The sequence below is a fragment of the Pseudopipra pipra genome, chromosome 4 (genome assembly GCF_036250125.1).
Source record: "Pseudopipra pipra isolate bDixPip1 chromosome 4, bDixPip1.hap1, whole genome shotgun sequence".
NCBI classification, from domain to species: Eukaryota; Metazoa; Chordata; class Aves; order Passeriformes; family Pipridae; genus Pseudopipra; species Pseudopipra pipra.
This window is the reverse complement of record NC_087552.1, coordinates 56,793,861-56,921,751: the sequence shown is the minus strand read 5'-3', so window position 1 is coordinate 56,921,751 and position 127,891 is coordinate 56,793,861. Positions and strand designations below refer to the sequence as shown.

Sequence of the window (127,891 nt, the reverse complement as noted above, 5' to 3'; positions counted from 1 at the left end):
CTATTCAGATGTGATTTTTTTGTTTTTGTTGAATAACAAACTTTGTATATTATTATATGTATTTGTATTTTCTCTAGTTTAAAAGCATTAACTGTAATCTCACAGTTATTCTGTGTTTTCAGCTCAAGGCTGCTATTCTTCTAGCTAAGCAATTCTGAATGATATTATAAAATCTCAGTTCAGTCTGTTTTACTTTTATAAAGGAAAATATCACCTTTTTTTTCAACAGCTCAAACACATATGCAATGTAAAATGTTATAGAAGAAATAGCCCCTCATAGACACAGATTTTTTGTTCACAAGTTCCAAACAGTTTAATGAAAAATATTCTGAGTTACACTGGTTTTGTAGTCCTGCTTTTATAGAATTTACTGCAGATCTCTCAGAAAACTGGGCACAACCCAACCGAAATGAGCATGTTCTCCATGTAAATGTAAGCCACCTTTACAATTTTCTCTAGACTGAAATGTTGCCCCTTTTTAGAAAATACCACAGTGAGATTATTAAATGACAAGTGCAGGATAAATTACTCTTTCCTGACTTCAGCCCAGACATTTAAACACAGAGATGGTTACTGATACTGCTCAGGAAATTGTTCCAATGCAAACAGGTCAAATCTGCTTTTCGTGGGACTGGGCCATTCAAAGGCATGTCATATACAGATCATGTCAGAGAAAGTTAACAAACTTCATTGAATGCAGAACTTTTTTGTCCCACCCCTAACCAAAACTCTCCCAATTTCATCATGAAGGCAGATAAAGGAATAAAAAAAAAGTCCAGGTCCAAGGAAGATCACGAAAGCTTGTTCAACTCCAGTGCTCAAGGATTGCATACAACCTTCCAAGTACCACAGCCTGCAAAGCAGGAACAAAAATGAACTGTGTGTACTGTTTCTGAAAATGTAAGCAATGGATGAGAACTCTTTTCCCTGAGAAATAGAGCTGTTTGTAGTAAGTCATAATGCCAAATGCCCAAGGTTATGTTCTGACAGTAGCAAAACCATCTGTATTCAATGACCTTGTAACTAAGCATATGGTCTCTGATGCTTTTTCTCCATTACCCAAACCAAAACATATAAAAATTGAGGCAAGGACAAAATACCTGTTACGTGATTTTCTCAGCAGTGGTTTCTACATCTCCTTCAACTTTCTGGGTGATTTGAGACTACCTGTCTCTGCCTCTGCAGAATGATCTTATTTATTATGTGCTGTGTCACTTACAGTACCTGGCAGTGCATGCCATGAATCTAGAGAGCTCCTATTTATTTACAGGATGTGCAACTTGCCTGCAGAAATTCCAGGAAACAGTCTGCTTGCTGTGACCTTAGAGCAGCCATTTCAATTTACCACGAACCATCTGACAATAGAATTGTATTTACACGATACATATGTTCACTAGGCTTTTTATTACTCGCTGTTAGTCACAGATCATGAGAATATAATCTCCCACTCACTGAAGCTCTGGCCTCTGATTGAGTGATTGCTCATTCCACTTTTCAATCAACAGCTGCTAAAACTACCAAAACCACACTTGAAGTAAAAGCTCTGGTCACTTTCTTCTTGCTTCTTCATAAGGTCATAAATATTCTTTGTTCTTATCTCAAATTGTCTTAAAGGGGCGAATGATTTCCACTGTAAGGCAGACTCCATCCTGACAGTTCCTGTTACAAGCAAAGGAAAAGTAGGAACTTTTTTTTCTCTGAGTGAAAACATACCCAAACACATCCCAGGAGGCAGCCTTCAATACTTGCTGCAATCAGGAGTACATGCTATATTATTATGTCCAAATTATATTTGTTAAAAATTGTGATTTTTTATTCTATTTTTTTTTTTTTTTTGCACAGTTGGTCAGTATGTTTATTATAAGATAAAAGCTACTCGTGTGCAGCAGTGACTTTCATCACCTCCTGATTGTGCTTTTTCTTGTTTCCTGTCTACCAGGAAGGGAGGGAATAAGAAGACACAAAGCACTGACTGTCTCTGCTTAGGTAATGGTGGATTTAGAGATTTACTGAGATTCAGGGAAGGTGAGAGAAAGATTATGTACATACTGGGATCTTTTTTTTTTTGCATTTGGCAACGAAATGATCTGTACTCCCTTCCCTCTGAGACAGTCTTTTTCAGTGAGTCACCTCTATAGCTATCACTTCTGTTTTGACATGGATTGAATTCTCACATTGCTTGAAAACTGAAAAAGAGATCCAGCAAATTATTTTTAATGTATGGATTTGTTGTGTTAATATTGCTGTTCATTAAACATCAGGAGTGATTATATTGATCATTTAAAAACAGTATGAACTACAAATGAACCGATTATGACTTTACTGTAGATGCAAAATTGCCACAATCAAAACCTTCTTAAAATTTAATAAGATGCCCAGACTTTTACAGTCTGGCAATCACTTTGGCAAAACCAGTTAGAGTGAGGTATGTTCTGGGTAGATCAGATGAGGAGAGGAACTCTGTTACATCATGACCTCCAAGATTGTACCTTGGCAGTTTTTAACATACTTCTGATCACCTAAATCTGTATTGTATTCATTCCACAACCATTTTTGTGTTACTCTAAATGCCCTTTAACTGTCAAAACATCACTTTGTTGTAACCTAACTGACATGCCAAATAATACTGAGTCAGATGGCAAGACCCCTGCTCCTGCATCACTGGTAAGATTGTGTCCTGGCAAGCTGTTTGGCTCCTACTATAGATTTCAGAAATCAAAGTGCTGCCTGAAATGTTTTATCCACTCATTTTGCCATTGTTTTCCTTCAGACTTCATATCTCCTGATGTGCCTCCAGATCTTGTATAAGCAGATTGAGTCTTTGTTTATTTTTGAAATAAACAGAATCCAACCACAGTCTGCCTAGCCAACATCTTCTAGCTGGAATGGCATCTTTGTTCCCATAAAGAATTCAACAAATTGAAAAAAGCTTCCATGAAAATAGGAGACTCAGCTGCAATGAACATTTTGCTGAACATGGTATGCTCCGAGACTTCTTTTACATTCGTCTTTACTCCATAAATGTTATAGAAAAAGAACCCTCCTGCAATACTAGTGACAATGTTGATTGAAAAAAATATCTAAAATTAGGAGAATTATTCAAAAAGTTCTTTGTAGCTCTGCAGATCTGGTTTTCACTTAATGACTGCTCTTTCTTGCTGATTGAAAGACACTTTCTCATTTTCTTCCAGCATTTTAGCCTATTACCAGGCAATTTGCTCATTTGAGAGATACCCAGACTCTTGGCCATTGATAAGATCATAAGAGCTAATACTCTCATCAGATAATGAAGATGTTTCATTCGCTTCCATCCTCTCAGTTCCAATTTCATTACTGGACTGCGATAGCATCTATAACCCATAGTTTCTTAGTCCATTAACAGCTTGGAATACAGGACTATTTAAAATACTTGGTTAAGTTTCCTCTTGAACTAACGACTTTCCAATCCTCTCATCCTGACAAATACAAAGCGTATAAAATTCCACCTTCATCGGAGGTTTTATCAGTGCATGAAATCTGAGAACTAGAAAGTTTTATAATTTGGGTGCAGATATGAGTAACTTCTCTAATCAAGAGAAGACATTTGAATTTTACTCTCAAGCTTGTTCAAAATTAACGCTTCTTTTCACATAATTTGTAGATTTAAATGTTTATTGGACAATTTACCTGTAATCTGGTGGTCATTGCTTATCGGAATTTGAACTTTGTCAGTTTGTATTTGCATTGTTTTTTAATAAATAAATTTCATTGTCTGAATCTTCCTCTCTGTAATGTGACCTTCCATCATTTTTTTCATCTTGTGCTTTGTTTCTGTTTTGCCAACAAGGTTTCTTTCTCTATTATCAGCCTCGTTTATATTTTTGCTCATGAGTTCTCACATCTACCCAGAGAATTCACAGCTTGTACTTTAGAGATATTGTAAATGGCACCAAACAGCAGCAAAAGCATTTTTTCCCCTTTATTCTACCATTCAAACCTGCTTCAGGGTTATTTTAGGAATGGCTGAATGTATATATTGTAAAGCACTATGGGCATTAAACAACTCTGAAGATTGTTTCCTCTCCCTTTTTCTGTTCAGATAAATCAATGTAGTGATTAAGGCTAGGTGAATGATAAAGTTGCTGACAGAAATGGCAACTCAAAGCAGTAAAATACACACTAATGAAAAGAAAAAAAGCTTTCTGCTCCAAAGGTCAATGGAAGGATGGAGGACAGGACTCAAAAAAAGTCTCTCATGTTATCCATACAGCAAAGTACACTCGGAAAATTCAACCAAGACTGTAGGAGTCCATTAATACTGAGCAGGATTCATGACAGAAAATAACATAAATAGCTGAATTCTTAGATGTTGAGACCAGTTTGCTTCCTGCAAAAGATAAACATACCCACTTGTGGGAAATACTGTTGTAACACTCTATCAGCAGTGTTGCACAGGCCAGTGCCAGACCTTCAGCTGTGAAGGTGGATGTATTTAAAGCAGACCAGGACATGAGCTTCCATGAGCCTGTGCAGCCGTGGGGCACCACAGCAGTGGTGACCAGGCTGCCCATCGGCCATGGCCATGTCTATGTCCAGATGCTGTTAGGTCCAGCATCCATTGCAATTACGTGGGAGGGAAGTGACACTGGCTGTGAAGATCTCCTCATGTCTTCTGGGTTCTTCTTAGGCTGGCAACCATGCACAGATTTTGAATATGCCTTTAGCAGCTGATAGGGATCAGTGTCCCCATCCTGTCCCACCTCTGTGAGTCATCAGGGTTTCTTCATTGCCCTTTTTCTCCAGAAAGGAGTGTCTTGTGAAACTGCCCAAAGATGTACTGGGTGATGACCTGCTAATCTGGATCCCAGTAGCACAGTCCATGCTGAGAGCCCTCTCTTTGTTGTGTGCTCCATCCAGTGCCCCCACACCCAGATATTACCATTCATACTCCATTCACACCAACGCCAGCATTTCTATCACAGCTGTCTACACCCACAGGCAGAGAAAACCATCAAACCAGTCTCATTACAAGCAAGCAACCCTAAGAACTACAGGCTCTGCTGATGAATGGGCAGGTGACCTAGCAATGAAGGACTGTGAAAAGGCTGACATACTCAAAGCCCTCCTTCCTTTGTTCTTTACTAGCAAGGTCAGCCCTCAGGCCTCACAGAGCTCTATTTGGCAAAGTCTGGAGTAGGAGACTACTACTAACTGTAGAGGAAGATTGAACTGGGGACACTCTAGGAAATGAGATGTTTGCAAGTCCTTAGGACTGGACAGAAGGTACTTGTAAAGGTGCTGAGGAAGCTGAGTAATATCATTAGACTGCTTCCTATCACCTTTGAAAGGCTGTGGCAGTCAGATGGGATTTCCAGTTACCGGGAAAAAAAAGCAAATGTCACATCTATCATCAAAGCAAAGTACAGGAAACTACAGAACAGTCATCCTTACCTAGCATCTCTCTCAGAGGAGATAATGGAGCAAATCTTTTTGTAGGCCTTTTCTGGGATGATGAAAGACAAGTCAACACAGAAAAACCCGCACAGTTCTATCAACAGGATTGCCTTCTGTCATGAGATGATTGGCTCTGTGGTTGAGGTGATAGGAGTGGCACACAGTATTCAGAGCATCTGTGGCATTTTGCCACAGTATTCAGAGCATCTTTGTAGTCCTGTAGGGACTGGGTGAGTGGATGAGGAAGGCAGAAAGCAGTCTGAACCACTCTACTTGAAAAGTAGCCATCAACGGTCCAAAATGAAACTGCCATGTGGTTATGAGTGGTGTTCCTCAGGCCTGAGTAGGGGGGTTATATCAGATGAACTCAAAAGGTCATATATTTTTCTCTGACTCTGTGATCAAGCCTTATAGGGCACTCAACAGAATTTGTGTCCTCATATTGAAACCAGAAGTTGATTAAGTTACTGTGGATTAACAGGTTAGGCTGAAGGCCTTTCTTGATACTGAGCTCATGCAGCTGATTCTGCACAATATGAAGTGGCAGTGCATCATGAGGTGTTTCCAGTTAATGTGCTTCTCCCGGTGAGATCTTCTGCCAGGGTGACCTTCCCCCAGCTCCAGAACACAGGCATTGCTTGAAAACAATCCTTTTAATGCTTCCCTGTTTGGGTCGTAGTTGAAAGCAAGAGGTGAAAATGAACTGATATTGAAAGAGGATTTTTAACAAGGATAATTTTCTATTTCAGGCCCAGGGCATTTCTCACAGCTATTCTAATGCATGGCTTTTCTTCATAGGACTCATTAAGTCCATATCCTTTGACTGCAGTGGCTCTCAGCTAAAACAGTTCACACTCCAGGAAACTTGCCTCTTCATGTACCCTTCATGAATACCTCTCTGTTTGTATTTTAAAATTAACTAATTAATTAAATTAACAGCTGGTTTCTTCATTTCCAGCTGGGAAATTTACTCTGCTCCAGCTCCCCTCCCTAAAGTTAAACAAACTGAACAAGCTTTCTGAAGATACAGGCTTTACATTGTTCTCTTTGCACAAGATCTGCTCAGATACTGTTGGTCTCTAAAGGCTGTTGTATTAACCAACAGAAATAGTAAGGCTCTGCATGGCCTTCACAATTCAAACACAACTCATTAGGTTTAGACACATTTTCCGAATCTTCATATGATATATGAGTACTTTAAAGTTTTGGAATTTTTTTTTCCCATAAAAATATGGTTCAGCTGGGATGGAGTATGCACGCCAACTATGTTGGTAGAGATATTGTTTCCTGCTGCATTTAATACTATTATAGGATTTCACAGTTAGCTTCACAGATTTTGCTGACCTGCAGAAGTACCTTGTACCACTCCATTTCATCCTCCTCTCTGCTTAGGGTCTACGAAGCCCATAAAGGCTTTTCTCAAGACCCTTTCAAACCCCTTCTGTTATTTCTTCGGTAATTGCGACAGTTAATAGGAAATGTAATGTTTATATAGCTTTTGGCATCTGTGCTGCATTATTTTCTCATGTATTGTGTACCCAAAATATTAGATTGAATTCAATCTTTAAAGGCTATGTTATTCTCGTTAAATGTCTCTAAACAGAAAGGTGGAAAATCCCACAGGTTTCAACAGGAGAAATAGATTTTACTCCCATTCAGTGACTTGATGGAAACACCTTAAACAAAAGCCTTTTTTTTCAGTCAAGGTTTTAATCACAATGAAATCGGGGTTTAATCTCTGTGAAGACTTAGTTTTCTTGATTTCAGTTTGTCGGATCATATTTGAAACACCTCTTTTTTTTCGTTTTGTTATTGTTTTGAGCGTGCTGCAGCACACCCCGAAACTCCTGTCGTACTTCCCGTTCAGAACGCTCCTCTCAGGTGCCTGACCGGCGGCGTAAAAGGGGCAATTTCAACAAAGTCTAAGGTCTCAGTTTTGCGCTGTAGCCCAAAACGACTTGTTTTCCCGTTGTGCCTTTCCTGAATTCGGCCAAGCACCCGGTTTGCTCTGAGGGGTTCAGCGGCCCGGGAGAGCGGCCCCTCGGCGGGGTCCGGGGCGGGCTGGCCGGGGCCGCTTCTCCCGCAGCCGGACACAACTTTCCCACCGCCCGCCAGCACGGCTCCGTCTTGCCACACTCCGGGCGCGCCGGTCCGGTCTGCCCGGGGCTGGGGATCGGGGTCGAGACCGGGAGCGGGACGGGAGCCGGCACTGAGCCGGCACTGGGACCAGACCCGCGCTCCGCCCGCCGCCCCCTGCCGGTGACGTCACGGCGCGGTGACGTGTCGCCCGGCGGCGCGGGGGCCGCCGGAAGCGGCGGGTGGTGGCGGGGCCGGCGCGGAGCGGGTTCGACCCGCCGGGGCGGCAGCGGCGCAGCCGGAGCTCCTGCCCCTTCCTTCCTTCCTTCCTTCCTTCCTTCCCTCCCTCCGTGCTCGTGTTCCTGCCTTCGCTCCGCTGCAGCGCGGCACCGATGAGCGCGCTCCGAGCGTCCGGCGTGCGGCCGGTGCCGACCTGGCTGCTCCTGCCGGGGCTGCTCCTGCTGGCGCTGCTCCTGCCGGGGCTGCTCCTGCCTGGCGCCGCCGCGGGCGCGGGCTGCGACCTGGAGGCTGCGGCCGGCGGCGGCGGCCGGCGGGGAGGACGAGGAGGTGCCGCCGCCTCTGCGGCGGAGCCGGCGACAGGTAACGGCCCCGCGGGTCCCGCCGGGCTGCCGGCGAGGGGAGGGAGCCTTTCCCGCGGTGTCCGCGGCGCTCCCGAGCGCCTCCGAGCCGCCCCCTTTCGCCGCGGGGCAGCCGCGGTGCGGCTCTGCAGAGGGCGCCGGGCCGGGCTGCGGGGGGTCCGGCTGCGGCGGCGGCGGCACTGCGGTACTGCCCGACGCGGCCCTTCCCGGGAAGGAGCCCGCCGCAGGATGTGTGCCGGGTCCTGTTGAATAGCGATATTGTTGGGAGCCGGAGCCTCCGCTTCCGCGTTGGCTCCCGCGGTGCCGCCCGTGCGGGGTCTGTGTGTGAGCGCCGAGCGCGGCTGCGGGACCCGCCCCGGCACCTCGCGGGTCCCGCGGTATCGGAGCGCAGCCCCGCGCTGCACAGGCAGGGATGTCCATCCCTGCCCTCAGGGGCGTTCAGTTCTCCAGGAAAGTGTGGAAAGCATTCCAGCCTTCACTTAATTCTGTTAAGAAAAGTGAGTATGTTCATACTAAAGTACTTTAGGGCAAATGGTAATGCCTGCAGTTAAAACCAGCAGTTGGGCTGAAAACGTTTAAAACAATCTAATTTCAGCAGGCTCTGATGGCTTTGAATTGCTTATACGCATTCTGAATCTGTCTTGTAATGAGTGGTAGGAAGCTTTACAGTTTTTCAGACAGTTCACTTAGGAAAATGGGATTTGCATGCAGGGAAGTGCTGTAAAACATTCAGGAGTTTGTCATATCTCATAATGTGCTTTTTAAAAAGCTCTGTAATTGGAAGGAGGAGCATAGAAGGTGGAAGAAAAAGAATAAGCCGTACCCCTTCATAATCACAGCAGTGTGGTTTCTTATCAGAGAAAAACTTCTGATGTTGTTTGGAGTAGTATTGACACCCTGAGCTAAAATTACTGAACTTCAGCGGATGGGACGTGCATGGATTTCTTCCCAGCCTAACACCTTAAAAACATGAATTTTAATTATAACTAATGAAACTTCAGCAGTATTCACGAAATAACTCTGAGATGGAGATGCGAGGCTACGTGATCTAGCGGTCTTGTTTGAGGACATGACACTTCTGAATTCTGAATTGTCTAATCTGTTGGCTGGCTGTATAAACTAAGGAAGCTGGAACATCCGCAGTCTGTGAAGCAGCAGTTGTACCTCCCAAGGGTGCTGTGAAAATGCTATATCGGAACAACTCGCTCTCTTTTGTTTTTTTTTTTTTTTAATTGTAATTAATCTGGTTGTAGGTGGTATTAAATGTTTCTTACTATGTATAGTGCTGATGCTTTCTACATTTCGTGCTTAATCAATTTTGATGTGTCTGTATGGAAAAAAGTAATTTTTTTTTTTATGTTTTATGGACTAAAATACTGAGATGCCTGTCAGCCATGCCCTCTCCCTCTCAGCAGTGAAGAAATACAATCCTTCCTCTCTGGTGAAGAAATACAATTATTTGAGAAATCTAACATGTTATAAGTGGGCTTATTGTGTTACATAACATTTTGGTCTGGAAAATAAATATGGTTAAAAGCCATCTTAGAATCAGTTTTAAACTTTAGGAGGTTTCAACGTAGTTCCATGTTCATCTGGTTGATTGATACGGTATTTCAGTTGATCCTATAAGTTTGCATGTCAAGTAACTAATCCCTAAATAGCTTTAAATTACTTTTTGCAAAGCTGGAAGATCTCTTGAAGGTTGGGAGAAAATCAGATGACTTGTTCTGGGGGTGATTTTAGTTATATTATCTATCATTTTCTTGAAAGTTAAAAATTGCAGATGTGCCATTGAGTTAGGAGGGAATGCCAACACTTGTCTGGAGAAGAATAGAATAAACTTTTAATTCAATCATTTTAACAGGTTTGGGAAGTACAACCCAAAAGTTAAAAAGCTGCTATGTACAAAATGCCACACTAGGAAGAGGCTGTAGGATGCTCAAATACAGATGTTTGGGAAGCAGAGGTGTAGGAAATAATTCAGGACTCCTAGTCACAAATTGGTCTGTGAGCAACATGTGGATGGCAAAAGTGGATGTTATCCTTGGATATGTGAAATCGGTTTAAGTTACAGAAGGCTTTTATTTTTTCTTTTTGATTGCACTTTTGTGTTTAGTCTTGAGTATTAAACAACCCAAAAAGTAGAGAGGAAAGTAGCAATGTGGATTGAGAGGCTCCAAACCCATGAATAATTTCTTTTTTTTTTGTTGAAGTATTGCATTATTTTGGTGTGGTGGAAAAGGCTGTGGGATGGGTATGTATGCATGCAAGAAATAGTTCACAGAAGCACTGTTTTCTTTTTAAACTTTTTTCCGTTTTTTTTTTTTTTTCTGTGGTTCTGATGTAGATTAAGAGGAAGTAAATTTTAGTGGGCGAGATTTAGATTAAATATAGGCTGGAAAGTTTTTACCTATAACAGTCAAATTACTTAGATTTTTAAACAAGTTCCCATTATCAGAGGTTATTAGTGAGTTAGAGCAGAAGCTGGCAAAGATAATCTAAACACTTGACAGAAAAGGGATGTAAAATGAATTTTAGGAGTAGGGAAGAGCCCAAGATTCTATTTTTGCCATATTTCCTCAGGTATTCAAGGATTTATTTAATTGTTTATATAGATTATCATTACTGTTTTTTGCCTGTGTATACGTGCCTTTTTAACAGTATTTTTAAATGACAGCTAAATAGGTAACATCTGACACTGTGCTTGAAGGTATTTAGTTGTGGTTATGAAAGTCGGATCAACAAAACTGTGTCTCCACTGGATGGAACACCATGAGGCTGTTTCCCTAGTCACGCTGACTCTGCTTGTTCCCTAGTTAATTTGGTAGAAAGTTTTAAGGAACCTTCTGTTCTGAGCCTGCAGATGACACTGGGGTTTTGCATGCTGTTTATTCATTGACTTTTAAGTTGCTTTGTAATTCTGGATAATTTTGGATAATTCTGGATTCTTTTCTTGTTTAAATTTAATCCATGACTGTGGATTAATTTGCTGCCTTTGAGGTGAGACAGAGAACCTGAACCTGTATTTAGCTAATAAATTTCTCTCAAATTATGTCTTATAATGAGCTAGATCAGTTTTTAATACAGCACTACATTGTATTTACTGAAAAAAAAATGCACTGCATAACATAACCTTTCCTTAAAGTAATTCAAAGATTTTTCTTTCAATTGAGTTTCTATTCTGGAATTAGCCATCATTTTAACACTCTGAGCTCTTCAAATTAATCAGAGTTTGGCATCTGAGAAGCAAAGGTTTCTGGAAAACGGGTTTTTAGATGCAGTGTTACAATTGGCTTGAGCCATTCTCATGTGGGTGACTGTTGAAGTGTGGCTTTTTTCTCTGGAGTTGACCCCAGCTGGCCATGCAAGCAATATTGTTAGCACAGGAGAGCTAGTAGGAGTAGGCATGCTCATCCCACTACTTGAAACCCACGAGGAGGGAAGGAGTTCATGCTCCCTTTCCCCTAGTGCCGATGAGCACTGTCTGTTGCTTTAACTTGCTTGGATGTGAAAAAAACCATAGGCAACTGGAAAAATTATGAATTTCTTATCCTGACTTGCTTTAAGCACTAGTACCAGTGCAAAGAAGAGGGAGGACCGTGTGGGTGGGGGTCAACAGGGGTGAACAAGGATGGTCTGCTTCCTGTGATGGCATCAAGTGATGGTCTGAACAGAGCTGCCCGTAGAATTGTATCACTAAGGTGACTGTGAAACTGTGGCAGTGACCTTTTGAGGCTTGAATAATGCATTTGGAATTTGGTGGTTATGTGTTAGGCTTCATATGTGGTGGACTAATATAAAGAGGATGATGAATTTGGTCACATAGCAAAATACTTTTGCATGATTATTTTGGCATGCACTGGTCTTAAAAGTTTGTGAGCTGTGAGATTTCTGCAGCTTCCTTAGTAAACTGCTTTTTAGGGCTAGTAGATTTTGCTAGTGATGAAAACTCAACATTACAGGTTTGGGATATTTTTAATTCCATTACTTCTATTTGTTTGTCTCTAGTTAAACTTATGATCTGGTCTTACCATTTCTGTTGAGAGGACAGAAATTTCAAGCCCTCTCTCCTCTAAAGGATGATGACTTCAAGCTGTCCTTTACTTTTTGATAGCATCTCAATGTAGTCATCTGTCTTGGAAATCCAATTAGTTTCTCAGTTTAATTAAGTTTTTAGTTTCTTATCATATTCTTTATTTTTAGTGATAAAGAATAGGAGAAATTCAGGAGAGATCTGTGTTTGGATAGCTCAGTCAGCAATTGACTTGTTGTCACTATGGCATATAGCTAAAAAAGCTGTGGATGACTGGATTTGCAGAGGATTTTGAAGCAAATATTAAAAAACAATTAACCAGGAAAATTCTTGGCCTTTAAGTAGCTGAGTGGCATTGGACTCCCAAGCAGAGTTAAGATATCAAGCACTTGTAACTTCCTTTGCCCATAGTTGAGTATTTTTGCCTTCCAGCCTTCCAGTGTTTTGACTGTAACTCTTCCGTGCTTCTGCTAGTGCATTCTGCACCTTCTGGTGTCCTGTGAGCTTTTGTCCTTGACCATCAGCTTCACCTCTTCTGAAGATTCGGTCTTACTGTTGTGATTTAGTCAGATTATTTAGCTGGTATTTTGTTCTCGTTTACAGTAGTAATCTGTAGTGGACCCTTCTTAAAACCCCTCTCTCCCTGAAACATTTGGACTCTGTCATCCCTCCCTCAGCAGGTTTTTGTGTTGCCCTTTCAGCTATAAGCTTTCTGAAGGCAGCTCTGCTTTTCTGAGGACCTCCTACCAGATTCTGGCTGACTGGTCCTACGCAACTTGGGCATGACTCATTTTCTTCTGCCTAACTCCAGGGATACTGATCTATCATGACTAGATTGAGCTGCCATATGTTTGTCAAAGGAGGACTGTACCCAGTGACAGGCGCAGTTGATCTGGATAAGATTTCCCATGATGATACTATCACTATGAAAAACACCTAAAAATACAGGGGTTTTCTAATATTTGTGTGAAGTAAGCAGTTTGATATCCTTTAATTGATTTTTAGCTTGCCTGCTCTAACTTGTATGTCTTTTTTGTATTTAGGATCTGTTTTCAATCAGCATTGAGGAACATGTAGCAAAGAGTTGTGATGTGCGAAAGCTAAGAAAATTAGTAGTGCTCCCTTTTTTTTTTTTTAAGGCATTGTCAGAGAATGCTCAGAAGTCAAGAATATGTTATTTTAGACATAAGTGTTGAGTAATTTACTGCGGAAATCTTGATGTCTGAAAAGACTTCATTGGGATTAGTCTGTTACATCCTATCTGTGAAACTGACTTATTAAAATACAGGGATTTGAGATGTTTATTTTGACCATAATAGGGTGTGTGTAAAGAATAAATAGCCACTGTGTTTGTTGTCCTAAAATAAGCACATATACGTTTTAGAAACCAAGGTGAGTTTCAAGTTATTACATAAGTTAGTGCTATTCTGCCTTTGGTTACTACTAAGTCTCTCCTGTTACTATGGAAACTGTCTTCGCATATCTGAAAGGGGAGGGGTGAATAAAATGATAATGCCTTGTTAAAATTTAGAATCAGCATAAACAGAATGTGATGATTGTGTGGGTACTAGAAAATTTGCATTTGTTTACTTCATTCCTCTGAGCACTTCAAAGAACTGAAGGGAGTTTTATTTGTGATAGCTTTCTTCCCCCTGCCCTTTTCTTCTGGATCTTGCTCATTTTCTTTCAAATCCAAAAATCATGGCATTTTTCAGAGATCTGGTACAAATATCTTGAAATCTGTGTAATGAGAAGTACTCTAGAGTTTTAACTAAAAACTGTCGTGGAAATTGAAAGTAATGTGCTTGTCAGAACAGTTAAGAATTTGAGCTCACAGTGCTCAGAACTGTTGACTCATTTGATTCAACAGAATTTGAATTAACAGGTAAGAACCACTGACCTTTTAAATCTTATATTCCTGTGGTCCCTTGCAAAGATCTTGAAGTATATCTGGAGAAAATTTACTCTCTATGCAGACAGTGTTATGCTACTGCAGATGAATCTTGCTTCTCCAGTGATTCCTGGATGCTGAGGTGGGAAGGAAATCCATCATTGACTCATTGCAGCTTGTATTGCCAACCACAAGCAGCACCACAGAAGCTTGTGTACACTGGAATGGTTGTTGGGGCTACTTGGATTGTGTGAAGCTTTAACTTTTGCAGTAGCTGAGAATTTATAGGAATGCAAAGATGGATTTGATCTTTTTCCTCTAGGAAACACTTTCTGTTTTCTGCCTTTTCTTCTGCATCATGAAGCTTTTAAAAGTGAACAGCAGCCCAGCCCTCTGGTACTGTCTCCAGTTAAAATTTTAATACCTGATTTTTTTGTGTGTACCATATTTCTGTGGTTAGTGTTCATTTGTAAGAAGTTGGCATGTTCTCAGCTTCTAAAACTGAGATGAGCAATAAACAGTAGTTTATCTGAACCTATTTAAAGCTGTGTTTAAAACCCAACAAACCTCGTGGTAGAGTATTAATTTAAGCAAGATTATGTTGAATAAAAAACTGGTGAAGACATTTTGGTTTTTTAGGCTCTGTGTACTTACTCCTTGGAAAGGGAAACCTTCCATACCTGAAGGTGTTGTATGAATGCTTTCTTGCTTTGTGGGTTAAAATAAAGTAAGGAGTTAATTGTTTGTAATTATTAAGCATGTGTAGTAATGTGAAACAGATAAAGGAACAGTTTTTCTCAGTTCCATCTAGTGTCTCTGTGCACTGAATTACTTAAAATTCAGAGTTTTCTGCAAGTTAAATATGTTATTTAGAAAGGAAATTTTCACACAAATGCTGTTTTATTCCTAATAGTAAATACCTCCTCTTGGCTTCCCTGGAGCTTGGTTAGCATTGATTCCTGAATGTTTCTTGTTTGTGTGTTTTGTTTTTTTTTTCCTATGTGTAGCATTTGATGAATGAGTGAATGGCTCAATAAGTGATTTTTTATTTTTGAGATTTATTCTGTTTACATACGTTCAGTCAGCTTTTCTAGGAAATTATCAATTTTGACTAATAACTTTTGTCAGTCTGCTAAATTTTTTTTTTGCCAGCCACAGATTTTTACTTGAAATGCATTCCTACCCCCGCCCTCACTAGATGCAGTAAGCAGGTGAATCTTTTGTTTGTATGCCCATATCGAAAGCAAATAAAAATAATGTCTTATGTTGTTTCTCTCTAGTAGTCTTCAAATAACAAGCTTGATTAGTTTTTCCTCATTTTGAAATGCTACACAATATTTTTATTTGAATGACAACAACCAAAAAATACTATAGTGTTAACAAATAAAACCCACACCCAAATCATGTGTTCTGGGATGATTTTGAAACAAATATGAAAGGTAGTTATTCTGAGTAGGAGACTTCCCTCTACTGTAGTTTTAATTCTAGATTGCTATATATAGAGGGTTGGAAAGTAACTTGCTGTAACATTGTATGCCAAAATACCTTTGTCTTAGTTATTTTCATTGCCTGAAGTATTAAAAATTATTTTGAAGTGAAAATTAAAAGACTTTTTTAGTGCCAAGTATTGTTTACTGATTTGGTAAATATGAAAATTGGACTATATAGTGTCATATAGTTCCAAAATTTATATTGTCATGTGTCAGGAAGGGAAAATATATTTATATCCTTTCCTAGTTGTGGTTTTTAGTTGGCAGATGAAATGCATGAAGACAGCTCCATCTTTCTCAGCATATATTTTTAATTTTTATTTCAAAAACTTAACTTTGTCAGTATTTTTTTTGAACACGGCTGCCTCAGTCTCTTGTTCATACCTGGTTTGTGTTTCCTAAATATATTTACTGAAACTACCAGTGCCATAGAGGGTATTGTAGTTACTTTGGAAACAACACAGCTATGTGTCAGTCTAAAGTACAGATAAGAGCCCATGAAATGGATTCTATTGACTTCAGTGTACAAACCTCTGTTATGTATTTATTCACTGGCATTTCATTCTAAGGCTGCCTTTTGGTTTTGGTCTTGTGAAACTCCACTTAGGATAATTGGCCTTACTGCCTTAGTGTTGCAGGCAGCAGTGCCAGACCTGTAGCTCTGCAGCCTTTAAAGGATGTGACTTCCTTACTGGTTTAACCTGACCTTGGAATCGGCGGTTTCTCAGAAAGGGGTGCTCCTGCTTTCTGCTTGTTGCTTTCTCTCTCTCCCAGCCTATTCTGTGTGTTCCAGTTGCTCACTTATCACATCTGGAGTTGGGCTAGTTTGGGGGAATTGATCAAGATGAAAGTTGTGACTGATTTTTTAATTTTTTTTTTACATCAGTATCATGTCTTTGCTTCAGTTCAGTGCACAGCTGCACAACAGCATCTGTTGTGCACAGCTGCACAACAGCATCCTCCAGGGCTGGAGGAAGGTATTATTAACCATTTTAGTGGAAGCCCACTCATGGCAAGTAAATAGTGACTGAGAAAGGTCGGTAAGGGAGACTTAGGTACTCACAAAAAGCAGTGTTTTACACAGGTCATACCAACTGTGAATCTGAAAAATGACATTCAGAATTGATAAGGAAATACCAAATTATCCATAATATTTGTGGAGGGAGTAGAGCCATGATTTTCCTAGGGCTTCTTAAAGAGATTAGTTATTCTAGATGATAGTAACTGATGTTAGATGATAGTAGGTAGTAAGCTTATATAAAAATCCATGCTCTGGAATGAAACCTGTGTTTCAGGAATTAATTTGGGTTTTGCCAGTTGATTTATTGTAATGGAGGTCACTCTCAAAGCTAAAATTGCATGTCTGGCATAACTGTTTACTTCTGTAAAGTAAATCTGGTGAAATATGATTTTATTAATACAGGATAAGAACACGTCCCATTCTGATTCAACTGTAGATGTTTGAAAGAAAAAAATTCCACCTATCTGAACTCTAAATGCATCCAGTTGACTACTTTTAAGCACTATTATAAAAGAATGCAAGTAAAACTGGTTTGTTTCCTCTATGAAGTAAACATCCTAAGAAACTATGCATCTGTGATGTTTCTCTCTTGTCTCAGAAGCACTGGGAAGCTTGTTTTATGTTGTCTCATGTCTGTTTATAGTATCCTATGAACAGTAGTCAAGGCTCTAATTTCTCTTGATGTTGACGAGTGGTAAGACTTCCTTATTCCAGCCAAATGGCAGCTCTGTGTGCAACCTGGCCTGTGAGCAGTTTCACGGAAATCGCAATTTCCTTACGAAAGAGTGATGAGCAGTCCCAGGTACAGTGTTATCTTAATGGAAAGCAAAAGGATGCATCTTCACAGAACTAGAAGGTTACAGATGGAGCATTAGAAGGGAGTGAAAGTTTGGTGTGTAGCAGGATGATGAAGTGGGACTCAAGATAAACTGCTGTTGCTTGCAGAGGTCTCTGGTATTTCACAGTATGTGCGACTGTGACAGGGTGATGAGATGGTAGTATTGAAGTGCAAAAAAAGTGGTGCAGGGAGAGAAGAGAGGAAGGAGCTTACTTTAATCAGTACTTTCAAACCATTAAGTGTATACTTGGACTGGATTTAACTGATTAATTAGATCTCTGATTAGCTGTTATACTTGAGATTTTTTGGGAGTAATAGTGGATTGTTCTTTGGAAAAAGCCTAGTTATTGCTCAGGAAGAAATACTACAAATTATGAAGACAGGGAAATAAAATACTAATCATTGTCACTTGAAAGGATATGTAAAACTAGAAAATGTTTGAATAAAGTTTGCCAGTCAGTGCTTTTATATGTGTGTTTTTGTTAAGAAAAGAAAGTAAGACTTCTTGGTGTTAAAAGACCTGCCTTGTGGCTGTAGTTCTTCAAAAGCTTAAGACATTATGTGTTGGCAGCTGTGGTTTAGGCCTTCAGCCTGTCCTCTTCCTCATGCTGAGCTATTTCAGTTTAGTTTTTGGGTTCCTTTTTTTCTGGAATAATATGCTGAAGTTAGCTAAACAAAGGTTGAATGAACAGTGGACTGGCAGCAAGGAAGGCCAAGGAGAAGTGGAGAGGGGGATGGAAAAGCACTGTGGCAACCAGATGGGTTTTGGGTCTTAGGAGGTGATAGCGAGGATGTGGCAGACCTCTTTGAAATCTTGAGTATTGTAAGGGAGGCAACTATAGGAAGACTGGCACTTATTTTCATGCTGTGAGGCCTGGAGGCATTAACTGAAAATCAGGAGAATGTTTAAAAATAGATATATCCCCACCCCACTTCCCAGTTTCCAGGGCAAAGGGGCAGAACATGCCTGCATGAACAAGTAGAATTGAGCTAGAAAACTCATTACAGCAGACTGTTTTGCAAAATAAAAAGGTGTTGTTTTGGGGAAGGTTTGTACTTCCATAACCCTTTGTCCTGTGCCATTTGCTGCTAACTGGTCCTCTGCAAGGCTGAACTAGATGGACACCTTTGAGTCAGTGTGGCCAATTCACACAGTTGTGCTAGTCGTCTGTGAAACTGTAAGGTATGGTTGTGTTGTTTGAGGCAAGACACTTTGACAAAATAGTTGCTCTTTCCATTAGCACTTCAGTTTTGTTTTTGTGCAAATGTTTAAATTAACTGCTAAAGTGGAAAGCATAAGGATAAAATGCTTAAAGGAGAATGTCATAATGTTGTAGTAAGCTGCATCATAATTTATGTGGTTAGTTTTTGGGAGGTGTAACTAGGTGGGTGTTTTCAATTTGAGGACTGGCAAAACTTTTGCTGGCACTGGCTCACTTTTTGAATTGATTTTATTGAACTGTGTTTCTTCTGTTGATTTGTGTTGGTTTTCAGTCTCCTAAGACTGAAATTTCTTTCCTGCCAGGAGTTAGCAAAATTACAATGACTTTTTTGGTTTTTATTTTTTTATCACAGTTAGTTTTCTGTGCCCAAAAGGTTGTCAGAAGCAGATTAACATTCTTACAGAATCCAAAGAACAAGACAACCATTGTCTTGTTACTCAAATTATTGCTTTTATTCTTTAAATATAAATATAATAGTTGATTATTCATTTGAATTGAATTTTTTTGATGCTTTAGTACAAATGTTTTAAAAAATGTTGCTTTAATTCTAGTAATTTGTTGTTTTGATACTGTATTTTTGGGATCTGTGAAGTGTTTGAGAAGGCTTTAAGCAGAGGACTAATCATACCAACCGAATATACTGAATTTTCAGAATACTGTAATAATACTGTAATTTTCAGAATACTCAATTAAAGAATAGATATTGTGCCTTGCTATCTGTGATGGGAGAACCAGTCTCTGGTCTTTTACCTTTCGATCTGACTGTGGGTGAAGATTTTAGGCAGCTGTAGTTTTTTAGATAGTAATGTGGCAATTTTAGAGGTTGATCAACCCATTTTTGAAGATCATTCATCCAATTTGGTTTGGAAAGTGGGCATTCACTCTGTAGTTCCTACCAGGCCACTCTTATTTGCAAGGTGTTGAGGGAAAATCACTAACTGTTCAGACTTTGTGGCCTCTTGTATCTTTTATTCCCACCACCATCCCCCCCCCCCCAAAAAAAAAAAAAAGGTTTAGAAGGCTTCGTGGAACAAAAGTAATTGTTTCACTGCTTCCTGTATGATTGTCAATACTTGAAGTGAAACTGTCTGGTCTTGCCTTGGGTTCTGCTCTGAAAACCAACTGCAGAAATGTTTCATGGATGTCTAGTTTAGTTTGCCTTTTTCAAATTTTTTTTTGCACACGATTAAGACGAAAGTGGAAGTGAAACAATCTGCTGGTAACAAGGACATTTTGCATATGAAAATTAAGAAAAGTATGGTGTTCCAAGGAGAGAAAATTGAGTTTGCTTTTTCAGGTCCGTGCTGTATTTTTAATGATCGTAAAGTACAAGCTTAATTCTAGTATGTTTAGTTTATTGGGAGTGTAGTAAGAGACTGGTTAGCAGCTGGAAAGGAGCATGTACTTCACGATAAAGACAGAGCTATAATTATATTTTCCTTGGCAAGTTTTGCATTCAGAATTTTGAAGAAGACTGACATATATAAAATTCTTCAGTGCTTTCTGCACATGGATGAAAACAACAGCTTATGTCCTGGGATCAGCACAGAGGCTGCCGTTTGTACAACTGCTTGAATATTTCAAAGAACTCCTTTTGGTTGGCTAGGTAGTGAATTTAATACGGAATGCTCCGTAGTCAAGTTCTGATGTTGTGTGGAGCTAAAGCATATAAGGCATTTCTTAAAGTATTTTACTTAACCCTAGGGTTGTTGGACACTAGTGGAGAGCATAGTTCCTGAGTATTTTCTTAGTGTTGGTGTGTGAAGTAAGTTAGAGATGTTGTAAAGGGTGAATTTTGACGTTCATACTGGTGTCAAGTAGAACTGCCAACACCAGTAATGAAGTTCTCAAAGTATTGCAGTTGGAAGTGCTAGGGCAAGGTAAGTGCTGTACTTGTCCTGTGCATCTTGTCCAAGAGCTGTAAGTAGCCTGTAATATTTGCATGAATCCTGAGCCATTGGCTCTGGCATGTTCACGTGTTTTATGGAATACCCTCACCTGATGGTCTTGGATTTCTCACTTATAAATATTTTGAAACTTGCTACCTCTTTGGCCTATCTTGAACTGTTGTTAAATAGAGAATACTTCAAAGTACAAGTTTGAGTTAGTTGGTTTGTTAAATAGGAGAAATCCCTTGACTTTACTGATTGTAATTTTTTGTTTAGCAATTAAAATGGATATGAAGTTTAATTGTAATGAAAATAACTTCAATTATTTAATTCTTAACCTGAGAGATTTTAAAGACAATAGGTATACCTATATATCTGAATATTGGTTAAATACTTCTATGAGAAATTATATTTTATTTTTCTTGAGGTGTCATCATCCAAAGGATGGCTTTCATGTCTCCTGCAGCTCTTGTGCAATTGTTCCTTTCAGAGGAAATAGGGAAATAATAGTTTGCATTTGGCAGAGCAGGCAGGAAGTTTTGCTGTTGGCCTCGGTGCTGGGCGAAGCATTTGTGGTGGTTACTGGTGAGGTACAGGGCCCAGAGTGGAGGAAAGCAGCCAGCCCAGCAAGCAGCTGTTACTGCCCACACTGGATATATCCAGCAGCGAGCCTGCTTCCTTCTCCTTGGCTTTTCTGAATGGCTGTTGCTCATGCCAAGGCTACTGTTGTTATACTAATGCAGAAAGAATCGTGTCTTGCAGGATATACCACCTAAGGAGTCTTTCTGCTGTGCCTTTTGCAATCGGATATGTCTCTCTCGTATTGGCCTTTTTAGCCACCAACGCGCTGGTAACAAACGTAGGTAGAGCCCTTCCCAAATCTTCGTTTGCAAAGCCCAGCCATGAATGAATGAGACTTTGAGAAAGCCAGCATCATTTGGGAGATGGTGATTCAGACCATGCAAACTTCAAGATGTGGTCAGAAAACCATACTTGGGTAGCCAATATTATGCACAGTTTCTGCTTCACCTATTCATATTACTTTAATTTGGTGTTTAACATTGTCGAGTTTGTAGGGCCCAGAGGTGTTGAAGCACATACCCATGGTGTTACTTGATCAGAAGCTTTAAGGATGGGATTCATTTCACATCTCTTGAGGTGTCACCTTCTGGGCTCCTTCTCTAACAGAGCGAACTTGTTTTGCCATGAGGTAGAAAGCCCTGTTTCGACATATGGATCTTGTCACTAAGTCTGCTCACTGTTAGATTTCTGTTGAGTGTGAAGAGGACACTTAGTTCAGATGCAGTGCAAAAATATTGCTCTTCTGGCTTTATATATAGAGAACTGTTCTAGAAGCAGTGCCTTATTCTGTTTAAGGAGCCTCTAATCTGTTTAGGTTTATATGTAAACTTAAACTCTTTTTAGTCAGGTATTTTTGTCATATTTCTTTCATGTCTTTAAGTTTTTTGAATGCTACAGAATGAATAATTACTGCTCAGGCTGGATATTAATTTGATATTTATGTTTGCAGTGCTTTCTAAGTGCACTTAAGCTTTGTTTTCTAAGTGATTTAGCTTTCAAATGCTGCAGGATAAGGTTTCAGCCAATCAGTAATACTACCTAAGAAGCTATAATTAATATGTTACTCAGGGAAAGGGAGGTGGTGTTAACTCCTTCTCCCCATCTTTGATAGCCTTGTTAGAAATAATTTATCACTTTCAGAAGGTTTGAGACTTCTTAGTATATGACTTATTTACTAGAGAAGATGATCTATGTTTGCATTCTCTTCACCTTTTGAACCGTTTTACTGACTTCGTCTGAATGTTTGGATTGCAGCATAAGGAAAATTTTTAGTATGTAATGTTTCATAATATATTTGGTAAAATTTTTAAAAAATGTTTTATCTGTTGCATTTACCTTGCCTACTTCACCCCAACAAATCCTGTGCATGTTTTGTATGTTCTGATTGTGTACCCCGACCCTCTTTAACAGGCTTTCTCAACTCATTTGATTTACCCCTTATTTTTTGCTCCAATTTAAGAATGGAAAAGGAATATTGAAAACCTAAATACAGCATTTCTCTACTGCTAAACTTTTGCTGCAGGAGTTGTGTGGGTCTTGTAAGATGCTGGGTGCAGTACTACATAACTGAAAATGCTGTGTAGGTTCCAGAAAGAATTTCCCTGCTTTGCTAAATTTATTTTTTTTGTGGGTGTAAGATGCACAGCTGGTGCTGCCTATGTTCATAAGGAATATCAGAAGTAAAGCGTAGCCATCAGCTAATGTAGTTCTGAAAACTCTTAACAGAAATATTTTAGATCTGTAGATAAGACTGAAGCACAGCTATGGAAAAAGGAAAGAACAATTCCACCTCTGCATTAATTGCATCAGGGAAATTCAAGTAACACTTTGTACTTTGTAGCAGAATGTTGTACTAAATTAGAAGTAGTGATATCCTCGCCCACAATTGTTCAGTATCATGCAACTGTGATTGGTTTAGTCACAAGCAGAATGCTGTGCTGCCTACTCTGCTTTTGAAGCTACCGTAGCCCTGGAGTTGCTCTTAGTGGTTCATTCCTGTTCAAACGTGTTTTGCAGTTGGAAAGATGAGAGTTGTGGGCAATGACTTTTCTTCTGATGGCATAGGCTTGTCTTTGAAAGATATCAGAGAGACAGAGAAAACCCAGAATCTTCAGGAATGTTCAGTGACATATAATCTGAAGCTTGTTAGGAGGCTACAGTTGTTCTGCCTTTGAGGATCTTTTAAAAGTTGTTGGGAATATTTTATAGGATTCTCCTGAGTGTCTGTTCATTTTTTTTGGACTAACACTGGAATCTGCAGAGAAGTCTTATCTGTTATCTCTGATTAATGCAAGTTGTAATAAGTGAACACGTATGCTTAAGTTCTGTACTGTAATTTTGAGCACAGCTGAATGTGTTTCATGTAATTAAGACTTCTAGAAATCTGCAGGGTAACTCTTTATATGCAAATATTTTAATAACTAAATAATATATTTAGAAATACTGTTTTTTCTAGTATAGGATGACTTATTCTGTGATGTAATTTTTTAACTTAATGTCTTTTTTTTTTTCCTTGGGCAAAACTCTGTCTTTGGATGCCTATCCAACATGACCTTTCCTTTTGGTCACACCTGTTATTTACTTCTTCAGTTGAATGTCCAATGGAATTTGCTAAGTAAGGTGTTCAAAAAATATTCCAGGAGTAAATTTCTATGCAGCTTTTGCTTTTATGTTGTTTATGATATGAGGGTGAGTACTTGAGAAATCTGGAGCTTGTTCTTAATAAATATGATGCAAAGCAATTTAGATTAGTTAAGGCCTCATTACTATCTGAACTTATTTTGACTTTTTGTGATTTCTGCCCAATTAGTAAATGCCTGTATCATTGCAGTCGGAGTTTGATGATTGACCCAACACTTAATGTTGGAAATGATTTTTGTGTTCAGTTTAACACAATATATGCAAAAGGACCTTTATATGTTGTGTGACTGTGTTAATACCTCCTCTGAACTGGGACCTTACTTAGGTATAGTAATGCTGAATATTGCATGAATATTAAATATTCTGTAATTAAAAGTAGCATAGTCAACTTTCAGCAAAAAGTATGTCAAAGTTAAGTCTTCCATTCTGTCCATGCACCTGCTTGGACTAATATGTGATGTCTCAAGCAGCTGTCGCTGTTGCCCTACCAGATTGTAGAAAGAAAAGAGTAACTAAGGAGAGTTTGCCAGTCTGGCCTTATGAAGGTTGAGCAGAAGATGGATACTGACTGAGCATGGATAGAGAAACTAAGTAAAAGTTGCCAGAGGAATAAGGGATGGTCGGGAAAAGCTCTGTAAAGGGAGGGTAGCAAAGATTGTCCATGATGCACAATCCATTGTAAAAAGGCTGCATGTGTTTAGAAAAAAACCCTCTTGGCATTAACAACATGCTATCCTAGAGAAGTGCAGGTGTTTAGGATAGCAGTGGTGACAGCTTTGATTTGTGCAGGGTTTAAAGGATTGCATATGCAGTTCCCAGCAGTAAACGAGTCAGGAAGCTGTGAAATGTTGCTCAGGATTATTCCTTGTCTGTCATTCTTTTGGTGTGTTTGTTCACGTAATTAAATAATAATTTTTTAGCTGTATAAAGTTTATAACTGCATAAGAAACAATTATAAAGCAAAACAGAAGTGCTAAATTAAGAAACATAGTTTATTTTTATATGAGAAATGTGGTGATTCTGAAACTTTCCACTCTGAGGGCGCCTGGCAGGTTACATTTTGTATTCTTTATTCCACTCATGGCATAGTCTTGCATACTTTTGTTACGTGACTGAAAGTTCTTAGCTAATTCATTGACAAAGCACCTTTGTTTTTAGGGTAGGTTTACTTTTTAAAAAAACCCTTCATTTAGCAGAATTTATGTTAGTGTATGCATGAGAACGGATTGTTCAAAAATTACTAGTACTGAAAATACACTGCAAAAACCCCTAAATGCTTTTTTCACTTTTCTGTACATAATTTAGCTTTACTTATGACTATCTGTTTACTTCCAAAGACTTGGATAACAGACAAGGACGATGCATGTATCACATTCTTCTGTTACCTCGTTTTTTAAAAAATATTAATGGAGTCAAATTTTGGATGTGATTGTAGATCTTCACAGACTATCAAAATATTATGTTCAGAACAAAGTGGTCTTGGGCAATATTTTTACTGCTTTCATAAAAGAGCCAACTTACTTGCATTTCTACAGAGCATCTATCACTATCTGTTATTCAGAACCATATTGGTAAAACTTCACTTCCTGAGGAGAGAGGATTCAATTCCTGTGGGATCAACTTTAACTAAAACATTGGTGTCTGCTTCTTTAAGCTAAAAGCCATGTATATTATCCATGATGGTGTAATGTAGAAATCCATGGAGACTCCTTAGGAAATTGTATTTTTTTCCAAAGACTGCTCTTTCAGACAATAATTGATGCTATTCACAAGTAGGCTTTTAGGCATATTATGGTGTGCTTCTCCCCCCTTGCTGGTCCAGAAGTAACTGGTTAAAACCTTGTTTAAGAACCTAATAGTTACCTTACAAATTCAGAAAAATAAATAGTTTATCTAGTATCTTGAAATAACCTCTCCCTGGAGCTTGAGAAAGGATATTGCAGGAAGTCTAGCACATAGTTGCAGCACAGCAATTTATTATAACTCTTCCTAACAAAAAACATTCACTAGTTGCCTTGTGTCCTGAAATGTGAAGACTTGTTCCAGACTGCTTGATTTTTTTTTCTTATCTAAAATAAACATGGCTTTATGTTCCAGCATGTAGATCTCACTTGGAAAAAAGTTTGATGTCTTGGACCTGATGATGAATTGAACTTATTGTCATAATGGTGTATTACACCATGTAAAGGCAGTTTGTCTCTCTTTCTTTTTTTTTTTTTTAATTAGTAGCTTTTCAAAATACTATCAATTTGAAAAAACCTCACTATTTGGTTTACTTTCCTTTACTTTGTTTTCTATCCTATGCTTTTTGCATATGAAGATCTCCCCTTTCTTCCTTTGGAATTATGCTCATTCTGTTTGGAGATGAGCAGAACAGCACACAGTACTCAAGCAAGGAAGGTGTAATTACCTCTGCTTTTCTCTGTTTAGCAACTTTTAATAGCTGCTTATTAAGCAAATAACTTAATGTAGTTAACACCAATTAGCAGTCTTTCTGGTAAGAAGTTCTCTAAAACATTCCAATATGTTTAATTACCTTGGGTGACTTAGTGTGGAGATCAGCAGTGGTCAGCTGTTCTGTCCCTTCCCCTCCACATCTCCCTCTCTGCAGCTCAGGCTTGGATTTCTCTGCAAATTGTCATAGACGGCATTTTCTGTTAACATACTTTCCTTTGTCAACAGCAAAACTCAGTAGGAAGGAAGAAGATCATTATGCTCGGTGTCATTTCTGCAATTGAACTTGTAGCTTTCCAGCACTGACAGGAAAAAAGGAAGTCTCAGTGTTTGTTTCAGGTATAAACTGCATGGTTCTAAGCCTCTGAGTACAAAAGATCTGCTCCATATGTTGTGTTCAATATTTTTCTTCTGCATTTATATCTTGTCTCTGAAAATTGTCTTTTGTTTTGTTTTACGTGTTGTACTCTCTTCTGTGGAGTACAGCAGCTTATGACAAGGATTTTGTATGATTTACTGGCTGTTGAATTTGTCTTCAGGTAAAATACTATCTCACCTTCAAGAAACAAAGTTGAAGCTTTTCAGGCAGAATTGAATGTAGCTGTTTTTCTCCTAGAATATATTTATGCAATATTTAGTGTATTGATGAGCGAAGAGAAAAACTCAAGGCACTCTGGTAGGCTGAGTAAAAAAAGGCATTAAGGGGAGAGGTAATTTTCCCATATTTGGTAAATGTGTTAAATAGCAAACAAATGGAGGACATTGTATCAGGAATCTGTGGCTCTGGGTGTCCAAGAATTCCTGTGGATTCAAACTGAAACAAGGCAAAATTTTCTTGATTTCTGCTAATGAAACATTTTACATACCAAATGAAGAATGGTATGTTTTTGGTGGTTTTTTTTTTTTTTTTTTTTTTTTTACTAACTCCTATTAAGAAGCAACATTTTATTTACATATTATGCACATTTTTCACAAACCTTCTTTGGTAAGGTTGCTTAGATTCTAGTGAGTTACAGTATATCCAATTGAGTATGTAATTATGGGGATATTATTTCCTTTACTTTCAACACATTTCTTGTCTCTCTTGTCCCCTAACAAAAGAGAAAGTATTTTCCTACCTGTGAATTGAGCATTGTGCAAAAGCACAGGCTGGTGGTTCTAGTTGTACTGCTCAGCGATGTGCTAAAAGTGATTATGTTCACTTTGTAAGTCCTGCCTGAGGCGTGTGCAAACCGAGTTAAATATTTACACCCATACAGAAAATCTCAAGACTGACTTAGGAAATCATCTTTCTGTTATCTTCCTGATTAGTTACTGACGCACCAGAGGCTGCAGCTTCAGCTTGGACTGGGCTTGTGCTGCAGTTTATTCTCCTGTCTCGAGCTTGTGCCAGGGACCTGGGAGTGTCTTGGCAGTGGGGCTTTGGCCGGACAGGAAAGATGCTAATGAGAAGAGAGAGGTTTTTGAGTTAGTTTGCAGTCTCAGAGGTGACTGGAAGACATGATGCAGCAGACATAGCTGTATGTTTGGCCTGATTTCCTTGTTTTTGCTTGAAACCTCTCTGAGGTGTGGCTTCTATCAGCCACATCTTCATGTGGGTGGGTAACTCTACACTGCAGAGACAGATTAAACTAATGTAGAGTGTGCAGGCAGAGCTGGGGTGGCATTTTTAGGTTTGGATCAAGATCATGGGGATGACTGAACAGATTCTGACATTTTTTGGAGGAAAAATGTAAAATGAAACTGTTGCCCAGGTTTGTTCTTTTTAAGTTGCCATTTGGCCTAATTTTGACAAGGTGGAAAACCATTCTTGCTTCTGTGTTTTACTGGGCTACTGCAGGTGTTGTTCATATGTAGGTCAATGGGCCTGTGCTCAGTTATTGTTATATGAACTTGGCATGTACTGATGTTGTTTATTGTGTAGCAATACCTACAGAAATAAATATAAAATATTTAGAGGAAACATAAGTCTTCAGACCTCATTTGCATCAAGATGTCCCTGTGAAAAACTGGAGCTAAAATCCTTCTTGTCTTTATTTTGATTTTATGCAGTTGCTTGTGTTCTGTTACTTCAGATATCTTTTATTTAGCAATTGTCTACACTCTTATTTGTCCTGATGAGTATACTGGGGTTTTTTTGTGCATACATAGAATTATATTATTCTGACAAATGCTGACCTAATTTGAAAAGTGCAAGTGGGTGTTTAAGCATATAAAAGCTTATTTCTTTTTATGACAGCCCTCACCCTCGTGCTGTCTCTTTTTTGGAGTCATTTCAAACAGGCCCGCAGGTAGAAAGCCCTTTCAGATAAGAAAAGCATGTTCTTGTGTTCATTTAAGGAGGTTTTTTTTTAAGTGAATATATGATGTTGCATATGATGGAGTGTGGGCAGGAATTACTTGTTACTTGTTTTTAGAATAAATGGAATACTTGCTTTTAAAATAAAAGGATGTAAAAATCCATGTTCTAGACTGATCCATGGAGCTGGGTATTTCATTTGTCACCTCACTGGTCTGCATTTATGGAATTTCCTGTATTTGTTTGGCCTATTCTGGAAAAGTACTGTAAATGACGGCAAAAGGAATGATTTTTTTCAAAGCTGTGCTTTGGTAGCAACATAGGATTGTATTTTTAGTAAAGTAGATTTTTTTTTTTTATTATCTCTGTAGGTATTTGCAGAATTTTGTTGTAATTTGAAAAATTGTACTTGGCTCTCAACTTTCCTGTTGTTAAAGTTAGGTTTGTTTTTTTTTTTTACTTGTTTGACAGTTTCTGTAAGTTTTTGGTATTCTGTACTTGGAATAGTATATACTTAATTTCTGCCGCCGTCTGGGAGTCTTGCAGTCCTGTCTATGGCTTTAAGTTTGTGGTATAATATTTATTTTAATTGCCAAGGTAAAGGAATTCTAATAATCAGGTTTTACTACAACAGATAATCCTTTGTAAGGGATCAGTAAATCAATAACCATGTGATTTTGTATGAAACAAGGGAATTTAAAGAACCCAAGTGTTTAAGTTTGTTTGTTAAAACTTCTGTTGAAATACTTCTGTTATGCTTCTTGGGGGGGAAAAAAACCCAACAACAACTGAACAAAGAAACCCTTAGTGCTGAGATTAAATTTTACTACGAGTCATTTACATTACCTACTGACTTCTGCATTCTCCAAACCTTTAGATTTAAAAACTCAATGAAACTTGCAGTTGTTTACACCATTACATTTAGTAAACTTAAGCAATGTTTGCTGCACTGATTTCTCTGTTAGTTTGCTACTTGAGACTGATTAAATATTGGTAATTAAAAATGTTAATAGCTTTACTCTGCTTACTAGGTAAGCTATTCCTGGCAAGTGTTAGAGAAAAGGTTTTAATTGATTGCATTAAAGCCTACCCTTAAGTAATGCCCAAGTTCAGTGTGCAGTTACATGGAACAGCTGATGCTGTTCAGAAAAGGTTGGAATGAATTCTTGTTGGTGTTCTGTTTAAGCCCTGAATGTGTTTCAGAGTTTGCACCTTCCCTAAGATGATGCTGTGGGTAGTTACACACTACTGAACTCAGTATTTTTCATGTTGAGGTAGAACTTGTTTCAGATTAAGAACTGATCTATTGGATTAGATTTGGATACCTTTTCAGGGTGTTGGTTGCATTAATTCTGCATATCTCCTTGATTTCACTTCAGTTTATCTGATTTTGATTGTTTCTCTTTCTTAGTGCAGTAATATATGCAATAATTTCTACAGCTTTCCAGTCAAAATATGGCTAAAGTCTGTTACCTAAAATGGCAAATAATTATTTTTTGTAAATATATTAAATGTTTTTTGTGAGGTGGTGTTTTTACACTGCTCTAAGTCAATCAATAAAACTGATGATTTACTATCTTATCCACACCCTTCTCTTTCCCTTCCCCCTGCTCTTAACGGCAACTTAGCTAACAGGATCTTGAATCTTATTTTTGATCAAGATTGCAGTTGTAGTGCAGTAACTTATGTAACACTTTTCATTAATTACTTTTGCAGGTTATAAAAACAGTAAAAGCATTTTGAAACAACCCTGTCTTTTCTTCCCTTCTTCTGCTTATGAAAATTGCTAATAGTTCTCAAAATATTTACCTTTAAAGTTTGTAAATGGCATACGGCCGTTAAAACTTTTTTAATGTATTAGTCCCTAGAGAATCTCAGATGTCTCAATTTCTAAATCACTGAAAGGAAAGGTGAGGTTTCTTACCAAAACAACATGGAATCTTACCGGAGCTTTAGAAGACTAACCGTGTCGATGTTTCTTTGCTCTAGCCATGGCACAAATGTAGACTTTTGCAATTGATCTCACTTAAAAGTGTGGGTTGTCATTCATTTGTGGCTAGACATGGCCATGTAAAGTAGATTTCTAGCTTTTTTGCCTTTATAAGATTGTGTGTATAAAATGTCTCTTTGTTTAAAAAGTATTTCTTAGGGAACTACAAGATGCAAAGCAATTTTATACAACATAGTGTAGCTTTAAAAAACCCCCTCATTCTTGAAACGAATGTGCCTGTTCTTGTTGAGATAGATTTTCAAGCTCTGGGCTTCTATGGGCATAACAATTCTTGACACCCTGTTCTCCTTAGCATGCCTTAAGTTCAGCTGAAAGTCATCTCTTTTCCTTATATACAATGTACTGGTTATAGCTGATGTGATGGTAAAAACATACAGGTTTTACAAGGCATTGCTTAGGAGAAGTTGATTTGTATGCATGAATAGTTACTATTGACATGAGGAGTACATATACATGTTGAAAGGAAGTAAAACCTGTGCACAGATTTGGGATTTAAGCAGGATTTTCCAAGGGCTTCTTCAGAGTTGCCTTGTTCTTTCTTCTGCTTGTTATTATTAGGTATTTACTTCATACTTTGGGATGTAGATATGTTGGGTAAGCAACTTCTTCAATAAGGAGTGCTTCCTTGGAGCATCCTAGGAACATAGGGTGAGGATACAATTAAGATTTTGTAAATAAGGTTGGCTGCTGCAATTACGTGTTTATTTGTATTTGTGAATTGGAGCCCCCAGTATGGGGGGAAGAGAGCAGAAGTGATGATGACCCACAGTTGTTACTGTAGAATCGGCCTTTCAGAGGAGGTGATGGAGATGATGATTGAAGAGGGACCACTGAATGTCAAACTTGTGCTTTGAGCAAGAATGTCACCAATGTGAGATGATGTCATCTGACCAGGTCCTGAAAGCTGAGAGAAGTAAATCTGTAGACTTGTTTAGAAGAAAGGTTTCAGATTGAATTTCTGATATGCCTGAATGAAAGACTTTTCCTTTAGTGCTATGACACTTCCTCCTTTAAATATCTTAAGAATACCAAATTTAAATTTTAAACTAGAAAGGAAGGACAAACTGAGAATTTAACTGATAATTGCTAAGCTAGTAGGGAAGTGGGTCAGTAGCGTTGTCTCTCTGGTATAGGCTGTGTGTAATGTTATCATAGGTAAAGGGAGTGAGAAAATAAATCTGTGAGATTGTCTGCTTACAATATGGTGAGCATACTAAGCTCTCGATTTGTGATGCTACCACTTTGAAGTAAACTATGAAAATCATGGTTTTCAAAGTTGGGTTCTGTTCTCTTCTTGTCATAGCCCCATCTTTGTCGCATATACACATATTGCTGTTCTTTGATCTGTCTCCAGCATGTTTTTCCAGAGAGAATTTCTGAGTAGGAGGGAAATTTTCCCTGAACATATCCTCCTGGTTTGAAAAATTTTAATTCTTTTTGTTTTGATAATGTTAACTGAGTAAGTTTAAAAATATTTTAGAGGCAGCGTTACCTGGCTTTGTTTTAGCATAGGTAGTAAAACTTCACTTGCATGAAGAGAACTTCAGCAAATGTTTTAAATGTCAGAAGAGGATTTTTTTATGTTTCTCTCTTTTCATGGTAACTGGAAACTTTTACAAGTGATACCTTATAGATGTTAATTTAAATATTAGTAAACTAATGACATTTAATGAAAGAGGGGAAACTATTTCCTTTGTGTTTTAATAGAGCAAATAGAGAACGTAGCATTTTGTTTTGGAGAGTAAGGCATAAATATGCTACCCGTTTTCTGGTATCCACTGTAGGTCTGTGGTGCTTGGTATTCCTCAGAAATACAGAATAGAAAAACACTGTCCCCCTGCCCCCAGCTGATGACTTGGTATAAAAATTGCTTTAAAATTGTTACAGACAAAAAAAGATTTAAAGTAAAGTTTTATAACAAATCACTGTGTTAGTATAGAAAATATTAAAACATTTATGCTGGTTGATAGATATGACTGACATTGAATACTTGATTTTTGGATGTCAGCTTTGTAAGGTATTGCATTTAGGGCATGAGAGTAGGCCTTGGAGATAAAACCTGGAGTATAAATGTCCTTGTATTTGATTAAACCAAAGTGAAATTACAAAGCAGAATAGTATTACAAAACATGCCTCTCTGAGATGGGATTGAAGAACTTCAGATGCACTTCATTGTCTATGAAAGCCATAAACCAGCAACAGGACACCTAACAAAACCAGACAGAAACCCCAACACTAAACTCTACTGGTTTAGTAAAGGTGTTTTTTCTGTCTGGTCTATTTGTAACGTGTTTCAGTGGGAAGCAGAAAGTGTTGTGTGAAATTAACTTCCTGGGTTTTTGAAAATGGAATCTAATTGAACGTACTGAAGTAGAATTAATCTTTCATGGTGCTGGTTTGTTTATGTTTAATGACGGGCGAATGGCTTTTTTTACTTTATGAGGTCACTTGGTTTTTGATATTGAAAATGATGGACTGCCTATATGTGTTGATATTTGATATATTAAAAGGAGGTAATGTAGTGGAAACACTTGTCTCTTGCAGTTTGACTCTGTGCCTGTTTTCCTACTGCTGTCTGTTACGGAGAGCAAATAGCAACAGAAGCATTGGTAATGCTGTGCATGAGACACACAGCTCAGCTCTGTTCACAGTATGTGTCCAGCAGAGTTTAAAAAAAAAAAATTAGGATATAAATTTTCATGCTTTATTGTTTTCAAATATGATAGATACAAATCAATATTAGTGTTTAAACTCTTATGTGAGAGTCTAAAATATAGACTGAAATTTTATGTTTAAATAAATTATATGCATATATGTCATAAAGTATTTGTAATGACTCTAGGAAGTAGAAGTAGTCATCATCTGGAAAAAGCATACTACCCTTCATTTCATCTTGACTTTTCCCAGTATATGTCAGGAGCATAAGACTTAAGAGTAGATTATATATCACTTAGTGTTAGTGGCTACCTTTAAAGGTATCTTATACCAATATTCTTTTGCAGTTGGTTGTAATCTCAGTTATCACAGTCTTAAATTATAAAAGATCTCTATACTTTCTTGTTCTTCCCTTTAAGCTTTCCCTAAGTATATTTCTGGCTGTTTCTTATCTTGAGAAAGCTGTCATCTTGTGCTGCCAGTAATAAAAATTTAAAAAAGGCTCCGAAAAAAATCCCCAAACACAAACTCATTTGGCTTTGTGTAGCCAAGTGTCATAGTTTGTCAGCCTTGGGATGGATTTTGCTATGCTGCTTTTTTTATAGTCCTGTGTATTTAATTCTTAATGCATGCTCTGGCGCCAAGGTTTTGGAAAATGAATCTTGAATGAAGGCACAACATAAATTACAGCAGTATTTGGGGCAGACATGCACTTAGCAGACACCTTGAGCTTGCTGGTGTGTGTTTGTAGAGATGTGGTGTCTCTCAAGACCTACTGTTTATGATGTGGGACTGACTGCCACCAAAGCCGGCTTTGCCTGGAACTTTCTCCAGGCTCCTGGGGAGAGCCTTGGAGAAAGGACAAATTCTGATTTTGCTGGCAGTGGTGGTAGAATTTGTTTTGTCAAATGTTGTGGAGTTTTATTTGTGTTTGCTATTACTTCATCTCCTATAGCGTTACACAAGTCTGTTTTAGGTTTTATAAGGCCACAAGATCCTTGAAAAAAACTTGGAAAAACACTTGATAGTTAGTTGCAACAAGTTGTCTCGGAGACAGCCTTGTCCTATGCCTCCTAGTAGCAAAACCCAGGATCTAAAAAATGAGGTGGAGTTTTTCGCTCAAGTAGTGTAGATGTTGTTCCACTACATTAATTCAATTTTTTCAGTTTATTGGTCACCTAGCATGTTGCTGGTTAGATTCACTTGTAACATGGGGCACGTCAGGACCAGGGTTTAGCAGCAGCACTGGCTGTAAAGTGCATTTCTCTCTGCTTCTACATGGATTTCCTCCTCCTCCCCTGCTGTCACAAGTGCTTGTGCAGGCACATAGAGAAAACATGCAGGCAGAATCAGTTTCCTGATCCTTCTTGCATCATGATTGCACAAATGTGCTTGTATTGGTACCAGAAAGGAGATAGTACAGGGACAGGAATGAATGGTGGGATGGTGGGGGCATGAACAATTAGGAATCCTTTTAGCATTAGTCTTTGGCTTATTCTGCCTTAGAGCATATGTGAAATTATTCCTTGGCTTTTCCTTGCATCCTGAATATACTTGTGCTGTTGGGGAGCACTGATGGTGTTTGAAGCTGTATAAGTAGTATTTGGCAATGTGTGTTGTTCAAGCAAATGCAGAGTTTTTGGGGACCTTACTGTTTCCTTCTCTATGCAACGACTTGAGGTTAATGTAGAGGGGGAATACTATACTTTAAACTTGTATCCAAATTGTATCTAACTGGTTTTGATGGGAAGAGCCGTGTGTGAACTTGTATGAACTTTTTTTAAAAACAATCTGTCTGAGCTAAATCTCTAACATGATAGGACTTATTCTAGGTTTTGGAGTTCTAATTTAATTGAATTGAGTTTCTCTTTTTCTACTCTGAGTGATTCCAGTGCATGACTTTATGCACAGAGTATGTGCTGAGTGTGTGCTCATTCTGTAAGAATTGCCTTCTGTTTTATTCACCACTTTAACAGCTACAAAACACGTGTTGGAAAACTACAGCATTTCCTACTGTTTTTATGGGCCCAGAAATACATTTGTTGGAACGATATCAACCAAGATGTATCTGAGATACGTGCAACTATGGCTTTTTCTAACGTTCTGATAATTGTAAATCTTACTATTTGTGCTAAGTTTGAGCCTGAGCATAATGATGTTATCTCCAGAGATGTGTGAGTATCTAATTCTTAAATTTTTTTTTTTTGCTTCCTTAAAACATTGGTTTTTTTAAAAGGCTCTTTAAATCTAATTTGCATCAAATAAGCCAAGGTGAACTGAGACACCATAAGTAGATTTGTCAGCCTGTTTTATCACTTGGTGAAATTCATCATGAGAAAAATATTTAGCAGCATATTAGTAGGAGCAAAACTGCCAGTTATGCAATCTGGAGTTGGAGTGCTAACAGCAGAGCAGTTCACGTAAGCTTCTGGAAGTAGGTTAGTCCTTAACTAGCCAGCAATCTGTACCACTAAATTTTTGCATAAGCTAATAGGACTATTTAAAGAAACTGATATTTATACATACTTACAATTACTGATATATTGAATGGTGCTAAAAGGAAGTGTTTCATTATGCTGTTATTGATTAAATAAAATGAATCTATGCACTCAGTGCCTCTGTATTTCTGAAAGTATAAACATAGGCTGGCAATTTAATACTCAAATGCTAGAATCCTAACAGACTGTGTCTTAAAAAAGAGGGTCCTGATGCTTTATTTCAATCTTCCTTTATTGTTAGTATTATGTTACATCTTTTTAATTTAAGTTTCAGTTGTATAATTCTGATATGATCTCTTAAAGTATAAATACATCCTGACAACATGTTGTTACAGGAACTTTGAGGGAACTGATGATGCTACAGATGGTGCTCACAGAGGATTAAATTTGATTCCTTGGTTGGAACAGTTAATAATATGCGTACTAGATCAGATGGTGTAGAAGAGTGAAGCAATTCAGTAATGCCAGCAATGTCATGCTTACATGCCTGATTCATGGATATAGGATATGATTATGAATCACATGTGAAAACAAATATATCAGAGGAAACAATGACGTGATTAAAACTTTAAAGTTATATATATAAAACATTTTATATGAAAATAATTAATTTGACTTTATTACACTCCTAATTTTAGCAAATTTCAGTTTATTTGTCTGAAAGTGTAAGATGGCTTTTAAATCTTAAAACTACATCTGTAAAACTTTTTATGCCTTTTACTGCACTTTTTACAAAAATTTATAACATGATAAAATCATTTTCCAGTGCTTCTCCCCTTCCTCTTTTTCGGTCTTAAAAGTTGTGAACTACCTTTTCAGTATGAATAAAAAAAATTGTAAATTTTTAAATCATAAGCCATACTATCATGGTTGCTGTATTCTGCATATCACTGTCTTCCAAAAAGGAATTTAGTGCCTCGTGCTCTTTTTAGCTCTTGAGCCATATCTGAATAGAAATTAGTACATTGAATATTGACTATAGGCTTTCACCAGGAGGCTGAAGATCCAGCTTCCAGATTAATGTGTTAAGAAGGATGAAATTCTAAGCAAGAAAATGAGGTTTTAGTTAGAAAATGATTACTAGCAAGTTTGCTTTGGAAATCACGTGAACATATCAGTCATTTGGAGATCACCTGTATATCAGTCCTCTGATTTCCTGGCCAAATTAAGAAAGTGGCTTAAATGCTATGCTGCTGTTCTTTCTTAAGAACTGAAAAGCTCTCTGGCAGATTAAAGTATACCATCAGGGATATACGGCATCTTTTTCAGCTTCCTGATGTTAGAAAAGGGAGGAAATAGTTAGAACAGCAGTAAAGAACCAGTCAGACCTAAAATATATAAAAACTTAGATATGTGTTTTTATATGTGCTTAGATGCATATTATGCCTTGTCACTGAATATATATGATACATGTCTGTAACTTACTTCATCAGCTTAATGAATGTTCTACTGACAAATGAACTCAAAATTCACAATTGTATTTCTCAAATAGCTGTAACTTCTGAACACGTATGGAATATAAGGCAGAGATACTTGACTTGTCCTTTTTAATTTTGTCTGAGTTAAGGATGTGTGTTTATTCCAGGTGAAGTTAAAATTTAGGTCATATTCGAACCCCTTTTTCTTGGAGCTATTATAATTTTAGTTGCTTTAATGTGCAAAGAATACATCATACATTTTTATGATGCATAATGTAGTTTTCACTACCAAATCATGAAAACTTAGATTTAAACTACTTTAAATACTTCCCCTCTTGGTCTTGTACTAATAAATACAAGTAAAGTGAAAAAGACCTTACTATTGCTGAGAATAAGAATGAGACATCCGGAACTTTTTTTTTGCACTGAATATTCATATATGTTTGCAGCTTTGTATAGTAAGTATCATAGAAGTACAGGTAAGGTTGGAAGGAGGAAAAAACAGAATTTTAGAGGGCTTGTGTAAGATGTGTCTCCCAGTTTCCTCTCATCCTGCTTTGTTAGGGTTGGCAGGAGTTCCTTTTCTAAATCAGTCTACTTTGACCATTGTATACAATAATTGTCCAACTTCCTCTTCCCTTCAAACTGTGTCATTGCTGAGGGAGGGTGTGGGAAGGAGATGGGAAAGCCATGAATCCATCTTCTTGATTTTTATGTAGTCAGAACAGTGTTGTATTTTATAATTAATTTTTTATCAGTCTAAATGAAGTGTTTATACTGATATTTTTGTCTTGTCAGAATAATCCTTGGCATGATTAACATATTCAAAACCCTTTTTGCAATTTCCTTTTAAAACAAGCATTGCTGATTTGGAGTAGTTGCTTTTAATGCGGTTAAATTAAAGGAAAATTAGATTTGCCATCAAATATAATTCTCTGGAGAATTCCTGTTGTATCTTTCCCTTTGAGTAAATGTTTTTCTGGCTACAAAGTTCTCAAATAGTTATCTGAGATAGCGTAAGATGTTTTGAATGTCTTAACAGGTGATCAGAAAGTTAAGTGTGCTGTTCTGCAGTTTGTTTTGAGACTTTTTATTTAGGAAAGATTAGAAAAACTTTAATCTAAACCTGTCCTAACACTTGGTTTTGCTAATGACATTATTTGACTGAATTTCTGCTTTAAATAAACCGATCTCACTGATTTCCCCCCCCTCGTGTATAGAAAATGAAGTTGAAGTTCAGAATTAGACAGATTTTTTGTGGGTGTGGAGAAAGCAGAGATGAGCTAGTGGTGATTTAAGAAAAAATCAAAGCCTTGCTTGCCTCATCAAGTTTCCATGTGGGGGAAAGGAGGAATATAATTGATCTGTATATATTAAGAGATACTGAAGTAGCAGAATAAATGGACACTTTTCAGTAGTGACAAAACCAGGTTTGGCTCCCTCATGCAAAGATCAGTTGTATACGTAGTGAAGTTGTAATGATTTATTTTAGAGTTGTTTGACATGTCATTTTTTTAAAATGAAGAATGTTTAGTGGATTTTAAAAGAATCATGGCAGCTTTCACGGGGCCTGACTGTAAATAGGTGGGATTTTTTGGTGGTATGTATATATATATTTGTTGTTAAACTGCAGCATTACCAGCTACTAAGTATTACATCTGTATTCAGAAATAAGTGCTCCATATACCAGACTTTGCAGTCAGGAGTTTAATTTAGGAGTCTAATCTGCTGTTATTGAGCGAGTTTTCAAACAGTTTCAGAAGTTAGTTCAATTTCTAGTACAGAGCAGCAGAAAAACCTAATGTGAAACTTAACACTTTCAAATTTTTTGGAGACAACATTGCTCTGAATCTCCTTTCCTGTTGCACCCCTTCCCCTTGCCCTGCTGTCATTAGGGTTATTGCATTTTCCTCTTCAGGAAGCTCAGTTAAGTAACATCAGTGTTGTGATTAGAAGACAAGGTACTCTATGCTTTTTGTCAAAATTTTGTCTGTTTTTTTAAACTGTTTTTAGTGGAAAGATGTGTTGCAGTGATGAACTTTTATTGAAACGATTGGAGTGAAAAATAATGCCACAAATTACTTTGTCAAGTTAACTGTTAGATCCTGCTCAGCCTACTTGCCATATGGAGGAGTTTAATTATTAAGAGTAGGAGTGATTTGCTTTGGGAGCTTCTAATTGAAAGATTAAACGAAGCTCACTGTGAGGCTGTGTCTCAAGCATTTGAAGATTTTTATTGACAACTTATGTAAGGGTTTAAGATAAAAACATGTTTATTGCCTTTACTGTGAATAGCTGTTTGAATGTCAGGCAAAATTCTTGAAAACACTTGCTTTTTTCAGTAATTTCATTAATCCCTCTTGTATTTGACACTTAGATTTGTACTCAGGTCTTCAAAAATTTTTGTTCTTTTACAGATTTTGTGCATTGAAAGGAGTCATATTTTGAATTGGTGATGAAACTGTAATGTATTGAAGTACATGTAAGACTAGAGCACAACAGAAATATAAGGAAATAGAAATCCTAGTTAGGGGAAGATACATTTGGTAGGGGGTTGGGGGTATTGCGGATATCTGCTTTGTCTCTGGAAAATGCAAAGAAATCCACTTCTGTCATCATGGCATGCTGGAACATGGTTATTTTAAGCTGAGAGTACGTACTTAGGAAACTGACACTGTATAGTGCTTGCCTTTTCTGTGAGGCTTCCCTTTATTCCAGATGGCTTTTTAGGAATGAGGAATCATAAACCTAGCACAACAGTGCTGAATTCATCAGTAAAAGGCAGTCATGGAAACACTGCGTGTTTCCATAGGACGGCCATATGTTATCGTAAAAACAGTGCTCTTCCTTCTTGGTGAACGCTCACAGAACAAAAGGGATACGTAGTAGTCGGTCTCCAAACTTCCAACTGCTAAGTTTGAAATAACTTCCAACTGCTAAGTTGCTCTGAGTGAACTAATGGGAAAATTTAAAGGCATTTAAATCTTAAATTTGATGGTTTGTACCTGATTCCAGGTAGCCCTGAAAAATCATGAAGGTTTTGTTTGTCCATTCGTTCTTAAAAAGGCTCTTTCAGGCATTGAAAACACTCAAAGGCTCAGGCACTTTGGGGACAGATTGGAACTGCAAACACCTGGTTGGGGTCACTGTCACAGGCTTTGGCATAGGCATAGCTTTTGTGATCCAGGGTCCACATGCAAATGAAATGTGTGAGAAAGAACTGCCGTTTGTTGATCTGTCAGTCCTTTTCATTCTGAAGTCTGTTACACTCACAGCAGTAAATGCAGGATAGATGAAAGACTATGCAGTGCATATACCCTTTTGATTTGGAACCATTTCTAATGATGTATCCCTAAATAAATTTCAAGGGCTTTGCTAACATGAGCTCTTGAAGATATCAAGATATCAGTGTAATTAATTTTTCTTAATGTCTTGTGTTGACAGTGTCACTTTCTAAGTTTAACTTCTGTTGTATTTTCCCCTGGCCTGTAAATACAAAGCTTCCTGTATCTTGGGTTGGTTAACTGTGCTTTGTTCATTATCAGACTGTCTCTCGTAAGAGACTCCTGTGGACTGGTGAAGACTTTCTGCCCTTGCCTTAGAGCTGAGAGGCAGTTACTGCCTCAAGGCAGGAGAGGGGTTTGTTTCAAAATCCCATGCCAGGTTTGTTGAGCCATGAGTTTGGCATTTAGTTTTTAGTAAGAAATTACCTCCTTATTATGACCAGTAGTTCTGAAACTTCGTCACTTCTGACCAACATGAAAAACTAGGCTGTAAAATAACTGGTGCCTGGAGTGACATATGCTGTGCTTTAATGCCTCTTGTCCACCTTCTCTCTTTTGTTTGCTTTTGCTAATTCTTCTGTGCTTTTTGTTAAAGGAAGCCTCAAATTCCAAGCTATCTGTTCATTCCATGGGCGAATTTATCATCTCTGCTTTTTCCTGTGATGATCATTTTGGACTAAGTGTATTTATGACAACACACCAGACTAGGGCAGAGAAATTGGTCCAGATGTGAAATTAGGTTTGTCCTTAAAGTACAATAGAAGGTTTGGAATCCCAGAACACCTTCAATAGGGTGGATTCAAAGTGAAAAATAAATTATCAACTAGTCTTATGACTTCTTCTGGGGCCTCAGGGCTATATCTATGGTGTTTGCTGTATCTTAGGACTTTTCCTCTTGGCTTTTATCTTGGAAACTTCCCAAATAGCCAATTAACTAACCATACTTCATCTAGTATTAATTTGAATCGTTTTTACCATGCAGTTGAGGCAAAATACTGCATGATAGAATATTCTGCAGAGCTGCAGATGATTCAGTTTCTGTCAGCTGTTTTTTGGATTTGGTAGGGCTCCATAGGTGTGCTTGTGAAATGCTTTTCACTTGTTCTTTAGATTGGAGTGGCTTTCTAATTTGTTTTTGTTTTGAGATTGTTCTCTGAAGAAGGGGATGATGACCCGTGTTGTCGGTCTGGGAATGTTTAATTTTACCAGCTTTATAGTAGTAAGTAGCTTCAAAGTAAATCTGGATTCTGTTTAGAGTGGGTTAATTTTTATTACAATTAACATGTGGTCCTACTCTGTTTCTCAGTCTCAAAATGAGCAATTGGCACTCTATCGTTTCTTAAGAGAGAGATCAAGTGTTCTTGGAGCCAGCTCGTGGGACATTTGAAGCACTAGCAGCCTGTTTACTTCTCTCAAGAAGAACCATAGCTCCTTAAAGTGCCTTCATGCTTAAATATCCTAAAAAGGCATATTTAAGATAAGTACTCTGATTAAGGAACTGATCAGGCTCAACTGTGTGAAATTGTACTTGGAGAGAACCTTTTGATTTGAAAAGCTGGGCTTTCAGCTGAACAAAATGGAAGAACATTTGAGTGGGTGCTTGCAAATTGTGAACACTATCTGACGTTTTCTTCTATGTAAGAATAGAACTAAGTACAAATTAAGCAAGTTGGGTGTGTTTGGGGGACCTCTTTATCAGTTTTTGATGTTTATGCTTTCTTCTAACTTAAAATACAGTATAGATCTAAACATGTAATACAAAGATGGTTCTTCTAATTTATGGTTGTATTTTAAGTAAATTCATATCCCTTTTTCATGGCCACTGGAATTTAATTACTAGCAGAGGTGATTCATTACAGTTGCAAGGGAAGCCTTTCTACAGCAATTCTATATAGTCCTTTATTTCAGGGCTGAGTCCTTTAATGCCCCTGGCCATATTAATGTTTTAATTGCAGGGCAAAAATTTAAAGGCTGAGTATTGCGAAATTAAACCTTTTGTCATAAAACAAAGATGAAAAAATAAAATAGATATTTTTTTAAAAGTATAAAAAAAATTACTTGGTTTTTCTTAATAAAATATTAGTTGCATTCCAAAGTTGAAAATTATAGTTTGTGATTGGCCTGGTTTAATATTTAGTAATGAATTATTTAGTAATATTTAATACTTAGTAATTTAGTAAAGAAGAGATTTAGAAGTTTGTCTTTCTGAATTACATGAATTATTTCTAAAAGCAGCATCTCTGTTCTGGGACAGTGTCAGTGAGGTGTTTGAGTTTTTTTAATGTTGATTTTTTTTGTTTGTTTGTTTTTGTTTGTTTTGGTTTTGGTTGTTCTTTTTGTTCATGGACATAGAAGACAGGTTTCTGTTGATTTCTATATAATAAAACTTGACCATAATTAAGAATGCATTGACTTGCATCTAGCCTTGGGAATCAGTTATGGTAATTATGCATCTGAGATTCCAACTATGTTGTGGTTGTTATCTTCATTCTTCTACTTTGTAGCCTTATGCATTCCATTATTTTTGATTTTTGATTATTTTAGAATTCATAATAGAAAAGCAGAATCATGATAATCCAACTAGTATGAAATAGTAAAACAATAAATTAGTTTTTCTGTGCAAACTCTTCATTCTCTCTATTTCTGTGCTTCCTTTACATTACTTATATAAATGTGCCTTTTAATAAATCCTGTAGCAATATGAAAGCTTAAGTGTCTGATAAACTAGAAGAAGCCTCAATTTGTATTTGCATTGATTAAAGTGTAGTGCACCAGTTTATGGGACTAGTCACTGCATTTTTATAATGGCTATCATGGTGGGAATTCACTATGTTATTAAAGCTGAACTTTCAAAAAATAATTTCTGTATCTTTTTCCACATTCTGTTCTTTGATGGTGTTGGATACATCAGAATTAATGAAATAGTTAGCTATTAGTTAATGCCAAGGTCTGTGAAAGACCAGTGTAATGATGGTTGATCATCATGCATTGCAGATTTTTGGAGCATTTGGCATGTGCCTTGTAGAAGGGAAAGAACAGAGACTTAACAGGCTGATGTGGTGCAAGCCTAGCCATAAGCTGTGCACGAATCATGAGCCTTCAGTAATGAATGCAAATGAAAACATACTATTTTTGACTTGGAAATGTGCTCCACAGCGACTGCTGTTTGTAATCAGAGGGTACATGAGCGATATATCATGTATTACATAGTCATATAAATATATCAGCTGAAATTTTTTTGCAGTGCACTTTCTTCTCTTGCAGTCCTCTTTGAATATTTTGTGTTCAGTAGTAATACTACTGACTTAGATTTCTATCTGCAATGTGATTACTATCCCTTTCTTATCTGTTTATAAAGCTATGATTGTATGACATGACAGTTCTTTTCCTTCTCCGCCACCACTCTCTGTGTAGCCCAGAGGTTCAGAAAGGAGGTTGGGAAGTGCAGTGACTTTATTTGCTATTGTAGTGACATATTACTAAGGGTGGATGATAGAAGAAAAAGTGGAAATAGTAAGTTACTGGGGTGGAAAAAACAAAGTGTCAAAACTATTCCAGCTTATTTTTGGGGATTCCTTACTGGATAAAAAAAAGAGTTGATTTACACACCCCCCCTTTCGCTTTTTTTGGTAATAATTATTATTTTACAGTTAAATTTGATGTCTATTACCTGGTGATTATGTGCAATGAAGTACAGGTACACAATACAGAAATTAAGCCCTTTCTTCTGCTTGGGAAAATTATATTCTGGAGTGACTCTAACTAATGGTTTGTTTTTGGTTTTTTTCCCCACTTTAGATCCCTGCAGTTCACTCAGCCCACCATGCTTTACTGAGGAGGACCGATTCAGCCTAGAAGCTCTCCGCATGATCCATAAACAAATGGATGATGACAAAGATGGTGGTATTGAAGTAGATGAAAGTGATGAGGTACGAATAAAAAAAATCTTCACTTGTGCATGCATGAGGTCTCTTTTTTCCCTTCATTGTTTTGTATAGCTGCTCTTTATCTTCCAGCACTTGAGCAGTTGTTGCTGTTTTTATTAATGCAGCCCTTCCCTCAGCCAAATATGGAAGGAAAGTCTAATTTCTATAATTGTCTGAAATGGCATATTGTTGTCCATTGTTCTAGCCTACAGGAAAGTTTTGTATGACTATGTATAAAAGCTGTTATTTTTGTGATTGGTGTAAGAAGTAGGCAAATGGTGTTGGCTTAGCTTGCAATGAGGTTGATGTGATCCATCACCTGGTATTACAGTTGCTTTGCTCAAAGTTTTCTTGCTTAAGGCATCACTGGCTTTCCTATTTGCCTTTGATCTGTTGCAAATACTTCATGGTGCAAAGCAATACCTTTTACAGTCAGCAGTTTAGAAAGATTTCTGGTTTTGCTTACATTTTACAGGGAAGTAGTAATCACCTCCTGCTGTAGGCTAATGGTAGATTAAGACCTATGAACTAAGGAAGGTTATACAGACCTGCCTGAAGTTTTTTGTGTCTGCGTTCAAATGAGTTTGGTAGGCAGGCTCCTGGTGGTCCTGGCAAAGGACATGCCCTTGCACTTACTCAACTTTACCATCAGGATTCTCAAAATTAGTAGTAGGAGTGGAAATATCTGTGTAGTTTCGTTGTGTTTACTTTGCATTCTGGCAGTTGTTAGGCACAAGCTTGAGAAAGGAAGGAGAGTGAAGATGTCCCCTAAAAATAAGGGTATTTCCATGTGACTCTGATACCCATTGTCACTGTAGATGAATGGGAGAAGAATCTTGCCGTTCTTTGTCATCCTTTTTTATAACATCAAGGGAAGATTGCTCTCCCTGAATGAGTTAGGTTATGAATTATCATTTGTCAAGTTTAATATGATGCTACTTACTTTTCTATGTGCCTGTGTGCAAACAGCATCAACAGGCCCCATCCAACCTGATCTTGAGTTCTTTCAGGGATGGGACATCCACAGCTTCTCTGAGCAACCTGTTCTGGTACCTCACTGTCCTCTCAGTAAAGAATTTATTCCTAACATGTAATCTAAATCTCTCCTATTTTAGTTTAAAACCTTTCTCCCTTGTCTTATCACTACTTGCCTGTGTAAAAAGTTGTTCTCCCTTTTTTTTATACCCTCCATTTAAGTACTGAAGGTCATGATAAGATCTCCCTGGGGCCTTCTACAGGCTGAACAATCGCAGCTCTCTGTCTGTCTTCATAGGAGAGGTGCTCCAGCCTTCTGAGCATCTTGGTGGCTTCCTCTGGACTTGCTCCAACAGGTCAATGTGTTTCTTGTGCTGAGGACCCCAGAACCGGATGCAGTACTCCAGGTGGGGGTCTCACAAGAGCAGAATAGAAGGGGAAGATCAATTCCCTTGACCTGCTGACCACTTTTTTTGATGCAGCCAAGGATATAGTTGGCTTTCGGGACTGTGAGCGCACACTGTTGGCTCACGTACAGCTTTTCATCCATGAGAACCTCCAAGTCCTTCTCCACAGGGCTGCTCTCAGTGAGTTCTCCCAGTCAGTGCTCATGTCTGGCTTGGCCCAACCCAGGTGCAGCACCTTGCACTTGGACTTCAGGAGGTTCTCCTGGGCCTACTTCTCAGGGTTGTCTAGTTCCCTCTGGGTGACATCCCTTCTTTCTGTTGTGCCAACTGCACTGCTCAGCTTTGGGTCATCTGTAAACTTGCTGAGGGTGCATTTGATCTCACTGTCTGTCATTGATGAAGATATCACAGAGCACTTGTCCTGACAGAAGTCCCTGATGGGCACCACTCATTACTGGCCTCCACCTGGACATGGAACCACTGACCTCAACTCGGGCTATGTCCATTCAGCCAGTTCCTTATCCACCAAATGGTCCACCCTTTTAAGCCATCTCTCTCCAATTTGGCGAAAAGGATGTTATGTGGGATCATGCCAGAAGCCTTTCAGAAGTCTAGGTAGACATGTTCGTGTTCCTTCTCTGAGCGCTGCAGTCACCCTGGGGCCACCAGGTTGGTTAGACACTATTTGCCCTTAGCGAAGCAGTGCTGGCTGTCTCGAATCACATCACTGTGTGTGCCTTAACATTGTTTCCTTGAGGATCTGCTCCAGACACAGAGCTGAGACTCACTGTTCTTTAGTTCCCATGTTTCCCTTTTCCCAGTTAGGGATTTTGCCTGACTACCATGGCTTTTCTAATATAATGGAGATAGTCTAGCTCTGTTATTGCAGAATGTTGGGTGGTTGTCATTAATGTTTGGGATAGGCACAGTCCAGTCTGAAAACTGAAACATCAGTGATGGTGTGTGATCTTCCTAATGAACTTCCCAGCACTTTGATTGATTCTCTTGACTTGTACTGCATTTGTTATACATGGAAGCTGAGAAAGTTAGAAGAAAATACAAAAATATTTATACATTGGAAACTTTTTATTAGTATTCAGAAGATCTGTCCTGGTTTTCAGTGGACCATCTTTATATCTGACCTTAAGTTTCTTCCTGTTCCAGAGGAAGCAACAGAAGCTGCTCTTAAGACCTGTTTAAGAGGCTGAAATTAGAACAGCTGATGAGGGATGCTGTTTCAGCTGGGGTACTGACAGATGAGTGAAACTGTGTATTCAAACTACTCATTGTGCATAAAATAAGATGACCGAAATGTAGCCCTTGTTTCTGATAGTTCATTTTAAACTATTGAAGAAATATTCAATAACCCCCTCCCTACAACGTAGCTCTACATATATTTTCCATGCAAATTGGTGATGAATATGTATTTGCATAGGGTGTTTTCTTCTAAGACATTAAATGCAAGTCTGAAATTAATAAGAAATGCAGTTTAATTGCAAGTTCAGCTAGTAATTTGTATGTTCTTCTTTTACTTAGTAGTGCTTTTACTGGATCTTTACAATAATCTTAAAAGATCTACATTTCAACAACACAGTTACATAGTTCTCTGATTACAGTAGGTCTGAATATATGCTAAGTATATCCTAATATACACTATTTCAGAACCAGATTTTTTTTTTTGTTCTGTCACAGTGGGTAGTGCTGCTTGCCTTGATTAAAAATGAGGACTGATAATTAAAAAATCTTTATTAGAAGTAAAGCTTACATGAAATGCAGGGATTTTACTTAACAGCAGGGAATGGATTTTCTGTTTTATGCTGCATGGTTTTTACTTGCAAGAGTCCTGGAAGAGCGGCATATTGAGTATGTTGGTTAGATATTCCTCAGCTTTATATTTGGCAGGAAGAATGTCACAAAGTAGAATAACTTTCTGCTGTTTTACCAGCACTACAACACTATTACAAGTGTGTATTTACACCAAGGAAGGAAGTTCTTGTAAATAAGTTATTTTTAGAGGGGAGGTAAAAAGAGCTAAAGGTGAACTATTTATTTTAACTATTTTAATTTGCTAATCCAGTTAACTCCCAACGGTGATTTCAGACGCTTCATCTGCACACAGTTTATTTTTCCTAATGTTTTCATGCCCTGTTTTATGTTGTAGTTTGTTTTTCCTCTGTAAAATGAAGGGTCACATAAAATCATTCTGTAGAGAAGGAGTTTTTTTAGGATATAAGAAAATTTGAACTTGTTAGAAGAAATTTCTTATTTTCTCAGAAATGATCTGATACTGGAAGCCTGTTGGACCTACTTTATATGGGCTGGAAAGAAGCTTGTATTTGACCTTGATGACATTAATGTGGGGAAACCTGATCTACATTTTTAGCACGGGATTTAATAGTTACGGAAACACATGAGGGATTTGTTGAAGTCTTCTAAGGAAGTTAGAGGGGCTCTAATCTGAGCACAGACTAGTTAGATTTTTTTCCTTCTTTATTTTTTGGTATGGTACAGCAGAGAAAAGGAAAAAGGAAGGATGTGAAAAAAACCCCAAACCTATGCTTATTGTTAGGGCAGTCTAATATGAATTTTTCTATCAGATCTAGACCCTGCTGTTATTACTTTATTATTAATATGTACAAGATTGCAATTGTTTAAACTGGTTTCAAGAGATATGCTGTAAATGGGTAACTTTCCTTTTAAAAGGGAGAATGTAATATTACTAACTGAGATTTTAGTTGTGTTGTGGGAGGTTATCCACCTCAGGAAGCATCTGTTGCACCATGCGAACGTGACTTGTTTTAATGATGAGGAGGCACAAGAAATAAGGCAGACTTATCATATGCTCACTATTTATGTAGGTTCTTCCTGTTTCCAAAGAACCTCCATATGTAGGTCGTACATGAAGTAATTTCCTCAAGGAATCTCTCTATAGTAGTAGAATAAATTGATGTTTTTGAAATATTAGTATCTTACTGTGTGTCTGATGTCATACCAAGCTAATGCCACAAATTTACATCTTTGCATGGGATATTTGGGTAGGTCACTTAGTGTATTCATATTTTGTTTAACTTCTTTTAATGAGGGAATTTGCATTATTACTTAACAAAAAAAACCCCCAAAACCAAACAAACCCCACAGAAAACAAACAAACAAAAGACAAAGTACAGTATGGAGAGGAAAAGACTGCAGCATTGAAAGCATTGAATAGCTTTTAACAGGATGGTCAAAGAAGTTCAAAGTGCAGAGATGATATGCAGAAGTGCCTGACTTAAAAATGTTGTCTGGAGACAAGAATCAAAAAGAATCTAGCTTTAGTTGCCTAAACCAGGGAAGATGATTGTCTTCTATACAGTGATTAAAGCAGGAAAATTAGCTAGTTTGATCTGATCTGGAACAGTAATAGTAACATAGCACTTTGGCTATAGTAACTCTACCAGGGGCAGAATGTTTGATAACCCAAGATCTTCCTTTTGAAGTGACCCTTTCTGAATGGGTGGGCTCTGTGAAGATATTGTCTGAGGATTTATGTTCATATTTGCATCCATGATGCAAATAATCTGAGAGGTTCGACAAACGTGATGTCTTGAGAGAGAGCATGCTTTGTTTTTTGAGAGAAGAAAAAAGGTCAAAGGAAGAATCCAGAAGGAAATAGAAATTGATAAAATACAGAGGTCAAGTATAAACAACTCAGTTAAAAATTAATAATTTATAGAACTGGGATGGGTTCAGAAGCATATGCTTCAGTATATCCTGCCTTTAGTGCTAATTTATGATGCAAAGTTTTGTAGTAGAGGAGAATCAGTCCATGCTGCTAATACTTATTTTTATTACGCAATTAATTTGCTAGTCATATTTTTGGTTGTTTATGCATCCTTTCTTTTAGCAGTTAAAATGGTACATGCACTGGTACATCATAATCTATTTTATAAGCTTACTAAATTAAATTATTTTGCACCAGCAATACTATTTTTAAACAACCCAGAGAAATAAAATTTAACATCTAACTTCGCAATGTGAAATTATTTTCTGAATTACTTCTGAAATAGATCTGCCTATTCAATTTGTATGACGATGAACTGGTGAAAGAAGACTGTAGATATCTTTGTTCTTTATTTAGTTCCTTAAGAGATATAAAAAATGAATGAGACATGAATTACTACTTTGGACCAGAGACCTATTCATTTGAATAATCTGCTCTGGACAGTAATGAGCACCAAACACTTAGGGCAAAATTGCAAGAAATTCCATGACAGGAAATCTTGAAGAACTAGATGCTGAGCTGGTGTGGTGCTCCCATTTTAAGTATGTATATTTTGGATATTAGGAGCATAAAGTGTGAGGTGAAAAAACATTTTGAGAATTTACAGTTAAACTTGGAATGACGCTAATTGAATAGCCCTTCTGTCTTACTGAACAAAAGCAAATTCTTGTGCAAAATTTGTCTTTCTTTTGATCTTGGGGGGAGTAAAGATTTAGCAGAAGATTTTGAAGAGGAGGAAGTACTGCTGTGTATGGTGTAACAGATGATGTAGTTCAGAAGCTTGATTTCCATTTCTTTAGTGCATCTTAGGCCCTGGTTAAACTTCAGGAGCCTACCTCAGGTGTTATTTCAGCAGAGAGAGGTTCTGCTGTAGACCAAGTTCTTAGTTCATTTTGTTCTCTGCAAATATGCTCTCATTAAGATGTTAAATGTCCTTTAAAATTCCCTTAGTATTCTGGTTTTGTCCTTGTCATTTGTATAATAAAGGTCCTTAAACTGGTGTTCATATTTCTGTGAACTGCTTTATATTTCAGTGTCAGCTGGTTAGGCACAATTCTGCATGTGGAGAAATACCTGCTGCAGTGGTTCAGAAACTGAAAACATTAGAACTGTTCTTTTCATGATACTGGGATGGCTCTTGAGCACGTTTTACATCTCACTGTACAAGAACATTCTGTTACAAATGCTGATCATTCAAATAAGTATTTTGAACTTCCTAACCAGTGTCTCAAACCCTTTCCCCCAAAGCTATTTGGTTACTTTGATTCCCTTAATTTCTTGTGACTCTCTTAATAGAGGCCTTTTGTGCATTAATTTTTTTTCATTCAACTGCTAATGTATTTGTCCCCAGGCAGAATGTCTTTTAGTCTCCCGAAGTTTTGTGAGCAATTCTGAATGTGTCTACACAGTTTGTTTTTTCAGAGCAAGATAAGGAGCCAGGACTTGTCTGAAAACATTATGAGCGTGTTAGTTGACAGCTAACTTGTGCTAAGTCCTGTAGAGAAGCAGTGTGTGTTATCATGGGTACAGTTGCATGGAAACCTATTCCAACGTGATTTGGATCAGACTTACCTCATGCCTTGCCTCCTTGGAGGTACTTAAGCTAATAATATGTAGCTGTCTGCACCTGTTTATGTAGCACTGCGGGCATTTAGTCCCGCTACAATGGAATGCCCCCTTGGAAATTCTTTGGCTTTGAAGGGTTGCAAAGTTTACTTTGCAGTAGGATAGCTGCAGTTTGTTTTGAGCTGCAATAATTTTTTTTCAGTAGAATGTGTAGATTACTTAAGGTATACTTGGTAGAACTTTCCTTATTATGTCCTACGTTTTTCTAGTAATGTTTTTATTATGCTTGAATACATTTTCTTATTTTACTGTGTAACACCTTTAGAAGCCACTTCTGTAGGGCAGACATTTGCAAAAGCTGTCATACCTGAATTATAGTATATTGCCTTTTAAAAGCACATTTGCCATGATATTTTATTCAGTACATGTGACATTGCAATAGCTGCAACAAGTCTGGTTACAATAGATGAGAAGGCTGTCTAGCAATGACTTGGGTGTATCTGAAGGTTTATAGGAAATCTGAAGGGTTATAGGAGAACTGAAGTTGTAACTTTTGCAGGTTTCCCTTTTAATCAAGGAATAAAACTGAAGGAAATAACACTGCTTGAGGAATAGAGTAATACTTAGTCAGGAAATATTATGAATTACTCTCAAAGTAAACTTGTCAATTAGAGGGTCTATTTTATGTTGATGAAACTGAAAATCATGAACTTGAGCCTTCACCCAGAACAAAATATAAACAGCATATGAATGCTTCCTGCTGCTGTTAGTGAGTGTGGTTAATTTTACTTTTCTGCTGGCATTTGCAAAAATATGCAATTTCTCATTTGCTCTTCAAGGAGCGTCTCTTACAGCTTCCATATTTTAACTTGAGTTTAGTTTGTAATCACTCTCTCCGATACCAGTCAAACTTGTATTGGATTTTGGGATGTCTTTTTGCCTCTTTTACAATGGTCAGATTTTTTTTTTTTGGTTGTTCTTGCTTCAGGTTGGTCTTTGTTTATGAGTTGACTGGATTTTGGTGAAAGTTACAGTACTAAAGGCTTTCTGAAGAGGAAGGAAGGTGGCATGTACCTGACTCTGGAACTTCTCCAGGGCTCCACAAGTCCTGTCCCCTCCAGGCAGGCAGAAGTTTCCTCTCTAGCTATTACACTGCCTAACCTTGGACTTTAGGATGTTGATCTTTGTAGAAGTATAGTTGTTATGGAGTTTTGGGATCAAGACTCCTTTTCAAGTCTAGGTGTGGTGTTTTTTTTACTGTCTACTTGTTTTTGAAGTAACTACATGGACAAATGATTTTTTTTTTTGTTTCTCGCAGAATTTTTAGGTAACTTATCTATTGCTTTCTTGGTTTCAACTTTGTAGTCTTAAAAGGACTTCTCCTTCCTGAGTAATTATGTTGGCTAAGATAATCCCTAGATGTGTTTTTGTTAGAGCTTATTCTTTTAACCTCCCTATTTAGAGTTATTTTTCTAACCTCTTCTTTGTATACTTAATGACCAGGGCAACAGAAGAGAGATTAGCTGCCATGACAAGGAACAGAAAAATCCTCTTTTTACTAGAGTTGTTCTGTTTTTGTCTTTCTTCAGTTTAGGACACGGTTCTTTTTCATGAAGAAGCACTTCCATATTAGGCCAGTTTCAAAACGAAGATCCTTTAAACTAAAGAAAGATATTTGATGCTGTTATTTACCTCCTCTTTAGTAAATGCATTCATTCTTGGAAATACAGTGGCCTCTTTCTAGCTATGTGTACTCTTAACTTTAGTGCTGGGACCATGTGGTGCCAGAGAACCTTGTTGAGGAAGCCACCGTGATTATTTTCACAGATCTGGGAGCAGCGTGAGTAGGATAGAACAGAAGAGGGGCTTTTCACTTGGGAGAAGTTCTCGTGGATGTGGAACCTCTCCCCCTGAGCAATAACTGTACTGGTTACTGACTGCAAGCTGCTCACAAGTTTGAGTGCTGACAGCCCCTTTTTAAAAAAGGACGCTAGTCAAATCCTTCTGTCCGTGTAAACGAGATCCGCTATCACCCTCTCCTCCCGGGAAATCCCGTGTTGCGGGCTTGGATCCGTGCTTCCCGGGCCGCTGTGGCCGCGGAGCGCGGGGGCTGCTGCGCCCTCTGCGGGCGCCGGGGCCGAACGGCAGGAGCGGCTCCGAACGGCGGGAGCGGCTCCGAACGGCAGGAGCGGCTCCGGGTCTCTCTCGCTGCTGCCGGCGCTGCTCGTCCGGGTGCCGAGCCACCGGTGTCCGTCCCGTGTTTAAATCGCAGTGCTCTCTTAGAGTTCCTTGTAGTGCTTAGTTTGGGGTGAGATGTAACACCTTGAAGCTTTTCTGTTTATCATTTGGCATCTTCCTTCTCTCCTTTACTTCTGACCACGTATTAACCATTGTTAACAGCAATTCAGATTTTCCTTGACAGCACCTCCAACTGCACAAGTGTTCTCATCCTTCAATATTTTACAGCCTTCACCCTACAACAACAATTTGTTTTTAAAACAAATGTCCATACCTGACATTTGGAGTCACCAAGGACAATCTTATCATCAGTCACTAGAAAGCTGAAGAGTGTTAGCATTTACCTTAACCCTCACATGAAGAGAGACAATCTTTACAGGGAGGGACGTAGAATATATTTTTTTGCTGAATTTTTAGTATACTTTTTCCAAGTTCACAAAAGATATGCTGGGGATGTCAGCTGATAATAGGTACTTGCAGTCTGGAGGGAAAAGGTGAGGTGAGATGTTCCAGCTGTGAGACTACTTTAATCTGGAAAGGCTTACAGACACAAGTGGATAAGAATATTATTTTGCTTGTTTTCTTACTGTTTAGTTCCTGATTTTCAGTTTACCCTTTAATAAACATGGTATGGGAATGAATAAGATAATCCATCTTTGATTGCACATTGTAGAATTTTCCAGCTTCCTGGTAGTATTGCCAATGTGGGAAGGTTTCAGAGTTCCTGCTTGGACTATGGAATATGCAGCAAATATTTCTACATTTGCATACATTTACAGCATACAGTTCTGTGTTTATTAAACATTTTTACTGCTGCTGATCCGTAATGTTTCAGAAGTTCTGTAATAGCCCTTGCCCAACAGGCTGCTCTTTTCAGTTCTCATATGTTTCATAAATTTCTCCTATATTTCTCATGGATGTGCATGTTTGTGCATATATATATTTTTATATCTGAATTTATGCCATTCACATGGGGAAGAGGAGTTGAAAATGCTTGTGCAGTTCGTATGGGCTAAATGGAACTATTTTAGGAATCAAAAGGCTTTAGAAAGCTAATGTCTGACAATCAAAAAAAGTTTTGAAGTAATAGATAAATGAGAGAAGATTTGCATCCAATCTGTGTTTGGATACTATGGATCTATGGCTGGCTTAGAGAAAGCAACTAGTATTGTATCCCAAGTTAGAGGAGAAACTTGAATCCTTTCACATAGTTTTAGATTTCCTTATAGCCTAGTAAAAATATTCTAGTAAGGGAAAATTGATAAGTGTTAGCTTTTGCTTGCATATTTCTGGTCTCATACTCTATATCTTGTTATAAAGAGTTAATGTTATGGTTTAGCATTGGCTACTTTTCAGTCTCTCCTGCAGTTTCTTGAATTATATAACCTCTAGATTTGTTAGAAATGCATTTGTTAGAAATGCAGGAAGCTCTGCACATAAATTATTCCTTGGACTAATTTTTAAGAATTGGGCTCTTCTGCAGTGCATCACTAACTTGGCCTTCTTCCTCCCTTCTGCTTGAAGTGGTGATGACATATGACCAGCCACATAGAAAAGCTGGTTTTTACTTAGCTGTTATGTCTATCTGTAGCTGGTTTTGTTTGAGCAACTTCATCCTTCAGGAACTGAAGAAAACAAGCTCTCTACTGTGGAAGATTACTTAGTTTTCTGGTACTGTTTGTACCAAATGTTAGTTATCTGATACGAATACTAAGGTCTTCACTCATGGAGACTGCTCATACTGTGATTTTAGGGACTGATACCTATGCAAGGTTTCCACTATTAGTGGGAGGTTGTTTGCCAACCACTATTCCAACTTTTCTAGGCCTGTATGAAATAAAAATAGAATGGGTTTTACAGTTCCATGGGGGGTTTTTGTGCATGTATTTGGTGAACCTGTTTGTAGTGACTTGTGAAACGCTAGTACAACACTGCTGTCATAAAATCACAGAATGGTTTGGGTTGGAAGGGACCTTAAAGATCATTTAGTCTCAATCTCCGTGTTGTAGGCAGGGACACCTTCCACTAGATCAGATTGTTCAAAGCCCCATCCAACCTGTCCTCAAATACTTCCAGGGATGAGGCATTCACAGCTTCACTGGGCAACCTGTTCCAGTGCCTTACCACCCATTATGTTTGACATGATTGCATGAACTCCTTTTATCATGTTTACTAAAAGGCTTCCTGTTAATTACTGAGAATGAAGCAGATTTATGTAATGCCTCTGTACTTGGAGTGTAACCACCGAGGAATGATTAGTGAGAAGAAAATTGACCCTCAGATGGCTTCTGTTGTTTGATTTGATGAAATAAAGTCAAATTTTTGTTGTCTAATTCAAAGACTTTGCTAATACTTAGTCAACAGTTTACTTTCATCCTCAAGCAGTTGCATTTAACTGGTGTAGCAGGATTCAAGGATTACTCATCCATAAAGGAGTGATGCACTTTCAAATCTTACATGGTCTTATTTTCAAGTAGACAAAGTTGGTTAAATGTCTTCAGAGTACAGAAGTATGCAGTATGACTTGTGTGGTGCATTCTTGTAATCACTGTAAATCTAAGGCATACTAAAAATGTTGTTGAATCTAGTATACTAGCAACTGAACCTTCAGTTTTTCTAGGATATAATCATGGTGAAAACAAATCTTATAAGAGATTTCTGATAATGTGCTTTCTGAGTCTTTTTAGAGAACTTAGATGAATTCTGTGTCGCTCGCATGGGGAAGAGATAGCAAAGAACTCTTGTCTACCCGATTTCCTTCTAGTTTCTGTTCAGAAATTGTTATTTTGGCATTTAAGATGACGTTTTTCCTTTTTCTTCAGTTTCTAAGGGAAGATATGCAGTACAAGGATGCCTCTAATAAACATAGTCACCTGCACAGAGAAGACAAACACATCACCATTGAGGATCTGTGGAAACGCTGGAAAACATCTGAAGGTAGGTAAAGAAGTATAGCTAAAAATGATGGTGGTTATTGACAGAGACCTAAGTCAAGAATTTTTCCACCAAGTATAGAGTAGTAAATGAATGACTTGAAGCATCTTCATTAATCCATTTTGATACTTTTATTTATAGGCACATGTAAACTTATTTAGTACAGCTAGTGTTAATTTTCTCTGCATGTCCTTGGTGCATTGTAAGTAAACTAACATAGCTTACACATTCATCTGTATAAGGTTCTAATTTATCAAGGTGACTGGTGCAAGTGCTGAATTCCAGATTAGCATATTTTTAATTTAATAAACCCTAAGGGTTGCTCTCAAGCTATTTTTAAATATTTATTGCATGTTGTATTGAGTTGAAAGTTCAGTGTACTTCTACTTCAATGTAAATTTTATTTGGGTTATGAAGAGCTAGAATTCTTAGTCTAAAGCATTTTTGAAAATCCTTTTAAATTTGAGGTACAGTAAAATGGACTGACAACACCACCAGCCCTCCCTCATGCTGTTTTAAATGAAATAAGTTGAGCCAAATATTCTGAGTATCAAAAGACAGTATTTAATATACAGTATAGTGTTCATTGCCAAATATGTTCCAGGATATAGTGATTTAAAAAAAATTCCAGATATCTAGAATGTTAGAATTGTTAGGAGAAAAATACTTAACTTTTTTTTTCCCCTCACACCATTCTGAAGGTGTTGTGCTGTCCTGGTTCTGGCCAGGACAGGGTTAATTTTTTGCAGTAGCTGGGAGGGTGTGTGGCTAAGGCCCTATGTTGTCCATATACCCTAACATCGTTGCTGGGGGATGGGAAAGGAACTCTGTCTCTCTTCTGGGGAGAAGGGGTTCCTTCTATGAGAAATGTGGGGGATGGACCCATATTTGTTTATTGTGGAGGGGCTTTCTGTGTAAATAGTTTCTTTTTCTTATACCTTTTGTTATTAATGTTGTTGCTGTTACTGTTAGTTTTCTTATTTCATTGCCTCTTACAGTAAATTGTTCTTAACCTCTGGCTTTCCTTTTTGTGCCTTCAGTTGGAGCTGTAGGGGAAATCAAGTACTATATATGAGAATACCATTCCTAAAGTAGGACATGTGCTAATGGTGCACATAGAGAGATCTAAAAGTTGGTATTGGTCAAACAACTAGAAGTAGGAACAAGAGAGGAATGGAGCTAGGAACATGCCATTGTTCATTCTGCTTATATAGGAAGTCATTTAAGTGCAGTCTGAAGTAAGGGGTGTTTGATATGTAGTAAATATCTGTTTTAACTAGTGATTTTTAGCCTCATCTCTTCAAATATTCTGTAAAGACTTATTTGCTGAAATTCTTGTTCTATGAAAGTATTACAACTGAATTACCAGAAAAAATTATCTCTCCATAATTGTTGATTTAGCTCATGAGTAACTCTTCAAAAATGTAGGCTATAATGATCCCAGAAGTATCTAATTTGTCTATTGCGTATATCTTTATTTCATGTTTCTTGAATATAGTGAGTTGCGTGAGTAAGACTCAAAAGACATTAAGAGGAATGTCATGTTTCACAGTGTCTGCATATAGTGGCTTTACTGGGCATGCTGTTGAGAGAACTTAAGTTGCACCACAGGAAGACCTTTAGAATGAGACTCCTGAGCTGTATTACCAGTGCTTGCTGACTGTTAGAAAGCAGGAAGCCCCTCAGAAAAAGAACTGCCTTCATTTGATTTTAGGTGACATGGAAAATACTGTTTTTCCTTTCTAAATGTTTTAGGAATTTTGATTGATTTGTTTTCTTATGTGCTGCTGTTTTATAGTGCCAGTTTAATGCAATTTGACAACATTAAACAAGAGGAGGGAAGGTAGTGTAAATGACAGTATCAGTAATTTGAAACTTTTAAGTACTCTATTGAGACTGTGTGAGAATTACAAGCTCTAAATAGTGCTCTTGACAGTGTATGAAGAAGCATCTTATGGATCTATTGCTGCCTAGTTTATGCTGAGTAGAATTGCACATTGCTTGCCATAAAGCTGCTTTATGTGAATGTTTGTCTTAAGTATTTGTCAAATAGCTTAAAGGTGCTTTCTGTTTAAGATATTGGTGATGCAAGACAGATAAGATTTGAGGGAAGACAGTGAAAACGTGCCATTGCTGTTTGGTGTCTCTTTTTAGCATTAAGGAAAACAGAGTTTCCTTTTAAGTAATTGCTTCGGAAGGATCTTATACAGTGAGTAGAACCCTGAGGATTGGCTCCATTCAAAGCTTTAAAAATTGCCTAATAAAAGAAGGAGCTTCAGAATATTGCTTTTTAATATTCCTGATGCTGGGCAGGCTTTTGGTGTCCCTGCCTGGTGCAGAATCTTCAAGGCATAGTCTATGCTGGTGCAAATTAAAGGAATTTCAAGGCTGCTGTAGGTTTTACCTGCATGGAAGGAATCATATCATAACTTGAATCAGCATCCAGCATTTTGTTGCTGTGTTGCCACACAGTTTTAATGAGTCCTTGAGTACAAAACAAGATTGTAATTTAATTTAGTTTAGTTTAGTTATGATGTGCTTTTTGTGACGTTTGAAATTTTCTAATCTCATAGTCTGATTCTACAGAGTGCTCTATTTAGAGGAGTGACTATGAACTAGCACACCTGTTTAAAACAGAAAACACTGCTCTCTGAGTCATCTGACTTACTGTGTGTTACTGCTCTTTAAATGTAAATGCCAGTATATGCTTGTTGTATTCTTTGACTGCCTTGTCTTCTAACTAAGCAGTATTTATACATGCACTAGAGAGCCTTTCAGCTATTCAAAAGTAATAAGCATAGTAGCTACTGATAGGTTAAAATCAAAGGAGCATCTTCAGGTTTTTTTCTACAAGATCCTTGAAGAGGTAGAGGTTTTGAGTGCAGACAAGGGGACAGATGAGCATTTGTTTTGATATCTCAGTACCAGTCTCTGTACAATTATCTTTGAAAGTTCTCTCACTCAGAGGTGCCTGCCTTCTCTTTTTGCCCCTGTGATGAGCCATGATCATACGAATTTTCTGTCTGTGCAAGGTGGGTGGGTAGGTATTTAGTCTCGGTAGCAAAAGAGACTGTAAAATCAGTGCAGGGCCTTCAGCTGGGTAGTTCTCTGACATGTCTCTGAGTAGGGTATGGTGCTGCATTCTTGGTGATGTAGCATTGTCCCTTGGGACTTGATTTTGTAATGAAGTAAACCTGGAGTTCATGAATGGCCAGCTATTGTCAGACTAATTTAAATCCTACCAAACCTACTTGTTACAAACTGCCTTAGAAAAAAGTAACTTTTTTTACCATTATGGCATAGTTGAACTTTAATGTATAGTATGTCCTGCAGACTGCCCTATAATACAAAAAACCTTCTCCCTTGACTTGTATTTGTACCTTTTTGTTTTCTTTAACTCTCTTTCCTTCTCTGTGAAAAACAGATAGTGAACTAAAGTCTGGTACCTTATTTATTAGGGTAAAAAGATAAAAAAATGGTTTTATGTTTGTGTGTGTGATCATCTGTTGTATTCTGATTTACTGTTGCACAAGTATTGCAGCAACTGGGACTAAACCGTGTACCACAAAGGTGTTATGGTTGCCTTGCACTTTAATAATTTGGTTTCTCAGGTTTTAAATATGTGGAGGTTAGAAATGTATGCAAGCAGGGGTTGGCTAAGGATGAGTTACATAATGCTATGTACTGCTGATGTTACTGTTGAAGGTCCTAAAAACTAAGTTTTGAATGGTTTTGTATGCTTGATACAGAACAATCTTGTGGTCAGCCTGTTCTCAACTTTAAGCCTAATGTATGGCTGTGATTCACTCCTTGCCATGAAATACTCCTATAAAATGTAATTTGATTTCTGAAAGGAGTAGGAGGCCCATAAGAGTACTGAGGCTGACACTGCAGTGTTATTTTACTTCAAGCCTCCCTGCCTGGAAGCACTGTGCTATGTGATAAATATTAAAAAATGATCATCTAATCGGCCATTAATGTGGGTTAGCAAGGACAAACTTCCAGACAGGGCCAGTTTAAAGCTACTTTGGCCGTCTTCATCTTCAGCATGTTGATAGGGCAGTTAAAAAAAAGTAGGAAAAAACCCAACCCAATAACTTGTGATCTGAAATAGAACAGCTGATGCAACTCTAGAGACTGAGTGCTGCTCTGAGGTGTAAACACTAGTGTAGCTTCTACACCTGCCTTCCCAAGGCATGTTGTTGGCATCCTCTCTCTCAAGATATCTGTCTGTGAAAAGAGCTGTGAGAAGGAAGGATGTTATAATTACTCTGTAATGCTGTATGCATTTAACTTGGAGTAATTGTGACTTGCTACTCCACTGTCTGAGGCACTGTATTCTTTTTTGGTGACTAAATTAAGGAAAAGTTACAACCCCAGCTAATTAGTAGGAGTTGGCACATTATAACTGGCAGTGCTGATTAAGATGAGTTTCAGCTGGCCTGCTTGCCCTTCAGTACACCTGGTGTGTATCACACTTGCCTTGTGTCGTGTTTCAGTGGGCTGGAACAGCTTCTGTTGAAGAAAGGCCAGTTTGCTTTTCGGTACTGTATGCTGTTGTAGAATAAACAAATATGTGTTTCATAAGGTCTTATTCGAGATAAGTGAAGCAATACTTTTTACCAACATACAGCATATAGAAGATAACAACAAAAAGAAACGGAATGTTTTCACTGACAGAGTCGGAAAGGGAGAACAGAGTAGTTTAGTCTGAGTCAACCTGGAAAATTTGGGGATTTGCAGACACCTACAGTAAACTTCTGTGAATGAAGTATTAGTTTACATAATTAATCTAAATTTCTTGTAAAATACGTGCATGAGCAGAGATTCAGACTGTGAAATCTCAGAATAAGAGATGACTATGTATCGATAGCCTAAATGATGAGTTGTTTAAAAGGACACAACATAATCAAAGAAGTAATTGATATTAATTTTTAGGTAAACAGGTAACAGTGTAAGAAGAATACAGGAAGTACAAGTTCTGATTCTGTTTTTGGATAGACTTTAGTTGCTTCATTTTGCAGTCTCTCTACTAATGGAATTATCTGATAGATAATGAATAATAAAGTTTTCCTGAATATAACTGATTTGTTTGGGAAAATATCCTTTATATTCTATGAAGACAACATCACACCAGTCTAGACAGTAGAAAAGTTATTCACAAAACAGTTAAGAATCTTTGCAATGGGAACACAATCTGTTTACAAACAGAGCCCAGACATTTTGCATAAAATCTTAGAGTAATATGATAAAACTGTTTCAAATCAATACCTGATTGTGGCTCAGAAGGAGAGAAGGAAATGGGACAGTACGCTGGGAAGGTTGTGTAGGCATTCATTTGGATAGAAAACAAGCGGTTTGTACTGCAAGTTTGTTTCTTAAAGCTATAAGTGGGTCTGTGGAATGTGTTCTGTCTGTGGTTTTCTGGAATGATGAAAATCTAAAATGTTTGAGCTTATTTTTCAGCTATACTAGTGTAGGCAAGAGACCTAGAAGTCCTTATTTCAGTTTCACTGTGAAGTGAAATCTGAATTTGAACTCACAAAAACTTCCATTGCCTGCAGCTTTACCAATCAAGCTTTTAGCAGCTCTTTTGAAAGGGTCATTGTCAAAATTCACCACTGAGAATATGTCTTTATGATAAGGTTTCTACAGAAACCTCTACCTAGCATTGTCACATGCAAGTGGTTCTAGGTAGAGAAATATTAAAAAAAATTTAAAATTTTTTCGTGTGAATTGTCTTGAAAAGAGGGCTGTCATAGTTTCTTTCATGTGTCGACAAACTTTTGCAGAGTCATAAATGGAGCGAACAATTTCCCTTCCATTTTGTCAGTGTGAAGCTTTAAGCTGTAGCAGGTGGCCTGTAAGGACCTGGGTAGGATTTTCTTAGAGCATTTGTAGGTATGAAAGTTGATGTAGACTATTGATGTTACAGAGGAAAACTGTTAATTATTCTCTACATACTTAAATAATTATTCTTAGTGGAAGTATTTTTGTATTTAAACCTGCTTTTTTGGGCAGGTTTGAGAGAGATTTAAGTGTTTTCCTGTTATATTATTACTGTCTTTTGGTGTTTTCTTTCAGTCTCCTCTATTCATCTCTCATCGGCTCCCATTTTGTGGTTGGTAGGCATGAGCCTGTAAGAAAATTCTTGTGAAAACAAGTTCTTAAGCCACCATCCAGGGAAAGATCTTGGTGTGTTGCCTCAAATTACTACATCACCAGCTGATGTGTGTTTAGTTCTGCAAGGGTAGCAAGGACAAAGGGATTGAGGCTGAGATCAGTTTAAGTAGATCAAAGTCACAAGAGATCACAAAATGCTGTCCTGATTTAAACTAAAGCAAAAGACTAAATTACTCTGTGGAATTTTTAATAAAGAAATGTTTCTATTTGTTCCATGCTTGTTTTTTTTTATAGTTTGCCTAAGCTTTTACTGAGAAGCATAAAATGAAAAAGGCAAAATGCCAGAAACACCTTAGTGCTAATTTTTCTGCAATTATATTTGACTAAACTCTCTTGGTCATTGTAGCCTGCTTTTCTGCTGCTTGTCTTCTATGTCTTGCTGTTAAATTTTACAAAAATGTAAGGTAATTAAACAGAATTTTTCTTTCAGTTCATAACTGGACTCAAGAGGACACTCTTCAGTGGCTTTCAGAATTTGTTGAACTGCCACAATATGAAAAGAATTTCAGAGAGAGCAATGTCAATGGAACAACACTTCCCAGGTGAATGTTTCTTCAGGATTGGTTTCAAATAATTCCTTGTAGGTTTCTCTTTTAGTCTGTGTGTGGGAACAACGATGTGAACCTAAAGTCTAACAAGATACGGTCAAATGCTAGAAAAGAAAAACATCCTTGCAGTTTTGAAGAAGTGGCTGCATTTTTTTTCCTGCCAAAATATTTTAAAATATGACTTTCATAAAAGTTTTGTTTCTTGCTGTGGAAGCTTTTATCAAAGGTCACATAATTCTGTGTGGTAGCAGACTTTCTTTTGAACATCTTCCAGTCTATTGTATGGGTATATGTAACAAACTATCTGTAGAACCTGTTTCCTGGAGTGTGACTACCACATCTGAGTATGTTGCATGTATTACAGAGTTGGTGTCACAAGTCTGCAAATATATCCTTTACCTTTAACTTTGTTAAATGGATTTATTTCACGATTTTTCCAGAAAGAAAAGAATAGGTAAATGATTTTATGTTCCTTTTTGCCACGTTTTGATATGCTTTTTTTTCCAACCATACTGTTGTATTATATTTCTCACTCTTAATTACTTATCTGTAATCTGTAGAACTATGAGAAATGTTGTGGATGTCTTTTTTTTTGCATAGACTGATTCTGAGTATAATTTATGGTATAGGTAATGTTTTGTCTTATCATTAACAGGATAGCAGTAAATGAACATGCTTTCATGATCTCTCACTTGAAAATAATTGACCGGAGCCATAGACAGAAGCTTCAGCTTAAAGCCTTGGATGTGGTTTTATTTGGACCTCTTACCCGTTAGTAACTCCTTGGAGTTTTTTCTTATCTCTTAATTATAAGAATTCAACAGAGCATATTTTCAATGACACTTGATACTGTAGATGGGACGGCTTATCTATGTTGTGCATGTACTGATGGATTGCTTGGCATGTGTTGTGGAAGTCTGCAGTGAATTAAAAAAGATTGTTGAGGTGCTGTGACCAGGACAAAGGTTCACTTCTGTATAAAAGATCATGTAGAAATTTTAGTATAACCCCACTTCAAAGATGGAAGTCGGCTTTTGTGTCACAAGAAGTGTCCTCTAAATGTTTTGGACTGTTTAAATTACAGTTACAGCTCATGTTACATTCACTTCCCAATTAGCTTGGACAGTGCAGCTGGGATGCTGAAATGAGAGGGGATAACCTTCCCCAAGAAGAAAAAAGGAGAGGGTGGTGCAAATCCAATAACTGTGTCTTTTGTGCAGAGTTGAGTTTAAGTGTGGTTAAACTCAATGCAGCAGTTCCACATCTGACCTGTTTTACCATATGCAGACATGTCTATACCACATCACCAATGCTCTGCATTCTTGCTTATACACAGCTACAGATTTGTTGTGGTGCTGTGCATGTCTGGTGTTCCTGAATCAGTCAGGCCAGATCTGAGCTGGGGATTTTTAGGGGGGAAAAAAAGCACTTTTTATTTGTATTATACCTTTAATGCTAGCAGAAAGTCTTACAAAAGTTCAAATGACTAAAATTGTACTAACAAAGATGTGTATGTGAATCTTGGATATGATAATTTGATGATCCAAGTTTTACTTTTAAGAAGGGCTGCTGTTAGCCACTCACCATTTTAAAATGTACTTTATTTTTTCCAAGTGCATTTTTAACCCAGCATAGGGTATTCCGGAGGGTGCAAACTGGGGAAAATTTACTCAAACATAATTAAAGCTCTTACTGACCTGATAAAGTGTAATTGGGGAACTCTATTTAAATAAGTAAAAATAAAGATACAGAGTATGTACTGTAAAGGTTTGATAAGCTTTTCTCAATCTAATGAATGTTGTAGTGTAGATTAAGTAAATTGTATTAAAGCAGAGCTGCTTATGTTGTATGGAAAATGCTCTGTTGTCTTTATCAGTGAACTAGTTAATGATGGTGTTATTCTCTGCACAGGTCCCCCTCACAACTGGATGAAGGATTTTATATTAACAGTTTCTATAGTTATTGGTTTTGGAGGCTGCTGGTTTGCATATACACAGAACAGAACCTCAAGAGAACATATCACAAAAATGATGAAGGACTTAGAAAGTCTTCAAACAGCAGAGCAAAGTCTTCTTGACTTGCAGGAAAGGTATAAAACCTAAAAATAAAAAAAGTTAATGTCTAGTTGTCCTTTTGTTTTGAGGTTAAATACAAACATAGATCCTTTACAGTCATAAATTATTTGCATTAAGCTGCCTTTGGATTTTGTTCATCTTCCCTTTGCATGGAAATTGTGATTGATACTGGTTTTATGGGTAGAAATTGCACCTGGATATTTTCGCAGGCAGTACTAACTTGTGGATGAAGGTAAATAATAGAGGCTGTCTTTTTTACCTACAGATTTACAAGTATGTATTGTTATTTTCATATAATTACAGTTTACTTTGGAATATTTACATACAGGGGAATGAGCACATCTCCTGTTTTTAAGCTCTTAAGATTGAAACAAACCAGGACTGATTACTTTCTACCGCTTATATAGCAGTGTGAGAATTGAAAGTCTTCTCCTGCAGTGCACCTGTAACTCAATTGTATATAGAGTCTTGTATTTTGATATTACACCTTTAATGATGGTTCACTTAAAAGCTTGTGTATTTTGCCTGATGGGGATATCACATTGTGTGATGCAGTTGCTGCTGATTCATAAAGCTTGCAGAGTCTTTATTATCACAGAGAGGTTGAGGTTGGAAGAGACTTCGGGAATTCATCTTGTCCGGCCCTTCCTGCTCAAGCAGGATCATCTGGAACAGGTTGCCTGGGACCATGTCCAGGTGGCTTCTGAATATGTCCAAGGATGGAGACTCTACCACCTCTCTGGGCAACTTGTGCCAGTGCTCAGTCACTCTCATGGTGAAAGTGTTTCCTGACGTTCATATGGAACCTCATGCTTTGGTTTGTGCCATTGCCTCTTGCCCTGTTGTTGGATGCATTTTCTTCTTCTGAGGACTACAACTTTTAACAAATATGCTGTGTATTTTCTTATATTTTTTGTTCAATTTTGAAGGCTTGAGAAGGCACAAGAAGAGAACAGAAATGTTGCTGTGGAAAAGCAAAATCTGGAGCGCAAAATGATGGATGAGATCAATGATGCAAAACGGGAAGCTCATCGCCTAAGGGAATTAAGGGAGGGAGCTGAATGTGAGCTCAGCAGGCTCAAATATGCAGAGGAAGAATTAGTACAGGTATCTGCAAACTGTTTATAACTTTAGTGTTGACTTTGAATTGGTTGTAGTTTTATTAGATCCTTAGGAGGTTTTAAAGCAGCATTCCTCAAATGCTAGGTTTTAATGGAAAAATTCTAAGCGTTCTTAATGACTGTCTTTCAATCACTAGATAAAAGTATGATTTTATCGAGTAAAATAATCCTGAAACTATAAAAAGCCGTAAACTTTGTATATTAGCTTATTGTAACGTTTTTGGATTCACTGAACAAAAATATATACAAAAGCTTTTTTTATCTTGTTATCAGAAGAGAGATAGTAGCTTTGTCTCCTCTGAAAAGCAATAAATTTGGATTTATTGTACTAAAAAAAATGCTGTCTTACAAAAAAATTTAAGCTTCAAATTAGGAACCATATATCAAAAGAAAAAAAAAAATCTGAGTATAGTACAGTATATGGAAGGTCTTATGCCAGATTTCAGAAATGCCAGATCTACCTTCCTGGTGTAAGGGTGCTTATACTTCACTTTCTTCTGCTAATACTTCACTTTCTTCTTCTTCTTTCAGTTCTAATGATACTCTTGGTGACTCTCTTATTTCTTATTGATTGCTAGGTTCGCATGGCTTTAAAAAAGGCTGAGAAGGAGTTTGAGTTGAGAAGTAATTGGTCTGTTCCTGAAGCTTTGCAGAAGTGGCTTCAGTTAACACATGAAGTTGAAGTACAATATTACAACATCAAAAGACAGCATGCAGAAATGCAATTAGCAATTGCCAAAGATGAGGTAATAACTTATTCTTCAGCTACTTAAAGACTTTTCTGATCTGTTGCTAGATACATGAAATAGTAAACGCAAACCAGATAAGCATTTGGGTGTTTTTTTCTTCTCTGAATTGTTTGCTACCACTCAATACTGCTAATGTTTTATCATCTGTTATGTATATTACTCCTAGTTTTATGCATTTCATTTTATCTTGCCTTTTAGGCAGAAAAGATAAAAAAGAAGAGAAGCACTGTATTTGGAACATTACATGTTGCACACAGCTCCTCCCTGGATGAAGTGGACCATAAAATTCTTGAAGCAAAGTAAGAGGATTACCAGGACAGGTTGCATAGTCGTTTGTGCTTACTTATTCCTGAAACAATGGCATTTTTGAGAGTTACAGAATTGAGTGTCATAGTGGTTTTGCATTTTAAGAAAAGTGGTTTAAAATATGTTAAAATCTGAATATTTGAACTGTCCTAATGGATCTTCTGGTATGCTGGAATGAATGCACTTGTGTTGCTTTGCTTTATCATTAAGAACAGCGTGTGTAATTTTAATGTGTGCTTTTCTTCAGGAAAGCACTCTCTGAGTTGACAACGTGTTTGCGAGAGCGTCTTTATCGATGGCAACAGATTGAGAAGATTTGCGGGTTTCAAATCGCACACAATTCTGGGCTACCAAGCTTGACCTCCTCTCTCTACTCTGATCACAGCTGGGTAGTTATGCCTCGAGTCTCCATTCCTCCTTACCCAATTGCAGGGGGAGTTGATGACTTAGATGAAGATACTCCTCCAATAGTTTCACAGTTTCATGGTGAGTGGTGAGCTCAGTAAAAAGAAGGGGAAAAGTTGAAGGGACGTGGGAGTTCCCAGTTAGGAGGAGAGTGCTGAAATCAAACAGGATTAGATCAAAGTCAAAACTCTATCTAGCATTTCAGATGCTAGGTCATGTGGGATTTAATGGACTGAAAACTGAGTTTTGCAATAAACTTAACATGAAGAAAAAGCCTTTATTCTGTTTCGGTGGTGGAGTGGGGCAAATCCAGCTAATGTTTTGAAAGTGCTTGTCAAGCTTGGATTGCTGCTTACAAAAATTCGTAACGAATAATGCTGAATTTCTATTTGCACATTTATTTTTTCAGATGGAAGAGATAGTGTTAATCTAGAGTCCTTTGAGCTATTTGGAAGATCACACCCTTTGAGAGGCTGCATGCTACATAGATTTGCAAACGTTCTTTAGTGGTTGGAGCAAAATCCTGTTGACAAGGAAAGCTTTCAGGCAGAATGTTTGTGTTTGGATACAGTGGGTTGTTTGAGTGCAAGGCAAAGAAGCCAAGTGCTGAAGGGAGGGCAATTCAGCTTTGGTTAAACTATGATCAGAAGATATACACTGGGGACTCAGACCACCCTGGTATCATGAATCATTGTGTCAGTACAAGAGCCTGTTTTGTGGAAGCTTTGATTAACTGGACTCTAGAGGAAAATCAAAAAGATGAGCTCCCATGTAGCTATTCAAACAACCAATATCAAGCTGAGGACTAAGTAGGGAAAAAAGCTATCATATGAGTATATTTTTCTTCCAGGGCTGGAATTCTCAGAAGAAGTACAAACTGTATTTTAAAATAGCTTAAGATCACTGGCTTCATTTAGCGTGCCTTGGGCACATGTTTTTCTTCTAAGTGTACCAACCTGTTTTCTACAGACCACATTGAAAAGTTCATTGATCCCCTTACAACACTGCTTACTACAAGTTCTGATCACTTTTAAGGCATGCTGTTTCTCTAGTTGTCTTCACTGTGAAGGCTTTGATTTAAACCCTAGCAACAAATTTATTGGGTGGCCCAATACAATATGGATGCCTAAACTTCTAATTCAATATAGAGAAACCTTTGGTCTGATTTCAAAATGAAGAGATCCATTTATTATCACGATTTTCCAGATAGTCTAAAATGACAACACTTGGATATGTATATAAGACATCAGACTTGTGTTTTTTTTTTTGTCGCTCTTCTCATTCAGCTCTTGCTTAGAAGTGAAGCCAGAGAAGAGAGTGCAATTGGTTCAGAGCAACGACAAGCAGAAAAGGACTGTAGTTTGTACGAGCATACTTAGCTGAAACTTTATGCTTTTTCAATTATGGTTTAATTTCTGTGTATTAAAGTTCAGTTCATTTGGAAGTGTTTCTGTCTCAGTGGTGAAAGTTATCTGAATCTTAATAACACTACAAAAACTTTAATTTTAGTAAGGCCCAAAAGCCTGATGTTGTTAAAGTGATCACATGGAGGAAGTAGTTTATCTTTAATTTACTGGCTTTTAAAATTTCTACTCAGTAAAAAAACCTGTAAACATTTGGGAGTGGGGAAGGAGAGTGAAAATATGCTAAGTGATCTGTTGTTGAAACTAGTTTAGGAGTCAAATTATTGTAGGCTAGTTTGGTAACTGCTGAATTACATCCTTCAGAGAAAAATAACAAATGCACGCAAGGAAGGATAGAAGCAAAATGGCTTGTCATGCTCATGAGGCTTCAGGGAAAATGCAGCATGCAGAAGGTCAGTTAAGAGTGAGACTATTACAGTCTCTGGATCTAAACTGAACCGGGCTGTTACCTTGCCCCTGCCCTTTGATCTCATAAGATTGACAAAATTTGAAGTCTGTCAGACAGGCTTCTTTGTGGCAGAGCAGTTGGGTTCAGAGGCTGAAATGGTGTCAAGTAATAGAGTGGTTTGATCAATCTCAAGCTGAAGAACAAAAGGCGATAAGAAATAGATGTACGACACTGGAACAAAGACCTTACAGGAGAGTGATAGTGAAACTTCTACTCTTCCATGGACTGATCAGGATTCAGCTGGTTCCTGGATTTAGTGACTTTCATTTGCACTAGAAAATTCTATATGTTAAATTGTCATAGCTGAACCCTTCATATTCCTGGGTATATACACCTACAAGGAATTAAAATGCTTGTAACTTCTCTTGAAATTCACTGATGGTGCAATCTTGTTTTTTTTTTTTTTTTTTTTTTTTTTTTTTTGTTTGTTTGTTTTTTGTTTTGTTTTGTTTGTTTTTGTTTTTTTGTTTGTTTGTTTTTGTTTTTGTTTGTTTTTGTTTTTTTGTTTTTTTGTTTTTTTTTATACCAGTGAGTAGGATGGCATCTGATTTACCTGGACATGTAGCACAAATTTACTAAAGGGATTCTTATTCCTATCTCAGTTCACATTTGCTCTTTTAGGAGTACTTTTATAATGACACAAGATGATTTCTGAGCTCCCAGCACCTGCTTTTAGGGTCAGTAGGGAGTTCATCAAAAGTAAAATGAAAAGTTTGAGATACATGACAACTCTCATGTTGGGGCTTATAAACCTTTCTTTTCTGCTCAGGAGTGGAAATGAATTTATGTGCTGGCAAAGGTGCAGTTACTCACTGTTTTCTAAAAGTTGTGATTTCCTGTACTAAAACAGACTGACAACCTTTTCTGAGATGCTAGGAAGCGAATCTATAACTGACCTGATGCTAAACTGGTATTGCGGAAAATAAAATATATTTTGTCAGGCTAGACAGAAATAGTTGAATTTTTTTATCGTGTTGTGTTTGTTAAACATTTTGAACATCAGTAAGGGTCTGGTGTGTCTAACGTAAGCAGTGATGCATTCTATGGGACAGTTTGAGGAGGGGTATGAAAAATCCTGAGACTCATAACAACTAGCCTGAAAACAGGTCTGCAGCTTTATTTCTGTACTAGTATTGCTGCCTAATAACCTTTTGAAGGAGGAATTGGATTAGGAAAATTTGAGTTTGTCACTTCCTGTTGAAACTTTCCTGGTCAAGTCTTGTGTTGCTGTTTCCTCCATACTTATATTTTTGTTTCTGGAAATTCATAGTTAGCCTGGCAAAAGAAAGTGTTATCTGAAAGGAAATTCTTGAGCTTAAAAAGAGGTTGAATTATATATTTTCTATCCTGTTACATAAATGAAATTGGTCTTCCATGTCTAACCTACTTTTCAACTAATGCAGTGTATTTCAGTTGGCTGTTTGGTTAGGCATACCTACATTGCAAAACTTTTGCATATTTTTTTTAAATTCCAAATCACCACACAAGTAAAATCCAGGACATTGTGTAACATACTAATTTCAGCCCTGCTATTTTTAGTGTATAAGGGGTTGTGAGTTTCAATAAAATCTTTTTTTTTTTTTTTTCTCAAGAGAGCACAGTGAGCCAGAGCTTTGGTGTGTGGTTAGTGTAGTATTTGGCTGGCACAAAATCTCTGCAGTCGCATCTTGATTAGCTGCTGCATCTAACTGTAGAATGTAGAAGGTGTTCAGTGTTTCTTGCTCTGGAACAGTCAAACAATGTCAAAGTTGTTTAAAAATCACTGTCACTGAAGCAGATACCTACTATTTAGGCTTCAGAGTAGATATTGTTAACATCAGTGTAACTTGGAGGGTTATGGTTTGCTTTTTCTCTGCCTCAGGGTCCATTGTGAAACCTCCCAGCAGCACACTGGCAAGAAGCAGTAGCTTGTGTCGATCAAGACGCAATGTTGTGCCATCATCTCCGCAGTCTCAGCACGCTTTGCACTCCCCTGACCCTGACATCCTTTCTGTGTCGAGCTGCCCAGCTCTTTATCGAACTGAGGAGGAGGAGGAAGCCATTTACTTCTCTGCTGATAAACAATGGTACGGAGATTAGCAAACAGCACTCGGAACTCTGATAGGATTATTGAGACTAATAGTTTAGAATTAGAGGTTAAACCAAGCCAAAAGTTAAAGTAATCTATAGGGTAATATAAACTAATATAGTCTACGTGGAACAGAGAGTTCTTGTCTGGTATGTGTATGTAAATAGCTAGCTTGTCATATACAGTTAAGTATGTTACAATCCAGGGTGCACTGAACTAACCCTGATTCTCCATTACAATATGTTACTGGCTTTTACATCTGAAACTAGGATCAAAAGCAATGTCAGCTACTGGGCGAAGAGAAGATGGATGGTAACACAATTCTTACAGCATGTTGAGCGTGTACCTACTCTTGTTACATGGCCTCATAGGAAAAGGTTAAATTCCTTTTGGAAGGAGCAAATGAGCTTGTTGAAAGGTAGGGACACTTGTCCTGAAGAAACTTTTTATATATGATAGGCTTAAATCTCCTCCTTTCATTTCATAACTTTTCTGACTTCATGTGCCAGAAAGATAGTTTTGTTCTTTGAAGTGAGATACAAATGACTGATTCTGGGCAGATGCTGCTGCCCACAAAAGCAAGATTGCACAGATTAATGACCTTAAGTTTAGATAATAAAATGATGTAATGCAAGTTTTAACTTAATGTTTAACTTTATGTTTTTTGTTTAATTAACTACTAAGGAAAAGTGTGGGTGGTGCTTTTAGACTAAAGTTATTGATTCTAAATTAATTTCCTTTTTAACTGTATGAAGGAAATAGTTTCATTATGTTTTCTCTTCTCTTTGCTCTGACTCAGGGAAGTACAGGAAACCGGTTCGGAATGTGACTCCTTAAATTCATCCATTGGAAGGAAGCAGTCTCCTCCAGCAAGTCTTGAGATGTACCAGACAATTTCTCCTCAGAAAGTATCCCCAGAAGAATTCTCACTGGAGGAATCATCTACAGGAGACTCCTCTTCTTTAACTGCAGATATTTCTAGGGGCTCTCCTGACTGTGTAGGCATGGCAGAAACTAAGAGCATGATCTTTAGTCCTGCAAGCAAAGTTTATAATGGAATCCTGGAGAAGTCCTGCAGCATGAACCAGCTTTCAACTGGGATCCCAGTCCCAAAGCCTCGGCACACCTCGTGTTCTTCAACCGGCAGTGATAGTAAACCCAGCCATGAAGCTGCTTCTGTGCCCAGGATAAGTAGCATCCCACAGGACCTCTGCCAAAATGGTGAAAAAAATAAAAAGCCATCAAAAATAAAAAACCTCTTTAAGAAGAAGTGTAAGTGAGATGGGCAGAAGAAAACCTATAGTAATGTTATGAGAACTCTATTTTTTACACCTTTAGGAATGTAATTCCATTTGAGCATTCCAGACTGGATGCCCTTGTGGAATGCTCGGTAGGTCACCTATATTTAACTGACTGTAACGGTCGTGCCAGCTGTCAATGAGAAATCCATTAAAAAGTTCAGACAGTTTACATTAATTTCTGCCTATTTATTTCTTTTTTTTATTTTAGTTTGTCTTTTTCAGTGTGATTTTTTTTTTTTTTTAAATTTGTTGGTTTTTTAAAGTTTATTCATAAACCATTTTTAAGCCACTTTGGACTCCTAAGCTTTAATGGACTAGTAAGCCTTCCTGGGCTTGCCAAAGTTTCTTGTTTACTGGAGCATCTTCCTATCTTTCCATAGAACTAGGACATTTGTCTACTGGACTTTAACACAAATAAAAGAAGTAGAACTAAATGAATTGCACTACTGTTTTACAGACTGGAACAGTCTCTGCAAGTGAAACTGAAAGACTTGTATTTGACTGAGAAGATAAATCTTTTCACTTTTAGATCTTTTGGGGTTTTTAAGTAGAATTTAGCATTTCTAATTGACTTGATTTCTGGAAATGGAAATGTCATGCTTTTATTATGGGAAGCTTTGTTAGATGCGTTTATTATTAGAATGGTTCAAGTCCTGCTGTAAAGATCATTTTTTTCCCAGGACTTTCACTGTGATTTTACTTCACTGCAGGCTGTATGACAAAAAAAAAAAAGTAATTTATCAAGAGAAAAGGCTCTTGATTCCTTATGCAAGTGATGGTTGTGAAACTTGACTGAAGACTGAAAATATTCACTCTCTAAGTGAGGAGAGGAAATAGTAGCTTTTGTTTACAGACTGAGAGACAACGGACATTTGGGTTGTGAAAGTTTGTACTGTGGTAAAGATAATAAATTGGAAACATTATTGTGCTTGGGAATGTTCCAATTTTAGCTAATGCTTGTTTCAGACATGTTTCAGAGTTCCTGTTAATTGAAAGCTGTCGTAGGCTACATTGCTTATGCTTACTGCTGTGTATAAGTTATTATATTTTTTGAATTAGCTATTATTGTCTTAATGTCCTCCTTTTGTAAGATTTCATACACTTTATTTTTGTATAGTTTGAAGATCTAGCTGTTCAGACATGTCTGAAGTAAATGATATAATTTTATAATGCATACTGTCATACTAACTCATAATTTCAGATATAAAGATAGATATAAAGGTGAGACTTGACATGCTTCAGATAAAAGCAATTTTTGTTAAGCTTTTATTGGGAGAGATGAAATGACTGTGAGGTAAAAGGAAGCCTTCTTAGGGTAGTAGTAGTAGCTAGTTGTTCAAAAACATCTTTTTTTTTTTTTTTTTAAACAGTTGGAGACAAGAAATATACTACTTAAGCAACAGTGCCTTTTATTCAGTTTGAAAATATTAATACTGAGCAGAAATTTCTTTTGAGACAAATTCCAAAGAAATATTCCCTGCTCTAGTAAACACAAGCAATTTACCCAATGATGACTAAACGGTTTCAGCTCTTCCATAGGGGTGTTATAGTTGCCTCAGTAGCAGGTGCCATTGCCAGGGACCTGTGATTAGGGCCTCACTTCTTGCCAATATGTAGGTGATGTACTGTACGAAAGAACTAATTCACTGAATGCCTAAATTTTTTCTAGCACGGAGTCTTCAAAACTTGTAGCTAGTTGAAATCAAGTGATATGTGTATTTTCTATCATTCTCTACTTAGGTTCCACTGTACATAACCAATGTGTTAGTTCTGTCCTTGAAGTGGTGGTGATTTTAACGGAAGGCATTTACTGTGGCTAGTGAAATGGTTACAAGAGGATGGTTATAAAATGGGATGGAAACCTTACATGTGCAAGTACCTTAAAAGTCCTGGTACATTGATTAATTCCTTAAGAGAACACAATGAATCCCAGAATTGTACTGTCTAACAAAGAATGATTGTATGCCATCTATGCAGAAAAGCATAGGAGGAATCAACTGTTTGGCAGAGTTTGGAGAAGAAAAAATTGGGGGGAATAGAAAATAATGACAACATAATATTGTTCCTTTATTCTCTGAATCATCAGATTGAACAGCCGTAGCTTCAAAAAAAAGTCATCACAAGGTAACAATGGTCCCTTTGAACAAAGATTGTACACCCTGTACACGGCGGAGGAAAAAAAGAAGCGATGCAAAAAGACTTGTGCTAGAGAACCACCTCAATGCTAAGCCTTCGGAGATGTAGTTAAAAGCCTGATGAAGTACTTGAACATCTACAAAGGGAAAAATTACTTTTATAAAAGTGGGGAATTTATTGTGCCTCCCTGACAACATGGAGAAGGCTACTACCAGAAAAGTGTTGATGCAATTGAGAAGTCTATAGCAATAATTGAGTTTAAAGTAAGATCTGGGACTGAGTAGTAGATCTTGGTGTAAGGTTTGAGGAACTCTGTCTCTATCATTATCAAAAAGATGAAGTGGCGTTTTGATACTGGAGAGAAAATATTTACACATGAAAAAAAATCTGGTACCAAGGAGTGGGAGGTCAGCTCTTCTTAATCCCGATATCAAAGTCAGGCAAACTCAAATACTGAGAAGCCAAAACAGGCAAATTCAGTTTTCTGTAGTAAGTATAATTAAAAACTTAAACGGAGGACATGTTGAACTCATCACTGGCTGTGAGTTTAAGTGTTAAGTATCTTTTTAAAATAAACAATTTAACTATCTTCAAAAAAAAAATGGTGTTATACAAACAAATCAGATGAGATTATCATAGTGATAGATTTTGGCTTCAAAATAGCAAACCTTTGGAGAACAGACTGCTCTCAACACTCAGTTTATTACCAGCTGTCCTCTTAACTTTATAGCTGCTTCTTAATAAATATTAGATATCTAAAAGCTTAAATTAATACAATCAGAAGTGGTGAGTATTGTATGTTGGAGCACAAACTAATTTTAAGTTAATTGAGTTAGGTTTATATTTTAATTACTTTAATAGACCGCTTTCATTTCTTGCTGCCTGAATTTGTCTGCAATGTAAGTGGCTTCCATTGCTCCTACTGCAGCTAATGCAGAAATTCCTGTCTTGAACCAGTTAGTGTCCTTTTAGTAAGGGCATGTTGAGAGCACTGGCACTAAGGTAGATCCTCATTGGCAAATGTCAAATCCAATCCTGATGTTGAAGTACCTGGCATGGATCAACACATCAGAAGTGAGACAATGTGCTTCGAAGGTCCTCTGTTCTGACTCCATTAGCTTACCAGTGTATCAAACTTGCTGGCAGTCAGTGAGTCTAGCCAGCATTCCAACCACTGGGATTTCATGAGACACATCAGTCATCCTAGACAATCATCTAGTGTCATTAGACATTTTTTTGTTTGTTTTGGGTTTTTTTTGTTCTGTTTAACTTTTATAGCTAAAATCTGTATTTTATTTTAAACTCTCCAGTATTTCAAAAGGTGAGGATCTTTGCTTTCTTTAATATTTCGTTAGAGTATTTTGTCAAGACAGCAGCCCCTTTGTGGAAATTGCTTAAAAGGCTTCTCCCTGAAGAGGTTACCATTTAAGTCTTTTACCTGTAAAATGAAGAAGTGTCAAGTGTGTGGTTCTATACAAAGAAGAAGAAAAACCTTTCCACAGTTCTTACTAAAGCTATATGACAATTTTTTACTAAAAGCGTAAAGATTTTAGGAAAGGCATTTCTACTTGCCATGGGAAATACTTTTCACCAGTTTACAGTGGACTTAAAGATTAAAGCAGTTGATTTTATTTTTTTTTTAAATTTTATTTTTTTTTACTGCTTGGTGAATGAATTTAAAATAGATCATTGACAGTTGCAGGCCTATGTCAACTTTTCTTTCCCCACTGGTACCTACGTAGCAGATTACCCTCTACTTCCTGATGGACAGTTTGCTGAAAGAGGGAAGATTCTCCATCATAGTCTAGGTAGTATTGTTGTAGTAAGAATACAGTTCCTCCTTTGGAAGCCTTAAGGATGGTGAAGCCAAGAATACGTGACTTCAGTTTTGTTATGATATTTATAGATGCCAACTGGAGTTAGGCATTAATTTATGACTGATTGTCTAAAAAGATAAAATTAATTAGAAAGCTTTCAAGATTTTGCCCTTTTGCTTCCCAATATATAGGAACATGGCATGCTCAGGAGGGAAATGAGCTAATTAGCATTTCTCATACCACCAACTTTTAGAGCTTCAGGATAATTTCATTCCATTTCCAAGATACATTGTTGGAGAGGGATTACTACCTTACATAATGTATACAAAGAAATAATTGGTTTTCATTTACTTAAAAGTATATTTACAAGCAGTGGAGAATGTAATAAAATACATTTTTTTAAAAATCAAATAGAGGAATTACTAGTTCTTGGACCTCTTGTCTATTTGCTTATCTCCTTGTACAATATGTTAAGTAGGGTGAACAACCTTTCTAATCTGTTCCAGTTGCTCTCACTTAAGGGGTGTGTGGGTGCCTTACTATCGTGTTTGAAACACTGCTCTGAAGTGCTCGTAGGCATTTTGATCCTGGATGTTGCATCTTCATTGATTAATAGTTAACCCCACCATGGCTGTTTCATTCTAACTGCTGCTGAAATTTTCTACCAGTGGCAGAGATGTTGGGATAACTAGTAACCAAAAAAGGCTTTTGCCTGTAGTGTTGGACTACCTGACAGTGTAAATGTTTAGGTAACCATTCTTTAAGGCTTCAGTAGCTGTTCAAAGGTGTCATACATCTGTTTCATTTCCAGACCAGTAAAGATGGTGTTTATCTGACACTCCACTTAGTTCTCTGTTGCATAAACAGAAGGCACTAATGGTAACAATGGTAACAATATTAACCTTTAAACTGTTATTCCTGAGTGCTCTTGCATCTGACATTGCTTAAGCAAGATGGCAGTACTCACAAGTCCACTTCAGGCCTTCAGAAACACAGTAGATTTCTGTTACCTTTTGATTTTCTCTACAGCTTTGAATCTCAAGTTTACCAAATTGTGTGTGTTCTGTGTATTTAATGTTCCACTGAAATGAAAGTGGGAAGGTTGTTCTCAATTTAGATGTTAGGGAAAGCACATTTGAGCAAGGTAAAAAGAAATTCCTCTTGCTCATTGCAGAGGATGAAAAAGAGTTCAGAGGTATTTCATCTGCTCCTAAGTCAGAAGACTAGGGAACACTCACAACTTAGATTGCTGGAGGTAAAAGGTACACTCAATCTCAACCTTTTCGATCAGTAACTCTTTATCCAAGAAAAAAACCCCACTTTCTTCTTTAGGTGTATTCTTCAGGGCATTACCTTTGTATTTCTAATTTCTATTCTATTTTTGACCTAGCATTAAGTTTGATAGTCACAGCACTAACTTAGGTGATTGCCAGACCTCAGAGCAGTTTCAGATAAATTTCCGTAGCGTGTCTTAATTTTGTTTTAATATGTGCTAAAGACATCTAAATTAGAACTTTTCCCTTCACATTCCTTTTACTTTAATTCAACTCAGTTCTTTGGGATCTCTCTACTGTTAAAAAAATAAACAGGTACTGATAGTTGTTTATAGTTTAGAGTACTATAATTTTTTTTCAGTTGGGAATTACTAATAGATAAATGGTAAATAGTTGCCTTTTAAAGACTAGATCATGGTTGGATATTATAAAAACACTGCTGTACTTTAGTTGAACTAGGTAGAGCATTGACTGGTGCAATTTGTGAATGAATGCTAAATTTATCTTTCTTAAATAATCCTTTGATTGTTTATATGTGTCTAAAGTTAATGCTGCACAATTATTTTCAGACTTGAATTCATTTAAAATTAAGGTCTATATGTCCAACCCTACAAAAGTCAGTCTTCAGTTGTCAGCCATCACTCCATTCTTACAGAAATTAATTACAATCTTGAATATTTGTACTAGTATATTAGGTGGTAGAATGGATTCCTGTAAGTCTTTGGGTGGAAGGCAGAGAACTTCTGAAGTGAACCAGGTAACCTGTGTTCTTTATCAGCTTTCAAATCCATCTCCCAGTAAGATGGAGTCTCCCCAGGGGAATGTAGATGTACTTACTGCTTGGAACTTTGTAGTTAATTATATTTGGCTCTCTAATTCTAATAACTTGCATGTGCACTATGCTTGCTTGCTTATCAATGGCTGACAAAAGCTATAGGAGATCTTGGGGGTTTGTTTTAAAAAATTGCTGTGGGGAAAAAAAAAAGACTGGCAAGAGAAATCTGTCAGGCTGTGAACTGAACAGAACCTAGAACCAGCAAAGATCCCAGCTATTTGTCAAAAAGTACTATTTAAGTAATTCTTAATGAAATGAATTGGGTAGCACGTGTATTTTCACATTGCTCTTCTCCAAGCAACAAATGGAATTAATATACCCTAGACTTCAGCAAGGCTATTTGGGAGATGTCTTGCCCTGTTTTTATTTTTAATTTAAATAACATTGAGTTGTAGTGAGTGTTCAGCATATTAATGCCTGACTTAAAAGATTAACAGAATTTGAATGACTTGCATTGTTTTGTTTAATTACTGCTTTATAAAAATGTAGATACTTGCATAAAGCCCATCATTGGAGCTGGGTATGTTTCAATGACATAGCAAGAAGAGGACCAAGACAAGTAAATATATGCACAATTTGAATCTTAAGATGCTTTACTGTTCGGGGAAGAGATGTTGTTCTCCATGCAGGTTCTGCTCTTCCTCTGCTTGCTCTTGGCTTCTGTTTGTTTTCATTAGTTGAACTAAAATAAGAAACAAAACCCTCAGACTGACTAGTTTCTGTCTCTAATATATACACTGTACTTGCTTTTAACCTCATTTACTGCATGTTGTTAATGCTGTACACAAATGCATTTGGAGTATTTCTTTGGTGTTGTACAGCATGATGCATTTCATTCCTTTTTCTAGTTTACCTCCCATTAGCTATATATTGCTTTACAACTGGAAAAAACTGAGTTTTTGGGAATTGAGTCTGTTTGCATATAAAAATATTTTTTTTTCTTTTCTGTGAGTCTTATGAGAAATGTCCTGCTTGGAGAGTCTCAGACAGTATTTTCCTGTGTTTATTCATGTTACTTTGCTTTATTTTATAAGTGGAAATTGATTTTATTGATTTCTGATGTGTTGTTACACTTAATGTTGAATAAATCTGACTTCCATTTTGAAAAGTGAAACTGTGTTAGTGAAAATGTTATGTAGTGTTAATCTTAGACTATTCCCTAAGTATAAAAACTTTGATTTAATTTATTTTAAATTTTATTTTTTTTATCTTGAGATAAATTTTCTTTGTTCTGCTTAGGATTCTGGCCAGTATTTCTTTGCTTCATGCTATTATTAAAGCTTGACAGCAATATTACTGGGAAGGGAAAGGTGGAGACAGTTGTTTGGCAACCAGGGTGCTACAGTTAGGCTTAGAAATCCTGAGTCTTACTGCTTTTGCTGGAAAGAGCCTTTCTGAGTAAGTTGCTTAACATTTTGAAGATTTGGGATTTTGGTTTTGCGAGTTGCTTTTTTTTCCCCTCTGAACAAGCTGAAAAGCCTTTCCAAGTGACTGCTGGAATAATGTGTAGCCTTGTGATTTTGAGCATGAGGATTAGTTTGAAAGCCTGTGGCTCTCTACCAAAAAAACCAAACATCTTTGTTGTTGTTTAATATTCCTTTTAACTTGTAGTGGCTCTGAGAAGGAAGAAGCTCAAGCAGAGCTTTTTAAAAGTGGCTTCTCTTGTAACCAAAAATCCCACCTATGTGGAGGTGACAAGATTGTAGGGAGGTAAAGGAGTGAGTGGCAATTCAGGTGTGGACCATGGGATCACTATGAGTCATGTTTAGAGAACTTACAGTGCAAAATAAATTATTTTTTTCCTGGATAAAGAGAAAGGATAATTGAATCTGTATATAAATTATTTTCAGCTGTAGTTTTCTAATACAGCCCACTTCAGAAGCAATAACTTGATGTGAGTTGATCACTACTTTCACTTCGATTTGTCCTTAGTGTTCTTGATTAAACAGTGGTAACTGTTTATCAGTGGGAAAATCATATAGGCTGGCAAAGCCTATATCAGCTTGGCATCTTCAGATCTAAATGCCTTTCTGTTAATTTCTTCTGCAAATTTTGATTGAACTATTATAGCACAGCTTATGTTAAATGTCTTATTTTACTGTAAGACTTGGCACCCAAACAAGTGGAACACAGAGCATTCTAATCCCATAGGACATTACTGAGCTTTGGTTAATTAACAGCTTTAATAAGCTGGTATGCAGTTACTGAAGTCAGGCTACTGAAGTTCGTTGGGGTTTTTTTCCTAGATGAACTGCTTTTGATTACTATTGAATCAAAGTCTTGCCTTACCCTGCCAAAACTAGGCTTTTAAACTGATAGTTTTTCCAACTCCACTGGGTGATGGCATCACTTGTGAAATTCTATAGCACCCTGCTTGCCCTGAGTGAGATGGAGAAGGTGGAATAGGGTTGAAATGGGACAAGTAATCTCCTCAAAGGTCCTTTGGGCATTTAGCTGTTCCTAGGCACAGAGTGCTCCTGATAAAGTCAGTTCTGGAGCAGTTTCAGAAAGGTCTCTCAATACTTCCTGTTATTTTGAATGCCTTATAAGGATGTGCTAAGTATCCACAACCATAGCTATACAGTGGAAAATATTTTATTCAATGAAGTTACCTGTATTTAAAGAGAGGTTTAGCTGAATTTTCTGTTGGCTTAATGCTGCAGGACTTGTCTGCTTCAATCCTTTCTCTCTTACTTCTGTACTTAAAATTATCACCTTTTCCTTAGTGTTTGTAAGAGGAGGTTAAATAGTTTAGTTCCAAAAGCCACATATATTCTATGTGTACTACTAAGCTACTCACTCTCCAGTTTTTCTCATTGGTTTTATACAGAGGACACTTAGCAGTAGAGAAACATTCCAGAAATTGTATGTGACAATTGCAACATGGGGGTGAAGGCATGTGAATATGTGTTTGGGTGAAGAAAGAGACTGGGGAGAGGGACACAGGAGAAACAGTATACCATTAATTGTTTGTACTCTGAAATGCAGGAGTCTGGAAGAATGATTGAAGGGATAAGGTTTGTGTAAGGGAAGTTTGAAGACAGACTATGCAATTGTAGCTCTTGTTTCTTTTTCCCCTCCCTTACTCCTGCTTTCATGAAATACACCCATTTTTAAGGTTTAGGTAGAAAATCCTAAGGAGGATTGTGAATTGAAATACTGCTTTGTGGGGAAAAAGAAAGGTCCATTCTACTTTCTCCTTAGCCTATAGTTTGTATAAATAATTTTGTAGCAATTTTAGATAAAATATTTTGAGAAAGATAAATAAAAAACCAGAAGTAAAATCTGATATACCACTGGAGATAAAATGTTTTTTACCAGGAACACCCCAAGATAGATAACTACCCTAAATTTCTACAGCAACAACAACAGCAAACAAACAAAAAAGCAACAACAAGAAACACACACCAAAACCAAACCAAACTCAAACAAACAAACAAAACCCCCAAAACAAAACACAAACCAAAAAAACCCCAAATCTTGCAGTGTTTAAAGTATTTTCTTTTTTTTAGATTGCTGTTGCCTAGTTAGAGCATATAACAGCCTGGATAATTGCAGTTGACATGGTCAGAGACTTTGATTAATTTCTGTTCAGGGTGGAAAAAGCAGCAGAGACATAAACACACACTGAGTTTTGATGAAAGTTGATGAAGTTAGTGTATCACCAGTACCTAACAAGCAAAGGGCTTCTGAATTTAGACTTTTTCTGATAAGATTCCTGTCACTTTAAAAAGCCCTTGAATTCATGCATCTAGCCATTGCTGAATTGTTCAGCCACAGGGATGCTTAAACTGTGTAGTTTCTGCTTTGATGTATGACTTCTGATTTGTAAACAATAAAACCTCTAAAATTAATATGTAGATGTAAAAAAAAAAAAGGCAATTCCAAAAAACTCAGGTTAGAAACCTTGACTAGAAAAGAATACATCCTCAAGTTTTCTGATGTAGACTAACTAAATATGACAATTAGTTGTGTGTTGGTGATCTTGATTTCTTTCAGTAAGCAGCTCATCCCTCAGTCCCACCATCTCCCTCAACATGAAGTTATGTTTTGTAGTGAATCTCACTTTTGTCTTGTGTAATAAAAGTTTCTGCAGTGCAGTGTAGGCCCTCCAGTTACCTCTGCATTCTCCAGTGTCTAAATCAGGTCTGGGACACCTCTGCTGCTTTGCTGTTGGTGATATATCTCTTCATCTTACAAGCAAACCCAAGTTTCCTGGAAAGTTCAGATTTTTTAGCTGGAATTTTGTTTTGTTGAGCCTGGAATACTTCAGTCAGGCAGGTCTGGCCAGAGCTGCTGGGCATTGTTAGTAATCGCGTGTCTGAGTCAACTGCTGTAGCTACTTGGTGCCATTGCTAATATTAGCCATAGGCAAGTATATTAGTTGAGGCTCTGCAGGCAAATGGAGAAAATTCTCTAATTTCAAATCATGCCAATATAAAATAAGGAAAAGCCTTGAAGGAGTTCTAGTTATTACAGTCTTGAATTAGGTTCTTTTCTTGAAAAGAAAAAATTAGTATTATTTTGTTCTTCAACATGCCAAAGTAGTGTGAGTAAAAGGAAACATAGTAGTTCTTCTGAGAGGTCTGCAAGCTCTGTGTTTGTGACAGTGTTCATGACATAGCAGCCAGGATTAAGAAACTAAAAGGAGTAATATGCTTGCATAGCTGATAGGAACAGTGAAGGCACCTTGATAGATTTACCAGTCTTTAATTTCATTAAAGATAGGAAAGATGGAATTTGCATAAAAAAGTGTAGAAGAGCAATTAGATGATCAGTTTTGATAATGTCAACTACTTTATTCCCTAGAATGCTCTAGATGTCATTTAGATCTCAGGAAAGAGACTTGGCAGCCTCATGTAGGATTTGGTGTTGAGCTGCTAATGAACTTGAACTTGCCCAATGTCGGGATTGGAATTAGGTGTGTAGAAAATATGATAAAGACACTTAGTGTTCCCAGTTGAGCAAGGCAATCATTAGCTGCTGTGATGCTAGTTTCTCTTTAAGAGTTAACTTTACTCTTCTTGAATAAATCGTATTGAGAGATATAATGTATTCTTCAACATTAACGCAAGCTAAAGAAAAAAACAAATGGGGCTCCTCCACATTTCTGAAGAGACTCCTGCTGTTCAGAGCCTCGTTAGTAACATTGAATGGTAATAATTTGAGAATTATCTGGAGATTCTGTAATTAAAAAATAAAGGTCCTGCAGGAGCCTGTGAAGGAGAGCTGAACAAGAGCAGAAACTCCAGCTGGCATTTTCACAGCTTAAAGACTGTATACTTTTCAATGCCTTGGTTTTGGGTGTGTAGCAGAGAATACAGCTCTGCTGCTCATGCTCCCCTTTTTATCTAGAGCTATTGAAATCAAGTGTAAGATCCCAATAATATATACTCATTCAGTCCTTTATCTAGATTCTCTTAGAAATGTCCTTTGCTGAAATCGGGAAGAATATTTGCCCCATGCAGCCTTCTTGCCATACACATCCATAGATAAAGGTGGTGTCTTTTGGTTCAGATGATCATCTGATGTCTTTTTTGGCTTCTGCCAGATCTTTCACTATTCCTGTGGAACCAAACTGTTCTGAGGTTTGCATGGAAATAATTCAGCCTTCCTAGCTACTAATTTGCTGAACTGCAAAGGCTATTTTGGATTTGTATCTACTGTAGTTAAGTATTCTCAAGTGTCCTATTTTCCAGGGGAGCTCAGACAAACCTATCATCAAAGAGCTGTGATTGAATTTTTTTTTTTTTTGTTGCATTACAACCAAACATAATTTTCTTCTTTTGTTCCGTAGGGAGAAGGGGCTGTATGTTTTCCATGTCTTTAAAGACACACTCCATCTCCAAGCACTGTGTAAGCCGGCATATGTTAAATTTCGAACATCAATGGAGAAAGCAGCACTGTAATTCACACATTTTGATTTGACAGTTAGGTTGCAAATATGCTAACGTTCAACTTGTTGGTTATTATTGCTGCTCCTTTTCACAAGGGAAAATTAGTATGCGCATTAGAAGATGACTTCTCTGCAAAGAATTACATAAACTAGGCAGGCAGCTCCATTTCTTAGCTGTTTGTGAAAAAAGCCTTTTACTTCTTACTGTATTCCCTGCCTGGGAGAAGTCAAACATTCATTTGAACAGAAAGGCTTGGAAATTAAACAAATAGTTTCCTCACTTTAAATACAGCCTGAACTCTGCTAAAACATTAACTATTTCCTCTTTTTTTTCTTCAGGGCCTTGCACTGGTGAATGACTGTTTTAGTGCTGTGTTCATGATATGGCACATTCATAATTTGCCTGCTGAAGACTTAGGGAAATCTCTGTGTCCTACCGATAGATGCTTTTCTAGATAAGAAAAGAGGATTGTAGCAGTAAGAGACACTTGCTTTGATCAGTACTCTGCTGTAGGGTGTAATAGGAGCAATGAAGAATTTGGGGGAGAGAGAATAACAGAAATTGCATGAATTCAAAGGTCACATTGATATTACTTTTCAGGAATATACTATTGGATTGTGAAACTATAGTTGGAAGTATCCTTGAATTTTTATGGTTTACTGGTATAGACACCAGAAAGATTTACTGACACCAGAAAGGTTTACCAACACCTGTCATTTTTAAGTTGGTTTAAAATATTATCCTATACATTGGAAACACTTGAATAGTGCTCCATCAACTTGCTGACTTGAAATTATAGCTTATGTAATTTAGCTCGGGAGTTTCTTCCAAATAAAGTATTTTCCAATAGGATTATTACTAATGTTTCTATTCACTTCTACCCCCCATGTGGTCAGCTGAAATCAACAAATTCTTGCTAAGTCCTACTGGAAGTGCAACTAAAGCCTTAGTTACTGAATCTTTATTTACACTTTCCACAACACTGTAGAACTGGTTTGTAGAAGTACACAGGAAACATCTCTTGTGTATGAAGACACAAAGTGCAGTCTCACAGTGTAAGAGTATAATTTACTATTACATATATTCTGCACTATTGCAAGTCATTCCCCTGTCTTTAGTGAAAACGAGGTAGAGTGGTGTTTATTTCTCTTTTTTTTTTCAGTGATAACACATAGCAGTAATGCCTTGCTCACAACTGGGAAGAAGTTTGCTTTGTGAACCTTTCTTTACATAGCTCTCTTCGTCTTATATGGTGTTGGCTGCTCTGGAAATACTTGAAAAAATACAGGTCTTTCAAAGCTGCTTTTAATGAACTGGCAGGACCTTGTTCTTTTCTGTTTCAGGAGCCAGATAAAGCAGTCCCAGCTGAGGTTTCCCAGTGCACTCCAGCTTAGCATTTGATCACTCTGCCTAGGCTGCTGCTGGCTGTGCTTTGTATGGTTTGTGAGCTGTACCTGATAGAACCCAACCCTGAGCAGATCAACCAGGTTTAGTCTAGATGAAATAGCTACCGCCTAACATGGCAATCTTCACAGTAACATGACAGGGAAAAAAAAGAAACCAAACTCCAAAAGCTTCCTTAAAAAAAATTGACATTGTCTACTTCAAACTCCATCTAATGTGTATGTACGTATTTTATATATATATATATATATATATATATATACATGTACATATGTACGTATAAAATAAATATAGGGCTAAGTATCCATATAAATTGCCACTTATACTTTAGAGCAATGAATCTTTCAAGTGAAAAATTCTGTTGTTTTTTCTATTGTCACTTTGAAGTGAAAGATTTCTTTTGTCTTCTGGCCCTTCAAAGGTGACTATCGGCAAAGGTAGTGCCTTTAGATCTTTGCTCTAATGAATATAAATAGATAACATAACACGTTTAGTTAAACTTCAGAAGCTGAAATCTAGTTCTCATTGTCACTTATTTGTTTTGTGACTTTTAATCTGACAGTTCAATTGTTCTGTAACATAAATGCAATAGTGACTGGCTTCTTGCAAGGGGTTGAATGAATGTTAAGCTTCTGTTAATTAAAAGAACTGTTCTGAATTCACCAGATTAAGGGATAAAACTCTTCTGAGAGCTAAGCATTTTCCTTTGCGAAGAGAAATGTTGATTTTCAAAGATACATTAAACTCTCCTCTGTCTTTCAGAATACTCAAACCTATTCATATTTGGGGAGGGAGTGGGGGGAAGTGAATGGAAAGTAAAATGAAAAGCCAGGAAGGAGTATAATGTAAAAAGCAGGTTTCACCTTCCTTCATCTTAAACAGGGACTTTCATAGTGACATGATGGGGGAATGGAAAAGACACAAAAGTATAAGGATGTAAAGCATAAGTGGTACGAAACCATCAAAAAGACTTTCAATAGTGCTCTCTATATATTTCACATCTATGTTGGTAGTTATTCTAAAAACCTCTATATATTAATGGAGTACACACAAATAGGAGAGAGGAAAGCTCAAGCTTCCCTGTCATTTCTGCTCATTAGCTGATGACATTAACATAACGACTTCGCTAAAGCATAGTCCCTGTTTCTGTAGTTTGTATTTCCAGTGAAAAAGTCTTGCAGCTTGACTTAATTGGAATTCAACGTGCCCAGTGAGCCCACCTAGTGTTTCAAAAGTGTTCTGACCTTTTATGGTATAGATGTCTGATGGCTTAACCTGCTGGTGGATTGCAGTTACTGTATGAGAATGTCTAAGAATCTCTGGTCTCTTGCCATATGTTGAATTTGAAACATATTGAGAAACAGTCAGTTTCCTTTTTTAAAAAACATTTTATTTTATTTTCATCTTACTTGATTACCAGAACATGGATCACAGAACCACAGAGCCTTTAGGATCAGAAGGAACCACTGGAGACTGTCCAATCTAACACCTCTGCTGAACACAGGGTTACCTACAGCAAATTGTTCAGGACTATATTCAGTTTGGTTTTGTATGTCTCCACAGATGGAGACTCCACAATGTCTCTGTGCTGTAATTGCTCCAGTTTGTCCATCTCTCCCTTGTACTGTGGAGTGCAGGGGTGGTGACAGCACCTATGATGTATATCAACAGTGGAAGTACCTCTACATGCTGGCATGGCTCTGCCTAGTGCATCCTGAATGTTTCAAGGGTACAGTGGTGACTCAAGTTCAATTTCTTGCTCACCAGGATCCCCCAACCCTTCTCTGCAGAGCTGCTTTCCTTCCAGTTGCCCCTCCAAGCCTATGCTTGAGATTTGACTTCCCTGAACTTCACAGGTTGCTGTTGTCTCATTTCTCTAGACTGCTGAGGTAGGTCCCTTGGAATGGCAATATAGCCACCTGGTGTATCAGCCACTCCTCCCAAACATTTATTGTCTGCAAGCTTGCTGTTGGCATGCTCTGTTCCATCTTTTAGTTCTTTAATGAAAATGGTAAACAGTACTGGCCCTAGTATCAACCTCAGAGATATAACATTAGTGACTGGCCTTCAGCTAGGCATTGTGCTGCTGACCACAACAACCAGTCTGAGCCTGGAAGTTCAACCAGTTTTCTATCTACTTTATTATCCATTTATCTGTATTTTGTCAGTGAATCTATAAGAAAGTTATGTGAGACTGTCAAAAGCCTTACAAAAGTAAAGATAAACCACATCCCCTACTCTCTTCTCACCTGCTAAGCTTATCACTTTGTTGTGAAAGACTATTAGGCTGTTCACGTATGATTCCTGCTCTGTAAGTTTGTGCTGACTCATCACCTCCCTGTCCTTCATGTGCTTGGAAATGTTTTCCAGAATTATCACCTTGCCAGGGTTTGAGGTGAGATCAATTGACCTGTAGTTTCTAAGATCTTTCTCCTTGCCCTTCTGGAAGATGACACTTGCTGTCTTCCAGTCCTCAGAAACCTTCAATCACTATGACCTTTCAAAGATCACTGTTTGTGGTCTCACAATGACATTGGCCAGCCCTTTCAGCACTTGCAGGTGCATCCCTTCTCTATTGACACTGTCTTCCCTGCTCTAGACTTTTCCGCTAATTTCAAGAAACTGAGATTTCTGAAAGGCAGATTTTGCTAGTAAGGACCAAAGTGTAGGAGGCATTGAGTATCTCAGCCTTCTCTGTGCTGACTACCACCATAGACTGTGTCCCCCATTCAGCAGGTCCACACTGGCCCTTGTCTTCCTTAAGTTGCTGATGTGCTTGAAGAAGCCTTTTTTTATCGCCTTTTCTGTCCCTCACTGGGTTCAGCTTCAGATGGGTTTTGATGTACCTAGCTCCATCACTACACACTTGGACAGTGTCTCTGTATTCATTCTGGGTCACTTGTCCCTGTTGCCATCACTTGGTTTGTTTCCTTTTTGATAGATGAGTTTTTGCACATTGAGATAGACAATTATTGAGCGTGGAGGAGGTGATCCTTGAACAAAAATCAACCAGTTGCTATCAACTCCTCTTTTCTTCAGAACTGCACTCCGCATGGCTCCTCCAAACAGGTCCCTAAGGGAACCAAAAGTAATCTTTCCTGGAGTACAGGATCCTGCTGTTTGCCTTGTTTCCTCCTTTCTGGATCTTAAACTCCACACCTCATGATTGCTTCCAGCCTTCATACCCCCCTTACTGGGTCTGGCTGGGATGTAGTTTAATTTTCCTTACGGCAGACTATAGGGTGGTGGGTTTTGGGTGGGTGTCCAAAGTGATGCTGATTGCATGCCAATATTTTCACTATTGCTGAACAGTGCTAAAACAGTATCAAGGCTGCCTCTGTTTCTCACTGTGCCTGCTGCAGTGAGTAGGCTAGAGATGGACAAGAGGCCAGGATAGCATACAGATGGGACAGCTGACCCCAACTGACCAAAGAGATATTCCATAATGTGACATTGTTCTCAGCAGTAAGACTGGGAAGGAATTTCCCAGGTAGTTTCTGTTGCTAGGGGACTTAGCAAACAATTGCTTTTGCTAATTTTTATCTCAACCTACAATTTTTCTTATGTTTGCTGCTCTTCTAATTCTCTGCCTCATCCCTCTGTGGGGGTAGTGAGTGAGAGGCTGTATGGGGCTGAGATGCCTGTTTGTGGTTAAATCATAACACCCTCAATTATTTTTTCTTTCTTTGTAAGTATGAAATCCAGCAGAGCATCTCCCCTTGTTGGCTGCTTGATTACTAGTATCAGAAAGTCATCATTAATGTGCTACTGAAACATCCCTAATCTCTTGAGCTCTGCTGTGTTGTCCCTCCACCATAAATTGGGGTGATCAAAGTCTGTATGAGCACTAGGGCCTGTGCATGTGAGGCTTCTATAGTTGTCTGGAGAAGTCCACAAATATCTAATACTTTGGATCAGGTGGTTGATAGCAAGCATTCACTACAGCACTACCAGTTTTGGTCTGCCCAGTGATTCTGACCCGTAATCTGTTAACTGGTTTATCATTCATGCCCAGGCAGAGCTCTTATCCAACCTCTGCACTGCTCTCACGTCAAGGGCAATTCCACCTCCTTAATGTCATGCCCTGTATCCACTCCTTTCAGCAGCTGAGCTGTGTGAGCCACCCCACTATGTCTCCATGGCCCCAGGGAGATCGTAGCCCTGCAGACTTCGTGCAGACTTCTAAGTCCTCATGTCTGCACACTGTGAGTGTTGGTGTACAGGCAATCCAGAGAGGTGCTCTGTCATCCTGGCTTCTTGTTGATAACATGAATGATACTATAAAGACCTATCATAACACGGAACACACCAGTTACTGAACAAGTCAGGACACATTCTTCAGTGTGTTTCTGCTGTAATGGAGAGGAGAAGAAAGGAAGTAGGAACGGACACTGAATGCTTACTGCTCTTTGCTCCCAAGATCCACTATGTCTATTTACTCCCTGTTCCTAGCAATAGGAAATGATTTGCTCCCCAGGGAGTCAGGAATGATCAGTGCAGTATTGAAAAATGTGGTAAAGGTTGAGAAAGGAAAAATGTTCTCTGACTTCTGGAGGGAAATGTCAAATGAAAGAATTTGAGGCATAGGGTGTTTGGAGGAAATGTGATACTCAAAGGTCAAATGACTGGAATTAGGTCAAGACTAGCAGATTTGAAAAGAAATGTGTATGTATTCAAGGTTAGAAAGATAACAGAATATACAGAAATAATAGTAGGACTGGGAAATGCTAATAGTATATAATCCTGCAAGTGACAAGAAAAGAAAGAAAGGTCAGAAGAAACCAGTACTTTTAAAAAGTACCTATGCTTCATAAATCACATAAAAATCACCTGCTCTGTTCTGAGTAATCCTTGACTTTACTTTCTTTGTCCTGTAGGTTGATGTGAACTGTAATGGAGTCATTGTGCTTTCAAGGGCTTGCTTCCCTGTACTTTGCTTCAATGGCTTTCTTTCCTGCATCCCTTGGGTGTGATAATGGCATTCTGTGAATCATATTAGCAGTGCAGAGCTTAATTAATGTTTGCAAAACACTTAGATCCTCAGACGAAGTGTGCTATGTGCATTCAGTGCAACATATTATTGCCAATAAGCACAGGCTTTTATAATTCCAGCAGCAACTCATTTTTGGTGCTTTTTTATCACAAAAGCAACCACATGAGGATGGCTAGGAAGGGTCGTGCCAAGGTTCAGCTATCTCACTATCTCAGCTTCAGGAATAGCAGGTGTTTTAAGGAAGAGAACTGCAAAAAAGACAGATGCTTTATCTGGCAAACTCTCCTGGCTTCTAGCAACAAATTTTTAAAGACTGTAATCTGAAGGTTACATCCAATACCTGCCTCTGAAGGGAATTCTTGTGCATGTCTTTGCAACCAATATGTGGTGAGCCACAGGTTTAACCCTGCATACCCTCTATAGCGTGTTCTCCATTCTCTGAGATAGAGAGCCTAGAGGAAGAAAATAATATTTTTAGCCTGTTTAGTTGCAAGCAAATCTCCATCTACCATAATGACAAATGTATTTGAGTCACTAGTGGAAAAATTATGTGCTATTTGGTACTTTGACATAACTGCTCATGGAAGAGCTCAGCATATGTTCTTTCAGCCCTCAGAATGGGATGATTTATTGCTTTAAATTTATCAGAATCCTTAAAACCACAGATTTATATTCAAGGAGACATAAGTTCTTCATCCTTGTGAGATAGAAAACTGGGTGTAGATGCATTAATTCATACTAATAAGATGTTAAAATCCTAGCTTTTATATAAATTAAACTGAAGATCATCAGCTCTTTGTAAGGAATTGCTTTGCCTTGTCATTGCCTCACTTTTCCCCTCCCAGCTAACAGGCAGTGTTTTACATATCAAATGGTAGCAGGTTTTGGCCTCTGAAATAGGAATCTTTAGAAGTATAACACACACACACACACACATATATATATATATGAAGGAATGAACTGGAGCCATTTTTCAGTTCAATTGGGTTATAATTTTCTGATTTGCCCAGATAGGCTAATTCCTAATTTAAAACCTTGTTAAGGGAATTCTATCCCATTTATATGGGGAAATGGATAACTATTTTGTGAAGTTGTGGAAATATTTGGATATATATGTAATGAAAGGGCCAATAAAAATGTAAATTATCTCAACTGTATTTATTATATATTTCACCTGGTTCTCTGGCAATGCTGCTGATTTTGATAGCAAGCTGCTGACTAAATATTTGTAGCATGATTTTAAAAAAAAGGTGAATAAACCCATAATATTTGCATTTAATTATCTGCCACAGAAAGTACCTCTTCCATTTCAAATTAGTCAAGCATGTAGTGCATGTTCACCAAAATCTTTTTATCTTGGACCTGGATTTTACTCTAGGTGGCAGAATTGCTCTACCTACAGCACATGAAGAACAGATTAAGAAACAAAAAATGGTTAATGATATAGATCTCCCTAGTGTTAATAACTCTTGTTTCCTGAATCAGCTGCCTTATTTTTCCAATAGTGTCAAATGTACCAGTAAGCAGGTAGAATTCATAAGCTGTGTTTTTTACGAGGGGAAAAAATAATAAAGCACTTTTCTTCGTAAAAACTGCATGGCTCCATTAGAAGCTGCAGAATTTTTTGTAAAGTATAATTGCTATGAAACGCTGATATTTGAAGCAACTTCGAGGTAATGTGTATGAACTACCACGTGTATATAGTTTCCTGGGAGGGGTTGAGGTTGGGGGATGAGTTAATCTTTCCAACAATGTTGTGTCAAATTCTTTGCATATGGAGGAATTAAATTCTAACACAAACAGGGAGATGGGGCACTTTAGACACTGTAAAGAAATTGTTCTTTCAGCCTAAAATACATGTGCATAAACTGAGTGAGTATGGGCTCTATCTGTTCTGTGCATTGTAAGAGCCTAGAAGGATTGAGCTGCTCTAATGATTACCTAGATTAACACTTTGACGAAAGCTCCACCCTGAATCCTCTAATTCCAAGAATATTGTTTTGAAATATTGGATACTATTTCTTTAACCAGTGTAATATATTTTAAACATGATCTCTTGTGTCTTCCTGACAGTGTTTCTGAACTTTAGATTACAGAGAAAATAAAATAAAAAAAAAAATTGGCAATAAAAGCTTTCAGGAGAAGGGAGGATTAAGTTAGACTCTTTGGAGATCAGACATTTGAAGTCTAGAAACTCTTTCTGGAACTGTGGAGCGGGGTAGAGAATTCCAAAGATGTCATGTTCTTCCTTCCCCAGTTTTAATGACACTACATTTGTTTAGTATGTGTTTTCCCTGACTGAGTTGTTAGAGTCCCTGTCCATCCTTGGTGAGTATGTTATTGCTACTCCTAAATGAAAACTACTTAGAAAAAAAAATCTTCTCAGTGTACTTACCATTTGTTCTGGATTTTGTAGCAGGGTTGCTGTTGTGGGAGTTGTAAGCACTATTGTGTAGTGCTACCCCTGAAACTGATATTGCCCTTCTTTGCAAGGTGAGGAGAGTGAGCTGGGCACATGATGAATAGAGAGTTAGCTGGGCAAATATTGGAACATGGGGGAAAGAAACAATACACTCTTTCAAAATTATGCTATGTTTTACCAAAAACTTTCTACATTTTTAGGGGTTTAAAAAGAGAGTGAAGTGGTTATAGCATTGGCTTGCTTAACGTTGGAGAAAGTATAATAGTTTTTTTTCCCTCCTTCTCATAGAAAATAGAATTGTTGACTACATGCTTGTCTTTGGTTTGTGGACTACGTAGGCTTTTTTTCCCCCCTCTGAATGGCTGTTGCTGTATAATCTGTATAATCTGCCTTGTATTTTGAGTCGAAAGCACCCTTTACTCATGCTGAGTGTTACTTTCCTTCTTGGAGGATCCGTTAGAATAAAATGGAGCTGCTTTGAAAGTGCAGGGACTATAAATTCTCTACACGAGTGTGAATGCAGTCCTTGCCTGAGCACACCAGAAGCGAGAATAAAAGGTGGAAGACTCCCATGACAATTTGTCCATGGATACTTTTGAAGTGTATTTCTTGATTTCGCTTCAATCAGCAGTTTGTAAGGCCATGTGGGAGAAGGTAGGGGTATGTCAAACTAACTGATAAAGAATGTGGGGGACATGGGAACACTTATTTCTGTAAGATTATCTGGTTAAGGGCCTTCTCAAATGTGATGTAAAGGACAAGGAGGAAGCAATAACTGAAATAGAGAGACAGACCTGGCAGACAAATATAATGGTACAAAGACAAGAAAAAAAATTAATGAACTATTTTTAAGCAAACTGGGACATTGTAACTGATAAGGTTGTAAAACCTGAGGGTCCAGGATGTTGCAGTGTGGTACTGCTCAAACTGATGAGGGAATATGCAGGGGAAGAGGGTCAGGAGGAACAATGTGGGTGTAGACAGAAGGGTGTGTGAAAGGGATTGGTCACTTGTAAAACAGAGCTGGTCAGTATGTTTGCCTGGCTGAGCCCTGCACCTGATCACTGCAGTCTGTCCTGTCTTCTGGTTAAATCCTGTTTTAAAGATTTCTCTCTGTAATCTCATTGTGTGTGAGGGCTGCAAGGAGCATCTGCCATCTGCTGAGGTCCTGTGTGAATGGATTGGGGGCAGCTGGAGTCAGACTGGGGGTGTGGGCACCCCTGACCTGCGATGTCACCCACTGGAGCCAGTGGCATCTTTGTGCCACCCACTGGAGTAGGCAGAGAGGTCTCATCTCCCACCACTGGGCCAGGAGCAGTGTGAGTGAGGCGAGTGAGGGGCTCAGCGCCCGCAGCTGGAGGGGGAGTGTGGGTCAGAGCCTGTGTGCCTGGTGCAGGCTGCTGCTGGTGGGGTGAACGTATGTCCCCCAGATCAGGGGTGAGTGCGTGTTCACTGGCAAACCCCAGGCAGGACCGGCTGGCGAGTAGAGACCCTGTGGCGTGGGTAGTAGGACACAGGACCTGGGCAGGGGAGTTGGACGGAGAAGCTGTGTCGGTACTTGAGCGATCCACAATGGGGCATGTTTGTGTGCTTTCACTAGTGACCTTCTGTCTCTACCAGCTGGAGAGGAGGAGGGAACTTGGCTGTCTGGCTTGTGTTTTGTGAGCTCGGTATGTAGGTGCTGTTGAAGGCGGCACCTTGTCTGTGGCAGCCTGTGTGACCGGCTATGTCAGTGTCCTCTGTGTGTCTCTGTGTGTGTGTGTGTGTGTGTATGTGTGTGTGTCTGGGACACGTGTAGCTTCACTACTGGTTGAACCTGCAACTTGGAAAGCAGCAGCCATGTCCCTCGGGCCTGGTGGAGCCATAGGTCCCCAAGCATTGGGCTGGGCTTCAGCAACCAGGACAGAAGGTGCTGGGCTGGAGATGCTGGAGGTATCTGCACCTCTCAACATCTCTTAACAAAGCTCTTTTTTAAAAGAAAAGATTAGGAGAACCATACTGATGAGGTTTTTGTTTGTTTGTTTGTTTTTTTAACAGTGAAAAGCGAAAGGAAGTATAAATAACTAGAATTTTTAATGTAAAAGTTTCAGGAAAATATGAATATTTGAATTTATGAAAAATCTATCATTCAGCTTGGCTCAAAGACTTAAATATTTTTAAACAGGAGTGAAAGGATGCCATACCTATTTCTGAGCTTCATCTTTATTTATGTATAAATCCTCAAAGCTTATAAGTTTTGCATTTCTATAGACTATAAAAGCAGCATTTTATTGACTAAAACTTGTATGAATTTGTACTCTTATTTCTTCTTAAAAAAATCAATCAACCCAATTACTAAATAAAATTGAGGACTGACTTCAATTGCTCAGTTTGTTTGTAGGAAATCTGTTGTGTTTACTTTCTAAAACTTTCCAAAATCAGTGATATATATTTGTGGAAATATTTTGGCTCTCAAGGGATTTTGGCACTCTGCATGCTAACTAGTGCTACTACAATGCAACCATTTATCATTAGGGAGTCTTGAAGGTCTTCAGCATTAATGCTGCTATGCACTGCTTGATATGACAAGACTGGTGTTTCTATAGATTACTCATACCCTGTTGTCAGTGGGAAAGGTCATACAAAACTGAATTCTTCCTAATGTAATCATATTTCTTAATTTGTAGTTTCTTAAATTTAAACAAAATACTTTCTCCTTGCTATAGGAGAATTGAACTAATCCTCCTTAGCTAGTTACTGCAATTCTTGTGCAGTTCTATTTTGGGAGAATAGGTTTATATTATCACTTCTCTATAAAACTATTCAGAGGTCACCTTTTGCGACATCATTTTTCTTCTGTCTTGCTCTAGTCACCATGAGAAGATTCTGTTCTCTGTGAAGCAGGAAGCTCTATGCTAATATTGTTTAATGTGTTTTCCACAGGGGTTTGCTATCAAGTAACATAAAGTGATGTTCAGAAGGTGAGGGTTACTACCTTTGTAGCTGTTCTCTGTACAAGAAGAATGTCATACTTTTACATCTTTTTAATGTTAATGAAGCTATCTCTTGCAAAAGGCTTTTGACTGTGTTTTATGAAGCTATTGTACAAAAGGTTTTTGACTTTTCTTTCTCTGGGAGCAAATACATCAGCAAAACCTTAACACCCACTACTTTACCAACTATTGCATACAATGTTATTTATGTGAGCTGCAAACAGTATTGGTGTCTATTCCATCCCTTATTAACATAGCATTAAATAAAAGTGTCAGCTTCTCTCTGAGATGTCAGTTTGTGCGCTTTGACCTTCCTCTGTATCAATGTTTCCCTCATTTTCCTTCAGCAATGTTCTTTCAGTGTTTTAGTACTCAAACACAGTGATTGAAATGATTTGTCTGGCCTCTTGGAAGCAATGTACTGTGCTGGTGACTGCCCACCTGGGTGAGCCTCTGTGCTCCTGTGGAGCCCATCAGGGAAAAATCTGTTGAGATATGTTTCCAGAACCTAAAGCTGGTGTCTGTTGTGGCTGCTGTAATTTCACTGAGAAAACCTGAAGACAACTTAGTAATAAATATTTGCTCAAATATTTTGCCTTTTAATCAAAAGAGAGAAGTTGGTTTTCAGAGATTTTTTTTAAATTTTTATTTTTTTTATTCTCAATTTGAAGCTTTCTCTATGGAAAACTCATTTTAACAGAAGCATAGGCTGTTTTAGGTAGTGGTTGTTTGTGGGATGACCTGCAGAGGAAAGAGAGGTGTGAGAAATCTGTGCTTGCATAACAATGAAATATAACAAATTGTAGGTCTGACCTACAAAGAGCCCGAAGAGGCAGAAAAAATAATTTAAAGTTGAGTAGTTTTCAAAATGTTGTCTGAAGAAAGATATGAAGTCTATGCTGCATCTCAAATCCAGTTATTAAAAGGGAGCATTACAACACAGTAAATGCTGAAAATGAAGTAAATGCTGAACCCCCTCATGCATTAATGGGGGTTGATCAGAATAAAGATAAATATTTTGGAATTAAAAGATGTTTCAATGGAATTTGATGATGCTGAAATACTGCTTAGTTATTAATTGACATATTTCATCATTGTTAGAGTACCTAAAATGTGTCCCTAGCTAAAGTTTACCTTATAGCCTTGCCCTTAAAAATGCTGTTTATGGGACAGTAACTCTCCTTACATTTTGAAGGAGGAGAAGGTCTGGTCTTCTTCCTGCAGCCACTGGCAATCATTACCTGCTCTTCTCCCATACAACGGAGATATCACAGAGTCACAGAATGTTCTGATCATTGAGTCCAACTTGTAAGTGATCAAACAGGGATCAAACCCACAACCTTAGCATTATTAGCACTGTGCTTTAACCAACTGAGCTAATCTCAGGGTTGTGTGTCTGGTTTGCCTGTATTTTTGACCTGAATTGGTTTTCTCTGTCTGGAAGAAAAGAGAGCATGTGCCTGTGTCATTACTTTCATTTTAAGGGACAGTTCTGTTTCAAAGGGAGGTGAAACTAGGATTTGTCATATTGATCATATTGCAGGGACATAGTTTATCAATTTACAACTCTTTTAAGGAAGGTAAAACCGAGAAAATCAGCTTCCAGGGATAAATAATGAACAGTCTGATATATTCTTATCCTCATAAGGAGGAGAGGAGCCAAGGGATTTGCTTTAAAAGTGCTAACTGTGATTCCTTGACTGATGAAAGAAGTAATTTAACTCAGTCTAGGCCCAGTAAGGTGACATGTTTGTGGGAGAGGGGGATCACCTTGCAGCTAATAAAGACTCAACCTTCTACTTCAAAATCCATGCAGATGCATCATTCATCTATTGTTGAAGAATGATTAATATTAGAACATTATTAATGATTGAAAACGGCAAAGTTGAAATTGGCTAGGTGGCACATGTTGGAAGCTGAAGGATCGTGAAGGATTATTGTGTCAACAGGGGATTGGAGATCCTTGAACAAATTGGATCCATTTATGGGATGGATTTTCAGGAGTTATGGAAATTTTTTTTTAGCATTTCTTGGTGGTTTTTTTGTTTGTTTGTTTAAAAAAGAAAGCAATCCAAGCAAAGATGCTACCTGAAAACTAAACAACTTTAAAATCGTATTTCTCACAACGTATTTTTCCTGACTGAGAGAGGCATTTGCGCTTGGAGTCTTACTTAAAAAAATTGTAATGATGAGTATTTAAAATCCAATTCACGGGAAAACTAATTCTAAAAAATGAACTTCTGGGATAGAGATAGAATGGGCAGAAACAGAAAATTATGTGGGGAAAAAAAATACTCCATTTTAAATCATACTTAGTCTCATAAAACTCTCAGAGCAGACTGTGGCTGCAGGGTGTAGTTTGTAGTTTTTTCTGCAAATGGTACAAAAATGGGATTTTTAAAGTTTGTGCAATATGCTAAAACTCTCTTCATCTCATCTTGGAATGGGTTTTTAAGCTTCTCTTGATGTAGCTCAATCCCAATTTGCTTGTATTTTGGTAGTTTTTAGCTTTTCTAATGGCTGCTAAGTAATACATGTGAATACTATGTTAGTTCTTGAATCAATGTGGAAAAAAACCCCAAACATTTCAAGATATAATTGCAAAAATAATTTTCATGCACTTCATCTGCACAGATTCTTAGAATACAATATTTATTCATAGTATTTGGAGTAGATGGATTTTAGACAGCAAAGAAACCTATCCTTCCTAATATTGAGGATGCCTGAACTTGTCTCAGGCTCTTTTATTTCTGGCAATGAGGATCTGCTTGCTTTTCTACATATCTAGATTTGCTATTTTGTTAATTTTTCTTTTGTAGGCTTCAGGGATTTTCTCATTTTACATTCTTCCTCTTTTTTTGATGGTTGCTTGAATGAGGAAGGTAAAAGCAGAGGACATTGCAAGCAGCCTGGTGTAAGCCCCAAAAGCAGCTTACCTGGCACATTCACCTCTGGTTTCAATGGGTCTGTGTGTCTCCAAAGAAGCTCCTGAAGCAGCACACGTGGTCGGTCGCACAGAGCAGAGATATCTGTATAGTCTGTGGGACAGCTTATGCCCACAGGGAGATGAGTGTCTTTGGAGAGACTATACAGGTCACATACACAAAAAATGAGAATATAATAATATCTAATACAGCTACCGTGGTTGTAGCTTGATATTGTACTTTCACTGTCACACCTATTTTTTCAGATTTTTTTTCTTTCTTTTTAAAGGTCAAATCCTATTACTTCATAAAGTCATGTGGTGTTTTAGGTATCACCTGCACTCTCTTGTGTGCATATGTCTCTATGTGAGAATTTACTCACAAAAATTCTCATGATTTCTGGGTACTGTTTTTGAATATTTTGGTGACTACAAGTTTGTATTAATTGCCTTAATCCCAATACGTGCGATGTTACTTCTATAACTGAAGTTCTTTTTATCAGCTATGACAACTGAAGAACAGCAATAGGGAGAACAAAATATGTGGGTAGGAAAAGGGTCTAACATGTTCTTTAAGCTCCTACAAAAGTCAAGCACTCATCTGTAAAGACTCCCTTCTGCTGTCGAGCAGTAATTTGGACACTACCACTTGTGGTGAATTTGTACCCTAGTCATACCTATTCAGTACTGAAATATATTTTAAAGCAATTATATCCTGCGTGTTAAGGTACTGCTCTGTCATGCTGTATTAAGAGTATAAATACTCTGGTGGGAACAGGAAGGGAATAAAAAACTATTTCCTATTCTACACATAGAAAACTTCCTAAAATTTGTTGTTGTGGTGTTTTGGGTTTTTTCTTTTCTTTTGCTTACTATTGGACATACAATTTTAATGCAATTAAACTATACTGTCTAAATTGGAAATCCTATTTTTTTAAAATTATTTGTGAGAAGAAAGGGAATCTAGCTCATCTACAAAGAGAACTCCAGTGCTGGATCAAGCCAGACTCTCATGTACTCTGTTTATCCATGTGACACCTTGAAAAGCAGAGAGAATCAATAAGTTTTGGTTTTGACTTAATCTAAGTGGTGTTCAGTCATGTGACTCTGAATGGGGAACAAATTTGCCTGAAGATCTTCAATAGGTCCCTTTTGAGGGGTGTGTCAGTCTGTGGACAGAGCAGGATTCTGCAGCCAGTGTAATTTTCCAATGACGCCAGAGTTACCTTATTTCACTGTGTCAGAAAAGCTCAGAGATTGTCACTAGAACTACTTTTTATTTGGAAAGACTCCTTAGAGTTCAGGAGACTGTGCTCCATTATTGTTAATTAAAAAAAAAATTCTCACCCATATAGCCAATTAAAAAAACCCACTTATGCTAAGAATACTAAAGTTGGCATTAAACACTGCCTGTAGCAATGTTCCCCAACACTGCTGGCCCGGGGGTAGTGATACTGAATGAGTCATGTGCTGCAGGCCTATTGTACTTTGTTCTTCCCTTCAGCTAAAATTCAACTTTATAATTTCTTCTGCCTGTGAGGGGTGTTGGAGGGTACCGTGGGCAAACAGCGCTCATGAGCTGTAGGGATGGAGGGGTGGCCTACGGTGCCTCTCCCTTTGCTGCCTCTGATCTGTCACATTTGTGCTACTCATTATGGACTTATTCCCAGAGTTAACTAAATTCCACGAAAAGTTTCATAAACTGAAAACTGAGCTGGCAGAGAAGTGTGTGGCATGTGCAAGGTCTGTTGTATGATGATGTTACTATTGCGCACAAGCGGGCACCGTTATGCTTTCCCATGCAATTCTAATGTCTTAATAACATCTCAGGAAATTAAGCAAACATACTCCTGTTCTCTGAAAATACTGGGGTATTTAGTACAATAGTATGTTAAACTGGAAGTCAGCTTAAAGAAGACAGAAGTTCTCCATCAACCTGCACCTCAGGAAGTCTTCCTTCATCCCCATATCACAATTGGCCAATCAGAGCTCAAATCAGTTCATCAGTTTAATTACCTAGGCAGCCTCATCTCCTCAGATGGTAAGATTGATGGAGAGATAGACAACAGGTTAGCAAAGGCATACAGTGCCTTCGGAAAGCTTCATAAAAGAGTTTGGCGAAATAAACACCTGAAGAAAAGTACCAAGATCAGTGTTTACAAAGCCATAGTGCTGTCTACTCTCTTATATGGTTCCGAATCATGGGTCATCTACCGCCACCACCTGTGTCTCCTAGAACGCTTCCATCAACGCTGCCTCCACACAATCCTAAATATCCACTGGTCAGATTATGTGACCAATACATCTGTTCTAGAGCAAGCAGCAGTCACAAGTATTGAGGCCATGTTGCTGAGAACACAGCTGTGTTGGGCAGGGCATGTCTCAAGGATGAAGGACCACCGCCTCCCCAGGATCTTGCCTTATGGTGAACTTGCCACTGGCTGCCGCAAGAGAGGAGCCCCAAAGAGAAGATACAAGGACTCCCTGAAACAACATCTCACCCTTGGCCATATTGATCATCATAACTGGTCTACTCTGGCCGCCAATCGGGAGGTCTGGAGACACACCATCTATAACGCTGCTGATGCTTTTCAGAAAGCACGCAGGATCACTCTCGAAGAGAAAAGACAACGCAGAAAGAATCGTGCCTTGCAGAATATACCACCTAAGGAGTCTTTCTGCTGTGCCTTTTGCAACCAGACATGTCTATCTTGTATTGGCCTTTTTAGCCACCAACGTGCTTACAACAAACATGGGTAGTGCCCTTCCCAAATCTTTGTTCGCGAGGCTTAGCCATGATGATGTTAAGCTGTTCAAATTCCAAGTTGGCTTTTTTAAGATGCTAAACTTGTGTTTAAACTCCATCTCTCTAAACAATTGCGAAATCCAAAAATAGATTTTGGATCTTGTACGAGTAAAGACTGTCACATATAGGTACGTTGCACGTTAACGCTGCACACTAACTGTGAATTACGTGATCAATTCCAAATTGTTGGTTTTCATTCACATTAAACAATTACAGATGATTGTCATGGCTTTCCTTCCTCATGGGTTGTTGAGGCAGGTTAATGTAATAATCTGTATCCTCTTAATGTCTCATCATCATGTTGTGTAGTTTAATATTTTCATAGATCAAAATATTCACTTTTTCTCAGGTTCTTTGATGTCCAAAAACCTGATACTAACCCAGCACAATTCATAGTCTGATGGAGAGTTGTTGATACTACTAGAAATGAGTTTGGCACATTGATTCATGAACGCTATTTCTATTGTGAACTCATCGGAAAGCTCATGTCACATTAATGTATGCCATTATTTATATGAAGTGTTTCCAGGCAAAAATCTGCTCCTCTAGAAAAACCCTATGGATTTGATTGTGTCTGATACTTGAGGCCAGATCAGATGTAGTGTCTAGTTTAGAGTCAACGATGTTACATCTTGCAAATATTAAGCTAATTCAACTCCAAGTGGTGGAAAAGAAATTCCTTTCAAGTAAAATTTCAAGGTTACCTATTTCATGAGCTTTATTTAATTGTTTTCTCTCTTCACTAGAGAGTTGGTTCAGATATGAACAGATTTAGGCATCAAAATTTCATCCTAAGTCCTGAAGCTTCTAGACAGTGACTTAAATATATATATATGGGGGTGTGTGTGTATATCTATCTATATCTGTCTCTAAATGTGCTAATTCCTATTGTCCTCAGTGCTATATCTTGTAAAGTGAGATTTTTTTTTTACATGCACTGAAGAAAAAGAGTTGTGCCTGAATTGTCTCTGTGGCAATTTATAAGAGTATGCAATTATTATTTTAAATACTGGCCAGCTATGTAGCTTCACATAGCAGACATCATCTTACTGAAGGCCAGCAATAACCATTTCCCCTACCCTTGGTATTTCACTGCTTTGCTTGGAAAAATAGATTTGTATTTCACTTGGAAATGTACTGAACACCTTTCTGTGAACCTGCTACAGAAAGGGCTATTTCTACCTATATTTGGAAATGGCAATGTACAGTAGAAAGTGGTGTTGCCCTGGGAAGGTCAAAACTTCAGTTTAAAAGCAAAATGCTTTTGCCAATAAAGCTGGTGTAAAACAAGCTTGGGTTTTTAGATGTTTGCAAATCTAGGGCCTGCTGACTGCCAATGCTTCATGGATGCAGTATTGTAGCGTTGATTTAGCCTAAAAGTGCTGATACATGGTTTGGCACAGGCTTAAGCTTTTGCTGTGTGTGAGGTCTAACTGGAAACCATTATTGTTGAAGGAGAGAATTATTTATATTACATATTAATTTATATGTAATGAATTTTATGCAAGACAAAATCATTTTATGCATATAAATAATTTTCAATATATATACACATGCATACGCTTGTCAGTGCAATGCTATTAATTATAGGCCAACTGTGACCGTCTGATCCTACAACATTATAGTATTCTCAGGTGTAACAATTTATGCGTTCTGTTGATGGGGATTTCTGCAGTAATATCTGTATTTCTTTCAGACATAATGCCTCAGAGCTCTATAAGAAAGTCTACAGGTTCTGGACTTATACTAGCCTACTGCAAAAGACCACCATTAATTTTTAGGAAATAATTGAAATAAAGTTTGCAAAAATCTAGGCATACCTATGTTATTATGACCATATAGATGCAAAAAAACCCTTCATAAAGTCAATGGGTATGATTTTGAGTGGTAGATAGACATTTATAATTCCTTTAAATGCAGTGAGTTTTGAAAATAGGCTGCAACATAATGGAGTTAGTGGCTTGACTTTCAGGACTGTTGAAGTTAAAGCTTCTCTTCTGTTGTCAAACAAGAAATTCCTATATGACAAAGATGCTAGCAATTTCACGACAAGAATCTTTTTGAGGGGAAAATGGTTAACCAATTTTCATCTGTGATCAGTATAATATGAAGCTGATGCGAAATCTTTGCTATAGCAGTTCCCATGGAGGTGATGAGCTGCTAGATGAAGGATTTATACTGGTGGTATTTTTGCTCCTTCACTTGTGTATTATGTGTATGTGATATAAAAGGGACTTGAATGCTTTCTTTGTTTCTTTTCTTCTGCCTAGAGGAGCTTGCAAGCTTAATTTTTGGTGCATGCCAGAGAGTCTCCGACTCTGATGACTCTTTATTCACAAGAATTCGAGTGATGTCTCCCAAAGACTGCATGTAAGTTGATGTTGTTGCCTGAACAACACCAACTGAAGATTTTTTTGTTGTTGATGAAAGGAATGCTTATCTTTTTGGCTATGCTTTTTGTTGAATCTGAAATTATCTCTGAAATGATATTTATGTATTATGATTGAATAACCACATTCACAGCTTGGGGAGTATACAGAGGCAAATTACTGTAAACAGTAGTCAGATAAAGAAAAAAGACATACCCAGATGGGCTGTGATTGCTAACATTACAGTCAAGCACAATGAACATGCAGATCAAAAAAAGTATGGCTTGTAGCTGTTTATGGAAATAAAGCTAGGAAGAAGCTGTGAGGAGCAAAGTTTAGAGATAAAAATGTGTAGGAATCCAACTTGCAGTTGAGGGCACAAAAATATCTTGGGGACAATAGATATTCCTCGCTTCTGAAAAGGCTTTTCTCTTCTTCTAGTCAAATATTTTATGGGAAAAATACCTCACCTTGGAGCAGTAATATGTTGTAATATTCCTTAGTGCGTTGAAAATCTAGGAGGGTTAAGGCAACTTCTCTAGATGAAGTTGATGGAAGCTGTTGTGTCTGATCAAGAAATGATCAAAGGGAAATGATTTCTAGAGATGTGAGCTTTCCTTTTCTCTACTACTAAGCCAAAGAATGCCTAAATTGTCTAGTTTCTGAGAAATATAAGTCTGGAAGCGTTGTTAAAACAGATTTTGCAAGTGTTCACTGATCTTATTGATCTTTTTAGATAACGTACATAGTAATGGTAGAAACAGCCTTCAGCAAAAGCTAGAAGAGACCATCAGAAATGATGGAGGGAGAAGTTGAACCTGGTGACTCTTGCACTTAATGAAAAAAACTTCCCTTTTACTAAAGTCCTGTCCTGTCTACATGACTGCTGGCTGTAATAACTGAGTATGTTGTGTTTAATCAGCTTTCTTCATGGAATCTGTGAATATCCATTTATAGATTTGTGGAAGAGGGGAAATAAGTTACTTAGTATATTTGAGCATCTCAGGGTCTTTGCTCAGGATAATAGCAATTTGATTCTCTGTTTAGGCAGAGCTCTCCCTGGTTTCGTAAAATTCTTGATGTACATGAATGGAAGTGTTGGAATTAATATTTTTCTGTGTCCCAACCAGAACAGCTTTCATAAAGCCAACAAAATTGGAGTGAGTGCCTTATGTGGGTGTTTTTCTGTGAATATGAAAATGTTAGTTTTCAGAAGTTTTCAAACTGGCTGATGCTGATATTGTGGTGTTTCTGGCAAATATTTAGGAAATACTTCATTTAATGACAAGACTGTCTGCAGCTATGAGCTAGGACTAGGGACATTAGCTCTGTCCTTGAATTGCAATCTTATCTTGCCATCTATTTATTCTATTTGTTACTCTATACTTCTATCTTTAAAGTGGCTTTACTATCTCTCCTACTGGATGTTTTGAAGGCTGGCACATGTATGCTGCCTTGAGCCTTTCGGATCGACAGCAAAATGGAATTGCAAAGGTTACTAGCTTTACTATTTGCTGGCAATCTGGAAAGAGCTTGTATTCCTAAGGGTTAATACAAAAATAACTTTAGCTTAGCACAGTTGTCAGCCAATTTAAGGTGAAGATTTCAGAGATTAGTTCTGACAATCCTGTGGAACACACCATATGTCATCTTTTGAAAACTGAAGAGAGTATTCCTTCTGGTCTTTGTTGTGAACTTAATGAGGTTAGAGAAATGTCCTTTGTCTTTTACAAGACACAAGGGTAGAAGGCCTTGATTTGAAGAATACTGATCAACAATGTATCTGTAGTGAGAACCAATTGCATTATGCTGCTGGTTTTGTTCTATGGTGCCTCTCAATAACAGTTTCATCACAGAATTGTTTAATTGTAATTGCTCAAAAAACCCACAGTTTGTTACAAGCCAAAGTGGAATCCAGTAAGGATGACTGATTATTAGTTTTGTGTTTGCTTACTGCATTTTAGGATATCTAAGCCTGATGGGACAGACTAATAGCTATAACAAAGGTGTAGGATCTCTCAGCTGCAGAGCTGTTTCTGGTTGGGAATCACTGGAGGAATGAGCCACAATCTTCCTCTGACTGAAAGAACTGACATGTCAGCATCTCTCAGGCCAATTACAGCACGATGATGTTTTCATTGTTTCACGGCTCCAAATATAATGAATGTTGCTGCTATGACAGAGAAGTAGTCTTTATTAGGAGAAAAGAGACTGAAAATAAATTGTGCATCCAGCTGCCTTGCTGACTGTATTTTTTTACTACCTGGGTCTCTTAAATGACAGCTCGAAAGCTACCTAGTTGCTGCACTACCAGCTCTGATCATTTTGGGTATTTGCATCTCTTTCACCTACCACCTAGTTAGCCAAAAATGCTTCTAAGTAAAGTTTTGAATGTTAGAAGATCCTGAGGAATGAATCTTTATGATTTGACTGTTGTTCTTATGTAATTAATATTATGTACACCAAATTGAACTAAAATGTTTGTATCTATCTCTAGCAAGTTACTGTTAACAAATACTTGTAGATATTTTCCTTCCTTTTTTAATAAAAATTTCCTCATTTTAAACAAAAAATGTCCACAATTTCTACTATTTATTTGATCTCTTCTTTTTTAATCAAACTTAAATTTTGAAATATAGGATGTAGGGATGATGCTAGGTTCTTCTTTTTAATTTAAAACTAAACCAGGAAAATAAAGGACAGCTTGTCACTTATTTTTAATTTCACATTGAAAGTACTTCAAACAACTGGAATGAGAAATATGTCATAAATGAAACCAAGGTGATGTTAAAAATAAAGAGACTGTTGAGACTGTTGAGTCTGTTGGATTTAGATCAAGTGATTGGAAGTTTTTCGAACTTTCTGATTTCCTAGGTGATGGTGTTTAACTTCTCTGTGTGTTTCTGCAGCCACTCTTATAAGATTTTCTTATACTTTGCATCCATATTTTTTTATTAAGTGATATGTGGAGGGAGGGGAAAATTAAATAAGGTGCAGCGAGAGACACTGACTCCTTACTTATCCAAATGCTATCAAACTATGAGAAAATGTACTTTCTGAAAAGAGTAATAACCTGCAGAATACAACACTGATAAATCAAATGGATTGAAGTCTGTGTATATTTAAGATGAATGATCAAAAGAGCCAAGTGGCACAAAGCAGAAATGGGATGAGAAACAACAGTAATAATGATGGCAATTAGTTTACTTTCTCTGAGAGAACAAGATGCTTGCTGCCAACTGAATATCAAATTGCCTGGCAGCTGGGGATGGTGCATGAGGGGCAGGAGCAGAGTGGTGAGTTGGCAGCAGTTATACTTTTCTCTGTTTCCCAGAGAGGTTCTGGGCCTGGAGCAGATGGGAGAAGGACATTCCTTCCTGCACATGTAGGGCTGACCTGCCTTCCAGGACAGAGAGGTCTTGCGCTGGTGAGCTGAAACTTCCTGCAGGTGGCACTTCTCAGGAGGTTCTTCTGGAAGTGCCTGAAGCCCAAATCCCAGGGATGAATTAGTACTTTCCTAAAAGCCAGAATATCAGGATGCCTTTAAGTCTGATGAGATGAGTTCTTGACAAGGTGAATGAGATGGGGAGAGTTTGATGAGTAGCAATGGATGTCTTCCAGAACACAAGATTTGGATGTCTGATTTCTACATTGAAAATGTAGCTCAGGGTGATGGCTCAGTCTGCCTGTGATGTGAAACACAAAGTAAGAAAACAGCGATGTGCCTGCTGAACAGAGAAAAGATAGAAGGCTAGAAACAGTGCTCTGGGGCTGCTGGCTTGTAGGAATAGATTATTAGTAGTCAACTATCAACGGAATTTAAATTCTCTGATGAAACTGTCCTTGGACAACTTTGTAGGAAATACATTTGGGTCTTAAAAGGCAGCTAAACTATGTCATCCTCTCATATTCCAGAAGCTAACCTGTGATGAAAATTCTTTTCATTGAACAAAGCTAACATGAACAGCTTTATTTTTTTGCTGATAGTAAAGAATGTGTGCAACGTATGGTGGATTTTTTTTTTTTTTGTACCAAAATTATTTACCACATCTTTATGATGTAATCACTCAAAAATGGCAAAGTTCAGGGCCTTCCTAGCCCAATTTTAAGTAAATGAAGTGCATAAGACCTACATCTGCTTAACAGAAACCCTTTCTCATGTGGAATTATTATCTAAGTTAAAAGTACTTCGATGTACATTTTGTACAGAAAAAAGCAGGAACAGAGAGATGAGCCTTTGCTTTCACAGCATGCATATGATTTATCATGCGTTGCATTCTTTCCCTGGGGAAAGGTAGGTCAGGTGAAGCATGCAGTGGGGGATGTAAGGTGTTTTTATGGGATTGCTTTTTTTTTTGCCTCATTTCTGTTACCTTCAAGATATGCTTTGTACACACGCATCAAGATAGCTTTCGTTAAGACTGCTTTAGAATTAACACTATTAAAAGCAAACTATTGGATTTAAAATTTCTATGTTGCTAAGATGAGTTCTCTGTTGTGGTAAAAAATTATAAATTATTTTCACAGAAAAGACAAATGCATGAAAATACTTGTTACTGTGAGAGACGACAGTTCTATGGTATTATATTTTGAAAAGGTGCCAAAAAAATACTGTATGAATAACTAGCAATGCTCTGAAATGTCTAGTGCTGTGCCTGCAAATTGCTCCTTGGCATGAAATGTGTTTTGCAGCTGTTATAAAGGTACATCAAAGCCTGGGCTGGGGGAAAATTCAAACTGGCAAACAAAGAAAAAAGTCCTGGGTGCAAAGAGTTGATCTACCCAGAGTGAGATGAAGCCAAATACTGTTTGTTCTGCATTGTCTGACAGAAGCATTGAGAAAAACTACACACAGGCCAAATTCACTGCTTGCGTAAACAAGCTGAATGTCGCTGGAGTCAGCTGTTTGCACCAACAGTGAATTTGCCTTCCAGGTTTTAAATGATTCTTACATCTTTTAACGTCAGAACATAAAACAACACTCATTAGAGGGTTTAAATTAACTAATTATGCATGTTTCCTGTTTCTCACTGCAGAGGTGGGAGTAAGGCTCCTTGTTCTACTGGGGAGCCTCCTGCCCTGGTTTGTGTCACTTGAATCTGGCACAGGGAGGTTCTCTGTGGATCTGCTCAGGGGAAAATGGATATAAAGGGTGGGGATCCTTGCTCGAATGCAAAGACAAACCCCTGGCAAGGCCCATGGGGTGCAGAGTGGGGGTCAAGCTGGAGAACACAAATGAACTGTGAGGCTGCAGTAGGGGAGGTGAGGAAATGTTTTGATTCTCTCTCTCTTGACTGGGTCAGACTTGGGGCCCTTGGGTGCTGCTTCTCCCAACTTGTGCACATGCCACAGCCCTTAGCTCTGCTCTGTCAATTCAGATCAGTCCTAGGGATATTTTGAACAGACTGCTCTAAGGCCCGCCTTAATTTTGCTTATCTTTAGCCCTGTTGGGTGGGTGGGTGGTGTTGGGAGCCTACAGGGAGGCTCAGTGGGGGCCAGAATTAGTCAGAATTAGTGTTGCTGCCACCCATGTCAGCCTCCCCTCTCTTTCCTGCTGTTGTCCTGTTATCCTGCAAGATGTGGAGGTAGATGAGCAGGAGAATAACTTCTAAGTAGTTAATACTTTGCAGGATGCATCCTGACATAAGGGACCCGATCCTCACCACATGTAGAAATATGATGGTAATTGAAATCTGGTTTATTTTTCAAATCCCTAAGTATTAATACTAACACATTACTTAATTTACAAGCAAAGAGAATAGTTTTGCCTGATAACAATGGTGTAATATACCATCCACATCTGTTAGTAAGGTCCTCTGGGATCTTCTCTCTATTTAACTCTCTGTGTAATCATCTTGCTTTCACTGTTGTTGGGTTTTATTTAATTACCTATCTTCCAACAAGGGCAGAAATTAGTCAGGGTTTTTTATTTTATTTTAATGGTTCTGCTTTAAGTGACATGATGTTTTCGAAGGACCGATTGTTTAAAATGAAACAATATCAAAAACCTCTCCCTTCCTAAAACAACTAAATTCTTTAGGAGGGACAAAAGCTTGTTTTTTTTATTTTCCATCTGGCCATCTGCAGAATAAAAATGTCATTCTTCTTACTTTTTGAACATAATTAGTTTTCTACAGAATTTTTTTAATACATACAATTCTGTGTTTTGCACAGGCACAATGAAACATTTTGCTTCAGAAAAATAATTCATAGTTGAAATGTTTTGGGATGAATTCCACTTAATCTTGTTCTTATCAGCTTCCAGATGGGAACTAGATGGAACTTATGAGCGATTGCCTTGCTTTGCTTTGTCTTCCATGGCATCATGTCCTGCAGGAGGGAAAACCAATAAAAATAAATTGGAAATCCCTATGACATTGGGAAAAAGTATTTTTCTGATTAAATTGTCTCTGCTTCTTAACCTTTTATTACATCTTTTATTGATTATTGGTGTATACTGTGCTTTATAAAACATATGACAAAGACTACCCTGTGTGGCTCCTGTAAAATACCTGACTGAAAAATGAATGAAGGATGAATGAAGCTTAGTGAAAGACCATGGACTTAGTCCCCCACAATCACGTTTCAACAAGGTGAGGTTTTAGGAAATATTTGAATGAGAAGTAATAGTTTGATAGCTGTAGAGTGCTAATGAGGGGAACAGCAGTTTTCTATTTGCCTGGCAACAAAAATTTAAGCTCCCAAGTGAAAACTTGGCACTGGGGCAGAAATTGTGATTTATTTGAAACTGATTCTGTGTATAGTTAATATGTTTATTCTAAAGATTTAGCTTCAGTAAAAGACATAAATTATTTGGCATATGAGGAGCGTTTGCAACATTAAATAATGAAGGTTAATGTGCCAAAGCCGATTCCCATGTCAGTACTGCCCTAGAAAAAACAAACTCTACTTGTGGAACCTGGAATAGGACTTTGAGAAACAGGCAATTACCCTCTGATTTAGGATGAATCCCCGTCCAGAGCCACTGTGAAACACACTGGTGCCACTGATCTGAAATACTGATGTTTCCTTGAAGGAAGCTGTAGCTTTTTATCTAGGAATGGTATAGAGACAAGTATCTCGGTAGTGCCTGAGTAAGTAGGAGATTTAAGAGATGGGGATGAAAAAGCTGGTTATATGAACTTTGTGTTTTGGCTTAGTAGCTTCCTTTACTGTAACAGAATTTCTGTTTGTGAGCATATTTAAGGGCTCAAATTTCTGTATATAAATGAAGTTTAATTCTATACATCACAACTACTTGAATGACTGAAGTGATCCATTTATCAGTAAATGTTGTGCATTAGAAATGACTCATGGTGAACACAACCACTAGAAAAAAAAACTAAATAAGCCCTCTATTTACTTGTCTGTTTCTGTGTGATTTTTCTTTTGCACATAAATCACAGACTCAACCTGTTGAGTTTGAACTGCTTTGGATCAGGCCCTTAATGTGATATACTCTAATGGAAGTAGATCTAAATCTATGTGGAAGAATGATATTTTGAAAACCATGTTGTCTGTCAGTAGGTCCCTTCTTGAGCTATATATCTTGTTTTTCAGACCACTACAGTCAATATATATATTTTTCTACAGGCTACCATTAAATCAGTTGTATTTCCCAACTGTTTTTTACTGCAAAGTGATATAAGAAAGAGCTTTAATTTTTTTTTTATTGGAGACAAAGGCAGAACTGCTGGGAAGAGGACAGAGAGGCAACCATCAGAATTTCACATAGAAAATATAAAATCAATTTGATAAATAAGGGAAAACTCTGGGACTTTGATCATTAAATTTTCTGAATAGAATCTCTCTGGAGCCTGTTCATTTTACTTGGCTTTATTTCAAAAGTAATACTGTAAATTTGGGGAGAAACTGGAGGTATAGCCTCCAGATTAATGGCACTTTGTAAGGAAGTTGCATTCTATTTAATATGTGTAGCTGGATATTTCTAAAGCAATTCAAAATACCTTGTAGATCTAGGTCTTAAAGTTTCATTTCCATCTGCATTGACTACTTTAGTAGGTCTTTGGATAAATGTCTAAAGAGCTTGGAAAGCAGAATAAGTATTTGATCCACTGAAATCTTCAGCTTCCTCCCAGAAAAAGATCAAGTTATGAGCAAATACTACTTTTACTGCTGCTTTCACATGTATGAATGCTACTGAAAAGACGTCTATAATAATGTTCAAGGAGAATGGGTGTTGCATCTATTATGCAAGTATTATAGTGTTTCTAAACCAGATAAAAATAATGTACTCAATAGACACTACAAAATGAACTCCAATCTAATTGCTCTCAACCCTATATTATATCACTCCCATTTGCACCTCGCTAATGATTTCAGATGTTCAAACAAGCCATTTTTAAACTGATCAAAGTCTATTGCTGTTTTAACACTGATTCATTTCACCATCTAATCAGGTCTCCGACAAATTTTTGAGTACTCATTTCCTTGGAAGTAATTTGCAAACAGTGATACTCAGGGTATTATGAATTGGTGCAACATTCAGCTGCTTGTTAAGATACAGTGAAAAACCTGTGTTTAGAAGAGCATAAAGGATACCCTTACTTGGTCAAACTCATTTTTCATGTTTTGACAATAGAGCAGACTTAGCATGTATACTCGAATGTGGCTTTGCACCTGTTTCTCTATGTGTTTTATAGACACACAGCTGTCACATCATCTCAGGATATCAATGTCTTTAGCATTCTTGCTCTTTGAAATGATCGACCACACTGAAGCTTGTTCAGAGGAGGGGCAAAATGAGGCAGCATTTCTCTGGCACCATCCTGTACACATGTATGACAGATGTATGAAAAGGATTTATAAAAGTCTAACTTTACTGGACAGGAAGCAGTTTCTGTGTTTGTGTATTCCAGACCTTCTAAGTCTATCACTAACTAAAATTCTCTTGGGCTTCCACCATTCCTTGTGTCAGAACCTCATGATCCCACTTATTTTTCCAAATACTGCATTTGCACTAAATTCCTGGGGAGTTCACTCTCACCTTGCCTACAAGTTGTGCTCAGACTGTGTTTTACAAATTGCTGTCTTGCACAACAGCTTTGGGTTTTTGTTCTTAAAGGAGTGTGTATTTGTTCCCTCATCTAAATGGATTGGCTAGTGATTGCCATAGATAACACATCTTTCTTTTTGAGAGAGACATGGCATTAGTTTGTGCACAGTAAAAACCTCTTAACTTGTCCATGGAGTTTGCTATAATTGTAAGGTTCTGGTCTTCAGTTTATACTGTTATTTCATTAGCTCTTTGTCTTTCACATTGAAGTTCCCTCCACAGAAGACTGTTTAGTTTTGCATATTGAGGAATTTGCAGTATTAAATTGAACAAAGTAATGATTTTCCAAGAATTTGAGACTGCTGTTTTTCCAAGGAAGATTCAAGTACAGTTTTATTTAAAGTTGGAAATTATTGCTTTTCATATCCATTTTGCTGTTTTTATTGACAATGCAATTTCCAGTATTTTAATGGATTCAAAAGTGAGTTTGCAGTAGGGAATTTACTGATGTCAGAGCTGAGCTGACATCACCAACGTAGTGCGTGCTAGCCTGACACTTCTTCTCAGGAAGTGCTAATAAATCAGACTAGAACCACTTTGGATGCCTACATGCAAAAATTCTGGCTGTTCTTCATCACTTGTTAATTAAAGAGACAAAATTCTATCCATAGTTAAGGTTAGATATTGTGTTAGCTAATGACTTGTGTGTGTTGACTGAAATACTGCGGATTTTTTCTCTTAGTGATCTTTTTAAAATACTTAAAATTGAGAGGAGATTGCCAACTAGATAATAATGGTATCTGCACTTCAAATTAAATTCAAATATGCCAAGCTGTTTACTTTGATTTAGGAGTGATTTAAAGTTCAAACTTCATAAAATAACACACATCAAATCTGAAGAACTCAAAGAATTTTGCAGATACAAATTATTTAGATAGAATTAAACACCAGTGGGAGAGGATTTAAAACAGGAAATGCCTTTAAAGAAGAAACAAATTACAAAAACCAGTAAATGGACTCTAATTTTGCTGTAACAATTGACAAGGTAGTTAAAATGCCTAATGAAGAATACAGAAAATTACACGTAAACCCAGTGGAATTGTGGGGATTTTTCATCTCTAAGTCAGGACCACTTCACACCTTCATCCTGGTTCCCACATGCACATGCATTTTGAGAGAGTTCCTTCTCATGGGGAAGTAGGCACCACCCAGGGCAGAAACTTTCACACAGATCTTGTAGACTTTATCTTGTAGAATTAGATTCTACACTATTCCTTTACTACTTTGAGATGGGCCTGAAAATACACACACAAATTCACACATGTATTGAAAATACTGCATTTCCTGTTATAAGCACAGTGAAATATTGAAGCACATGAACAGCATGAATTTGCTGTTTGATAAACAGCAGTAGGGTGAAAGCTGTGGTTTTTTGGTTTCTTTTTTTTTTTTTTTTTAATGATAAATCCAGAGCTACATTGAGAGATAGGTGGTGTGTTTGCTAACTTTCCTGTAGTCTGGCTTTTCTAGCCATAAAATCTCAAATATTGTGAACTATATTTACACTTAAAATGAAATAAATTTGATTTTTGGCAACGGAGGGGTTGCATGGATGTGGAATAGTGTACTAGCTGTACCTCCAGTCACAAAATGGTTTTGTGGACAAGTTACACTAAGCCTATTATGAGAAGAGCTACAGCAAGTTGTTATGGTAACTGGATCTGTACAGTAACAGGACAGGATTAAATACTTGATTTTTTCCCCCCATGTGGACTTCTGTGAAGCATTGTTTTCCACATACAAGGAAGAAAAAGCACTTCAGAAGAAAATTAATGAGAAAATAGGCCAGTTAAATGTTTGGGTAAATTGGCTGTTGTACTTTCATGAAAGGCCTTGCCCCTCATAAATGATAGGTCTTGCTTCCTTTCAGGCAGAGATGAATATATTTACTCCACTGAAAGTCAATGTTTGTTTCAACTGTATGTTTTTAATTCATTGTCTCATTTTGCCATTCCAGTTTTATTATTTCTGGTATAGTGATTCATTTGCTGTTTCCATAGTTCGCTTAGAGGGTGTTTGCATCATGAAATTTTGTGTCTCTGGGAAATCATGCTCATGTTGCCGTATCACTGCAACAGGGGCCTGGAAGTCAGAAGGACTCAGAAAAGTGGTGGTCAAGACAACAGCTGCTCCCTCCATCCTTCTTCCAAAGCCTGTTGCAACCATGTGGCACTTTGGTTATTTTGAATTGTCTTTGATAAGGATATCTTTCATAGCTGAAAACTTGCTTGTTTAGCAGTGATCATATGTTTCTATGGTCATTTTCAGTACAAGTAATTTGTTTGGCTCCTGCTTTTGTGTATAAGTGTGTAAGACTGTTTGTTGTCACTCTTGTCGTATCTGTTGGATCTCTTTCATGTGTATTTATACATTATTTTTGAGGTAGATGTAATTTTTTAAAGCAGTATATCACAAGGTTCAATGTGTTCTTAGTAAGTTCTTTGTCTTATGAGAAGTCTGGTTACTTTTGTTTTATGAAGCACCGTTTTAAATTCGTTTTGCAGTTGACAAACCATACAGCACATATTATCTGAGTTCTGACCCTGGTGATCTGAGGCTCTTTAAAATGATTACTAATATGTTGCTACAAATGCTGAGCTGTTTAGAATTCAGGTTGCTAAACAGACTCCACAAATTGCCTTTAACCCACTGATTACCAACTCAGCTGGATTTGAACTGATCAATTTTGTCATGAATGTTTTTTCTAAAGCACTTCACTCTTCACATTTGCAGTCCACTTGAATTATAGCACTGCTCAGAAATAAGAGTTAAACTTTACTGAGCATCGGAGAAATCCTCTGGTACCCTATTAGTTTCACCCCTCTTTGCATTTAAAAGCTGTAGCTATATAAAACACTCTACAGCTATACAAATCAAAGGTTGAGTCAATGTCTTGCAAAAACAAAGGAGGTCTCCATTATGTTGGTATTTCTTGCCGTGAATTCCTGTCTTCATATGCATAAATTTAAGCATGTGCCACTTAAAAATTTAGGCTTACAGATTAGGAAATATAAAGCAGACAGTATATATAAAATATACCAAGAAATAAGAAAAGAATAATGATGTAGATTACAAGATATCATCCTGGTGGAGAATGATAAAATATGCATGGTTCAGATGACAATAACACAAATAAAATGAAACATTTTACAGAAGTGAACCACAGCTCCTGACACAGCTCTGGCACTAGCATGAGACTGGTGATTATTGCAATGTCTCCATGATTAATTCAGTTTGTATTGATGCAAATAATCCTAGAGGAGACCTGTGAGAGCTAATGCATTTTAGTTCTGTGGCTTTCCATTGATAACACAAAACAGCAAAGAGGAAAGTAATTTTCATGATATTAATAATGCGATTGCAGAATCAGGTCATTTAAAAGAATGGTGCTGACTCAGCTGTAGTAGTGCAGGGTTGAATGTGAAGATTAATTCTTGAGCATGCTACATAAAAATCCGCTGCTGGATATCTCATTGCACTAAAGCATATTTCCTCCTTTGTAGGAAATATTTAAAATGACAGCAGTTGATTTGATGCCTTCTTCCCTGCTGTTACGAATTCTTTTATAACATCAGAGCTCTTTCTGTTGAAGTATTTACCTTTACACTGTGAGAGGGGGCTTGCCTTTCTCCCTCCTCCTTTCCAGGAATTGAAATTGGTTCCTTCTTTTCTAATTCCCTGAAGGTCAGTGAAAGTCTGAGGGGATCATAACTGCTGTGCATGAATAGCTGTCTCAGCCAATGAATCTTATTAAAATCAGTGATGAGAGGGAGCAAACATTTCTTTTTTTTGAAAGGACATCTTCATAGATGTCACTGGAGGCAGGCTCCTGGCTGGCTCTTGCTACCTTAGGTAATTCTAGCATTAGACATCTGTGCTTTTATTTTACTTTTTCTTTTTTGAGCAGGCCAATAAGCTTAACAGATATGCTGAAAGATGATTCTTGCACAAGTTCCTTGGAGAGAGAGAGAAAAGAAAAAACACGTTGCCATTGATTTTGGTTTTTTTGAAGTGCAAGTTACAAACGCACCACATAACAATTTTGTTCCTGATGTTTAAAAGTGCAGCATGGAAAAAGAGATGTTTAAGTAAAAAATACTTAAAACAAGCCTCTACTTGAGGTGGTTTTTCTTAATGTGGAGTTCTTGGGGACAGGCTAAAAGAAACAGGGAAAAAATTTCTATACATTTGCTATGTACTGTTTCTGCATTAGTGAGATTTTTGCTTGCTTTGATGTAGACAGCAGGAAAAGCCTATTTCTCTTTGTGGAACTACAAAATTAAAAATTAGTTGAAAGTTAAATGCACATTTGTCCCTTTATTATTTGTTTCTAACATTACATTTTTCTGATCCCAACAAATTTATGTTTAAATAATATATTACTGCTAAAGTAAATAAGAAAATAATGTAACACAATCTAGAAAAAACCCATTCCTATATGAAATGGGGTTGGTTCATGATACTTGTAGTTTAAGCTTGCTGGTGATCAGTGAAAAAAATGAGAGGAGAGCATTAGTGAAGGATATTAGGAACATCATCTAGTAATTAGAGACATGAATATTTTTGAGATTCTATAGCAACACTGGAAGCTGAGAGACTTATTTTCCTCCTTAACATCTTGGGTGGTAAATAATTGAACTACTTTGACCTCCCTGCACTTGCAAGTTAAGCTCATATTTTCTTGCTGAGAGTTATTTCCACATTTTGTGGTTTAAAATAGGTCAGATGCATGCCATTGCCTTTGGCTCTGCATTGAGTCATATCACATAGCTGCAAACTCACCATCTTTTCTGAGAAAGTTGCAGTTTGCTGTCTGGGAATACAGGCTTTGGCTGGGAGGATTGATTCTTACCAGGAGCGCAGCATGATGGTTCCACTCCCACAAAGACTTCCTCCACGGGTATCATCTTAAGTTCCCTTCCTGAATGCCAAGATACTTTTTGGGTAGGATTTGGATAGGGGATTGTGATAAAGCCTTTGATGTTGATTCAAATCATCTGACGCTTTCATCACTCTTGCCATGCCGGATTTGTACCTTGGTGCGTTGCCAAGCCTGGCCCCAGCTGCCCTGCTGATGCCCAGCCCATAACCAACCCAAATGCTCTCCGTTCAGCTTCACTGGCCTCACTGACCCCTTGGCATTCCTCCTCTGAGAATAGGTCTCACCCGCTCCTCTAGCAGTGTTGGAGAGGGTTAACACTGTTGTGTGCCTTGTGACTGGCTCCTGCAGTCCAAAAAGGGTGAAATGCAAGCCCTTTTGAAAAGCTTCTGCTCTCTATTGTTAATGTCCAGGCCATAACCATGATCTTGCTTCCCTGAGGGCTGTCACAGGTCCATGTGCAGTCAGTGGGGAAGGAAAGGCAAGAGCCTTGAGAACCTGTACTTCTTCGTCTTGCTCAGATTTTTGAAATGAGATTTACTCATGAATGAATCATGATTTTATGAAAAACATAGTTGAATGCCAAAATACTACTATGTCAGCCTGTACTAAGCTTAGACTGAACTAAACTGGGGTTCTGTACTATTGAATGCTGAGATGTGTGAAATTTGACTGAGTCCAGGACAGTTGTTACCATATTTGTCTGTGCTGAAGGACTGGAAATTGGTATGTTGCCTCAAAGTTTGCACAGGTGGGAGAATGATGTGGAAGAGTGAGCCACATCAATTTGAAATAGGAAAGGAAGCTAAAAAGGATTGTTTCAGTATTTGTTTTCCTTGTTGGTGTGACTCCATTTTTAACTACTTTATTATCCTCTGTAGTTATTTTTTGCAAAGACATTTGCCAAGGATTAGTTTTTGTTTGGTTGCAAATACTGTATGGCAGCTGGAAGCCTTTTTCTGCAGCTTTCAAAAGCTGAGAAACTGGTTGTCAATGTGTGAAAAGTTCTTTCCTGGTATTGTAAACTGCCTTTCATTAGGATGTTGTATACTTAATGATTGCTAGCCCAATGGGGCATGTAAAATTTCCTGCTGTGGTCTTCTGTAAAAATTTATTGGATAAAGGCATTGGGAAATGTTGCTGGTGTGCAATGATGCATAGAAAACATTCACATTTGTGTAAAAGTGATGCAAATCCTCAGGAACAGTTGCTAGACTAAAACTAAGCCAAAACCTTTGTGATTCTAGATGAGTTATCCGCAGACAGATACTGGCAGGTAGGGTAGATGTTAGGTTTTTATCACTGCCTTTAGGCAGCCAGAAAACTTTCAGATCCAGGATTAAACTGTTTTTCTTTTGGGAGAGAAAATTAAAATGTTGTTTTCTCACTTATTTACACTCATGTGCAAAATTACAGAACAGCCAGTATAAATTGGACATACAACCTACAAATAGAAGTCCATCTTTCAGTGCTTAAAATGAAATTTTGGGATGTGGTGTCTATCATAAATCTTGTTGCAGGTTTCTCTGTTTTTCATAATTTGTTATTTGTCAGAGTCTGTGATTTTGTTTGTTTGTTGCCATATTGGAATAGCATGGCTCTCTGAATGCAGATGTCAAAACAACCAATGAACTGGATGCACTGGATCAAATAGGTCTGACTGAGGAAAATATGATATAGCTCAGGCTAGAGTGGAGCTGACACAGTTCTGAAATAAAGCTACTTAAGTGGTTTTCTGAAGTCAAAATTTTCAGGGATAAAAAGGCAATTTTTAGACCAGTGACTGGAAAGGAAGTGACTGACACAAGAGCCGCTAGAAGGACATCTTATGTTAGCCTAAGCATTAGGTGGTATTCAAGGAGTACTTTCCAGGCCAGACACTGCTGCTCTTGCTTTGAGCTAAACAGTAGATTGTATATTGAAAATACATCCCACATTCTAATTTCTAGCCTTTCAGTTTGATAATGAAATTGTGACTGTGGTTATTCTGCTGATGCATTCACTTCAGATTTTAGTTGTAAATACTGGACTTGTATATATTTGATCCAAGACAAACAATAATATCAAGAGCAGTTTGCTTCTGCTAACTGATCTTTCACATGGCTCAATCATCTCAAGAGGGTCAATTCTCTCCCAGACCTACTGAAAGTTTACCTGGAGATATTACGAAGATCCATTATAATGATGTAGTTGATTGTGACATTATGCAGCCTCAGAATATCTAGAAAGAGCTGAGCTATGATCAATTTAATGCATGGCATATGGTATTGTTCAGTTGTGTAAGGTGATATGACTCCTATCAAAATGATCCAGGGGTGGGTGCGAAGTACAACTATATAGCATGTTAACAAGATGCATGCAAGGATTTTAGTTTAGGCTTAAACTGTACTTGAGGTAATATCAGCCACTGTGTAGTATTCACTGTGGAGAGGATGAATTTCTCTGTGTGAGTTCTTGAAAAACCCTCTACTATTCTCTGTACTGTCCTGCCCAGCAGATGATGCCTTAGCTGCAGCTTTGGAGTCTACAGCATTACAGTATGTTTAAACATGAACCTCAGTGACTTAGGAAGTTTTAACTCAGATCACAGCCATGTTTCAATTAAGTAAATACGTAATTTATTTAGTGAGAGTCTGTCAGTGGGCCATCAAGATGGAGTACAAGGCATGTGCCCTTCGAGGGAGCTGGGCTTGCACATAGTCACACAGAGTCTAAGGAGTGATCTAGTAGATGTCTACAACTACTTTAAGAGGGGGACTTATGAAAATGAGAGAACCAAACATTCCTCAGAAGGTACAGATGATATATCAGGGGGTAACAACCACTGTCTCTGCATGGGGAGGGTCAAGTTAACCATCCTTTCTTCTCAGGAGTGCAGTGCAACACCCAGCTAGGTGACTGCCTTTTTTGGGGTTTCTATTGATGACTTGATTCGGTTCTGCTGATAATTCTGCTTGGAGGGTGAGACTGGACTGAAGAGCTACAGCGATCTCTTACAAGCAACACTTCAGTGATTCTGTTCTCAGTCTTCTTTACCAAATTTGAACCCCTTGAGAACTTGAAGGTGTTTAAAGACTGAGTCCATGCAGCACAAGTTTAAGAAGAAAGTATTCAGACACAGACACTTTGTCTCTTCTGGCAATTAAGGTCCATTTCAGCAGAGGTATTTAAATGCTCTCCTATAGGAAACTCAGTGGGAGTTGCTGCTTCAAATTGAAAGTACACTTTTTTGACCTTGGCTTCTCTAATATAAGCACACAGCAGCATGTATATATTTATGCAGAGAAAAGCAATCTTACCAGATCGTACTTTGCATATGTAATTTGGTTACAGGGAAGAGAATGAGAGAACAAGCTGCTTGTGGCAAATATAAATAAATTAATTCATTACTGCATAGCACTTCTTGCTGTGACATTATAGGGTGTTTTCAAACCTTGTAGTACAAAGTCTTATTGTCTTGACCAGATGGACTAACAATCTTTCGGGTCCTATTATCTGTGGTCTGATGACGCTTTTAAATATTTGGATTCTGCACTAGACCAATTTTAAATATACCACTAAAAGACACATATAAAAATGCTGTTGGTAATTTTCTTGGCATTTTTTGGGTGTGATTAGTGGTATATGAATGTAAAAAGGTGATTGCTGATAAGTCTTTGTGAAGGTGGTACTAATATAGAAACTCAAATGCAGAGACGAAACCACTTGCCATGGACCACACAGCAAGTCAGGTGCTTTTCTCTTCATTAATTCTGATGATAAAATGGATGTGAAATCAATTTTTACACTGATCTGGAACAGCTGTTGAAGATATTTTAACAGAACCCAAGTAGGAATAATGTCAAGCCAAAAGAGCTCTATGAGTAATTAGGCACAAATTAATAAAACCACAAAAGGTAGAGTCATAGTATGAACTCTGATTTAATCCCAAAGAAAAGAGAAAACTGAGAGGTGTTAAAATATTCTTGATGTGTATGTGCAGTGGCTTTTGCCTGGGAATTTATATTCTTCTCATCGGTGTAAATGCTAAATATTCAAACAGGCAAGATCGAAGTGGTTACTGTGAGGGAGGGATGGGGAAAGCAGATGCTGCTGCCCTAATTATAAGGACATCTTTTCACAGAGTTTTGCCAGCTGGATGTATTTATTGATCCTCAATTGGTTTTGGGTTTATATGTGATAGTGATGTCCAAAGGACTCTCTTTTTTTTTTTTTTTATTATGCAGCTGAAAACGTTGTAACAGTTTATTTCCATTTGACTTCCATACTGCAGTATAATTTACTTCCAGGAAAACTCTGCAGAAGAAATTAGCTTATCACAATGTATCACAAAAGACAGGTAGATCCCTATACATCATGAGCAATATTTAAGCATTTACAAACAAGCTCTTTCATACTACTGCACTGTTAAGATTATCAGTAAATGAAAAGCAGAGATCATTTTGGGTGTACTCTGTTTTGTAAGGGAGAGAGAAATCTGTGGTTAAAGCAAAAGTCAGGTAGCTAAAAGCTCAGGGAATTTCAGATTTTTCTATGTAATTCTTGACAGGATTTTAAGCCACATCTCTTTATTTTTGTGATTAAAAAAAGGGATAATCCCTCTTTTGTTTTCCTTTACTGTGTCACAGAGCACTAGTGATTTGTTCACTCCCGAGGAAAACACAAGCAGTTAGGATGATGTGAAATGCTATGTCTGCATGCGGTTAAATAACTGCAGTTTTTAGCAGTATCTATTGCTGTAGCTGCTTACTTTGATGCAGCCAGCTGTGACTCTGTGAATGGTATCAGGCCCTGTCACTCTGTTCCAAAGCTTCAGAATAGTTCAATCCATTCCATAAGTTTTGTTTTCCTAAATCCAAACAGAGCCATAGGGTCTTATCCTTTCTTGCTGAGTAGAGGAGAGAAGGTCTGGGGTCTGGATATTCTCTGTGTGGCTGTTGGCCCCTGGGCAGGGTCCAGCCTGCCATGTTGGGTTGATGTCACTGCAAGCATCCTGGTGGGTGGGAGCCAGTGCTCAGAGCTGGTCCCAGAGTGCTCCAGCCTTCCTGACAAGCTCTCCCTCCTCTGTCACAGCTGTGCAGGTTAGAAAGGACTAGTACCTCTTCTTACTTTACATCAATCCAAGTCCTTATTGGATTAACTTATACTAATACACATTCCCAGAGATACAAAATCCACTTCAACCACTGAAATTTGATGAAATTGACCGTAGGGAGATAATGAAATGTTCTTACTTGAAATAAAATCTGCCAGAATGTTCTGAGTGCACGGCCCTGGCATTGCTGTGCTAGGCTGGGATATTGCCTTAAACATGCACTAGGCGGCACTTTAAGACTGGCTAAGAGAAGCAGAAAACTTTGCAACACTAATTCCACATCATCATGAGCAGAGTAAACAGTCTGGTGCAAAACAAAATATAAAAAAAACATAAGCAATTAAATATGTATTTAGCAGCAAGTGTGATTCGATTTCTGTTTTTCCCGCAGCAACTGCACTTGCTGAAAGTGGACATGCAACTGAAAATTACATTCTTGTTCTAAACAGATTGTATCTTTGTCGTCTTGTTCTTCTAAATAAATGGACTTTGCTTTTCAACATCTAGCCAAACACAGGATCATATGCTATATTTTTTTCGTTAATCAGCCTGAGTCTCTACAGCTATCTGTGATGGTAGGTTTGCAATTTTTTCATTTCTTCATAGGAACTGCTGAAGTTTCTATTCTAGTTTATTTTATTTCCTTCAGCTGGTTTTATCTGATTTAAGCCCATTCAGAACTTAAACCCAACAGAACTGAAGTTCTGTTCCAGGACAGCCCTCTAGGGTGTCTCCTGAATATGAGAAACTGGTTTTGCTGCCATGTTAATGTCCATTCCCCTGCAATGGATATATGTTGCCAAAGTGTTTGAATTCCATAATGATTTGTCTTTTTAAGCACATTAGAATGACATAATAATCATAACTCCTAATTCTAACAGTGTTTTTTCCTTCTGAATAGTTTAGGAAAGCTTAGAAGTAATCAGATTAATTTGCTAGATGCAGATAAAGAAGCATAGTTTTGTGATAGATTACTTTCCACAAAATGTCAGACCATCCTTTTGTTAAAAATTTGATTTTGTAGTATCAATAAGATATATAAACTGTGAAAAGGTAGATAATAATAACCTATTCAGATCACAGCAACAGGAAAATATACAGTAGTAGCTGAGGTGACTTAACATCTTGCAACAGCAATAGGTTTACACTGGTTAACAGATAAAATAGCCAGGCAATAAATGAAAACCTTTTTTTAGTTTAATTTGTGGGCTACATTGTCACTTTTTGCCTTTTTTCCTACCTCTGCTATGCATTTGACTGCAGTTCATTGTTTCTGATACTGATGCTTTTGCTTATTTTAAGAAACTGGTAGAATTTTTCAGCATTACTGGTTGCACCATTTTTTTTGTCAGAAAAAACTATTTTGTAGAAGCTGAAACATTTTGTGGAAACAATGATTTTAAAACTTTGTCAGGAAGGTGTCTTAGCATCAGGAATACTGAGGTATTGCTAAAAATATATTCACCCAAGAACAGCTGACAGGCAGTCACTGAGGACGACTGTTTCTTTGAGTTTGGTACTTATACTATACAGAGGCATCTATACAACCCCTATATAAAGCGTTATGTAGCTATAGCTACCCCAAGTGCCGTCCCAGCCTGTTATGAAGAATTATTCTAAGAAAAGTCTGAAAACGTCAGAAAAGTAATGTGAACAGAGAGCTCTGCAGGCACAACCCGAGGGCTGCTTTCTGCTGTAATATCTGCATAGTCAGGTGTTTGCTCTGAGCCAACTTCAGCCTGAAGCTTTCAGACCTGTTAGTGTGCAGCTGTGCCTGCAATAAAATGCCCTGCTCCTCACGTGGACTTCTGGGTTTGGGCACAGGCAGAGGCAGAGCTGTGTGCTCATGGGCTTGCCAGGGCTGAGCTGGAGCAGGCTCAGAGCCAGCTGCCATGGGGCACATGTGGGGTCACAGTTACTGCTTCCTCTGAGCAGGGAGGAGGCATGTCTTTACAGTAAACAAGAAGAGTGGAAATCGATAGGTTGAACTTAGCAGATGAGAAATGAGGTCTAACTGGTGATTAAACAACAAGGTGGTTGAAACAATTAGATGTTGATCCATTTACCTCTCTCCTTTCTGGAGGAAAGCTAGATTGAAGAGCTTAAATTTCATAGCTCCTGCCACATCCTAGGATCCTTAAAAGTATTCTGGGCTTTGGGTCTGCTGGACTTGGGAGAGAAACAGAGACTGATCAGGCAGCTGGCGTAAGAAGGGATCCCGGAGGATGTCTGGTTAATGGGCCTTGGTTGATTGAAATTAATATCTTGCTCTTATAGGCTCCCCGTACCTCACTGTGGCTGCTTCTTAGCCAGGTGAGACTGCATCTTCTGAAATATTGTGATGTGAACCTTTGAACAAAGATGCAGATAGATGTTTCTTAGGTGTTAGTAAAAGTGGTATAAATTTACAAAGTTGCTGCCTCTTTGACAGCTCTATAATCTGCTCCTACTCTTTGTCCATGGGTGATTTAGTGTTGGAGAATATCTTTCAGTGGTACTAAATAACTATGCCTGTGAAAATATATGAGGTTAGTTTTAAACATTCTCTTCCAAACACAGTTATTATTATTGCTTTGGAAGTGTAGGTCTTGGTAGGGATTACCAAAGGGTCTTGAGTAAGTTTCTCAAGTAGGTCTCCCAGTCTGCACTGAGATGCTGTGATTATGCTGACAATTACCTAATTAGCTTAAAGCTATCTTTGGTGTGTCTATGCAAACAAGAGTGATACTGCATGTCATTGTGCATATGTGTGGGTAAGTGTATACATATCATATAACTAGAATATGTGGAGGTATAAGGTTCACAAGCAGCTATTATATCAATTATTTTATGTTCTACCTTTCTGATGTCATAGGTGCTTATTTTATCTTGTTGGCTTTTGTTCTTAAAATTAACCTAGTTCATCCCACAGATGAACTCCTTTTTGCTCTCCTAAAAAGAATTTCTGTTAACATTGTAATCATCCTGTGCAATGTCCTTGGTGGTAGAAAAAAATCCTTTGTAAAAAACAAACCCTCATCTAGAAATACATCCCTTTAGATTTCAACTTTTTTTACTTATTTTTCTGTTTTCCATAAAATATTAAAAAATTATAATGGTTATTTTCTGCTAAGAGTCTAAAGTGTGCAAACTTAGAACTGATTTATTTTAGTGCTTGATATTGTAAAGGCATAGTAAAGTCATATTAGCCCCACAGACTTTTTCTTTGCCTAACATATTCCACTGAATTAACCTGTAAGGCATTAACTGGGATTCTGAAGACCAAACTTCAAGTCCCTGCTTTGTTTAATTCAGAGCAATAGAATGAACCTCCATCTTTACTTTCCTTTGCAGGTGCCAGAGTCAATAGGATAGACTGAAGTGGGATTTTTTTTTTTTGTGTCCCCTTCCAAATGGTTTCTGGTTCAAAAAAGTGAAAATAATAAAAAAAAAAATCTGAAAGATAGAAATATTTTGCAAACTAGACAGGTTATTTTTGTTCATAGCTGGTTCTAGTGAATGTGTGTTCAGTCTTCCTAATTCTTTTGTTAGCAAGCATAGTCTTGTATGTAATCAGAGTAGAAAATAATGCAAAAATATTACAAAAATATTCCAACACAGAAAACCTTCCTTATCTCTGCTATTATATTATGAATTCATAAGAATTTTTTTTTCGTGAAGTTTGAAATCCTCTGTGGAAAATTACTGTAAATCAGAGTAATTCTTCCTTGGAGTTCTACTACCAGCAAATATAGCTTTGAATCCATAGCTAATTATAACATCTCTGCTTAGGCTTTTTAACTAAAAGAATCTACTCCATCAGCAGTTCCCAATGTTTCTGGTGCAGTGCGGCATACACATGTTCCTACAGCACTCCAGGGCTTATAGGTCATGATCCTCTTCTGTTATGGATATGAATGTATTCTTGTAATACAGCTAAAACAGAGAAGTGTTCCCATCAAGTGAACACAAATATACACATGACACAACAAAAGGTCCCTGCGTTTTGGTCACGTGTTTGGAAAGGCAACCAAACTGATCACGGAACCACAGACGCATTGAGGTGGAAAGGGACATCTGGAGATCGCCCAGTCCCGTTTCTCCAAGAAAGGGTCATCTAGAACAGGTTTTTTTTAACATCTCAGGACTGTGTTAAATCTGATTTTTAATATCTCCAAGGGCCAAGACTCTACAACCTCTCTGGGAAACCTGTTCCGATGCTTAATCTCCTTCACACTAAAAATGT

At 37.7% G+C, this 127,891-nt stretch overlaps 1 protein-coding gene across 4 annotated transcripts; it reads left to right on the top strand.

The window, feature by feature from the left end:
- The first annotated feature begins 7,733 nt into the window (after window positions 1-7,733).
- Window positions 7,734-72,943, top strand: STIM2 (stromal interaction molecule 2). 4 transcript variants are annotated; one of them, XM_064653070.1, is made up of 13 exons: window positions 7,734-8,109; window positions 44,133-44,263; window positions 56,029-56,143; window positions 62,754-62,865; window positions 63,527-63,642; window positions 64,783-64,960; window positions 65,876-66,053; window positions 66,646-66,813; window positions 67,015-67,115; window positions 67,370-67,608; window positions 71,261-71,465; window positions 71,737-71,885; window positions 72,267-72,943. In XM_064653070.1, exons 1-13 carry the CDS (start codon window positions 7,902-7,904, stop codon window positions 72,302-72,304), a joined length of 1,938 nt encoding a protein of 645 aa, XP_064509140.1. In that variant the 5' UTR covers window positions 7,734-7,901; the 3' UTR covers window positions 72,305-72,943. The 4 variants fall into 4 exon arrangements, with proteins under 4 accessions (XP_064509140.1, XP_064509141.1, XP_064509138.1 ...); XM_064653071.1 differs by lacking the exon at window positions 71,737-71,885 and having other exon boundaries at window positions 7,748-8,109; XM_064653068.1 differs by lacking the exons at window positions 7,734-8,109; window positions 71,737-71,885 and adding an exon at window positions 8,474-8,605.
- Window positions 72,944-127,891: the final 54,948 nt, after the last annotated feature.

What these genes read in the sequence shown, in the direction of transcription:
- STIM2 (XM_064653071.1), top strand. Translation starts at nt 7,902, where the DNA reads ATGAGCGCGCTCCGAGCGTCCGGCGTGCGGCCGGTGCCGACCTGGCTG. An exon ending in TGCGGCGGAGCCGGCGACAG is followed by an intron (nt 8,110 to 44,132) that starts GTAACGGCCCCG and finishes TCCCCACTTTAG; the next exon opens with ATCCCTGCAGTTCACTCAGC. An exon ending in AAGTAGATGAAAGTGATGAG is followed by an intron (nt 44,264 to 56,028) that starts GTACGAATAAAA and finishes CTTTTTCTTCAG; the next exon opens with TTTCTAAGGGAAGATATGCA.